Raw genomic sequence first — 144179 nt, 5'->3', positions numbered from 1 at the left:
CTGCTGCGCCTTCTTCACGACGCTGTCAGTGTGAGTGGACCAATTCAGTTTGTCTGTGATGTGTATGCCGAGGAACTTAAAACTAGCTACCCTCTCCACTACTGTTCCATCGATGTGGATAGGGGGTGTTCCCTCTGCTGTTTCCTGAAGTCCACAATCATCTCCTTAGTTTTGTTGACGTTGAGTGTGAGGTTATTTTCCTGACACCACACTCCAAGGGCCCTCACCTCCTCCCTGTAGGCCGTCTCGTCGTTGTTGGTAATCAAGCCTACCACTGTTGTGTCGTCCGCAAACTTGATGATTGAGTTGGAGGCGTGCGTGGCCACGCAGTCGTGGGTGAACAGGGAGTACAGGAGAGGGCTCAGAACGCACCCTTGTGGGGCCCCCGTGTTGAGGATCAGCGGGGAGGAGATGTTGTTGCCTACCCTCACCACCTGGGGCGGCCCGTCAGGAAGTCCAGTACCCAGTTGCACAGGGCGGGGTCGAGACCCAGGGTCTCGAGCTTGATGACGAGCTTGGAGGGTACTATGGTGTTGAATGCCGAGCAGTCGATGAACAGCATTCTCACATAATCTTGTCCAGGTGGGTTAGGGCAGTCTGTGGACCTATTTGGGCGGTAAGCAAATTGGAGTGGGTCTAGGGTGTCAGGTAGGGTGGAGGTGACTGGTCCTTGACTAAGTCTCTCAAAGCACTTCATGATTGAGTGCAATGCTCAGTTACCTTAGCTTTCTTGGGAACAGGAACAATGGTGGCCCTCTTGAAGCATGTGGGAACAGCAGAGGTATAGGGATTGATTGAATAGTAAACACACCGGCCAGCCCATGCTCGGAGGGGCGGCTGGGGATGCCGTCTGGGCCTGCAGCCTTGCGAGGGTTAACACGTTTAAATGTCTTAATCACCTCGGCTGCAGTGAAGGAGAGACTGCATGTTTCCGTTGCCCGTGTCAGTGGCACTGTATTGTCACAGTAAGGTCTGTTGTATTTGGCACGTGACAAATACAATTTGATTTGATAGTGAAGCATACAATCTCTCCCAACTGGGATAACCCTATTTGAGCAATGGTTAGTGAGTGTGCCTACAGGTTAGGAGACCCAGGTTCAAGTTGCCCTGTCACCGTTTCCTAGTTCACTCACTTCTGACACCAGCGTAGCAAACAGTGATAGTGCAACTCCCATTGCTTGGTGTCCCAGCCTGTGTGTCAAGCCAGCCATGATTCAGGAGTCAATTCTCCACTGATAAACTTGCATATTACAGGGATACTGTGTGCAATACTAGACTAAATCATTTCATTACTCTAGTATCCCCAGGAAGGCCATCTTCACTGTCCTTGGACTGTATGCTATCCAACATTTTAATGATCAAACAATTCTATAATAAACAATAGTCACTAGGCTATAGTTACTAGTGGAACAGATAGTATGGAAAAAGTCAAGTGGCGGTGTAAACAGTTTTGATAAGCTCAAGAAGTCATTAATGTATGTATCAAAAAAAAAAAAAAAAAGCTTGACACATTCTCAAAATGATGCACACTTTTTTAGTGCGGTGTAGTTGGCTTTATATTAAAGATTTGGACTTTGCTAGTCAATACCTCTTCAACGGAACATGTCAAGGTGATATAAATGTCATATATTAAACCAGCTGACGATGTAGAACAAGTTACACCCACTGTTTTTGCTGTTCCATTCCGTTTTCAAAAAAGTATTTTATGTTAATTTCTATGGCTGATTCTCCCTGTAGTCTAAGCTAAGGGACCATCTTAAAAGGGAAATTGAAACTTATTCTTAATGGAAAAACTTCAATTGTAAACCACATGACATTGAAATCTCAAACCAACAGTAATACGTCCAGGGACCTCTCCAATCCATGGCAATTAGTTTTGTATAAAAAAAACTTTGGCTGTTTTCAATTTTGTAATAAATAAATAAAAACTCCTAAAAACTTCAATAGCTTCAACCCCATATCACTTGCATGAGTACAACCAACTGTTATTGCTTCAGGGACCTCGTCTGTACAATCTCTGGCAATAACTTGTTTATTCTTTGACATTGGCTGTTTAAAATAAATGTTATATCATTATGTAAAAAATAATACTTGTTTAAAACTTCAATAGCTTCCACCACATGTTACTTGCATGCATTCAACAAAGTTATTGGTTCAGGGACCTCATCAATACAATGAAAGACAATTACTTTTATATTTTTGGACTTTGGCTATATCCTATGGATATAATTGAATTATATGTAAAAAATACTTATTTAAAACTTCAACAGCTTCCACCCCTAAGGACTTTCATGAATAAAACCAACTGTTACTAGTTCAGGTACTTTGTTTGTACAATCTACGGCAAATACTTTTGTATTTTTTCTATTTTTATATTTTCTATGATATTGGACGGACTTTAAATTAAAAACACTTCCTTAAAGTGTCAATACCTTTCACCCCATATGTTATTGGTTCAGGGTCGCTGAACAATGTCAAATTGATTTGAGAGCAACATGTAATGTGTTTGAGAAGCTATATTGACATTTTTCAATAAACTGCGGCTAATGGGCAAAAGTAACTATGACCCTCTTTAGATAGCCAAATGGTGACATGCTGCTTTGAAACGGCCAGTGGAGCGAAAGCTGGACTCATTCATACAAGTCATATAGGGGGGAAATAATTGAAGTTAAGGAAGTACTTGTCATGTACAAAAAAATTGACATGGTCAAAAAGCCCCAAAAGTAATTTCAGTGGATTGGAGGGAAGAGGTCCCTCAACCAATAACAGTTGTATTTATATGCAAGTCATATTGGGTTGAAGCTAAGTTGTATGGCAGTATTTTTCATGTAAATTCATAAAAAATAGCAAAGTCAAAAGGTACAAAAGTAATTGCTGTGGATTGGACAGACGAGGAACCAATAACAGATAGTCATATGGGGTGAAAGCTATTGATGTTTGAAGGAAGTGTTTTTAATTGAAGTGATATGGGGTAGAAGCTATTAAAGTTAAGTATTATTTGGCATATAATGAGACAAATTTAATTTCAATTGCCAAAGTAAAAAAATACAAAAGTAATTGCAATAGATTGTACAGACAAGGTCCCTAAACCAATAGCAGTTGGTTGTATTCATGAAATTCATCTGGGGTTGAAGCTATTAAAGTTAAGAAAGTATTTTTGAAGTAAATTAAATGTATTGAAAATAGCCAAAGTAAAAACAGAAGAGCAATTACTGTAGATTGCCAAATGTAGAGACCAAATATTTTATTTTTTACATATAATTAACTTAAATGAATTGAAAAGTCATAAAATACTAAAGTAATTGCCGTAGATCAATGTTTCAGCTACATTTGAACTCCAAAAACAAAACACCATACCAATTGCAAGAACAAGGGGTGTAACTTGTTCACTATCGTCAGCTGAATCGGAATGTCATTTATATCAAATTTGCACGCACCGTTTAAGAGGTATTAATGATCAAATTACGAATCTTTAATATACATAAAAAGTACACGGGACTGTCTCTTTTAGTAATGTCGCAAGTGACACAGGCGCGTTTGGACTCCTGGACATGATCAATGTTTGTGCGTTGTCGTTTAGCATTATAGCCACGCTAAAAACTATTGTTTTTGATGGATTCAGATTAAAAATAACCAGCCTTCAGTCGGTTTTCAGCAGCTGCGGTGTAGCGGCACCCAGAAGTGAACAAAGCGACCCGGAAGCGCTGAACCAATTGGAGGCAGGCAGAAAGAACATCAACATTTTATAAAGCCAGACAAAATCTGCAATCGGGACATCAGGTCTGTCTGCAATTATTTGATGTCATTTGTAAATGTATTTCTGAAAGTCGATAACCTGCCAATGTATGCATTGTGCAGATATGTATGCATTGCCCCTCGGTTCGTCAAAAAGTTGCAACGTTCAACGCATTTTTGTTAAGATTGGGATAATGTATTTTAAAATATCTGTCAGCGTGCGGTTGTGACCTTTAGGCATAGATTATGTTGATTTATGAATTTTTTTAGGTGCAATGCTCGGGCATTTGACTTATTTCCGTGTTATTTTGCAGGGCATGGTTGTTGTAGGAAGTGTCCGTTTTTAAGAGGTGGAGAGGCCGGGCTATTCTAACCTGCAATTTGTCGTAAACAAACATTCATGTTTTTGACATAAACACACCTTTGTGTCAGGCGGTCTCCTTTTAGGAGCAAAAGAAGATGCTCCTAATATTGGGATCTGCAGAATATGGCGTCTCGCCTTATAAAAATGAGTCAGGCTGCCATTTTTGTTTCTCTTTTGTCTGGAATTTTCTTTAAATAAAACTGTCTGAGTGGTATTGTATCGGATGGTCGCATCGTCAAATTATGTCACTGAATTCCAGAAAGGTCGAAGGGCACACGTGTTAGCCTAACAAAAGTCTAGACTACCAAATCAAACATGTTATGAGGGAAAAGTTGCCAAAATTACCCTACGTAACTCATATTTTAATGGAAATTAATTTTGGTAAGAAATAATGAATGCATCGATGACATTTAACCTATTCTGATTTCTGCCCAAAAATGTGTGCTCAGCCATCTTTAGGCACAGTTAAATAAACATTTAGTACTGGAATAAAGAATATTGAGAGTAGGCAAATAGAAAATGACTGACAGGTGTGAACAGTGAAAGTTTTCATCTTTGACTGCATTCTTATCATGTCTTAAATGGTAGGCCTTTATTTCACTGTAGTTTGAACTGAACATAATAGGTTTTTTATACAAAAATGCTACCCATAATTATGAAAACGTATTATTGGGACTGTGTGTGAATTGTTCTGTTTATTATCTAAATACCACAATAAAAGTATTATATGAATACTTTATTATTGGCATGTCATATTTTGTAGAAGTATTACTTTTATGTAACAGAAATAATGTAACAACTTTAGTTATAAAATGCACACAATAACCAAATTCACACAGTCACAAAAATGCAATTTCATAAGCCATATAGTACAATACTGCTATGTTTGTCTTGGGAGGTGGACCTGAGTATGCGTCCTATTAACGTTATTGTACTTTTTTCATTCTACTACTGTAACTTTACTCTGATTTTAAGAAACAATGTATCTTAATGTTCAGGTAGGGATCCATACTTCAGAAAACAAAGGCAAATATGAGGTATTCTCCAAAACAAAGAGTCACCGTAATTAAAAAGTATATGGACATATAAACTGACACTGTTTTAATCTAAGTAGTTTTAATAACATCTGTCAAAAATGCTTTGTAGATGTGTATTTGAAATGTATAGAATACTGCAGTAAAATGTGTGTTTCTGTCTCAGGATGGCTGAGCCTCGATTCAACAACCCCTACTTCTGGCCTCCGCCTCCTTCCATACCTAGCCAGGTAAGGACATCTTCCTTTTTTTCTGTTCTTCCATCTAGGCTGATATTATGCATCTCATTATTTTCTCAGAAGCATTTCAATCTAAGAATGTCCATATAGGTATTAACCCAGCAACAAAAGTAGGACTATAATGGGATCATCTGTAGCTTGATGGTTGATAAACTGGAGCTGTTTTCGGTTGAGCGTGACCGTTTAACCCTTTCAGCTGGATAACCTGGTGCTCATCAACAAGATCAAGGAGCAGCTGATGGCTGAGAAGATCCGACCCCTGCACCTGCCGACCAATTCAGCCCCCTCCCAGCAAACCCTGCTGGTGGCCTCCTCCCCCTTGGACGGGGGGCAGCACAGCATGCTCATGCCCAAGTCCCAGCAGGGCCAGCATCACCCCCAGGGCTCGGTCCAGCAGCCCGACATCGCCCTGCACGCCCGCACAGCCTCCAGCTCTGTACCAGGTAGGTACTGTAACAGTGTTTGCAGTCTGCTGTCTGCTCACAACATAGGTGCACACTGGAGACACCACTTGGCTCTGGTGATGCTTGAGACCTGTTCAATGGTGCATCTCAATAGTCTTAAGGGGTTTTGCCTCCGCAACTCCTCTGCCTTAATTTGAGAACGCATAGATGAAAGTCATATGGTGGATGTCTACCAGTCCAGTTTTCAATAATTCCCATTTTATTATTGAGCATTGTAAGATTTCAGGATGGATGCTGAGTTGAAATTGGTGCTATTTATAAAGTCATTTTCTCATTTGTCCCTCAGTTAGATCAGTTAATTGTATTGCCTTCAATCTCTGATGCAGACGTGAATATGGATGACAAGTCAGCAGTGAAGGTTAAAGGACTGTGGGATGAGTGGCACATGCGACAGATCGTTGAGCAGCCCTCTAGAGTCAACCATCGGTCAGGTAATAACCACACCCCCTTTCTCATGGGAAACATATATGTACAACCATCAATGAAAACATTCAACAGCCATGTACTACACGCCAAGGGACCAGAAAAGAGCCAAATACATTTCAGTGTAACACGGTCCCTTATTAGTTTGCATAAAAGCTCAGTCTCTCAGCAAGCTAAATCGCTAACTTTTTGCATGGCTTATCATTTGTAAGTCTTCATGTGCCCATACACAGGTCTGGCCCCTATGTCCCGGCCGGACAGCCACAGCACTTCAGAGGCCCTCACCCCCACCTCCAGCAGCCAGAACCGACTGGGAGGGACCCCATCGGTCAACATCATCTCTGGGCTGGCCAGCGGCCCTGGCATGGAACAGATGAAGAGCGGGGGCCTGGCTGGACTCCTCGGCCCACCACCCAAGACTCCCCGTGGGCGGAAGAAGATCAAAGCGGAGAGTGGAGGGCCTCTGCTGGTTGTGCCCTACCCCATCATGGCCTCTGGCGCCGACCAGGGCTGTATCACCTTCCCTGCCAAAGAGGGAAAAACCTACAGGTATGGTTACTTCAAAAAGTTTTAGTTTCGCTTAGTTTAAAGTTTTATCTCTTAAATAAATCACCCATTTTCAATGTTTTTTGACCTACTTGAGATATGTAGTTAAGTTATATGCACATATCAGTAACGCTTTACTTTAAGGGGGTACATACAGTACAGTAAGGCATTCAGTCATGACATCTTATTGGGTGTTGCAGTATCATTCGTAACAGAACCTTCATCCGTGACATAAGATTTGACTCAGTCCCATTTTCTTGTATCCAGATGCAAAGTGTGTCCGCTCACCTTCATGTCAAAGTCAGAGATGCAGATCCACTCCAAGTCCCACACGGAGGCCAAGCCCCACAAGTGTCCCCACTGCTCCAAGTCCTTTGCCAACGCATCCTACCTGGCCCAGCACCTCCGCATCCACCTGGGAATCAAGCCCTACCACTGCTCCTACTGCGAGAACTCCTTCCGCCAACTCTCGCACCTGCAGCAGCACACCAGGTCAGTTGAGTTCACCTTCATGGAACAGAAAGCGATGGAGAGAAAAAAGTTGTCCACCACAATCCACACCATATGAAAATGTCTGTCTGTCTCTTCACAATGATATTGACAACATTAAAAATATATTTTAAACCGGAGCATTCCATTGATGTATTGCTGGAATGTACAGTAGCTTTCCATCATTAACACTGACATTGGGTAGTACTGTGGAATGTATGATCCAGTGTATGAATCCATTATTTTACAACTGTCATAATATATAGTATGTTTACACCATATTTCACCATATGTTATTTTGTAATTACATTATATTTTCTGCTGTACTTGCTCAATAAACCATAATATTTCAGTTAATTCTCTCTCTAACATGCATCTATCATCATCCGCATGCGTCTTAGAATCCATACTGGTGACAGACCCTATAAATGCGCGGCCCCTGGATGTGAAAAGGCCTTTACCCAGCTCTCTAACCTCCAGGTCAGTAGTAGCTACATCATAACAGGATTATTTACTAATCTTTTTACAGTCCTTCTCCCAGTCTTGAATGTCCCGACCCAGCCGAGGCTGCGGGTCCGTTGGTAACCACTTCGTCCTGCCCCCCTGGATCCCTTTCGCCCAGAGCTTGAAGATCCAAATCACTTTCTGCACGTGTTTCTGTACCTCTACTTGATGCACACATTTTTGTGGTTACCCTCCCTTCAATTTCTCATTGTCAATCGTGAATGATAAATCCTGTTTTACCACTGAAATGTCCATGCAGCATCTGCAAACCAACCATTTGATCTCAATCAGTTTCATGGGGATATGCATTTAGATCTTCTTGAGTTACATCGTGTTGTTTGCGAAGTAGCCTACAAGGCTGTTTTGAATAATGTACAGTGAGGGAATTTTAGAACAGAGTGTGTTAACAAACTGTAGCATAGCCTAGCTGTGTTTAGTTTCAATCAAAGCACATATTTTGCATAGTGGCGCACACTGTTGAGTTTGGGCCACATGACAATAATGTGACCATTAGCGCAATCATCTTTAAAAATAGAAATGATGTGGTGTTTCTTGGCTTACAGTAACATTATACTATGCTATTATATTTGGTTATGTTATTAAGCAATAAGGCACAAGAGGCAGTGCTGTATCATAAATAAAGTCACAGGTAAATGGCGTTGTTTAGCCCGACACGATACAGCACTGCCTCAAGAGCCTTATTGGCTTTTATAAAACTGTTACCAACATGTTAAAATAGTAATGTATTACATATTTTGAATTAATTCATACAATTTCATTCTTTCACCAGAAGATATAGTCCGGACAAAAGTTTGGATATTTTGGGCATGTTGCTACATGCTACATTCGTTATTATTATAATTTTTTTTTCATATTTGCTATGCCAATGCAGAAGAACTGGTCATCCATTCTAAACAAAATGGTTGCCATGCAGGCTGGATACATAATGTTCTTGTCACTTGCTAGTGACGTTGATAATGACGTTGATGAGTGAATTTGACTGGCTCAGAAAAAGTTATCTTGTCGCCTGGGCACCGTTCACTCTATGTATGGTACTACAAAGATCGAAATTCTAAAGTGAAACATTTTTTCAGAGGTCGGACAGGCAGACAGCGAGGGTTATATTAACTGTACCAAACTAAATATAATAATAATATAATAAATGCCATTTAGACGCTGGATCAGTCATGTGTGCATACATTCTACGTATGGGTGGTCCCGGGGATCGAACCCACTACCCTGGCGTTACAAGCGCCATGCTCTACCAACTGAGCTACAGAAGGACCCCCACCCCCCAAACTAAATGCTAGGCTGGATCAAGGGGAAATAATGTTTGAGTTGAGATGATTCGGACAGCGGCATGAACATGATATTCTTATGGAGGCATAGTCATACTTTTCAGATGGGAATTTTAGCAGGCATAGCTGTGTCTGTGATGGCCAATATAGCACTGCAAGGAAACGCTGCTCGTGCAATCAGCATCCAGGATCCAACCAGTTTATAATGATTGATTCAGCTTTGATCTAACTTTATTAAACAAGCACCATTCGTCAGAGTAGCTTGTTCTCATCGAGTAGAGCAGAGAATCCCGCACATGTGCATAATCTCCTGGACCTTTAGCTGTCGGGAAGAGGGGTCCAGAAAAGTTGGGATCCACAAACACTTCGTAATGTTAAAGGTGGTACATGTAACAATTCAACCTGAAAGTAGTCCTAAATAGCAATTGTATACTGCCAAATTAAAATAATAAGATTCCATGAGAGATTATTATTCAAAAACAACAAGGAAAAATGTATAACAATAGACCTAAATTGAATATCATTGCTGAAAATGTCAAGCAACAGTCTACTCAACCATACCATAACAACTTTACTGGAATGCTCTGAATGATAGTTATCCTGCAATGAGTGACTAGGTTGCTCTTACCTCTTCTCTCTCTCTCTCTCTCTCTCTCTCTCTCTCTCTCTCTCTCTCTCTCTCTCTCCCTGCCCCACTCTCTCGGACTATGTAGTCCCACCAGAGGCAGCACAACAAAGACAAGCCGTACAAATGTCCCAACTGCTACCGTGCCTACTCAGATTCAGCATCGTTACAGATCCACCTGTCAGCGCACGCCATCAAAAATGCTAAGGCGTACTGCTGCAACATGTGTGGCCGGGCATACACCTCAGTGAGTATTCTAACCCACTGTTCAGTATTAGGTGTTTGTAGTAGTGTCAGCAAATACAAGGCATTGCTATGGTCCTGGTCAATTGTAGTGTCTGTAAACATTTGCTCAAGCCGGACATTATGATAACTAAGCACGATTTAAGCTCACCACATGTAGAAATAATCTACAGTGGTAAAATAATATTGTGAACATTAATTGCTTCCTGACTTTTACAACATGTGCATGCACGAGTTGTAACTGCATTTTGGAACCAGGGTTGCCAACATGCTTTTGTGTCGGGATACAAACTGGTTTTGAGTCGTCCATTTTGTGTCTTTGCAGGAGACCTACCTTATGAAGCACATGTCAAAACACACGGTAGTGGAGCACCTAGTGAGCCACCAGTCCCCCCAGAGGACTGAATCCCCCAGTATCCCAATACGCATCTCTCTCATCTGAATTCAGCATAACTGTATGTTGTTGTATTCTTTTTCTATGGAAGGCTGACGTTTAGGGGCCCTGCACATAAGTCCATCGACCCAAGGCCTACATATGCATCACATGACACCTGACATTCATTTACAAACCCTTGTTCCATTTTTACACAGATTGGGTTGGTTAATATAAAAACGAGCATAGCACCTTCTTTGCAAAGGTTTATGTCAATGGGAACAAATGTCGGATAATGTCTCGTGTTGGATACAACTGAGCACTTACAAAGGCTTTATGCAAACGGTCTTATGCATTGGCCCTTAACATTTTAATGTTCCCAAAAAATTATTCCATTACATTTATTATATATTTTTTCAATAGTTTTCCTTATACCTAAACTAAATGGATTCATATTTTCTGGGTGTGTTCTGGCGACATCCAAAGATAATTTTAAAGCGCTCTCAGGCCTTGTGGTTTTGGATCCAAATGTTTTTCTATCTTTTCCGATGGAAATGCAAAAATATTTACTTGAGGCAGCTAAGAGTATTGACTGTGTCTAATCAAAAGTCTGATGTTTTTTGGTGCATTTTTTTTGTTCAAGCAAAGTTTACAGGGTCAGACTTCAAAAGCAGCATTTTAGAGAAAAGCAATTGGAACTATGTAGACAATTCGATTGTCAGGTTGTTTCTCGTGGTGGAATGGTGAAACATTGCACCAAAATGTAAAAACAAAATAATGAATGTTTACTGTTTCATCAAGATCAGTTCAATTGTCATGGTTAATTTAATCAAGATCATATGGGTTATATGATCAGACACTAATTAAATCAACTGAATTGTTCAAATCAACAGAACTTTTCAGACGTTTTCCTTGTGGCCAGGTATTACATATGTGAGTTGGTGGCTTTGCACCTACGTGAGGCTAGTCAAGATTCATTGGGGAAACAAGCTAACATTAGCTAGTGCGTCAGCTTTATGGCTTTACTTGGTACTGCCCTTAATAGGCCTACACAAAGCTATCAAGATGAGCATTACAAATGTTATGAACAGTCATGTCAGCTTTTGTAAAGTAACTTCTGATGGTCATCCTAACATAACACAAGCTGTTGTTAGCAAAGGTGATAGAAAAGGAGAGTAAATGCTTTCTGTCATGATAGTTCTAAGTCACAACCTCTTATGTTGACAAGTTGGTAATGTGGTTAGGTCTATGTTACTAGAGTAACTACATTTCTATTCTGAATATATTTAGAGAAATATATAGCAAACATACATTTATTGGAGGTGAAATATTTTGTATTTTTATTGACTTCTACTTTGTTATACTCTCACTGGTGTCACATTACACTTCACAATCATATCACCAAGTCAAGTTAAAGCTATTTCCCAGCCTGGTTACAGAGGCCTGTGCTGCTTAAAAAAAAAAAGTTTAAACATGACAATGATATTTGAAAGTACATGGTTGGACCAAATAGTTAGCCAATATTAACCCTAATCCCACCACATGCAGGATTGTTTTATCTTGATTTGTGAAACTAATTCTCAACAGGTTTACATTTTAAAGTGCAGTCAGTATGAGTTTGTTCAAACCATATAACTTCATATGATGGTAGTGTTACTGCAAGTGTTTCTTTCATCATGGTATGCACACAGTATTGTTGTATTTTTACTGTAATTTTACCTTCTGGTTGCTCTGGAAGGTAATAGTAGCCTGTATTCTTCAGGTTACTTAGGACAAGGTGCTAAGGCTAGATGTTTATTTGAGATGGAACTGAGAATATTGTTAAATACATTCATAGTATGTTTAAAAAAAATACAATACAAGCCACTGGCCTGGAAATAAACATTTATGCCAACAGACTCTGCCACTTCAATTTACTCTCTTCCGAGAATAAAATTGGTCAATGTACCGTTTCATAACGGTTTTGTACAGGTATGTTTATGTATGAACTTACTGTAATGATTTGTATTTCTGAATATTGATACTTTTTTATAAATATTCATGTTTTATATCAGTTATTTACGTATAAGCCTTAACAATCTTATCATTGAACAACCATTTTATTTCCATATTCAGTATTGTGTTCTTCAGTATTTGGTCTTGTAAACATTTTGTTATTTTTCCGTATGGAATATCCAAACTGTAATCTGTATATGAATTAACTGTTAACCTATATTCTCTATGAAAAGATAGTGCAGATTTATTACACCTTTTCTTGTCTTGCTTTGTGATTTCATATAAAGTTTCTAAACAACTTAATATGCACACACAAGACAGAAGTAAAACTAAGAAGATCAATGTTTAAAAAAATGAAATATCTTTACCTTGTTTAATAAACAGACTGTTATAAACACACTTTAAAATGTACTGCATAACTTTGATGAATAATTTAAAACAAAACCATTTCGTATTCTCCATTCAATATGTATCAATCATTTTGTTCCAGGATATACCCTGGGGTGTATTCACTAGTAGGAAACCAAAAAGAAGCAAACCACTAAAATGGGGAGCGAATAATCTGAATTTGTCCAATAAGAAACCCCTGTTTTTGTTGACAAAACGTTTCCTACTGTTGGGCAATTATGATTACACCCCAGGTGTGCTTAAACTAAACAAAAGTATCAAATACACATGGGAAGATTCAATTACCTTTATTTATGAAAATACAGTTGAAGTCAGAAGTTTACATATACCTTAGCCAAGTACATTTAAACTCAGTTTTTCACAATTGTTGACATTTAATCCTGGTAAAAATTCCCTATCTTAGGTCAGTTAAGATCACCACTTTACTTTAAGAATGTGAAATGTCAGAATAATAGTAGAGAGTGATTCATTTCAGATGTAATTTATTTCATCACATTCCCAGTGGGTCAGAAGTTTACATACACTCAATTAGTATATGGTAGCATTGCCTTTAAATGGTTTAATTTGGGTCAAACGTTTCGGGTAGCCTTCCACAAGCTTCCCACAATAAGTTGGGTGAATTATGGTCCATTCCTCCTGACAGAGCTGGTGTAACTGAGTCAGGTTTGTAGGCCTCCTTGCTTGCACACGCTTTTTCAGTTCTGCCCACAAATGTTTTATAGGATTGAGGTCAGGGCTTTGTGATGGCCACTCCAATACCTTGACTTTGTTGTCCTTAAGCCATTTTGCCACAACTTTGGAAGTATGTTTGGGGTCATTGTCCATTTGAAAGACCCATTTGCGACCAAGCTTTAACTTCGTGACTGATGTCTTGAGATGTTGCTTCAATATTTTCCCGCCTCATGATGCCCTCTATTTTTGTGAAGTGCACCAGTCCCTTCTGCAGCAAAGCACCTCACAACATGATGCTGCCACCCCTGTGCTTCACGGTTGGGATGGTGTTCTTCGGCTTGCAAGCGTCCCCCTTTCTCCTCCAAATATAACAGTGGTCATTATGGTCAAACAGTTCTATGTTTGTTTAATCAGACCAGAGGACATTTCTCCGAAAAGTACGATCTTTGTCCCCATGTGCAGTTGCAAACCATAGTCTGTTTTTTTATGTCGGTTTTGGAGCAGTTGCTTCTTCCTTGCTGAGCGGCCTTTCAGGTTATGTCGATATAGGACTCGTTTTACTGTGGATATAGATGCTTTTGTACCTGTTTCCTCCAGCATCTTCACAAGGTCATTTTCTGTTGTTCTGGGATTGATTTGCACTTTTCGCACCAAAGTACGTTCATCTCTAGCAGACAGAATATGTCTCCTTCCTGAGCGGTATGATGGCTGAGTGGTCCCGTGGTGTTTATACTTGCGTACCAATTTGTAAGTCGCTCTGGATAAGAGCGTCTGCTAAATGACTTAAATGTAAATGTAATGTACTATTGTTTGTACATATGAACGTGGTACCTTCGGCATTTGGAAATTGCTCCCAAGGATGAACCAGACTTGTGGAGGTCTATACATTTTTTGGGGAGGTTTTGATTTTCCCATGATGTCAAGCAAAGAGGCACTACGTTTGAAGGTAGGCCTTGAAATACATCCACAGGTACACCTCCAATTGACTCAAATGATGTCAATTAGCCTATCAGAAGCTTCTAAAGCCATGACATAATTTTCTGGAATTTTCCAAACTGTTTAAAGGCACAGTCAACTTAGTGTATATAAACTTCTGACCCACTGGATTTGTGATACAGTGAATTATAAGTGAAATCATTTGTCTGTAAACAATTGTTGGAAAAATGTGTTGTGTCAGGCACAAAGTAGATGTCCTAACCGATTTGCCAATTCTATAGTTTGTTTACAAGAAATGTGTGGGAGTGGTTGAAAAACAAGTTTTAGTGACTCCAACCTAAGTGTATGTAAACTTCCGACTTCAACTGTACATGTTCTTCTTATCTGTACATCAGTACCTAAAATAAAATCACAGGTTATTTCATTGAACTTTTCAAATAAATTGCACGTCTCAGGTTAATATGATTGTACATAGTAAGCATTATGTAATCCCTTTGTGGTTAAAAGGATTCTACTAGTCTTTATCACCCAATTTCTTTAAATCTGTAGCGAAAAAAAATGTAGTTATCAAAAGCTGTCTGTACTCTGAATATGGTATTTAATAAGCCTATAAAGCAGTCACTATCATCTACAAGATATTGTCACTCCCTCAAAGGTGGCATGAAACAAGCAGTTCTCTCTTTTTAATGGTACCGTACCTAAAAGGCTAGGAGGCAGTATTCGGAAGTTTGGATGAATGAGGTGCCCAATCTAAACTACATGTTACTCAGGCCCAGAAGCTAGGATATGCATATAATTGGTAGTATTGGATAGAAAACACTGAAGTTTCCAAACCTGTTAAAATAATGTCTGTGAGTATAACATAACTGGTATGGCAGGCGAACACCATAGGAGAATCCATCCTGAATTTTTTTTTTGAGCTCACCACTCGTTGAAATGACTGTCTATGGGAATATCAATGAAATTCCTCCCAGATTGCAGTTCCTAGGGCTTCCAGTAGATGTCAACAGTTTTTAGAAAGAGTTTCAGTCTTGTTTTTTCACAAATTAATATAGTTTTTCTAGGTGGCTCCCATTTCGGCTGTAGTATTGTGGCGCGTGTGGATAAGAGCGAGCACTTCGTTATTTATCTACAGTAATGAACCTACTATTTGTCTTAAATATGATTGTTTATTTAAATATTATGGTACCTGAGGATTGATTAGAAACATTGTTTGACTTGTTTGGACGAAGTTTGTTCACTTTTGAGATTCATTTGTATGCATTTTGAATGAGGGAAACCGTTGGATTACTGAATCAAGTGCGCCAACTAAACTTACTTTTTTGGGATATACAGGACTTTTTCGAACAAAAGGACCATTTGTTATGTAGATGGGACCTTTGGGATTGCAAACAGAGGACCATCTTCAAAGGTAAGTGTTGAATTTATTATGGATTTATTATGGATAAATGAATAAACAATATCCCCATTTTAAATAGAATTGTATCTAGGTGAACTTATACTCTGTTGTTTAAGTAATAGACAATATGAGTTCATAAGAAGAAATTGTGTGACAGGACAAGGAGTAATAAAATGTTAATGAACACTATTCCAACTAGGCAGGAACAAATGGGTTGTGGACTGTGTAAACACATAAGGTCGTTAGCCTATGGTTGACCCAACTGAAACTTGGCTCTGGGGTTTTTAGATAAGGCAGTGAGTGCATTCCTAGGGTTTCTGTTAATTAAAACTGTCAGTTCAGTGGTGATCGATAATGTTGAGGGGTCAAAAGTTATCTGGGAGTGTGTCAGTAAGTTAGAATGAACTTTTCGCCTTACTTTGTCCCGGTGGAGAGGAGGGGATTCGGTTAAGGCTGTGAAATGACATCCTGATCTGTATATAAACTCATGCATGTGTTTAAGTGGTAGCGCGCTCCGAGAATAAATTCTATTACATATTATTTAAAGACTGGTCTGCGTCTATTTTATGCAAACGAGAAATCTTACAAATTCTCATAAAATAGATTAAGGACTTTCAATTGATGAAAGCACATTGTCATAATTAAATTATACTAACAGTAAGTGATTTATTTTATCGGCATTTCTGCCTCTGCTTGTTTGGAAAATGTTTCATGCTTTTGTATGCGGGCCGCTGTTTCGGGCAAGCAAGTGGTTCCCATTCAAAGCAAAACAAACTTTTGTAAGGCTTACAATAAAAAAGAGATGCACAGTACTGCATTGCCCACCATATAAAACATTGTTTTAGTATAGAACATAATATGTCCACAGTTATAGTATAGCCTACACCAGAGTACAAGCTTGAGAATCCAGATGATAGTGGTTTGTGTGAAAATTGAAGGACTGCTAATTAACACCCATTTGAAAGTCAGCATTCTGCTCCTTCTCATTTAGCCTTCAACACACATACACATATTAGGAAGACCTTCCTAATATTGAGTTTCACAGCCCCTTTTGCCTTCAGAACAGGCTCAATTTGTCGGGGCATGGACTCTACAAGGTGTCGCCTTTGGAATATCTACATTTACCAAAGTCTAATCTATTAAATAAACACCATCACAATAAATCCATTACATATTTTAGGCACGTCTTAAAAAACTTAATGATATGAAGAACATTTATTTCAGAAGAACAGAATACCAGTTGGCCTACTGTACATTATCTGTGCCATGCCACAGGCTGTAGGCTTACTCATTTAGCAGACAAGATATGCTTATAAATCCTGTGCCATTATTTTATAGTTTTTCCCATTATGGAGCAAGTGTGCGTGCATGTAATATAATAATAATAATATATGCCATTTAGCAGACGCTTTTATCCAAAGCGACTTACAGTCATGTGTGCATACATTCTACGTATGGGTGGTCCCGGGGATCGAACCCACTACCCTGGCGTTACAAGCGCCATGCTCTACCAACTGAGCTACAGAAGGACCACATGTGTAGTGGCTATGTTGACCATAAGTGACACACTAGATTTAGAGTTATTTAGCAACTTTAGTTGTGAATGATAAACCTTAGAATGTCTTAGAAATCAAAACACATATGACTGCATGATGTACTATAGGTTGATTATTCGAGAATGTCGCGAAAAAATATTGCGCTCTGTATCTTGCCTCAGGCTGCATGCACGGTTCTCTCAACAGGTGATCATTCACTATACAGTGTATACAAAAGTATAGTGGATTAGGTTATTTCAGCTACACCTGTTGCTGACAGGTGATTAACATCGAGAACACAGCCATACAATCTCCATAGACAAGCATTGGCAGTAAAATGGCCTTACTGAGGAGCTCAGTTCGTCATTTGTTTTTGCCCTGCGGTCAACTTTTATGTGCTGTGAAGTGGAAATGTCTAGGAGCAACAACGGTTTAGCCGCGAAGTGGTAGGCCACACAAGCTCACAGAATGGGCCCGCCGAGTGCTGGAGCGTGTAGCACACAAAAATCGTCTGTCCTAGGGTTGCAACACCCACAACTGAGCTCCAAACTGCCTCTGGAAGTAACGTCAGTACAAGAACTGTTCATCGGGATCTTCATGAAATGGGTTTCCGTTGTCGAGCAAGCCTCACACAAGCCTAAGATCACAATGCGTAATGCCAAGCGTTGGATAGAATGATGTAAAGCTCGCCACCATTGGACTCAGGAGCAGTGGAAACGCGTTCTCTGGAGTGATGAATCACACTTTACCATCTGTCAGTCCGACGGATGAATCTGGGTATGGTGGATGCCTGGGTTTGGAGAATGCCTAACGCTACCTGAATGGTCTGGGGATGTTTTTCATGGCCCCTTAGTTCCAGTTAAGGGAAATCTTAACGCTACAGCTTTGGTTTTTCCATTTGTGTTTTGAGGTTGAACTTTAGCACGTATAGCTCATTAGCACGTAGGGTGCACCGATTTGGTATCACCTCGTTAGTCAGTATGTGTTACACCTGTGCTGGTTGCCATCTCGTTAGGGGCCCAGGTGCTATTTAAGAGTGACTGACCCAGTGCTCCTTATAGATGCGGAGGGTTAACCCCTTTTAGTTGGTGCTCCCTATTTTTTTTATTTTTATGAAAGGAAATCCTTTCTGATTTAGTTTTGCTCCACCTTTTTGGTTTGGTTCTTGTCCTTTAAGTAGGTGTGGATTTTTCTTTTGTTTGTGGGCAAATATAGTGGGTGTCTTTTAGGTCCCAGTTGTTGCTAGTCAACTTTCAGTGAACATCCCCATGAATGTTTTTCAGAAGCCCAACCTGTTTTGTTTGTTGTCAGTGACTTTTTGTTAGTTCCCCTTTCTGTTTGAGTGATAAGTTTTAGTTTTCTTGCTGGGAAACGTAACCAAATGGGGAGTTAGTCCCTACCATCTTGTTTCACTTGAGTATGGTAGTCACCAACTCTGAAGCTCTGCTGTGCCCAGTGTTCAAAATACACTTTCGTGGTAGAGTTTCTGTCACTGACATCCACCTTGAGGGGTTATAATTTCTAAGATTGGTAGAATAATTTTGAAAGTTGCATAAACACACCGGCTAATAAAATAAAGCCATGGTCTTGAAGTTGGAAACATTTGTGGAAAAACCTACACGGGAGATGGTAGATAAATGTACAAAGGTGAATATGCTTGTCATTGTAAAGCATTATGACATCAAGGTGGCATCTGGCGATCAAAAAGCAGTAGTCAAAGAGTTGATTGGTGCTGCTTTGGTGGAGGAGGAAATCCTTTTGGAGAGGGAGGTTGATGAAATGGGTCCTAACGGGTGGTAGAGGAAATACTGTAGACGTGCAACTAAGGGAGTTGGACCTAAAGGCAAAGTTGGAGCAACAAACATTTGAGATGGAGCACCAGGAAAGGGAAAGAGAACGTGAGGAGTGGTTGGATCAAAGGGAAAGATCAGTGTGCAGCCAAACAACAAGAACGAGAACGTGCAGCCATACTAGAACAAGAAAAATGTACGCATGTCATTAGATTAAAAGAGATCGATCTGGAAGCACTACGAATCCAGTCATGCCATCCTGCATCCTCAACTGAGTTTTTGATCTTGGTCAAAACAGCCGACTTGTATCACATTTTAACGAAAAGGAGGTGGCTGTGTATTTTACTCTGTTTAAGCAGATTGCCACATCCCTGAAATGGCTATGAGATATTTGGTCACTGCTGACACTTCAGCAACTGATTGCAGGTACAAGGCATGGAGATGGGTTGCATGGAAGTAAGTTCCTTTGTATAATGTGGAACTTCAGTCTGATCTTATGTCTGGTTCCATTGGAGTGAGGCCTATTCTAACGGTGAAGGGGGTTTCATTCATTTTGAGAAACAATTTGGCTTGGTGGAAAGTGGTTTGTAAGGAACCCAGAGTAGAGGAACCTGATGGGTTATCAGAAAAGTACCCTAGAGTGTACCCAGCGTGTGCAGTTACACATGCTCTGTCTAAGAAAGTCGCAGGGCACAAGTCCAGTGTTGAGAAGGATGTCAACAATCCTGATTTCGTTAAACCTCCTGAGTTGACCTCTTCTATGAAAAACCCAAAGGTGAGTGAGTTTGTAGGACCGCTGGAGGAAGAGAGGGTCACTACAGAAGCACCTGATTGCGGAACAAAGTAAAGACGTTTCCCTCTCTCCTCTTTTTGCTGAGATACTTCAAGAGGAGGAGTTGGATGAAGTCCGTGTGGGTTACTTTGACAGAGATGGTGTTCTAATGAGGAAATTGCATTCTCGCGCCACTTCTAGGAAAGACAATTGGCCCAGTATATCTAAAATTGTCATTCCAGTTACACTTCGAAAAGAGATTGGCTAACGACAGTAGTATAGCAGGCCATCTTGGGGTCAACAAAATACATGTTTTAAAATGACAGCCAATTGATTGGTCGAAAGAACAGATGATTTTCAGGTCCAGCAAGATTTTTTAGTAAGGGACAGGCCTAAATAAATCAATTGAATATACACCATTGTAAAAAATACATTTGTGCTATTGTGCTATTGACTATGTTATTCAATTCTCGGGCCGACTATTTTCTCTGTATACATCAATGATGTCACTCTTGCTGCTGGTGATTCTCTGATCCACCTCTACGCCTCTACCTCTACACCATTCGGTATACTTCTGGCCCTTCTTTGGACACTGCGTTAACTAACCTCCAGACGAGCTTCAATGCCATACAACTCTCCTTCCATATCCTTCAACTGCTCTTAAATGCAAGTAAAACTAAATGCATGCTCTTCAACCGATCGTTGCCTGCACCTGCCCGCCCGTCCAGCATCACTAATGTTGTTGTTTGTCTCGCACTGCTTTTCTTTTGTCTTGGCCAGGTTGCAGTTGTAAATGAGAACTTGTTCTCAACTGGCCGACCTGGTGAAATAAATCAAAATAAATAAATCAAAATAAAAGATCCTGGGGAGTGGCCAAAATATATGAATGGTTCTTTACGGAATATGTTAGTGCAGGCGAGGCCACATCACCATAAGGAGGGGAATGTCCAAAGAGATGAGGGGCAACGAAAGTTTTCGGTGGCCCACTACAATAGAAGGACGGCGAACGGGGAGATACTTTCTTCAAAGGAGTGCAAATCTGTGCTGGTAAGGGATGGAACCAGGGACTGGAAGAAACTGTGCCACCGAAGTCGCATGACCACCTAGATAGTTTCCAGAGGTGGAATGAGCTGGAGATCAGGCTGGTCTCCAAGAAAACTATTGACGCACAAGCCCAATGGGCTATTGACGGAGAGACTACACTGGCAGCAGGTGCTGCAGAGGCTCATAGCCCTGATACGTGTAATATCAGAACATTGCGTTACGTGGGACCACCGACAGGCTGAACGAGCCAAATAATGGGAACTTTCTGAAGTTTGTGGAAATGCTGGGTATCTTTGACGTAACCATGAAGGAGTACTCAATTATGAGAGATTATTCAATTATCTATCACTTTTGTGTTTTTTTAGATTTGAATAGACCACATCCTAATCTCTCTCTCACTCTCTTTCTCTCCCCTCTATCTCGCTCTGTCTCTCAGATTATTTGATTTTTGGACCATGGACAGCTACCGAGAGAACATCGCTGCACCACAGAAGAGGAAAGTATCCACTTTAGGCAAATTCGATATGTAAATAAACGAAATTCGTTAAGGCTGGGTAATTGACATAAAGAACTGCAGCAACACTATGAGCTGGTGGCTGGGGTGCCGTCGGCAGTGTAGTAGCCAATGGTCAAAATGCTGCCCCAAATTAGGCGGCTGCCTAATGGGACGGCCGGTCTTGATTGTTAGATACTACTGCACTGTTGGAGCTAGGAACATATAAGTATTAGGATGAGCAATGTCGGAGTGGCGTTGACTTGAAAACAGTATGTAAACATGATTAAAGTGACTCGTCTTCCATTATTAGTGACCAGTGATTCCATGTCTATGTACATAGGGCAGCAGATTCTAAGTTGCAGGGTTGAGTAACCGTGTGGTAGCCGGCTAGTGATGGCTATTTAGAAGCTGTTTTTCAGACTCTTGGTCACAGCTTTGATGCACCTGTACTGACCTGGATGATAGCGGGGTGAACAGGCCGGGTGGATGATGATCTTTTAGTTCTTCCTGTGACATCTGGTGCTGTAGGTGTCTTGGAGGGCTGGCAGTGTGCCCCCAGTGATGAGTTGGGCAGACGGCACCACCCTCTGGAGAGTCCTGCGGTTTCTGGTGGTGCAGTTTCCGTATCAGGCGGTGATACAACCACTGATTATTATTATTTTTGTTATTATTTGACCCTGCAGGTCATCTATGAACGTTTGAACATCTTGGTCATGTACTGTTATCATCTCAACCCGACGCAGCCAGAAGAGGACTGGCAACCCCACAGAGGTTAGGTTAGGTTCTTTAGGTTTCTTCCTAGGTTCCTGACTTTCTCGGAGTTTTTCCGAGCCACGGTGCTTCTACATCTGCATTGCTTGCTGTTCGGGGTTTTAGGCTGAGACATCGGATGATGTAAAAAGGGCTTTATAAATACATTTGATTGATCTAGCTGAGCAAACCATGGCAAAGTTGAATTGCAATCATAAACCCAGATTTCAGTCTGTAGCCTATGCCTATTGAAATTACAAGTCAATCTCGCAAATGGGCCATATAACGGTTTGTAGCCTTAAACATCTGGCACATAATAATGGCACAATTGCCAGATAATGGCCTAACATTAGTTTTTTGCCTAGAGATTGAGATCCTCTGTCCAACTTTCATCCCTAAAACTCTCACTTTGGATTGATCTATAGTTATGCACATTTGGAAAATATATTTATTTACAATTATAACTGTGTGCTGATTGGCTGAAAGCCAAAATCATTTTATTGTTCTAATTATGTTCATGAGCAGTTTATAACGGCAATAAGGCATCACAGGGGTTTGTGGTATATGGGCAATATACCACGGCTAACGGTTGTATCCAGGCATTCTTACAACATATTCAAATTCCTTTATTATGACACGTCATAGCTCGCAATAATTATTATTTTGATGAAAACCAAATGTATTTTCTAAAGTTGTTACAAGTTATGCCAATATTATGCCAATATTAATTCATATTAATATGAATTGGCTGGTTGGCGTTCTGGATAAAGGCTGTATTGGATAAATGTGGCAACTCCTAAATTTGGGCTAGTTTTCAGTCCTTTTGGGCAGGTTTTGAGTGTTCATTGGGCTAGACATTTTTGCAAGACATGGCAACACTGTGGGTAGGCTACTTTGGTAATTTTGACGTGATCTTCCCCCCCAAACTCTGTAAGCCATGGGCTCTCCAACCCTGTTCCCGCAGCTACCCAGTGCTTAATCTGGGAAACCAAGTGAAATCTGTCCAGGAACATCGATAGTAACATGTTTTCACAACAAAACATATTTAATTAAACTGTTGACATCCACCCTCTCTGCGCGCTGGAGAAAGACTATTCAAAATAAATAAAATCTCGGCAAAATCTAAATTTGTTTAATTTAGGCTAGACCAATTATGCACCAAAGATATCTTAAATCAGTATTTTTTAAATGTTTTTCCGTTATGTTTAGCCTAATATGCGGTAGATATTGTATAGCGACACTAACTATTTTAAATCTGATTTTTTATATGCATGCACATGGGTGTTTTCAATTAATCATCACCTTAAATCAAATGTTGTATTGGTCCCATGATTAGCAGATGTTATGCGGTGTAGCAAAATGCTACCAAGTGATGTGACATCTACCAAGTGATGTCTAACAAATTACATAACATATACCCAATACACACAAATCTAAGAAGGAATGAATTAAGAGTATATACAGTTGAAGTCGGAAGTTTACATACACTTAGGTTGGAGTCATTAAAACTCATTTTTCAACCACTCCACAAGTTTCTTGTTAACAAACTATAGTTTTGGCAAGTCGGTTAGGACATCTACTTTGTGCATGACACAACACATTTTTCCAACAATTGTTTAAAGACAGATTATTTAACTTATCACAATACTGTATCACAATTCCAGTGGGTCAGAAGTTTACATACATTAAGTTGACTGTGCCTTTAAACAGCTTGGAAAATGTAGAAGCTTCTGATAGTCTAATTGACATCATTTGAGTCAATTGGAGGTGTACCTGTGGATGTATTTCAAGGCCTACTTTCAAACTCAGTGCCTCTTTGCTTGACATCATGGGAAAATCAAAAGAAATCAGCCAAGACCTCAGAAAAATAATTGTAGACCTCCACAGGTCTGGTTCATCCTTGGGAGCAATTTCCAAACGCCTGAAGGTATCATGTTCACAAGTATAAACACCATAGGACCACACAGCCGTAATACCACTCAGGAAGGAGACGTGTTCTGTCTCCTAAAGATGAACGTACTTTGGTGCGAAAAGTGCAAATCAATCACAGAACAACAGCAAAGGACCTTGTGAAGATGCTGGAGGAAACGGGTACAAAAGCATCTATATCCACAGTAAAACGAGTCCTATATCGATATAACCTGAACGGCCGCTCAGCAAGGAAAAAGACACAGCTCTAAAACTGCCGCTAAAAAAAACTGCCATAGAAAAGCCAAACTACGGTTTGCAACTGCACATGGGGACAAAGATTGTAATTTTTGGAGAAATGTCCTCTGGTCTGATGAAACAAAAATAGAACTGTTTGGCCATAATGACCATCATTTATGTTTGGAGGAAAAAGGGGGAGGCTTGCAAGCCGCAGAACACCATCCCAACCATGAGGCACAGGGGTGGCAGCATCATGTTGTGGGGGTGCTTGCTGCAGGAGGGACTGGTGCACTTCACAAAATAGATGTCATCATGAGGTTGGAAAATGATGTGGATATATTGAAGCAACATCCCAAGACATCAGTCAGAAAGTTAAAGCTTGGATGGCTTAAGGACAACAAAGTCAAGGTATTGGAGTGACTATCACAATGTCCTGACCGCAATCCTGGGCAGAACTGAAAAAGGGTGTGCGAGCTAGGAGGCCTACAAACCTGACTCAGTAACACCATTTTTGTCAGAAGGAATGTGCCAAAATTCACCCAACTTATTGTGGGAAGCTTGTGGAAGGCTACTCAAAACGTGTGACCCAAGTACTAAATACTAATTGAGTGTATGTAAACTTCTGACCCACTGGGAATGTGATGAAATAAATCAAATCTGAAATAAATCCTTCTCTCTACTAGTATTCTGACATTTCACACTCGTAGAATGAAGTGGTGATCCTAACTGACCTAAAACAGGGAATTTTTACTAGGATTAAATGTCAGGAATTGTGAAAAACTGAGTTTAAATGTATTTTGCTAATGTGTATGTAAACTTCCGACTTCAACTGTACATATGGACGAGCGATGTGGATGAACAGACTAAGATATAATTTAATAGTATAGAATACAGTATACATATGAGATGATTAATGCAAGATATGTAAACATTATTAAGTGACTAAGATACCGTAGAATATTTTACAATACAGTATATACATTAAAGTGGCCAGTGATTTCTCGTACATGCCTATAGGCAGCAGCCTATAATGTGCTATAGTGATGGCTGTTTAGCAGTCTGATGGCCTTGAGATAGAAGCTGTTTTTCAGTCTCTTGGTCCCAGCTTTGATGCACCTGTACTGACCTTGCCTTCGGGATGATACTGGGGTGAACAAGCAGTGGCTCGGGTGGTTGATGTCCTTGATGATCTTTTTTGCCTTCCTGTGACATCGGGTGCTGTAGGTGTCCTGGAAGGAGGGTAGTTTGCGCCCAGTAATGCGTTGGGCAGACCGCACCACCCTCTGGAGAGCCTTGCGGTTGTGGGCAGTGCAGTTGCCGTACCAGGAGGAGATACAGCCCGACAGGATGCTTTCAATTGTGTATCTGTAAAAGTTTGTGAGGGATTTAGGTGACAAGCCAAATTTCTTTAGCCTCCTGAGGTTGAAGAGGCTCTGTTGCACCTTCTTCACCACACTGTCTGTGTGGGTGGTCCATTTCAGTTTGTCAGTGATGTGAACGCCAAGAAACTTTCCACCGTCTCCACTGCGGTCCCATCGGTGTAGATATGGGGTGCACCCTCTGCTGTTTCTTGAAGTCCACGATCATCTCCTTTGTTTTGTTGACGTTGAGTGTGAGGTTGTTTTCCAGGCACCACACTCACAGAGCCCTCACCTCCCTGTAGGCTGTCTCGTTATCGTTGTTAAATAAGCCTACTACTGTTGTGTCATCTGCAAACTTTATGATTGATTTGGATGCGTGCTTGGCCATGCAGTCATGGGTGAACAAGGAGTACAGGAGGGGACTGAGCCCGCACCATTGTGGGGCCCTAGTATTGAGGATCAACGGAGTGGAGGTGATGTTTCCTACCTTCACCACCTGAGGGCGGCCCGTCAGGAATTCCAGGACCCAGTTGCACAGGGATTCAGACCCAGGGCCTCAAGCTTAATGATGAGCTTGGAGGGTACTATGGTGTTGAATGCTGAGGTATAGTTAATAAACAACATTCTTACATAGGTATTCCTCTTGTCCAGATGGGATAGGGCAGTGTGCAGGTGATTGCATCGTCTGTGTATCTATTGGGGAGGTAAGCAAATTTAAATGGGTCTAGGGTGGCAGGTAAGGTAGAGGTGATATGATCCTTAACTAGTCTCTCAAAGCACTTCATGATGACAGAGGTGAGTGATACAGGGCGATAGTCATTACGTTCAGTTACCTTTGCCTTCTTGGGTACAGGAACAATGGTGGCCATCTTGAAGCTTGTGGGAACAGCAGACTGTGATAGGGAGAGATTGAATATGTCCGTAAACACACCAGTCAGCTGGTCTGTGCATGCTCTGAGGACGCGGCTAGGGATGCCGTCTGGGACGGCTGCCTTGGGAGGGTTAACACGTTTTTAAGTGTTTTACTCATTGGCCACGGAGAAGGAGAGCCCACAGTCCTTTGTAGCGGGCCACGTCGGTGGCACTGTGTTATCCTCAAAGCGTGCAAAGAATGTGTTTAGCTTGTCCAGAAGCAAGACGTTGGTCTCTGCGACATGGCTGGTTGTCCTTTTTCAGTCTGTGATTGTCTGTAGTCCCTGCCACATACAGTGGGGCAAAAAAAGTGTTTAGTCAGCCACCAATTGTGCAAGTTCTCCCACTTAAAAAGATGAGAGAGGCCTGTAATTTTCATCATAGGTACACTTCAGCTCTTTGGTCTTGGCCATAGTGGAGTTTGGAGTGTGACTGTTTGAGGTTGTGGACCGGTGTCTTTTATACTGATAACAAGTTCAAAGAGATGCCATTAATACAGGTAACGAGTGGAGGATTTTTAATTTTTTTATTTTACCTTTATTTAACTAGGCAAGTCAGTTAAGAACAAATTCTTATTTTCAATGACGGCCTAGGAACAGTGGGTTAACTGCCTGTTCAGGGGCAGAACGACAGATTTGTACTTTTTCAGCTCGGGGGTTTGAACTTGCAACCTTCCAGTTACTAGTCCAACTCGCTAACCACTAGGCTACCGCCCCAGGATAGAGGAGCCTCTTAAAGAAGAAGTTACAGGTCTGTGAGAGCCAGAAATCTTGCTTGTTTGTAGGTGACCAAGTACTTATTTTCCACCATAATTTGCTAATAAATTCATAAAAAATCCTACAATGTGATTTTTCTGGATTTATTTTCTCATTTTCTCTGTCATAGTTGAAGTGTACCTATGATGAAAATTACAGGCCTCTCATTTTTTTAAGTGGGAGAATTTGCACAATTGGTGGCTGACTAAATACTTTTTTGCCCCACTGTATGTCTCGTGTCTAAGCCGTTGAATTGCGACTCCACTTTCTGTATACTGACAATCAGATAGTTTGATTGCCTTATGGAGTGAATAACTACACTGTTTATATTCTGCCACATTACCAGTCACCTGGTTCGCGCTTTCAATTTTGTGCGAATGCTACCATCTATCCACGGTTTCTGGTCAAGGTAGGTTTTAATAGTCACAGTGAGTGCTACATCTCCTATACACCGTATCCGGTGTAACTCGGTAACTCAGTCACCGTATCCGTGTATGCGTCTACATTTTTTTTGCAAGCTACCCGGAATATATCCCAGTCCACGTGATCAAATCAATCCTGAAGTGTGGATTCCGATTGGTCAGACCAGCGTTGAATAGTACGAAGCACGGGCACTTCCTGTTTTAGTTTCTGCCTATAGGACAGGAGGTGCAAGATGAAGTCATGGTCAGATTTGCCGAAAGGAGGGCGGGGGAGGGCCTTGTAAGCATTCCGGAAGTTTGAACAGCAATGGTCAAGAGTCTTAGCAGATTGAGTTGTACAGTCCATATGTTAATAAAACTTTGTCAGCCTAGTCCTTTTTGTTTGTTAGTCCTTTGTTAAAATCTCCAGCTACAAGAAAGGCAGCCTCGGGATATGTGGTTTCCAGTTGGCATAAAGTCCAGTGAAGTTCTTTAAGGCCGTTGAGGTTTCGGCTTGAGGTGGGATGTAAACGGCCATGGCGATGACTGAGGGGAATTATTTTTGGTGATAATGTGGTCGGCATTTAATTGTGAGGTATTCTATGTCAGGTGAACAGAAGGACTTGAGTTCCTGAATGTTCCTAGAATTACACCATGAGTCGTTAATCATGAAACACACCCCTCCACCCTTCTGCTTCCCGGAGATATATTTATTAATGTCTGTGGGATGTACTGAGAAGTGCTTTCCATTTCGTTGTGTTAGGCTTTGAAACAACATCCACAACAACCATGTTTTCCATTCAGTTTCACCTTGTGGTTGAACTTTCTTCAAATTGATCAATCGCAGTGTGGTGAATTTTAGAAGAACATACTGTTTTGATAAGTGTTTGTAATTTTTAGATTACATTTTCATTGATGCCAGTGGTTAGAGGGACAATAGAGCCCTGAGTAACATGCAGCCTAATTAAGGAATAAGGGACGAGGGGGTGTGGTATATGGCCAATATACCACAGCTAAGAACTGTTCTCACACGGAACCCAAACCGGCTGCGCATGTTTTATTTTCTATGTGTTTGGCCTGGTGTGGTTCCCAATCAGAGGCAGCTGTCTATTGTTGTCTCTGATTGAGAACCATACTTAGGTAGCCTTTTCCCACCTGGTGTTTGTGGGTAGTTGTTTCCTGTTTTGTGTTTTCACCTTTCAGGACTGTTTCGATTTTAATTTCTTACATTCACTTTGTTATGTTGTATTTCCGTGTTCTGTTATAATAAATATTCATGGACACTTACCACGCTGCGTTTTGGTCCGATCCTTCCTACTCCTTATCCGCTGAAGACGAAGATCGTTACAGTATCGGTCCAAAATGTTATTAATTCTGATTTAAATAGACGCTTTAAAAATTGTTATTTATAGCATTGTTATTTTCTAATTCAAGCATTTGTATCCTTATATTTTAGAATTATAATTGGTTTGGCATGTATTCATTTTCGTGAAGGCTGCGGGGTGTTTACCAGGTTAATTTGCCATTTTAAAAAGTATGCTTTATTTGAGTTTAATCCTTAGTTGATTACTCTCTTCAAAAGTAAAAGATCCTATTCTTGCTTAAGTTCAGAAATGTTTTTTTCTAAGATAGTGATTTGTTTTTCTTTCATTTGAATTTCTAACTCTGATGTAACTTTCGCCAAGTATGAGATTATCATTCCACTAATGTTTGCCTTAAAAGCATCTCAAATTGTGTTAGGGGTCGGTTTTTCTCTGTCCTCTATGTCTACATTTTAAATGGTAAATGTCTTTATTTTTTTGTTTACATATTTATTCTTGAAGATGCACTACTGAAGATTCATTCTCCATATTCAGTCGCTAAGTGTATTTTCTGTTGGTGTAGTTAAGTGTTGTTGTTACACATCGTCTGCCACTGTGAGGACGGTCAGCTGTCAGTCCTGTCTCCCTGTAGCGCTGTGTCATGACGTTGGCCTGGGGGTAGGTTTATGACAGTCATAAATACCTCTTCCCCCCTTTTTCCTCTCTCTACCCTACTGATGTTACATTTGCAAACCCTTTGGTTAACATAGAGATTCTGGGAACACCAGAAGGTGGGGGGAAATGAACTATATTCTGGTAATCCGACCAATTGAACATATGCGGTGGTACTTAATGAATATGATGTCAGTTCGGTTGTCATCTGAGACATTCTCATCAATGATAAGATGACATAAACTCTACAGTGGAAAGTCTACACATCAGAGTTATCGGATTCACATGGAATTGTTGTTCAAATAAAATGTTTGAATATGAAATGATTCGTGATTGGATGAAATGTGATTTTAGCTTCTAAAATGTGAGATTTGGGTTTTCAATCAGTTGCCCGCCCCTGTGAAGGGACATGGGCTTTAAAACTTTTCAAACACTCCCTCGTCTCCCTTCCTATATAAAGCCTTGATGAGAATGTAACCTCCTGTTCCAAGGATGTGGGGACGACGGTCCGATGTCAGAATGGTTCAGATAATAACTACAGAACGAAGCCAACATCAGCGTGAGCTTTGGTTGCGAATGGTATGAACTTTGAACTCTTATTCACTACAGAAGTGATACCTCCTAGCCGTTGAGTTAGCAACCGAAGCTGCAAACGCAGGTTAGGAAGGAACAGACGGAGTATCCCGTCTACCGCACAACGACGTTACTACAACATATTCAATTTACCAGCAGAGACATTCTTCAAAGGACTCGGTTGGGCAACATGGCCTTCCATCTACCACCAACCCGAAGCGCAGCGCAGAGTAAATATTTATTGCATTTTCCTTTTCCAAATGGGCGGTAATTTAGAATGCATAAGATACTGTATTTATGATAGCATAGCTTCGCCCTTTGTTCTTCAGTCTTCCCGCTCTTTCACTCAAACCCAGCCTCTTTTCTTTTGTGTAACCAGCTGTCATATCTGTTCCGCCCGCTAGGGATGTTTTCCTTTATGATTTAATTATGTGTATGTGTAATTCTGTGTGATTAGTTAGGTATTTAGTAAATAAATAATTAAACCCAATTTTGTATTGCTGATTCAACTTGTGAGCCAGGGTTCGTGCAGATAACCAAGAATTTGCAACTTTCAGATGAGACTGAATTAAGATGACGATTAATATTGACTGCTATTGATGTAAAATATTACTAGGTCTTTAAGAGTTTATTCGGAAGATAACAGCTTTTTGGTGGTGCCCCGACTCTCTAGTTAATTACATTTACATGATTAGCTCAATCAGGTAATATTAATTATGGAGAAATGATTTTATAGAATTGCATGTCATATCACTTAATCCGACATAGCCAAAGACATTACATAATTGGTGGACAAAGAGCCAGCCGATTGAAATTCAGGAGATATAAGCTTGACCAGCGATATATATCTCTGTCTCTCTCGCGAGTAGACCAAGGCGCATTTCGTTGTTGCCGCGTGTTCCGGTTAAAACATTGTCAAAAAACGCCGAAAAGGGTTTGAACATAATACATTATAAGTAAAACCTTTCCCTTGCCAAGGGAATCCTATGTGCTGCATTTTGGGGCACAAAGGAGGGTTTAGCTTGCATGCTAAATTTAACAAGGGAAAATAGCCATTTTGTTTTCTTGTGCTACGTTGAAATTCCCCCGCCTTTCGGAACGGAAGTCCCGCCCCAGGTAGTTCCGTTTGATTTCAGCATGTGAAATCATTGACCGCTGACGTGTGCCCAGGATATTCATTCATGAAGAATTATTCAGGTCACACTCAAGTCATTACTTATGATATCCAGATATCAATGTCTTATCCAATTGAACGAACAAGTGTAACTCTGGCAATTTACATTCTGAAATAGATATTTTAAATAATAGCCAAATTGATGAGTTTTCTAAATAAAACATTGTAAACTTTTTCTAAATTAACCTAGATGAAGAAACTTCCCAGTTTAATTAAAGTTTAATTCCCAAATAGCCTAAACAGGTCTTATTTGTCACTAAATTGATCAATCAGTCAAATTAGTTTTTTGCAAAACCATTCAGTAATCCAGTACTGACAGAAGCTCCGCACCAACGGGAATCCCATGTGGCTTCGGTCTTAGAGAGAAGTGTACCACAGTGTTTAATGTTCCCAACATTTGATCTACTGTTTACACTAATGATATATAATCAATGGAGATTGTATGGATTATCATCTCATTCAATTTAATAAGTTAAATTGTTGAACATAACTTCATGTTCTTCCAATCAAATGAGACACTTTTAAACTTCTCATATTAACCTAGATGAAGCAACTTCTCAGGTTAATTAAAGTTTAATACCCAGATAGCCTACCCAGATAGGATTAATCATTGGCATTGATTTAAATAATTCAACTTGCTTTTGCAAATTCATTCACTTCCAACTTCCACATTACTGGTACAGTACTGATAGTTTGTCAACATCTATAAATAGATTAAACTTGTCTTTGCTGCTTCCAATGAATTCCAAACCCAAAATTGAAAGTAAATAGGAACATTTTTCTAAAAAGGAAATCAACACTTTTCTAATAATGTGCAAGCTATCAAAGGTGGTCACCACTCCTCCGCTAATTAGTGAAACTCCACCCATAAAAGGATTGATCTCTGACCTCAGCAGCGATACCAACTCTAATTATGCCATTCGCGAAAAAACAGCCGACATTTCGAACGCTCTCCAAAATCAACCATCAGACACAGGCTTTGTGACGGTTCTCCCCACTTTTGCACTGATGTATCGCCATAGAAATGTGGCATCGGTCCAATACCACAGTGTACAGCTGAAGCACGTGCCAGACATGGCTAACATGAGGGAACAGGTGGAGAGAACTGAGCAACTATTGACAAAAGCAGGAAATTAAAACATTCTGCTAGTCGAGGAACTGCGTTTTGAAATCTGAACAATTAAAAGTAATTGCAAATACTTATGAAGATGAACGAGCACAAACTCTTCAACAAAATCATTGTCTCCAGGAACTCGATTTAGCCAAAACTAAATACGATGTTGCCCACTCCAAACTAGATAAATCTCTTGAGTTATCTACAAACAGGAGTGCGCAATTTGATAACATACGGGGAGCTTTGTTGAACGTTATTCAAGAGTACCACGGCTCTACTAAAAATTCTGCAGACCAAAGACAATCAATTCATGAACACAATGACTAAGTTGGATGAAAAATCAGCAGAACTCATTGAAGTCGCTGACCAAATGAATGATGAGAGAACTCGGGTGATGAAGATGGAAATATTGATTTCCAAGCAAGCGGAAGAAATCTCATCACTGGATCTCTAACTCATACTCAAAACCTCTATGCAAACCATGACCGATAAGTTTGAGACCGAAAGGAGCAAGTGTGACACTTATGTGTCCAAAATCAGTACTCTAAGCTTTCAAGTGGACTCTGCAATGTAGCAGAATACCACCCATAGGTACCATCTGGAGGAAACACAGAATGGTCACACTACACAGCTTGACTACCCATCCAAGCAACCGGAGCCCGGTACTCAAAGGAGTGAAGACGATACGTTTCAGACATTGCCTCCATGATGTGTCCCTCAGTCTTCTCCTCTCTGCCATTCTGCACTGAGTAATATGGCACCTCTTGGCCAACAAAGCCGAAGCTTGGCTTCTCCTCTTTGCCTTTTGGCCCCACTTCGCCCGCTCTCCGCCCGCTTGACGCGGAATACCTTGACAAACTCGTCAAGAATTTCACCACCTTTTGACCCCGTTCCTAGCTGACATAGAGGACGTGTTGGATGGCTACCCGAACACTACGGGTTCTGACAGGGTTTACCTGTTGAAGCGAACATCGAATAGACACGTGACCAGGTTCATTCGCCTACAACAGCAACACGTGCTAAATGACTACGCTAAACTTGCAACAGCTTTGAAATTAGTAGTCAGCGGTTCTGCGACTCGCAAACACGATAGTTCACTGGCTAACACCGTCAAACAAGCTCGGAACGAACACCCACAAGCTTACTATCATAGGCTTCGTTCAGCTTACTTTGGCCTACTCACTGAAACAGGCATGGAAAACCTGTTACCATCAGGTAATATTAATTACGGATAAATTATTTTATAGAATAGCATGTCATATCACTTAATCCGGCATAGCCAAAGACACAACAGCTGTTTTAGGCGTCTCACAGTACGGACATGGCAATTTATTGTCCTGGCCACATCTGCAGTCCTCATGCCTCCTTGCAGCATGCCTAAGTCACATTTGCGCAGATGAGCAGGGACTCTGGCATCTTTCAGAGTCAGTAAAATTGCCCTAAGTTTTCATAACTGTGACCTTAATTGCCTACCGTCTGTAGACTGTTAGTGTCTTAACAACCGTTCCACAAATGTATGTTTATTCATTATTTATGGTTCATTGAACAATCACGGGAAACACTATTTAAACCCTTTACAATGAAGATCTGTGAAGTTATTTGGATTTTACGAATTATCTTTGAAAGAGAGGGTCCTGAAAAAGTGAAGTTTCTGTTTTTGCTGAGTTTATATTATTTAGTATATGTAAAGACAAGATTAAATCAAGAATAGTGTGATGGGTGACAATATTAGCTTATCAGTTGTGAATTATAACTGGTTATAATAATTGTAATATTACAATAATCACTTGTGAATGATGCCCAGCGTTAGTCAAGAAACAATGCCTTTTCGTTGCGCCTTTTCGGATCATAGTCACACACCTAATGTAGCCTAGCCCATAGGCCTATATGTTTTCATAAGGTTTGTCATACAACTAAAGTGGCCAAATTACTTATTAAAATTAAGCACATTAATCCGCTTTACAAGGGGTGTAGAACCTAACTGGCATACCTAAGCAGCGTGTGAGTTTAAAGTTTTGGGAAGATAATTTTAAACATAAAATTTGCGGTCACTTTTGATAATGGTGTTTTCCCGCAAATGTAACTTTTGTGCTACATAATAGTTTATGAACATTTTAAGCTAAACCTTCTAATCTGTTGGGTCAGCCTCATTGCGAAAAAAGAATTTTTGATGGTAGTGGTTGTATTAATTTGGGATCTATCGCATCCCACATTACTGTCCCAGACTATGTTTGGAATATTTACTTCTCGCACAGAATGGAATAGGTCAACTTTTGTACTATGGGGGATAGTAGATTGACATAGGCCAGTGCTTTTGCTGTTCTTTAGACCTACTCATCTTGTTGGCTGATGAAAATTAAATGTGGACAGTTCTTCCAATATCTTCAATATGCACCTCGGAATTGGATAAGGACACACAGTTGCTCCCCGATGTGTCTGTCTTCACTTGTAGCCTGTGAGAAAGAGCTGATCACTTGATGGAGAGCCATGTGAGTGAGAGGTGCTTCGGAGCACACAGCACTCATGGAGAAGGCATGGATGTTTTTAGGGTGCATTACAGCCACACAAAGGGGATGCCACCGGTAAATTCGAGGCATTATCAAGTGCTTCTCAAATTGTGAATGAGAGACTAATGTCGTGTGTACAGCCTGCGCAAAAAAAAACAAAGCAGAGCTCATGCCTTTCAAGCAACTTTTTTCAAATCATCATTAGAGTTGAGTCATGCAGCCTTACAATGTACAATCAAAAAAATATAGCCCAACGTTTGCATAACTAAATTATTATCTAAATTATGCATACAGGAGAACCTATTTCTTTAACCGCTCAACAAAGAATAGCAGCATATGCGCACCCCCTCAAATATTTTGAGAAATTATCCTATTTTATTTAGCTTTGTTCAATTGTATTATTCATCCTATAAAATAACAAAATAATGCCATGGAATTCTAAGCAAATATTGTTTGAGAAAATGAACTACTAGTAGCCCACAGACATCTGTTATGCCCTGATCTGGTTTAACCATAAGGACAATGCAGAGCATTCTATTATTCTGAAATAGAATACATTTTCTTCATATCGTGTTGTCTAAAATAAATAATGGATTTATTGTGAAGGTGTCGGCTTCAGTTGCAAGAAAAAGTTTGTGAACCCTTTGGAATTACTTGGATTTCTGCATTGATTACTCATAAAATGTAGTCTGATCTGAGTCACAATAATAGACAAACACAATCTGACTAAACTAATAACACACAAACAGTTGTACTTTTCTAATTTTTATTGAATACATTGCGTAATCATTCACAGTGAGGCAGGAAAAAGTAAGTGAACCCTTGAATTTAGTAACTTAGATCCTCATTTAGCAGCAACAACTTCCACTGTAGCTGCTGATACGACTTGCACAATGTTGAGGAATTTTGAACCATTCCTCCCTACAAATCTGTTTCAGTTCATTAATATTTCTGGGTTGTCTTGATTGCACACAACCGTACCGCAAGCGATGTGTGTTAATGTTCAAACCGAGCATCGGGGCACTTAACAAAACTCCCCCCTACAGAAGCCTCCTTCGTCCAACGACTCATGTGTAATGTAATGGAACTGGGAGACATGATCAAGGGCTAGAAGTAGGCCTAGCTAGCAGTAGTCGACATAGCTAGGCCATAAATGACTTTAAATAATTATTGGCATTGGTTTAATGTCAGCTCGCCAACATAATAATCCACATCTTTATGCGATATATATGGCTCTTGTGTTAAACAAGAGCAGCAGCAACAACTTGCTAGCAGTGTGCAGCTCTTGAGCAATGGAGCAATGGAGCAATGGAGCAATGGAGCAATGGAAAATGAATCTTACCAGTTTCAACACTAGGTGCCACTAGTGTCTACAAAGTTATTACTAGATGGTCAGAGAACACTAATATCAAACTTCTGTTGGCCTCAGGCAGAATGTGGTACGGGGAACAGCTGGAAAGCAAGTTAGCTCTCCTGAAGGAAGGAAGAATGTCAAGTGAAGACAACGTATGCCTAAGCCATACCATGTGGTCTCTGAAAAAGTGCACCATTATGTAATAGCAAGGCCTTCTGTTTCTTGTTGTATATATGCTACATTTAAAGGCACAATATTTAATTTGTTCTTCAGACAAATGGTAGTCCACACCACTTTCTTTGTTTGATAAATCTCTCACTTTTGGGAGAGTAGGATACTTTCTAATCCATAGCCTAGTACTTGTTGACAGGCTTCCACTCGGCCTGGCCTAAGCTTTAAAGCAGGGGTGTCAAAGTCAAATGGACGGAGGGCCAAATAAAAAATTTAGCTACAAGCCGAGGGCCGGACTGTTCGAATGTTCATTGAAAAATCTTTAAATTACGCATATAGTCTAGTGAACCTAATTGAACCTACTGAAAACCTAACAAATATATTCCAATATGATCAGATAAATAAAGCAATATTTTCTTATGGCTCTGTCAGTAATCTTTAATTTTCAACAGACACAAAAGACAAATTTCCTTTATATAAAAATCCCCATAACATGAACATTAAATGAAAGAAACCGGTATTCAAGGCACCATCAGTAGCCTATATTTTCTATTTTAGCAAAAGTGGGCTAAATTTACTTCAAAGAAAAAAACAATAATAGCAATTTTCTATCATCCACTCAACTGAAATATTTTAAAAATATAATTGGATTGAAATACAATAAAATAAAGTGCAAAAATCTATTAATCAAAAACAACACTTTGTTTAAGGAGAAGTAACATGCAGTGAAAACAAATATTAAACTTTAACTTTTAAACTTGAACTGAGTAAAAACTCTAAATATGTGATTGCACAGTAATGTTCACTTGTTTGAGGTTGAGGGTGATACTTGGTGGTGTCCCATCTTTTCCACAAGTTCATCAATGTTCGGGGTAAGGCTCTGAGCTGAGGAAATCCTCAGAATTGAGTGGAGGTGTTCAGCAGTAAGTCGACTTCTGTGTGATGTTTTGTTCAAGTTCATCAAAGAAAACAGTTGTTCACACAGGTATGTGCTGCCAAACATAGACAACGTTTGAGCAGCCTGGATGCGCAGCTGGGGCATTGTGTCGGGGAGGAAACGGGCGAACTCCGCAGCACCCACTGCCGCATATTTTGCCCTCAGTGCATCATTGCATTGGAGGTCAATCAACTCCATTTGGAGGTTTGGTGGTGAGCTTTCCACGTCAACAGCAAATGGGTTACCGAGCAGTTCCAACCTGCTTTTTTGTGCTTCAAAGTCAGCAAATCGGCATCGAAAGTCAGCGGCAAGCATACCTATTTTATCAGCCAACTGTGCGCTCGGGAACGCACTGGTAGAGAGCTTCTCTTTCATGGTCTGGCAGCTGGGAAAGTGGCTCAAATTTTCTTTCCGCATCTGCGTCTCCCACAGAGTCAGTTTGGTTTTAAATGCCTTCACTGTACTGTACATATCAGAGATGACACGATCCCGACCCTGCAGCTGCAAGTTCATTGCATTCAGATGACTCGTAATGTCACACAGAAAAGCCATTTCACACAGAAACATTTCGTCTCGGAGTTGTGTTGTGTCTTTCCCTTTGCTGTCCAAGAACAGACAAATCTCCTCACGAAGCTCGAAACATCTTTGAAGCACCTTTCCCTGGCTTAGCCATCGCACCTCTGTGTGATAAGGCAAATCACCATGCTCCGTTTCTAACTCCGTCAGAAATGCCTTGAACTGGCGGTGATTCAAACCTTTGGCTCTGATAAAGTTAACTGTGCGCGTGATGATGCTCATTACATGCTCCATTTTCAAGGCTTTACCGCACAACGCTTCCTGGTGTATGATACAATGATAAGCTGTCAGCTCACCTGTCGCGTTTTCCTCTTGCATCTTTTCCCGTATCTTCGCCACCAGTCCGCTCCTGTGTCCACACATCGCAGGTGCTCCGTCGGTTGTCAAACCCACAAGTTTTTCCCAAGGCAGCTCCATCTCATTTACACATCTTGACACCTCTTCATACAAATCATGCCCCGTAGTTGTGCCATGCATAGGACGTAAAGCCAAAAACTCCTCTGTCACGCTTAGGCTGGAGTCCACTCCGCGGATGAAAATTGACAACTGGGCAATGTCAGAAATGTCGGTGCTCTCATCCACAGCCAAGGAATATGCAATGAAATCTTTTCCCTTTTTCACAAGCTGCTCTTTTAGATTGATGGACAACTGGTCTACTCTCTCGGCAATGGTGTTTCTGCTCAGACTCACATTTAAAAAGAGTTGCCTTTTTCTGGGCAAACTTCGTCACAAACTTTAATCATGCAGTTTTTGATGAAATCCCCCTCCGTAAATGGCCGGGCTGATTTAGCGATCTCTTCTGCCAAAATAAAACTGGCCTTGACAGCAGCCTGGCCTTGTGATTTGGCTTTTTGAACAGAGCCTGTCGAGATTTGAGGCCTCGTTTTAATTCCTCTGCCTTTTGTAGCCTTTGTTCCATGTCCATATTCTTGTTTTTGTCCGCGTGTTTCGTTTCATAATGTCGTCTCAGATTATACTCTTTCAGTACCGCCACACTTTCTCCACACAGAAGACACACAGGTTTTCCAGCTACCTCCGTGAACAAATACTCCGACTCCCACCTTGTTTGAAACCCCCGGTTCTCAGTGTCCACCTTCCGTTTTGCCATTTTTGATGGGTATCTGAAAGTTAATTTTACTGTGATGCTGACAACTGCTGTGCCAATAAATATTGAAATGAAGCAGCCTACTGCTCGGTGCGTCACCGTTGCATTGTGGGAAATGTAGTATTGGTGCGTGTAAAAGATCTGCGGGCTGCCGGCTTGCTGCGGTCTGCGGGCCGGTTCTAATAATAAATCAAGATCATCCCAGGGGCCGTAAAAAACCTTCTCGCGGGCCGGATGTGGCCCGCGGGCCTTGACTCTGACATATGTGCTTTAAAGGGATGAGCCACTAAAGCAAGTTATATCCCCCCCGGCTCTGCCTTTTTAAAATGCATTCCTCTCATGTGATGCAAATGTTATGAATCAATGGAGAATTCTACACATCCTGCAAGTATGCTTCAAAACAAGATAAAAAACTAACTCTAGGGCCAGCTGTCTGACTGTGTCCGGATTAATAGACTCGTTTCCCTGCCAAGTGGTTGCATAAGCACAGCCAAACACCTTTGAGTCTACAGACTATGAATGAGAAAGTACAAGTCTGTGTCCTTAGGAGCCCCTTGACTCTTGTGTGAGTGCAGTCGGTGCGCCTCGTGAGCCAACCCATACACTGTGTTATTGCCATGACGTAGCTGCACTGCCTTGAATCCAGACCAGTAAAAAAACGGTGGAATGAACAAGCGCCACAGAAATAAACCACGGGGAAACTCAGACAGTTCCAAAGCATCGGGAAAATAGCAAGATGCACAAAATTATAGACCTGTTATGTAATGACATACAATTTAGGATGCCTTTAGATGAATTGAAAGATATTGCACATGGCAGAATTCAAGTCATAGGCCTATGCCTTCTTATTAAAATGTTAGAGATGGCAATATACAGGAGCCTAATATAATCCAGTGTCCCAAAAACGAATCTGTAGACAGACCAACTGAAAGCAAGTAATATGAGCTACTACATTGCTAACATTCTGTGTGATTTGCACAGTGGGGTCAGCTAGGACAAAGGGAAGGGAGCCCATTTTTGAATTGGAATGCAGCCTATATCTTTTTTTTCTTCCAGTGACACAGAGCACCAGCAGGCAGACTGGGTACAGATCCATGAAGAAGACCTTCCAGCTGCTCATCTCCATCCGCAGCCCAATGCCCTTCCACAGCCTGCAGGTGGACAGAGACCACCACCGCGCCCAGATACTGCACAGACAAGTGAGGAACAGACACTCACCAGGGTCTTATTCATTATGGCACTCCGCAGCAATAATTATTTTGTTGTTGTTGAGAAAACGAAAACCAACGGGTCTTATTGGACAAGTCCAGTTTGTCGGAATCTCTCCCTGTTTCAGTCATTTTCTACTGTTTGCTGTCTAATATGAACCTGGAGATAGTTGGCCCCTTAATCAATGTTTTGTCAGAAGAAAGAAAATCAGTATCCCTCGATCTCAAATGATGTTTGAAAAAATGGCTGACAATGTGATTTTGGGTGGGAACAACTCAAAGAGAATCTGTTTGAGGGGAAGTACCAGCAGTACCAGACTGTCCGCCACTAGCTTCACCGCAACCTGGGTCGCCTCTACACCGCCACAGACAACCTGGAGGGAGCGCTGTTGCACTTTGCCAACGACATGAGTGTCAAATCAAATCAAAGTTTGTCACATGCGCCAAATACAATAGGTAGACCTTACAGTGAAATGCTTATTACAAAGCCCTAACCAACAGTGCCATTTTTAAGTAATGCAATGCAAATAGTCCGGGTAGCCATTTGAGTACCTGTTTAGGGGTCTTATGGCTTGGGGGTAAAAGCTGTTGAGAAGCCTTTTAGTCCTAGACTCGGCACTCCGGTACTGCTTGCAATGCGGTAGCAGAGAGAACAGTCTATGACTAGAGTGGCTGGGGTCTTTGACAATTTCTAGGGCCTTCCTCTGTCACTGGGCTGTACGCACTACCCTCTGTAGTGCCTTGCGGTCGGAGGCCGAGCAGTGTCCATACCAGGCAGTGATGCAAGCCGTCAGGATGCTCTCGATGGTGCAGCTGTAGAACCTTTTTGAGGATCTAAGGACCATGCCAAATCTTTTCAGTCTCCTGAGGGGGAATAGGTTTTGTCGTGCTCTCTTCACAACCTTTTTGGTGTGCTTAGACCATGTTAGTTTGTTAGTGATGTGGACACCAAGGAACTTGAAGCTCAACCACCTGAGGTTGTTGTCCTGGCACAACACGGCCAGGTCTCTGACCTCCTCCCTATAGGCTGTCATTGTTGGTGATCAGGCCTACCACTGTTATGTCATCGGCAAACTTAATGATGGTGTTTGAGTCGTGCCTGGCCGTGCAGTCATGAGTGAACAGGGAGGACAGGAGGGGACTGAGCACACACCCCTGAGGGGCCCCTGTGTTGAGGATCAACGTGGCCGATGTGTTGTTACCTACCCTTACCACCCGGGGGCGGCCGGTCACAGGAAGTCCAGGATCCAGTTGCAGGGGGAGGTGTTTAGTCCCAGGGTCCTTAGCTTATTGATGAGCTTTGAGGGCACTATGGTGTTGAACTCTGAGCTGTAGTCAATGAATAGCATTCTCACATAGCTGTTCCTTTTATCCAGGTGGGAAAGGGCAGTGTGGAGTGCAATAGAGATTGCATCATCTGTGGATCTGTTAGGGCGGTATGCAAATTGGAGTGGGTGTAGGGTTTCTTGGATAATGGTGTTGATGTGAGCCATGACCAGCCTTTCAAAGCACTTCATGGCTACAGACGTGAGTTCTACGGGTTACCTTAGTTTTTCTTGCATACAGGGACTATGGTGGTCTGCTTAAAACATGTTGGTATTACAGACTTGGACAGGGAGAGGTTGAAAATGTCAGTGAAGACATTTGCCCACAGCGCATGCCCGCATTACACGTCCTGGTAAGCCGTCTGTCCCTGCGGCCTTGTGAAAGTTGACTTGTTTGAAGTTCTTACTCGCATCAGCTGCGAAGAGTGTGATCACACAGTCGTTCAGAACAGCTGGTGCTCTCATGCATGTTTCAATGTTATTTGCCTCGAAGCAAGCATAGAAGTGTCACTGGGCAGCTCTCAGCCGTGCTTCCCTTTGTAGTCTGTAACGGTTTGCAATCCCTGCCACATCCGACGAGCGTCGGAGCCGGTGTACTTCAATTCGATCTCAGTCCTGTATTGACGCTACGCCTGTTTGGTGGTTCATCGGAGGACACAGCGGGATTTCTTCTAAGCTTCTGGGCTAGAGTCCCACTCCTTTAAAGCGGTAGCTCTAGTAGGTAGCTCAGTGTGGATGTTGCCTGTAATCCATGGCTTCTAGTTGGGTACGGTTACGATGGGTACAACTTCATCGATGCACTTATTGATGAAGCCAATGACTGATGTGGTGTACTCAATGCCATCGGAAGAATCCCGGAGCATATTCCAGTCTGTGCTAGAAAAACAGTCATGTAGCTTAGCATCTGCTTCATTTGACCACTTTTTTATTGACCGAGTCACTGGTACTTCCTGCTTTAATTTTGGCTTGTAAGCAGGAATCAGGAGGATAAAATTATGGTCAAATTTGCCAAATGGAGGGCGAGGGAGAACTTTGTATGCTTCTCTGTGTGTGGAGTAAAGGTGGTCTAGTGTCTTTCCCTCTGGTTGCACATTTAACATGCTGATAGAAATTTGGGAAACAGATTTTAGTGTCCCTGAATTAAAGTCCCTGACCACTAGGAGTGCTGCCTCTGGATGAGTGTTTTTCTGTTTGTTTATGGCAGAATACAGCTCATTGAGTGTGATCTTAGTGCCAGCATCGGTCCGTGGTGGTATGTAGACAGCTACGAAAAGTACAGATGAAAGCTCTCTAGGTAGATAGTGTGGTCTACAGCTTATTATGAGATATTCTACCTCAGGTGAGAAAAACATTGAGCTGTTGTTTACAAGTATATGTAGTCCACCCCCCTTGTCTTACCAGACGCCGCTGTTCTATCCTGCCGGTACAGCGTATAACCAGCCAGCTGTATGTTGATAATGTCGTTGTTCAGCCACGACTCCGTGAAACACAAGATATTACCGTTTTTAATGTCCCGTTGGTAGTTTAATCTTTCTCGTAGGTCGTCGATTTTTATTTTCCTATGATTGCTTGTTAGCTAGTAGAATGGAAGGCAGTGGGGGTTTATTTGATCGCCTACGAATTCTCAGAAGGCAGCCTGATATCCGTGCTCTTTTTCTCCATCGTCTCTTCACGCAAATGACGGGGATTCAGTTCTGTTCCCGGGAAAGCAGTATGTCCTTCACATCGGGCTCGTCGGATTAGTTAAAGGAAAAAAAAACTTCTGCGAGTTTGTGGTAAGTAATCGCTGTTCTGATGTCCAGTTATTTTCAGTCATAAGAGACGGTAGCAGCAACATTATATACAGAAATAATAAAAAACAAGTTTCAAAAAACACATTCGGTTAGGAGCACGTAAAACGTCAGCCATCTTCTCCGGCGCCATGATACAGTGAGTGTGCATGTGGGTGTGCTTATGTGCTTGTGTGTGGTTTGTTTTGACCCCCTTGCAGATGAAGCTCTGCATATGAAGCGGACTAGATGCCTGGGGCCATGCTGGAGGTTCAGAGAGCAGCCTCAGGCAGGATATGGCCCAGCACGCCCTAGTGGCCCACTCTCTGGCAATGCTGTGGTTCCTGGGTTGATCCCCAGACAAGGTGAGGTGTGATGACGACAAGTGCCCTGGATCTGGTGGTAACTGGTGACACCCTGACATTTCCCTGTTTCCCTCCACCGTGTGCTACCAATGAAGCGCTGTCTAGAGATGGAATTTGCTTCTATTTTGTAAATCCTTAAACACTATAGCTCTTGCGGGATTTATCAGGACTTGATGCCACTGCCCTGATACTCTAACCCCTCCCCGGGGAAATTCTCTCTGATCTTGCAAGCATAATAGGACTTAGTGGGGGAATTTGGGTGTTTGCTCCTATAATTTTGGGCAGGCCTGGCCATGTAGTGCCCATATCTATGAGAAAGGGCATACGAATGGAGAGAATTATTTGCAAGGTGGAGTTTAATAGGTGACCTAGTGAAGGGTGTGTGTGTGTGTGTGTGTGTGTGTGTGTGTGTGTGTGTGTGTGTGTGTGTGTGTGTGTGTGTGTGTGTGTGTGTGTGTGTGTGTGTGTGTGTGTGTGTGTGTGTGTGTGTGTGTGTGGCGTGCAAACCCTCCTTGGGTTTACGAACGCCACCGGCCATTCTCTTTCATGTTGGCAAAGCGATCTATGGCTCTGTCATACAGTACACTTTAAATGTTTCTTGTCATAGGCAATCTAGCTAAAATGCTTGCTAGCCTGACTTCCTCGCATGGGCAACAATGAACCAGCTAAGTTAGATAGCTAGTTGATGTGAACCTACTAGGCTCCATCTAGGCTACTTGAACTTCAATTGTCTCATATTCGTTAATGGTTAGATCAGAATCGAGGGGCTGATTGCTCACCAGCTGGACGAGTCCCATAAAGCTGCCAGAAGGGCAGCACACAGAGAGGGGACTGGGGGAAGAGAGGTTACTCCCGTGTAGTCGTGCTCAGTCCCAGGGATAACGGAGGGAGTTCAGTTTTGTTCCCCACAGGATACAGCAAGACCCGGAGCCAAGAAGATGGTATCCCGGAGAGGGACTCCTGGGGGAGACCTATTCATTTTGTGGGTTATTCAAATAAACATCCTTGAATCCAAGCTAATCCAACCCTGTCCATGTCTGATCTGTGTAAAACGTTTTGACCAAACCCTCTGGTCTGCCACACACCTTTGGAGCACCTTTACCTCGAGTCTTCTTGGGTATGATGCTACAAGTTTCTCCCATTCCTCTCAAGCTCTGTCAGGTTGAATAGGGAGTATTGTTGCACAGCTATTTTCAGGTCTCTCCAAAAATGTTTGAATAGGTTCAAGTCCGGGCTCTGGCTGGGCCACTCAAGGACATTCAGAGACTTGTCCCAAAGCCACTCCTGCGTTGTCTTGGCTGTGTGCTTAGGGTTGTTGTCCTGTTGGAAGGTGAACCTTCGCCCCCAGTCTGAGGTCCTGAGTGCTCTGGAGCAGGTTTTCATTACGGATCTCTCTGTACTTTGCTCCGTTCATCTTTCCCTCTATCGTGACTAGTCTCCCAGTCCCTGCCGCTGAAAAACATCCCCACAGTATGATGCTGCCACCATCATGCGTCACCTTAGGGATGGTGCTAGGTTTCATCACTTTCATGGTCAGAGTGCTTTAGGTTTACCAAGGAGTGGCTTCTGTCTGGCCCCTCTTCCATAAAGGCCTAATTGGTGGAGTGCTGCATTGATGGTTGTCCTTCTGGAAGGTTCTCCCATCTCCACAGAGGAACTCTGGCGCTCTGTCAGAGTGACCATTGGGTTCTTGGTCACCTCCCTGACCAAGGCCCTTCTCCTCTCCCCTTGATTGCTCAGTTTGGCCTGGTGGCTAGCTCTAGGAAGCGTCTTGGTGGTTCCAAACCTCTTCCATTTAAGAATGATGGAGGCCACTGAGTTCTTGGGAACCTTCAATGCTTCAGAAATGTTATGGTACCCTTCCGCAGATCTGTGCCTCGACACAATCCTGTCTTGGAGCTCTATGAACAATTCCTTCAACCGTATTGCTTGGTTTTTGCTCTGACATGCACTGTCAACTATGGGACCTTATATAGACAAGTGTGTGCCTTTCCAAATCATGTCCAATCAATTGAATTTACCACAGGTAGGCACCAAGTTGTAGTAACATCTCGAGGATGATCAATGGAAACAGGATGCACCTGAGCTCAATTTCAAGTCTCATAGCAGAGGGACTGAACATTCATGTAAATATGGTATTTCAGTTTTTAATTTTCGTACATTTGCAAAAAAAAAATCTAAAACCTGTTTTCGCTTTGTCGTTAGGGGGTATTATGTGTAGATTACGATAAAAAATAATAATTTTAGATTTAGGCTGTAATGTAACAAAATGTGGAAAAAGTCAAAGGTTATGAATACTTTCTGAATGCGCTATAGCGTTATATAATATTAACTCCTGCAGAATTATACAAACATTACATTTTTCCTTGGGAAGAGAGTGGAGAAATATGATTTATTTCTTTTAGCATTTTTTTTTTGAAAATGTAAGGTTCAGTGTAATGTGTTAACTTTGAACACTGTTCTACAAGCAGACAGTATTTAAATCACATAAAATATGCACCGAAGTCTTCATGCTTTCAAACCACTTGAGCCACAGACTAAAAATAAGTGTCATTATGTTGGAAGAATTGCGCACAACATTGCATAGGTCTTAATTTCACGATTTGGACATGAATTTGCTTTCCATATCTAATAAACATGTGGAAATGTGAGCAGCATTTTGTATTCCTAGTTGAATTAGTTAGGGAGTGTAAACAAAGTACAAACTTTTTTTTACATTTGAATTTCAATAGCTCATTGGTCATGTGACCTACTTGTCTCAAACAAGGTCCAGAATGTCCACTGACTACCCTATTATATTGCACACCCTTTAGTTTGTCCATTTTCATCTCACAAGATTTTACATGAATTTTTTAAAATGTAACATTTCAATAGCTCCTTGGTCATGTGACCTAGTGACTTCAAACAAGGTTCAGAATGTCCACCGAGTGGGCCTACACATTGCACACCCTTTAGTTTGTCCATTTTCATCTCACAAGATTTTACCTTAACTTTTGAAAAATAAACCAGTACACTAACCCCTAATTAGGTCTCTTTTCTTGACACATAGTAGCAGTTTACCAGATGAGAGGTCAAGAAGATCAAAAAGTAGAGTTTTGTAAGGGCGTCCTGTGCTGGCCACATTGTCATATCCATTCTGGATTCTGAGTGGTAAAATCATAGCTGAAAAATGCCTCTATGTACAGTATGTGTATACATTTTCCCCCAAGACAGAACTGCCAAAGGGGGTGGAGTTGCAATCTACTGCAGAGTTCTGTCATGCTATCCAGGTCTGAGCCCAAACAGTTCGAGCTTCTACTTTTAAAAATCCACCATTCCAGAAATAAGTCTCTCACTGTTGCCGCTTATTACAGACCACCCTCAGCCTCCAGCTGCACCCTGGACACCATATGTGAATTAATTTCTCCCCATTTATCTTCAGAGTTTGTACTGTTGTGACCTAAAGGTATATGCTTAACACCCCGGCCGTCCTACAATCTAAGCTAGATGCCCTCAATCTCACCCACCTACCAGGTACAACCACAAATCCGTAAACTCGGGCAACCTCGTAGATATCATCCTGACCAAACTGTTTTCTAAATACACCTCTGCTGTCTTCAACCAGGATCTCAGCAATCACTGCCTCATTGCCTGAGTCCGTAATGGGTCCGTGGTCAAACGACCACCCCTCATCACAGTCAAACGCTCCCTAAAACACTTCAGCCAGTAAGCCTTTCTAATCAACCTGACCCGGCTATCCTGGAAAGGTATTGACCTCGTTCCGTCAGTAGAGGATGCCTGGTTATCTTTAAATAAGCATGCCCCATTCAAAAAATGTAGGACCAGGAACAGATATAGCCCTTGGTTCACTCCAGACCGGCCTGCCCTTGACCAGCACAAAAACATCATGTGGTGTACTTCATTAGCATCGAATAGCCCCTGCGATATGCAACTTTTCAGGGAAGTTAGGAACTTACCGGCAGTCTCAACAGCCTTGGTTTCTCAAATGACTGCCTTGCCTGGTTCACCAACTACTTCTCAGAGTTCAGTGTGTCAAATCGGAAGGCCTGTTGTCTGGACCTCCTGGCAGTCTCTATGGGGGTGCCACAGGGTTAAATTCTCGGGTCGACTCCTTTTTCTGTATATATCAAAGATGTCGCTCTTGCGGCTGGTGATTCTCTGATCCACTTATACGCAGACTTATACGCATTCTGTATACTTCTGGCCCTTCTTTGGACACTGTGTTAACAAACCATACAATTCTCCTTCCGTGGCCTCCAACTGCTCTTAAATGCAAGTAAAACTAAATGCATACTCTTCAACTGATCGCTGCCCACACCTGCCCGCCCACCTAGCATCACTACTTTGGACGGTTCTGACTTAGAATATGTGGACAACTACAAATACCTAGGTGTCTGGCTAGACTGTAAACTCTCCTTCCAGACTCATATTAAGCATCTCCAATCCAAAATTAAATCTCGAATGGGCATCCTTGACTCATGCTGACAAACATACCCTCGTAAAACTGACTATCCTATCGATCCTTGACTTCGTCGATGTCATTCACAAAATAGCCTCCAACACTCTACTCAGCAAATTGGATGAAGTCTATCATTGTGTCATCCGTTTCGTTACCAAAGCCCCAAATACTACCCACCACTGCGACCTGTATGCTCTCGTTGGCTGTCCCTCGCTTCATATTCGTCGCCAAACCCACTGGCTCCAGTTAATCTATAAGTCATTTCTAAGGAAAGCCCCGCCTTATCTCAGCTCGCTGGTCACCATAGCAGCACCCACCCGAAGTACGCGCTCCAGCAGGTATATTTCACTGGTCACCCCAAAGTCAACACCTCCTTTGGCCGCCTTTCCTTCCAGTTCTCTGCTGCCAATGACTGGAACGAATTGCAAAAATCACTGAAGCTGGAGACTCATATCTCCCTCACTATCTTTAAGCATCAGCTATCAGAGCATCTTACAGATCATTGCACCTGTACACAGCCCATCTGTAAATAGCCCAACTACCTCATCCCAATATTATTCATTTTATTTAGATGGTTTTTTTGTTGTTGCTCCTTTGCACCACAGGATCTCTACTCGCACATTAATCTTCTGCACATCTATTACTCCGTGAAATTGTACTTATTTCGCCACTACGGCCTATTTATTTATTGCCTTACCTGACCAGCAAACCCACTGCAGCCTATCTCACTAGCTCACTCTCCATCCCTGCTTTGGACAATGTAGAAAAGGCCCATGGAGTTGGTGGAATACTCCTTTAATTCATTGCCATTTACTCAGCTGGGCCAGGGGCGCTTTAATTAGGTCAGGTGGAAATGTCCTACAGATCTCAACTCCATAAAAGGAGGAAATTGCCATCGCCTGATCTCGCTGCTTTCTCTTCCCTAACTCCATCTGATCCAGAAGTTCTGTGCGTCCATGAATCTACGTAAGTCCACCGACTCTTACCTTTCATCTGAATGATCTGTGGTGATCGGGAGAGTGGGCCATTCAGTTATTGTTTATAGTTATCACCGCGGAGCGCGGCTTGGAGCGCACGCTTCAAACATATTGTGTAATGTGAATTGTCAATGATCACGGCCCTACAGATCCTCATAGGCCAATTACACAATCGATATGGTTCATGTGTATTGAAATTAATTATATGTACACATGAAGACTATTGAAAGCGTGAAATGAGAAACGTCATTGTTTGCTAACTGATTGACTTTGATCATGGGGATTATAGATTGTATAACCATTCACTGTTTGTAGTCTTTCATGATTTATGATAAATAGTTATGAGCCTAAATGACTCACGGATGATTACTATTGACTTCTTAATGAACTGGACTGTTGAATTCCTTAACTTATGTTAATTATGACTGATATGATTTGATCTTTGATTATGAATTTGATTGTATACATGTTATTTGTTTCCTTTGTGATGCAGCACAGACTACTCAGTAAATATACCACTTTATGGTTAAAGGAATTCCTGCCTCAGTCTCATACATTCCTCTGTCACCTGACACGTGACCACCTGTTCACCTTCACTGTCAGTCATCCTACCTGTCCAGCAACCCACACAGATTCCACTAATCTTTCAGACAATTAATAGCATGACTCTCGTACTTTGCCGTTTTCCTTTATGGTTGATATTAATGACGAAAGGAGATATTATCTGTCTCTCTCCTATTGTGTACCGCTGTTAAATACTGTAGAAAAATAAAAAACAGGGACAATAAGTACTTAGAACTACCAATTATTATAGATAAATATTAAAGAAAAGGGTAAACACAACACTGGACTGAACCCCCTAATTGTCAAATTAATCGTAATGTACAACAATATAGAAGATGCATGAAGATGTTATGCAATATGGGTGTATATCCACTGCACGCTTCTTAGGTGTGTAATTGACATGACCAAGGAGCTATTGAAATGTGAAACTATGAAGAAATGTACATTACACCGCATGATTTTACAGTACACAAACAAGAGTGTGCAATATAGAAGGGTACATTCTGCACCATGTTTGAAATCAGGTCACAAGACCAAGGAGCTATTGAAATTTTACATTAAAAAAAAAAAAATTCATGTAAAATCTTGTGAGATGAAAATGGACAAATTAAAGGGTGTGCAATGTGTACGCCCACTGAGTGAACATTCTAAACCTTGTTTGAAGTCCCTAGGTTGCATGATCAAGGAGCTATTGAAATTTTACATTTAGAAAAATTCATGTAAAATCATAATGGACAAGCTCAAGGGTGTGCAATGTGTAGGCCCACTGAGTGGACATTCTGAACCTTGTTTGAAGTCACTAGGTCACATGAGCAAGGAGCTATTGACATTTTACATTTTGAATGATTCATGTAAAATCATGTGAGATGAAAATGGACGAACTAATGTGTAGGCCCACTGAGTGGACATTCTGAACCTTGTTTGAAGTCATTAGGTCACATGACCATGGAGCTATTGAAATGTTACAATTTCAAAAATTCATGTAAATCTTGTGAGATGAAAATGGACCTAACTAAAGGGTGTGCAATATGTAGGCCCACTGAGTGGACATTCTGAACCTTGTTTGAGTCCCGTAGGTCACATGACCAATGAGCTATTGAAATTAAAAAATGTAAATAAATAATTTAAAATAGTGCAAGATGTAAATCGACAAAAAATAAATGTGTGCAATGTGTGTCTATGCCATCGGGTTAGCTAGAACCCATTTTGAAAGTTTTAGGAGTAATGGTTAAATAGCTATTGAAATGTGAAAAATTTGATTTGTCACTATGTTGACGGTCCCTAACTGCTGTTGGTGGACGTAAGGAAGACTACAGGCGAATATCCATCGAATTTCCAACCTGAAACTGTATTTACCTCTGTGCGGAAACCACGAAAAATAACAGTAAACGGGATAAGATTGTTTACATGTTTAAGATCAGCATATCCCAGACATCTTATCCTGGTTTCGTATAACCGGGATACATGCTTTTTCGTGTTATTGTAAACAGGATATGATGTTTATATGCCTCAACTCAAAAACAGAATACTTGAGTATCACGAATAATAACGGGATATTAGTGTGCATGTAAACGTGGTCACCGATTGACCCTGTTTCTCCAAACAAAATTATTGCATGACTGTAGCCTGCAGACTAGGGGCATGACATTAGCATTCCATAACGTCATATCCATTTAGATTCTTTCATTTAAGTTTAATATTTCATCATACAGAGATGGTTTGAAGGGGACATTTCTTGTTTTATGGAATATATTGAATTAGTATTTTAACCCACAAAGTTGAAATAGATCATGAACAAATGTGGTATAACAGAAGCAGTTTTTTATTGATCAATTTAATATATCAATCAATATTGTAAACCTTAGAGCAAACATCAGGTTCATTTCTGAACACATTGATGGATGAAATGAAGGACTCTTTCAAGTCCTACATACCAGTATGTACAAGTCATGTCTTTATGTCAAAACACAAAGAATCAATGTTAAGAATTTCACTACTAGTATTATTAGTGTTGATTTTTACATCCATGCTTGTTTTTGGCATTCAGATGAATTACCAGGTGTTGAGACTGAAACTCAGAAACACATTAGATTCCTTAATTGAGCCAAATATACATTAGCAGCGATTCAGAAATAAATAGTGACTTTGAATTGTGTTGTTGTTGTGTATGGACACAGACCCTTCACTCACCACAAGTGAAACTCGGAAATGTCTGATTTGCTAACTGGTTTAACACGGCATATGTATAACTACAACCAGTTAGTTAGCAAGTCGGAAGTTTACGAGTTTCCTTGTTCCGACTAGCACGTTAACATCAATACAGAACAGGCTGGAGTGCTACATCATCAAACCAGGACCATGTCATTACTTACCAATTACTAGCTTTAGCCATGTCATATATAGAATGGGCAGTGTAACCTGTTCTCGTCAATTGGTTCTTTGTCTCCTTCCTATGGTGGACACTGATCAGAAAAGACCAGATAGATGAAATCAAAGCTAAAAACATTTTTTGTGCCATACAACGCCAACCACATTTTTCAAAGATGTTTCCAATTCTGTGCATATATGTGAATAACAAGAGTGTGTAGGGGGGGTTCAGGCAAATTTGAATCATTCAGTGTTTCCCTATCAGTTTCCACAAAGTAAATGGGATAAGGCATTTAAAGTTATTTTGGACACACATACTAAACCATAGAGTAAATTAACCTAGATATGCTTTGTAGGTTATATGAATGTAGTAATTAGGACTATTTTTATTTCAACAATGCATATGTTGGAGAAAAGGGTAATCCCTTCATTCTTTCCTATGGCTGGTATTAAGGTCTCGACCAGGGGTGCGCAAACTTTTTGGCTCAAGGGCCACATCGAGATTTTGAATTTCAATGGAGGGCCGCATTTCTTGTGGGACCAATTGTTTGTTCAAATCCATTTGCGGTGGCTTCCCAAGAGTGTTGCAGCGGTCTAAGGCACTGCATTGCTGTGCATGAGACGTCACTACAGACCCGGGTTCGATCCCAGGCTGTGTCACAGCATGCCGTGACTGGGAGACCCATGAGGCGGAACACAATTGGCCCAGCGTCGTCCGGGTTAGGACAGGGTTTGGCAGGCCGAGATTCCTTGTCCCATCGTGCTCTAGCGACTCCTATGGTGGGCCGGGCGCATGCACGCTGACGAGGTCGGCAGGTGTACGGCGTTTCCTCTGATACATTGGTGCAGCTGGCTTCCGGGTTAAGCGGGCATTGTGTCAAGAAGCAGTGCAGCTTGGCTTGGCGGAGAGCGCACGGCTCTCGACCTTCGCCACTCCCGAGTCTGTACGGGAGTTGCAGCGATGTAACTACCAATTGGATACCACGAAATTGGGGAGAAAAAAGGAGTCTCGAGGGACGGATTGAAGTGCCCGGCGGGCCGTACTTTGCCCCCTGGTCTAGACTCTAGGATGTCTTCTCTTTACATTATTAAAAAAAAAGTATACATGTGGAATGACACAGGCTTGATATACAGGACAACACATCAAACGTGAAGTTTGAGAAAATAAAAGGGACAACAACAATTGTAGACCAGTCACCCAGAAACTGTGGAAGCAGGGTGACTTAGACTTATTGATGATCAGATCCCCTGGCCCTATTTCAACTACAGGGGATTCAGTTTACTCATAGATATTTCATAATGTTGGACAAATCACAGTACTGTAAATGGTGTTACCTCCCAGTGGAGCTTGCTGAAATACTTGACTGCATTGTCCCTAAAATTTTCCCAAAAAATGATTTGCCGTGTTCACATTTGGCATACTCATGATATCTTCCTCATGGAGACCCATTAGATTCCAGCTGGTTAATAAATCGCCCCCCCCCCCCACAAAAACCATGCTTCACAGCGGCCTCACTTTATTTGAGACGAGATAAGTGCACACAAACCACATGCTTAAAAAATATCAGAAATGAATTAGTGGAAAAAACACTGAACATTCTAAAACCAAGTAAGGAAAAAAAGTGAGTGTTAACCTTAATGGTACAACGCATCTTTTAATAGTTACAAATCCTTTTTGTTTGTCATCAATACACATTTTAGGCAGATCTGTAGCTCGGATGGATATGTCACATGACTTAGGAGTGGGGATGAGATCAAGGCTGCTTCCCTGAGTTATGTTAGAGTCAACGGTTTGACATCGAAGCCTTTTATATAACAACACTATGCTGTAGCTAGTCACTAAGTGGCACCAAGTAGAGTGGCTTGTGCTTTGGATGATTACAGCGAATGCTTTTTGGTTGATGATGGATGCCCCAAAGTTAATACCTAGAGGATAGGTCTTTTTTGAAGGCTGAGTGGTAGATTTACCGCGAGTAACCAACAGATATCCCTGGAGAAGTTTTCCTTTTGAGGAATAAAAAAAGTAACATTCTATCAAACACACTGTAAAAAAAAGTAAGTTTTGTTTTGCATTTTATTTGTACAACAGGTTTATGAAGATGACCTCACTTGAGTTGAATAAACAGTAATTCATCACCTGGCCAAACCATTGGGCTGATTAAACACATTTAGCCAAATCCACAGAAACGTTAGCACTCGTGTTTTTTGTAAAACATTTATTTCTGACATTGCAGTTCTGTACAAACCAATCTTTTCTACACAAGTTTACCAAAATGTTTAAGTTGAGAAAGTTAGCAGTTATTTCAGCCCTTATGGTTTTCATATCAGCCAGAGACTAGTAAGCATGAACACTTCTAAAATGATTATTTACAAAAAATGTACTTGACTACAGTATATCTACGCCCTATGTATCAAGGGAGGGACATCTTGTAAAGTCAAGGATGCTGGCTGATATGTATGACTCAAAGTAGTTTATTCTATGGCAGTGAGACGTTTTCTGTATTGAGGTATATTTTTCTTGTAGGTGTAGTGACAGCTTCCGCACTGTTTCTAGACGGATTGAACTTGCCTCCAAAGTATCACGTTAGCGTTTTTCGTCATGAATATTTTTCTGGAGGCAGCTCTGCAGAATGGTTACTAGCTAGCACAGCCACAAAATCATACCATCTCTAATCCTAAATTGAGACCAAAAAGCACATTTTACTTTTCATGAATTTTTACAATATCGACAAATTTGACTTTGCAGCTAGCCTATCTAAGGGGAAATAACTCAGTTCTGCCTCCAGGACAACCCTCATGACAATAAACGTCAACCTGCTCCCGGGTATGTAGTCCCACCACGCAATTCATCGGTTTATTTTAAAGTGCTTTATTTTGGATGAAGAGATAGTCGCCGTTTGACTATTGTTCTTGTAAAATCCGAATTTTAAAAAAGCCGCTAAAAACATTCACTTGAAAACCAAGTGACAGTAGCGCTCGATTTAGAGTTTCAGGGTCAATTGCGCTTGACCTATGCTTATGCATTTCTAGATGGAATCTCTTGAGAGGGTATCGTGTAGTGTTGTTACTATACAAGGTGCCTCTTGGCAATGGTGCTAGGTCAGTTTTGTTCTTCTAATGATCCCGTGTTTAGGGGCTCCTTGTCAGCATTGGGTGGCAAGTCCTATTTTGATTACAGACAATTCGTGAATTTAATACGAATGAAATGTGACAGTGATTTTTTTTGTTGTTGTCAATTTCAATCATCCCATTTCCAGATTTAACTGAGGTAGAAAATGGAATTGACCCCAATCTGCACTTAATAGCCCCTGTGACGGTGAACCAGGTCTGTCCTCTGCTACATGGAGCAGGTGGACAGTCTATCTAGTCCTCTGTATGTACCCCTCACCCAGTTATGGAGAAAACCACTTGAAAAACACTTCATTTCACCACCAGTAAATCAAGCCTGGCTACTTCCTCAGTGGTTGATCTATAACGACGACCACGCCTCATTCTCATTCTCCAAAATACAGTTTTGTAGTGTGTGTTCAGTTTAATTGGGTGACAGACTGCCGTGATTTTCATATAAGCCCTTGGGCTTCCAACCACACCTGCAAACAGTTGTTTTAAATGTGTTTCTATCTGTATTGTTGTCCATCACTTGTTTTCTTTGGTGCAAACAAATAAAACTTCGGTTGACTATGTGCTGATGTATGCAATGCTCTTTAGGGTTCTCCCCAAAAAACGCTCTTACTCAACTCACACTCACAATGCAATTGAAAACAAAAAGATTCAGTAATTCATCTAACCTTCTGGATCCCACTTCTGCCACCACCTGCGGTTGTAAAACTGGGTTGTTCGCAGTTGGGGAGAAGAGCAGTAGAGTCAGGGGAGCAGCCTCAGATCTCTATGTGTTTATGGGGGGAGTTAGTAAGAGAAGGCGTGTTCGTAATGTCAGTTTCTGTGGTCATGGCATTTTTCATTTCAATTTTGTTTGTTCAGCTCATGCTTTTGCATGTAACATCCTGCTTGTATAACGTGTATAGGAGTTTGTGTGTGTGCTCTGTAACAGGAATGTCCATCACCATGTGTTCAGGTGTGTGTTTGTAAGTGTGTCTGTGTGTGCATGTGTGCCGTGGCTGTATTCAGCTCACTCAGTCAATAGTTTGATCTCGTTGGCGAGGAGGGTGTTGAAGTTGTAGGCCGGGTCAGGGAGGTTGGGCAGGACCGGACTGGGGCCAACTTGGCGGATCGTGGGCTGCGGAGTGGTATCGGCCAGCTCGGGGTCGCTCTCACTAGAAGTGGACCCCACGCTCATGTTGCACACGGCCTCGGGCAGTACGTTGCTGGGCGCCGGGCACACCTCAGGCTCGCTGCTAGTCTCGCTGGCACTGGACACCACCGAGAGCAGCGACATCTTGCGTGTCAGGTGGCTAGGCAGCAGTGAGAGGGCGTAGTCAGCCACGATGCCCGCCACGTCCATGCCGCACGCCTGATCGAAGGCAATGAAGCCCACATTGGCGTTGGCCTCGCACACCACGAACGAGCCGTCGTTGAGCTGCAGCAGGTCAATGCCGCACACGTCCATGCCAAGGATGTTGGACACCTGCACCGCCAGCTGCTTACCCTGCTCACTCAGCGGGCACATCATCCCCACGCCACCTGCGGGAGAGGAGGGCACAATGGAAAGACCGGTATGTCAGTACCACAGACACGCCTGTAACTGCGATCTGTGGACTGTTCACTGTGTGCCTTACATTCACATTCTCTGCGGCCTCTATGGCAAGGAATGACCGGACAGAGAAAAGTGACCAACTCCCAGGGCAACTATTTCTTAATGTATTGTGAAATGTGGAATTATTTGTATTTATTTTAGAACAATAGATATAAATAGGATGGACAAACAAATAAATCATATATTATGTAAGTAAGCCAGAGCAACCGAGAATCTATGCTTGCGTAAGACAAACAACATTTTGTTATAAAACACAATGTGACACTTGTCATGTAACTGTGGAACAATTGAAGGCTGATGACCCCAAAATGTCACAAGACATGAGTGTGTTTGCTAACCTAAAACTGAAGACGTTATGACAAGCATAATCATGTCTGTCATCAAAAGCAAAGTCACATTCAAGACAACTATATTGTCCTTCTTTGGCCAAATTCAAGTGCAATGCTCCTCTCACTGTCCCCTGTGTTCTGGTGTGGTTTCCTAACATACATGAAATAGCATGTTCAGGGTCAGTTCCATATGTTTCTTAAGAAATGATCTCATTCACTGAAAGTAACATCAGTATGTTAAAAAACTGATTTGGCCCTGACCTTGGTTCTCATTGGCAATAACCAGTCTATAGTTGAGTATATTGTGATAAACTGCAGGCCACACTACTTGCCTAGATAGTTCTCAGCTATACTTTTCGTGGCTGTTTATTTACCACCACAGACATATACTGGCACTAAGACTGCACTTAGTCAGCTGTATAAGGAAATAAGCAAACAGGAAACCACTCACCCAGAGGCGGCGCTCCAAGTAGCCGGAGACTTTAATGCATGGAAACTTAAATCAGTTCTACCAAATCTCTATCAACATGTTAAATGTCACCTGTACTCCACACACAGAGATGCGTCAAAGCTCTCCCTCGCCCTCCATTTGATAAATCCGACCACAACTCTATCCTCCTGATTCCTGCTTACAAGCTAAAATTAAAGCAGGAAGCACCAGTGACTCGGTCTATAAAAAATGGTCAGATGAAGCAGATGCTAAACTACAAGAATGCTTTGCTATTACAGACTGGAACATGTTCCGGGATTCTTCCGATGACATTGAGGAATACACCACGTCAGTCACTGGCTTTATCAATAAGTGCATTGAGGACGTCGTCCCCACAGTGACTGTATGTACATAACCCAACCAGAAGCCATGGATTACAGGCAACATTTGCACTGAGCTAAAGGGTAGAGCTGCCGCTTTCAAGGTGCGGGACACCAACCCGGAAGCTTACAAGAAATCCCACTATGCCTTGTGAAGAACCATAAAACAGGCAAAGTGTCAATACAGGGCTACATACAGATTGAATCATACTACACCGGCTCCGACACTCGTCGGATGTGACAGGGCTTGCAAACTATTACAGACTACAAAGGGAAGCAAAGCCGCGAGCTGCCCAGTGACACAAGCCTACCAGACGAGCTAAATCACCTCTAAAGCTGCGTGGCCAGACGGATTACCAGGACGTGTGCTCCGGGCATGTGCTGACCAACTGGCAGGTGTCTTCACTGACATTTTCAACATGTCCCCGATTGAGTCTGTAATACCAACATGCATCAAGCAGACCACCATAGTCCCTGTGCCCAAGAACACAAAGGCAACCTGCCTAAATGACTACAGACCCGTAGCACTTACGTCTGTAGCCATGAAGTGCTTTGAACGGCTGGTAATGGCTCACATCAACACCATTATCCCAGAAACCCTAGACCCACTCCAATTTGCATACAGCCCAAACAGATCCACAGATGATGCAATCTCTATTGCACTCCACACTGCCCTTTCCCACATGGACAAAAGGAACACCTATGTGAGAATGCTGTTAATTGACGACAGCTCAGCGTTCAACACCATAGTACACTCAAAGCTCATCACCAAGCTAAGGATCCTGGGAATAAACACCTCCCTCTGCAACTGGATCCTGGACTTCCTGACAGGCCGCCCCCAGGGTAGGTAGCAACACATCTGCCACGCTGATCCTTAACTCTGGAGCTCCCCAGGGGTGCGTGCTCAGTCCCCTCCTGTACTCCCTGTTCACCCACGACTGCATGGCCAGGCACGACTCCAACACCATCATTAAGTTTGCTGACAACACAACAGCCTGATCACCGAGAACGATGAGAAAGCCTATCAGAGACCTGGCCGGGTGGTGCCAGAATAACAACCTATCCCTCAACGTAACCAAGACTAAGGAGATGACAGGAAAAGGAGCACCGAGCCCGACTGCAAGGCACTTCAGAGGGTAGTGAGTACGGCCCAGTACATCACTGGGGCAAAGCTGCCTGCCATCCAGGACCTCTACACCAGGCGGTGTCAGAGGAAGGCCCTGGACATTGTCAAAGACCCCAGCCACCCCAGTCATAGACTGTTCTCTCTACTAACGCATGGCAAGCGGTACCGGAGTGCCAAGTTTAGGACAAAAAGGCTTCTCAACAGTTTTTTTCCCCCAAGCCATAAGACTCCTGAACATGTAACCAAATGGTTACCCAGACTATTTGCATTGTGTACCCCCCCCCTCCAACCCCTCTTTTTACGCTTTTGCTACTCTCTGTTCATCATATATGCACAGTCACTTTAACGATACCTACATGTACATACTACCTCAATAAGCCTGACTAACAGGTGTCTGTATATAGCCTTGCTACTATTTTTTCAAATGTCTTTTAACTGTTGTTTTATTTCTTTACTTACCTTCACACACACACATACCCTTTTTTTCACACCATTGGTTAGAGCCTATAAGTAAGCATTTCGCTGTAAGGTTTACACCTGTTGTATTCGGCGCACATGACAAATAAACTTTGGTTTTATTTGATAGACCTAACCACTGGAGACAAACTTTGCAGAGGACCCACCAGTGGGGTTTTTACTTAAGCCTCCTTTAATTTTCTGTCTGTAAAACCCTGACAAAGGCTACAAGCCAAATCGTGTACATTTAACAAAAAAAATTCAATCCTATTGTCCTCCAAGAGTGACCAAATATCTTCATCTCCTCTTTCCAGCATCACTCACCCAGGGAGCAGTTGCTTTGCATGCGTCCATCGGTGGAGCAGCGCAGCATGGAGCCAATGACGCGGCCGCCCACCAGCACCACCCGGACGTCGCGGCCGTGAGACTCCTTCACGTACTCCTGGAAGAGATAGGGAGCGTCGTGGCGAATCAGGTGGCTCAGGTCGGCCAGGTGGTGCTTGTCCCTGGCCAGGAACACCGCCTTTCCTGTGGGTGAGACAGAGTGAAGGGGTGCAAGAGAGAATGATTTCATTTATATATAATTTTTCATTACATGAAGAAGACGCTTTAAAAATAAAAATAAACTTTGGCTATTGATGGTTCGTGGATGTGTGAATGAGAAAAGCAGAATGAGGAAAATCACGTGAACAATAAAAAAATTCACATGTATATTTTTCACGTTGTTTTTCCCTCGTGAATGTTATTTTTTCTTTTCACATGATGATTTTTTACCACTTCCAGCTACATCTTCCATCAGAGGCAAAGCAGCAGTGGGATGTAAGGTGCTATGTTGCTGGAATGAATGTGCCTGTCACGAATATTACCGAACGTGGCTCCCCTTCTTGTTCGGGTGGCGCTCGGCGGTCGTCGTCGTCGGTCTACTAGCTGCCACCGATCCTTTGTTCTGTGTTCGTTTGGTTTTGTCTAATTGGTTTCACCTGTTCCTTGTTTGGTTGTTAGGGTGAGGTTATTTAAGTTCATTTAGCCCGCTTCTGTTTGTGCGGGCTTGTTCATTCTGTATGTGTTAGAGTGTTTTGTTGGGTCTCTCGCTGTCCTAGTATTTTCACGATAGGGTACAATTTTGTTTTGTAGTTATGCCTGTGTTGGGTATACTATTTTGTTCCTGTGATTTTTTTGGACATTTAAGCGTGTTTTTCCCGCATCCTCTGCTCTCTGCGCCTGACTCCACACCCATTCACTCATTGAGCGTTACAGTGACAAAACTTCCCACTTAACCAAAGACAAGGAAAATTGCAGGATTGCTCCTGCTCCTAAAACATTCTTATCTGCTCTCTGAGCTCAAAAACTCAGGACAAGACTTTTCCTCATGACAGCCACCTTGCTTCACTGTGAAACAGCACAGCTTGATGTTCAGCTCCCATCTCCTCACAGATAGCAGAGAAGACTCTTGTTTTTAGTGGTCTGGTCTTCATAAAGAGGGAGGTGTTTTATTTAATTGCGTTATCGTTTATTTTTATCACTGATTTTGTTGTATACATTTACAATTGATTTGCTCTGCATAAAAACACAATCTGTGCATTATTTTGTTTTGAGTTTGTTTTGCTTTCAATATTATATTGTTTTGTTCTCGACTTCAGAAGTTTTGCATGATATTAAAGCAGTGCTTCTCAATTATTTTCTGTTACGCCCCGCATAGGAAGAAGTAAACATTTCGCGCCCCCCAACTCTCCGCCACGACTGTAAATAGTATAATTTGTCTATAAAATTGTTACAAGTACACCTCTGCATAACATTGTATCCTTATTAACATTAAAGAAAACAATAAAATAAAGAAATATAGATCAACTTACAACAAATAATAACTTTATTAACAATTGTTTTTTAGTCTGTAACAGAAAAGACTTAAAGTGCATCAATTTGCCTGAAATTTAAAAATAAAAAAAATCCTTATTTAAACTGTAAACATTTTTTGACCATTTGATACTGAAAAATATAATCAATAAATAATTTTAAAAAATCAAATTGATCAGCAACATTCACAATATATGAAACACTTTGACCTATAAAACAAAAATGAATAAAACAATTTGTGCTGATTTTTTTTTAGATCAAAATGAGCAAGTCAGGATTAATGGCTACAAATGAGCACGTTTTGCAGAGCACAGCTTTTCGAAGCGGGGTTTGAAGCATGATACTGCAACTCTCAGCTCCTGCTCAATGTTTAGCTGGGACCTGTACTTGGTCTTCAGTGCAGCAACAGCAGAGAAGCCAGTCTCACAAAGATAAGAAGAATGCCCATGGCCCTCTGCCCTAAGAGTGGATACTGCCTCTCACTCAGCCAGAATTCACTCAGTGTCTGTGATGCGAACCTCAGTCTCAATGTGGAGTCAGACGTCATATCAATGAACTGGTCCTCCTCTGCAGAGCTGAAACCAGTTGGAGCTGGTGCATTGAAAGGATCTCTCACCCAGTCATATTGGGAACTGGTCCTCCTCTGCAGAGCTGAAACCAGTTGGAGCTGGTGCATTGAAAGGATCTCTCACCCAGTCATATTGGGAACTGGTCCTCCTCTGCAGAGCTGAAACCAGTTGGAGCTGATGCATTGAAAGGATCTCTCACCCAGTCATATTGGGAACTGGTCCTCCTCTGCAGAGCTGAAACCAGTTGGAGCTGGTGCATTGAAAGGATCTCTCACCCAGTCATATTGGGAACTGGTACTCCTCTGCAGAGCTGAAACCAGTTGGAGCTGGTGCATTGAAAGGATCTCTCACCCAGTCATATTGGGAACTGGTACTCCTCTGCAGAGCTGAAACCAGTTGGAGCTGGTGCATTGAAAGTATCTCTCACCCAGACATATTGGGAACTGGTACTCCTCTGCAGAGCTGAAACCAGTTGAAGCTGGTACATTGAAAGGATCTCTCACCCAGTCATATTGGGAACTGGTACTCCTCTGCAGAGCTGAAACCAGTTGGAGCTGGTACATTGAAAGGATCTCTCACCCAGTCATATTGGGAGCTGGTCCTCCTCTGCAGAGCTGAAACCAGTTGGAGCTGATGCATTGAAAGGATCTCTCACCCAGTCATATTGGGAACTGGTCCTCCTCTGCAGAGCTGAAACCAGTTGGAGCTGATGCATTGAAAGGATCTCTCACCCAGTCATATTGGGAACTGGTCCTCCTCTGCAGAGCTGAAACCAGTTGGAGCTGGTGCATTGAAAGGATCTCTCACCCAGTCATATTGGGAACTGCTTTCAGGGAAGTACTTTTTAAAGAATCCCATCAGTGATGAAATATGCTCCTTAATCATAGTCAGTAGTGTCAACAAATTCATGCAGGATCTCGAATGAGTCAGTATTTCCTTCATCAAGTCACCTGCCCCACATTGCAAGCTTTCGAGTGAAAGAGCTGATCTTGTCTGTGACCTGAGGGAGGTGTTTATCTTTCCCTTGAAGCTGTAGATTTAGTTCATTTAGCTTTCCAAATATGTCACTCGGGTAGGCCAGTTTTGCCAGGAAGTTCTCATCACTACATTTTTCTGCGAGGTCATACTTGTGCTCCTGCTCCTAAAACATTCTTATCTGCTCTCTGAGCTCAAAAACTCAGGACAAGACCTTGCTTCACTGTGAAACAGCACAGCTTGATGTTCAGCTCCCATCTCCTCACAGATAGCAGAGAAGACTCTTGTTTTTAGTGGTCTGGTCTTCATAAAATTGACTACACCTACAATGTCAGTCATAACCTCACTTAATTCAGAGGAAAGGTGCCTTGATGCCAGTGCCTCTCTGTGTATAACACAGTGTGTCCACTCAGCATTAGGTGAGGCCTTCTTGATGAGTGCCCAAAGTCCTTTTCTCATCCCTGCCATGGTCTGTGCACCATCACTGCAAACACCAATGCAGTTCTCCCACTTTAGCCCATTCTCAGTCAGGAAGCAGTCCAGCATTTTGAATAGCTCTTCAGCTGTGGCTCTGTCTCTGACATAATTACAAAAAAGTAGATCCTCACACAGGGAGTTTGTCATGTCAAAGCGTACATAAGCGAGAAACAAACAGTCTTTGTTGCTGTCAGTTGCTTCATCGAACTGTAAAATGTTTGCCTTTGAGGTTATCTACCACCTGTTCTTTAAGATCGTTAGCAATGTCATTTATACGTCTGGCGACAGTGTCATTGGACAGAGGGATAGTTTTTATTTTTGCAGCACTTGCGTCATCCAGCATGACAGAGACCATGTCTAATGCTGCAGTCAGTATCAGCTCCTCTGCTATAGAGTGGGTTTTTTCTGCACTGAGCAATTTGGTACGCCACCTTATGATGCTAACAGTGCTCGCTGGTTTACTGAAGTAGCATTCACAAAGCAGGACGATTGTTGTCAATATTCTGCACGTTTTCGCTGAAAAAACTCAAGCGGCTTATCAGCGTGATTGGGGTGTAAGGTCTTTCAGTGACGCCTTCATTTATTTGGCTTCATGCTGTCCGCTGTCAACATTTTTAAACATAGTAAACATACCGGTCTTTCCTCGTCTCCCACCGTAGTCACAGTGAAGCCAAGCTCTACATTTCCTCATCTTAGCTTTCGGGAGACTTATGTTTGTCTCATTATCTTTGTCTCTCTCCGCCTTTCTTTTCATCCCTGTTAAATATTTTCTTTGGTGTCTCTCAAGGGTTTATCTGCACGTCATATCTCCTGCTCTGTGCTGTGTGTTCTTGTTCGGTGCAAAAAAAGCATGTTCCCCGGGGTCACACGCGCCCCGCCCCCCCTGGCATCGCTCCGAGCCCTCCCAGGGGGGCGCGCCCGCACTATTTAAGAAGGACTGTGATTAAAGTAACATTCTCACATGTGAACTCTAAATTTAAGCTCAACATGTGAAAACAGATATTTCATGTTTTTTTGTCATGGAAAAGTCATAATTCCTTCACCTGACTATAGTCCTCTATGTTATACTCTACAGCATAACATTCAGTACTCTTCTGAAGATGACAGTGATAGTGTGAATGTTGACACCTCTCACCTCAACACTCGGGACACTGACTGAGAAGCCATGGTCGGGAGAGAGCAGAATGTCTCTCGCATTGGCTTACAAATATGCCAGGGCCCATTTTAATTAGAGTGGACTTTGTCCTCACTTTTCGCACCAAAGTACGTTCATCTCTAAGAGACAGAACGAGTCCCTTTCCTGAGCGGTATGATGGCTGCGTGATCCTGTGGTGTTTGTACGGATGAACGTGGTACCTTCAGGAGTTTGGAAATTACTCCCAAGGATGAACCAGACTTGTGGAAGTCAAGTCAGGTAGACCTCAGGGAGACCTCCAATTAACTCAAATGATGTCAATTAGCCTATCAGAAGCTTCTAAAGCCATGACACAATTTTCTGGAATTTTCCAAGCTGTTTAAATGCACAGTTTAAATGCATAAGTGAAATAATCTTGTCTATAAACAATTGTTGGAAGAATTACCTGTCATGCACAAAGTAGATATCCTAACCGACTTGCCAAAACGATCGTTTGTTAAACAACTTGGAAAATTCCAGAAAATGATGTCATGACTTTAAGCTTCTGAAAGGCTAATTTACATCATTTGAGTAAATTGGAGGTGTACCTGTGGATGTATTTCAAGGCCTACCTTCAAACTCAGTTTGCTTGACATCATGGGAAAATCAAAAGAAATCAGCCAAGACTTCAGGAAAAAAATTGTAGACCTCCACATGTCTGGTTCCAAAAGCCTGAAGGTACCATGTTCATCTGTACAAACAATAGTACACAAGTATAAACACCATGGGACCACACAGAAGTCCTAACGCTCAGGAAGGAGACGCGTTCTGTCTCCTAGAGATGAACGTACTTTGGTGCGAAAAGTGCAAATCAATCCCAGAACAACAGCAAAGGACCTTGCTGGAGGAAAAAGGTACAAAAGCATCTATATCCACAGTAAAACGAGTCCTATATCGACATAACCTGAAAGGCCGCAAAGCAAGGAGGAAGCCACTGCTCCAAAACCACAATAAAAAAGCGAGACTACGCTTTGCAACTGCACGTGGGGACAAAGATTGTGCTTTTTGGAGAAATGTCCTCTGGTCTGATGAAACAAAAATGGAACTGTTTGGCCTTAATGACCATCGTTATGTTTGGAGGAAAAAGGGGGAAGCTTGCAAGCCGAAGAACACCATCCCAACCGTGAAGCATGGGGGTGGCAGCATCATGTTGTGGGGGTGCTTTGGAGAAATGTCCTCTGGTCTGATGAAACAAAAATAGAACTGTTTGGCCATAATGACCATCATTATGTTTGGAGGAAAAAGGGGGAGGCTTGCAAGAGAACACCATCCCGGAGAACACCATGAAGCACAGGGATGGCAGCATAATGTTGTGCGGGTGGGACTGGTGCACTTCACAAAATAGATGGCTTCATGAGGGAGGAAAATTATGTGGATATATTAAAGCGACATCTCTAGACATCAGTCAGGAAGTTAAAGCTTGGTCGCAAATGGATCTTCCAAATGGACAATGACCCCAATCATACTTCCAAAGTTGTGGCAAAATGGCTTAAGGACAACAAAGTCAAGGTATTGGAGTGGCCATCACAAAGCCCTGACCTCAATCCTATAGAGAATATGTGGGCAGAACTGAAAAAGCATAAGCGAGCAAGAGGCCTATAAACCTGACTCCGTTACACCAGCTCTGTCAGGAGGAATGGGCAATAATTCACCCAACTTATTGTGGGAAGCTTGTGGAAGGATACCCAAAACGTTTGGCCCAAGTTAAACAATTTAAAGGCAATGCTGCCAAACACTAATTGAGTGTATGTAAACGTTTGACCCCCTGGGAATGTAATGAAAGAAATACAAGCTGAAATAAATAATTCTCCCTACTATTATTCTGACATTTCACATTCTTAAAATAAAGTGGTGATCCTAACTGACTTAAAACAGGGAATTTATACTAGGATTAAATGTCAGGAACTGTGAAAAACTGAGTTCAAATGTATTTGGCTCAGGTATATGTAAACTTCCGACTTCAAATGTATCAAGACTATTTCAATGCCAGCTTTTTTCCATGATGCAGAAAAGCTAATCCATGCTGTCACTTCTAGATTAGACTACTGCAATGCTCTACTTTCCGGCTACCCGGATAAAGCAGTAAATAAACTTCAGTTAGTGCTAAACACGGCTGCTAGAATCTTGACTAGAACCCAAAAATGTGATCATATTACTCCAGTGCTAGCCACTCTACACTGGCTTCCTGTAAAGGCTAGGGCTGGTTTCAAGGTTTTACTGATAACCTACAAAGCATTACATGGGCTTGCTCCTACCTGTCTATCCGATTTGATCCGGCCGTACATACTAGAGGTCGACCGATTAATCGGAATGGCCGATTAATTTGGCCGATTTAAAGTTTTCCTAACAATCGGAAATCGGTATTTTTGGACACCGATTTGGCCGATTTTATAAAAATAAAAAAACTTTATTTAACTAGGCAAGTCAGTTAAGAACACATTATTATTTTCAATGACGGCCTAGGAACAGTGGGTTACCTGCATTGTTCAGGGGCAGAACAACATATTTTTACTCTGTCAGCTCGGGGATTCAATCTTGCAACCTTCCAGTTAACTAGTCCAAAGCTCTAACCACCTGCCTCTCATTTCACTCCACGAGGAGCCTGCCTGTTACGTGAATGCAGTAAGTCAAGGTAAGTTGCTAGCTAGCGTTAAACTTGTCTTATAAAAAAAACAATCAATAAATCATAATCACTAGTTAACTACAGATGGTTGATAATATTACTACTATATCTAGCGTGTCCTGCATTGCATATAATATATATGCGGTGCGTATTCGCGAAAAAGGACTGTCCTTGCTCCAATGTGTACCTAACCATAAACATCAATGCCTTTCTTTAAAATCAATACACATTTTTAAACCTGCATATTTAGCTAAAAGAAAACCAAGTTAGCAGGCAATATTAACCAGGTGAAATTGTCACTTCTCTTGCGTTCATTGCACGCAGGGTATATGCAACAGTTTGGGCCACCTAATTTGCCAGAATTTTACGTAATTATGACATAACATTGAAGGTTGTGCAATGTAACAGGAATATTTAGACTTATGGATGCCACCCATTAGATAAAATACGGAACGGTTCCGTATTTCACTGAAAGAATAAACGTCTTGTTTCCGGATTCGACCATATTAATGACCTAAGGCTCGTATTTCTGTGTGTTATTATGTTATAATTAAGTCTATGATTTGATAGAGCAGTCTGACTGAGCGATGGTAGGAACCAGCAGGCTCGTTAGCATTCATTCAAACAGCACTTTTGTGCGTTTTGCCAGAAGCTCTTCGTTGTGCTTCAAGCATTGCACTGTTTATGACTTCAAGCCTATCAACTCCCGAGATTAGGGTTGTGTAATCGATGTGAAATGGCTAGCTAGTTAGCGGGGTGCGCGCTAATAGCGTTTCAAACGTCACTCGCTCGGAGACTTGGAGTAGTTATACCCCTTGCTCTGCATGGGTAACGGTGCTTTGAGGATGGCTGTTGTCGATGTGTTCCTGGTTCGAGCCCAGGTAGGGGCGAGGAGAGGGGCGGAAGCTATACTGTTACAGTGGCAATACTAAAGTGCCTATAAGAACATCAATAGTCAAAGGTTAATGAAATACAAATGCTATAGAGAGAAATAGTCCTATAATAACTACAACCAAAAACTTCTTACCTGGGAATATTGAAGACTCATGTTAAAAGGAACCACCAGCTTTCATATGTTCTGAGCAAAGAACTTAAACATTAGCTTTCTTACATGGCACATATTGCACTTTTACTTTCTTCAACACCTTGTTTTTGCATTATTTAAACCAAATTGAACATGTTACATTATTTATTTGAGGCTAAATTGATTTTATTGGTGTAATATATTAAGTTAAAATAAGTGTTCATTCAGTATTGTTGTAATTGTCATTATTACAAATACTTTTTATTTTTATTTTTTAAATCGTCTGATTAATCGGTATGGGCTTTTTTTTTGTGGGTCTTCCAATAATCGGTATCGGCATTGAAAAATCATAATCGGTTGACCTCTAGTACATACCTACACGTATGCTACGGTCACAAGACACAGGCCTCCTTATTATTGTCCCTAGAATTTCTGAGGAAACAGCTGGAGGCAGGTCTTTCTCCTATCGAGCTCCATTTTTATGGAATGGTCTGCCTATCCATGTGAGAGAAGCAGACTCGACCGCCCTTGCGGTTCCCCTCTCTCCACCAGGATTCTCTGCCTCTAACCCTATTACGGGAGCTGAGCCACTTGCTTACTAGTGCTCTTCCATCCCGTCCCTAGCAGGGATGCATCACTTGAGTGGGTTGAGTCACTGACATGACCTTCCTGTCCGGGGTTGGCGACCCCCTCGGGTTCATGCCGTGGGGGAGATCTTTGTGGGCTATACTCTAGCCTTGTCTCGGGTAGCAAGTGGTGGTTTGAAGATATTCCTCTAGTGGAGTGGGGGCTGTGCTTTGGCAAAGTGGGTGGGGTTATATCCTGCCTGGTTGGCCCTGTCCAAGGGTATCGTCAGACGGGGCCAGTGTCTCCCGTCCCCTCCTGTCTCAGCCTCCAGTATTTATGCTGCAGGGTTAGTCTAGTGTTTAGAGTGTTGGACTAGTAACCGAAAGGTTGCAAGTTAAAATCCCCGAGCTGACAAGGTACAAATCTGTCGTTCTGCCCTTGAACAGGCAGTTAACCCACTGTTCCTAGGCCGTCATTGAAAATAAGAATTTGTTCTTAACTGACTTGCCTAGTAAAATAAAGGTCAAATAAAAAGTAAATAGTTTGTGTCGGGGGGCTATGGTCAGTCTGTTATTTTTTGAGTATTTCTTCTGTCTTATCCCATGTCATGTAGGAATTTAAGTATGCTCCCTCTAATTCTCTCACTCTCCCTCTCGCTCCCGGGGGACCTGAGCCCTGGGACCATGCTTCAGGACTACCTGGTCTGACGACTCCTTGCTGTTCCCAGTTCACCTGGTCGTGCTGCTGCTCCAGTTTCAACTGTTTTACCTGCGGCTATGGAACCCTGACCTATTCACAGAACGTGCTGTTTTCGACACTCTCTCTCTATCACACCTGCTGTCTCTAACTCTTAATGCTCAGCTATGAAAAGCCAACTGACATTTACTCCTGAAGTGCTGACCTGTTGCACCCTCTACAACCACTGTGATTATTATTTGACCCTGCTGGTCATCTATGAACGGTTGAACATCTTGGCCATGTACTGTTATAATCTCAACCCGGCACCGCCAGAAGAGGACTGGCCACCCCCTCAGAGCTTGGTTCCTCCTAGGTTCCTGTCTTTCTAGGGAGTTTTTCCGAGCCACCGTGCTTCTACATCTGCATTGCTTGCTGTTTGTGACATTGGCTGATTTAAAAAGGGCTTTATAAATACATTTGATTGATTTGGCCCGAATGCCAACCGTCACATCTAGAGGAAACCTGGCACCATCCCTACGGTGAAGCATGATGATGGCAGCAGCAGGGACTGGGAGACTAGTCAGGATCGAGGCAAAGATTAACAGAGAAAACCTTGATGAAAACCTGCTCAGGACGTCAGACTCGGGCGAAGATTCATCTAACAGGACAACGACCCTAAGCACAAAGACAACATAGAACTGGCTACAGGACAAGTCGCTGAATGTCCTTGAGTGGCCCAGCTAGAGCCTGGACTTGAACCCGATCGAACACCTCTGGAGAGACCTGAAAATAGCTGTGCAGCAACGATTCCCATCTAACCTGATAGGATCTGCATCGAAAAATGGGAGAAACTCCCCAAATACAGGTGTGCCACGCTTGTAACGTCATACCGAAGAAGACTCGAGGCTGTAATTGCTGCCAATGGTGCTTCATCCAAGTTCTTAGTAAAGGGTCTGAATACTTTGTAATTTTTATAAATTGGCAAAAAAAAAAAAGTTTTTACTTTGTCATTATGGTGTATTGTGTATAGATTGATAAGGGAAAAAACTTTTATCAATTTTATAATAAATATATGTATTTCTAGAACTACAACCCTAAACCTAAATGCTTGTTCTAAGGCAACTTATTACAATTCTCTTTCTCACAAACATGAGCAAGCTCACAAATGCATTTCATACACCCTCTCTCACACACACACACACACACACACACACACACACACACACACACACACACACACACACACACACACACACACACACACACACACACACACACACACACACACACACACACACACACACACACACTTTCTCATTCTCTCTCTCTCACACACAAACAAAAACAAACACACACACACACACTGAGTCTTTATTAGCCTTCGTAATAATGTAACAAAATGTGGAAAAAGTCAAGGGGTCTGAATACTTTCTGAATGCACTGTAGCTTTTTGGGTGGGGCTGATTTGTTTCTATATACAAAATCAAACTTCAGTGGCCGTTTGCCTATGGCGGTTCTAGCGTTAACAATGCCCTTTCCTTACCCAAAGTCTATTGTTATAGACACAGACAATGGGAGACCAATTAAAGTGTCAATGACTATGAATAAAAAGTTGATAGGCCAGGAGGCCTCTGAAATAGCTAAGATTCAATCTCTTTACTAACTTGACATTAGTAAAAAACTTCTCTGGCAATCCTACTCTAAATGAGAAGGAAAGTTGAAAAATCAGCGAGTATGATAAAAATGGGTTTAAATAAGCAGTCGATGATTTGTACTATGTGCTTTCCTTTTCACAATGACAATCACTTAGCACCCCTTTGTTAAATTCCTTTTATTGGTGGACCGAAGTGCTGTTGGTCATGCACACAATGGTGGAAGAGGATTCGAGAAGCAGTTTTGCAAAAAATGAGAGGCCTGGGCTGGTTTTAATATTAAAGAAAGAAGTGAGAGAGGTGAATGGAGAGATGATTGCGGTCAGACTAACCTCTGTGACCACGTGCGTTCTTCACCACCACAGGGTAGCCCAGCGGTTCCGCTTCATCAATCATCTTGCGGAAGTTCTCGTGTCCTCCTACAAATAACACAAGATACACACGTTACAATTTGTCCAATGATCAAAATCTCTCCATTACCATCTGTGTAGCTCAGTCATTTGACTGTGCAAAATGGGGTTTGTTGCTATAGGAACCATGTTCTGACTTGTGAAGCAAGGAATGATTGCCATTGGGTGAGGATTGCTGTGGGTATGTCATTCTTTGTTCAAGGGATATTTCAGTATTTGGGGTAATTTCATACTTACCCAGATGAACTCACAAATACCATTTTTATGTCTATGCATGCAGTTCTAAGGAAGTTGAAGGCAGCATATCATTAGCTTACCGCAATTGCTGGAAGTCTATGGGTATCTACTATCCATCTCCTGGGAAATAGACCTAACTTCTCCAAATCTGGGTGGTCGGTCATTTATAAAAACTTAAAGCTATACACAGTAATCAATATTTTATACATTCGAATGTAATTTCTGATGATTATCAGTAATAATTGACTATCAACTTCCTCATTTACGGACTACTTTTGGTTATTTTTAGTAGCTAGCTCACTTGCTTATTGGCAAATCATCATAATAACATGAATAACATTTGATGAATCATGTCGGACTTTGAGGTAGTAGAAGAACATTTTTATTCAGAGCCATATTTGTTAGAGACAGAATTTAGGAGGGAGGGGGAATCAGCGGAGTCAGTAGACGAGCTAGCAGAAGCGGTGGCGAGACCTTGGCCTGAGGGGGACGGCAGGGCATATCAACCAACAAAGAGTGTTTGTGCTGTGCTGAGTGGGGCTTGATACTCTACATGACCAAAAGTATATGGAAACTCTTTCAAATGAGTGGATTTGGCTATTTCAGCCACACCCGTTGCTGACAGGTGTATAAAATCGAGCACACAGCAATGCAATCTCCATCGACAAACTTGTCAGTGGAATGGCCTTACTTAAGAGCTCAGTGACTTTCAACTTGGCATGTCATAGGATGCCACTTTTCCAAGTCAGTTCGTCAAATTTCTGCCCTGCTAGAGCTGCTCCGGTCAACTGTAAGTGTTGTCCAGGCACTTGTCATCTCCCGTCTGGATTACTGCAACTCGCTGTTGGCTGGGCTCCCTGCCTGTGCCATTAAACCCCTACAACTCATCCAGAACGCCGCAGCCCATCTAGTGTTCAACCTTCCCAAGTTCTCTCACGTCACCCCGCTCCTCCGCTCTCTCCACTGGCTTCCAGTTGAAGCTCGCATCCGCTACAAGACCATGGTGCTTGCCTACGGAGCTGTGAGGGGAACGGCACCTCAGTACCTCCAGGCTCTGATCAGGCCCTACACCCAAATAAGGGCACTGCGTTCATCCACCTCTGGCCTGCTCGCCTCCCTACCACTGAGGAAGTACAGTTCCCGCTCAGCTCAGTCAAAACTGTTCGCTGCTCTGGCTCCCCAATGGTGGAACAAACTCCCTCACGACGCCAGGACAGCGGAGTCAATCACCACCTTCCGGAGACACCTGAAACCCCACCTCTTTAAGGAATACCTAGGATAGGATAAAGTAGTCCTTCTCACCCCCCTTAAAATACTTAGATGCACTATTGTAAAGTGGTTGTTCCACTGGATGTCATAAGGTGAATGCACCAATTTGTAAGTCGCTCTGGATAAGAGCGTCTGCTAAATGACTTAAATGTAAATGTAAATGTTAATGTGACATGGAAATGTCTAGAAGCAACCACGGCTCAGCTGCGAAGTGATAGGCCACACAAGCTCACAGAACGGGAACGGGTGTGCTGAAGCGCGTATAAATCGTCTGTCCCTCGGTTGCAACACTCACTACCGAGTTGTAAAATGCCTCTGGAAGCAACGTCAGCACAAGAACTGTACGTTGGGATCTTGATGAAGTGGGTTTCCATGGCCGAGCAGCCTAAGATCACCATGCAAAATGCCGAGTATCGGCCTGAGTGGTGGAAACGCGTTCTCTGGAGTGATGAATAGCGCTTCATCTGGCAGTCCAACGGACGAATCTGGGCTTGGCGGAAGCCAGCAGAATGCTACCTGCCCCAATTCATAGTGCAGACTATACATTTGGAAGAGGAGGAATAATGGTCTGGTACCGTTTTTCATGGTTCGCGCTAGGCCCCTTAGTTCCCGTTAAGGGAAATCTTAATGCTACAGCATACAATGACATTCTAGACGATTCTGTGCTTCCAACTTTGTGGCAACAGTTTGGGGAAGGCCCTTTCCTGTTTCGGCATGACAATGCCCCAGTGCAGAAAGTGAGGTCCATACAGAAATGGTTTGTCGAGATCAGTTTAGAAGAACTTGACTGGCCTGCACAGAGTCCTGACCTCAACCCCATCAAATACTATTGAGATTAATTGGAACGTCGACTGCTAGCCAGGCCTAATTGCACATCATCAGTGCCCGACCTCACTAATGCTTGTGGCTGAAAGGAAGAAAGTCCCCGCAGCAATGTTCCAACATCTAGTGGAAAGCCTTTCCTGAAAAGTGGAGGCTGTTATAACAGCAAAATGGGGGAACCAACTCCACATTAATGTCCATGATTTTTGAATGAGATGTTCGAAGACCAGGTGTCCACATTCTTTTGATCATGTAGTGTATCTACAGCGAAGAGCGGCGCACCTAGAGATTAACAAACCGCAAGGACTTTTATGCTTTCATCAAACCTGGATTCTTCTGTCCCAAAAATAAACTGGAAAAAGTAGCCCATACATGCTGGACCAAATGGACAGCTGTCTTATTGAGTAAGTGACAATACTCTTGCTTGTCCCAGCACACAGTAACAAAATATAAAAGATCTATTAACTTTTGTTTTATAATTTCATTCTGATCAAATTAAATTGTTTCCTGTTATTAAATTATTTGGCTCTAGCTACTCACACAACTTTGTTGTTCTTAGTCAATACAGGCTGGTTGCATATCAACTGGTGTTGGAGTAGGCACTGAAGGGCTATAGACTGGGACCAGAAGTCATGCATTCACGTGTTGTTTCTGCCATTCGCCTCAAATATCCCTCGCCCACATGAGTCTACATGGGATTCAAGAAGAAAGAGGATGTAATGATTTAGCTTCACAGACAGATATTGCCAAAATAATTTAGACAAATCGCTTTAATAAATGCTGTTTGAACCAGTAAAACTTATTTTGTTCCAATTCTGTCAAATCACTGTAATAAATGCCATTTAGTTAATATCTACTATAAGTGATTCATTACAGTATGAGTATTACAGTATGAGTATTACAGTTGTGTGAATGAAATTTAGGAGTCAAGTCAATGTTTCAGTAACATTTGAATATTAAAGGTAAAGACCTATGTAATAACATGACAATCGATGAACCGGCAATTATTTATTTTATACAAGACAATACAAATCACTGCACATAATGTACAATACACAGTATAGACAAGACATTCACACAATTCACAGCAATAAAAAGTAAATATACAATAAAATAGATGGTACAAAGTAGGTATAACGGTAGTCTAAAGTGAATGGATTTTTTCCCCATTAAAGATGCAGACAGCTAATGACCAGAGGCTAACAAATGATGTTACAATAAGTGTATTAGGTAGTAGTGCAAGGAGGACCATGTCAGTTGGGGGTGTCAGAATAGCCCCAAGTGTACTTGAATCTTGATGTGTGTGCTGCAATTGTCTATCAGAGCTAAGTGTTTTGTTACTTGTTGTGTTTGTGTGGACCCAAGGAAGAATAGCTAATGGAGATATCAGTAATGACCTCCTCCTTGCTGGGTTTTTGCATGGGGTTATGTTGGCAGCCAAACGACAGCCGTTTCCACAGGATTTGGGCTCCAAGTATTTGTCCATTCGTCTCTGCAGGATGCTCTCCATCAGGTCATCCCTGAATCTTTGAGCGGTGGGTTGATATATCAGCCGTGCAATCCACTGTTTTGATTGTTTTGGGTAGACAACGTTGGATCTTGGAGTGCCTGAAATGAGGCAAGAGAAGACGATAAACCAGTGAATACAATCTAAACAAAAGGAAGTTGTTGTACATATAAAAATAACATATGGGACAAATCTTGCTTTGCTACATTGCAATCAGGCTGGATGCAGTTGATCAGATTAGTGTATATCCACTACATATACAAAAGTATGTGGACACCCCTTCAAATTATTGGATTCGGCTATTTCAGCCACACCAGTTGCTGAAAGGTGTATAAAAATCGAGCACACAGCCATGCAATCTCCATAGACAAACACTGACAGGAAAATGGCCTTACTGAAGAGCTCAGTGACTTTCAACATGGAACCGTCAAATTTCTGCCCTGCTAGAGCTGCTCCAGTCAACTGTAAGTGCTGTTATTGTGAAGTGGAAACGTCTAGGAGCAACCATTGGCTCAGGTGCAAAGTGGTAGGCCATACAAGATCACAGAACGGGACTGCCAAGTGCTAAAGCTCGTAGTGCGTAAAAAAGTGCGTTAGTCCTCAGTTACAACACTCGCTACAGAGTTCCAAACTGCCTCTGGAAGCAACGTCAGCACAAGAAATGTTGGTCGGGATCTTCATGAAATGAGTTTTCATGGCCAAGCAGCCGCACACAAGCCTAAGATCACCCCGTGCAATGCCAAGCGCCAGCTGGAGTGGTGTAAAGCTCCCCACCATTGGACTCTGGAGCAGTGGAAGTGATGAATCACGTTTCACCATCTGGCAGTCCGACGGACAAATCTGGGTTAGGCGGGTGCCAGGAGGTTACCTGCCCGAATGCATAGTGCCACCTGTAAAGTTTGGAGGAGGAATAATGGTCTGGGGCTGTTTTTCAAGGTTCGGCTAGGCCACATTTGTTCCAGTGAAGGGATATCTTAAAGCTACAGAATACAAGCACATTCTAGACGATTCTGTTCTTCTAACTTTGTGGTAACAGTTTGGGGAAGGCACTTTCCTGTTTCAGCATGACAATGGTTTGTCGAGATCGGTGTGGAAGAACTTGACTGCACAGAGCCCTGACCTCAACCCCATCAAACACCTTTGGGATGAATTGGAACGCCGACTGCTAGCCGGGCCTAATCACCCAACATCAGTGCCTGACCTCACTAATGCTCTGGTGGCTGAATGGAAGCAAGTCCCCCTTCTGATGACCAGGTGGCGAATCGCATCTCTGCATGTCTGGCAGACATATCAGTGTGGATGACGGATCACCACCTCAAGCTGAACTTCGGCAAGACGGAGCTGCTCTTCCTCCCGGGGAAGGACTGCCCGTTCCATGATCTCGCCATCACGGTTGACAACTCCATTGTGTCCTCCTCCCAGAGCGCTAAGAACCTTGGCGTGATCCTGGACAACAAACTGTCGTTCTCAACTAACATCAAGGCGGTGGCCCGTTCCTGTAGGTTCATGCTCTACAACATCCGCAGAGTACGACCCTGCCTCACACAGGAAGCGGCGCAGGTCCTAATCCAGGCACTTGTCATCTCCCGTCTGGATTACTGCAACTCGCTGTTGGCTGGGCTCCCTGCCTGTGCCATTAAACCCCTACAACTCATCCAGAACGCCGCAGCCCGTCTAGTGTTCAACCTTCCCAAGTTCTCTCACGTCACCCCGCTCCTCCGCTCTCTCCACTGGCTTCCAGTTGAAGCTCGCATCCGCTACAAGACCATGGTGCTTGCCTACGGAGCTGTGAGGGGAACGGCACCTCAGTACCTCCAGGCTCTGATCAGGCCCTACACCCAAATAAGGGCACTGCGTTCATCCACCTCTGGCCTGCTCGCCTCCCTACCACTGAGGAAGTACAGTTCCCGCTCAGCTCAGTCAAAACTGTTCGCTGCTCTGGCTCCCCAATGGTGGAACAAACTCCCTCACGACGCCAGGACAGCGGAGTCAATCACCACCTTCCGGAGACACTTGAAACCCCACCTCTTTAAGGAATACCTAGGATAGGATAAAGTAATCCTTCTCACCCCCCCCCCCCTTAAAATATTTAGATGCACTATTGTAAAGTGGTTGTTCCACTGGATGTCATAAGGTGAATGCACCAATTTGTAAGTCGCTCTGGATAAGAGCGTCTGCTAAATGACTTAAATGTAATGTAATGTAAATGTAAAGTCCCCGCAGCAATGTTCCCACATCTAGTGGAAAGCCTTCCCAGAAGAGTGGAGGCTGTTATAGCAGCAAAGAGGGAACCAACTCCATATTAACACCCATGATTTTGGAATTAAACTTTCAATGAGCATGTTGTGTAGTCAGGCCGGAGCACACTAGAAAAGGGGAGCCTCTGAGCACACTTGAAAGGGAGCACCATCCCCCAAAGAAACCCCCCACTTTCCCCAAATCAACCAAACTATTCTGGACGGGCTACCTGTCCCTTTGTTAGAATAAATCTGTCTGGACAGGCCAATGATTACCATCCTAATATTTTTTATTTATTTTTAAATTGTACCTTTATTCTACTAGGCAAGTCAGTTAAGAACAAATTCTTATTTTCAATGACGGCCTAGGAACAGTGGGTTAACTGCCAGTTAAGGGGCAGAACGACAGTTTTGTACCTTGTCAGCTCGGGGATTTGAACTTGCAACCTTTCGGTTACTAGTCCAACGCTCTAACCCTGCCGCCCCAGGCATTGATGGCATATTTTGAGTACTTACCAACAACTGTTGAGGCTTGTCCTCTATTCTGGTTCTGAATGCGATGTTACTTCAGCAGACATGGAGTCCGTTCCTTGTGGACAGTCCACAGCAGGCACGTCATCTATCTCAACTTTAGTGAAAAATAAAGGAAAAGGGTACAGGAAATGTTGGTATTCATAAGCAAACGAGAACACATTTGAAGAAAGCCATAATAGCTGTTTTGTTATTGTGGCATGCTGTCACCTATTACATAGCTAACACCATAAAGTCAAGCCAATTTATTTGTTTCTAAAGCATGTGGAAATTGTATAATTAGGTGGATAGTGTTTAAATCAATTTGAATAAAGATTAAAATAATGGCACCACACAAGTTTTAATAATGAAAGGACATCACATAGTTTTATGATTTTTCAGTTGTTTTGTTGTACTCAGCTATACTTCGGCTTTGAGAGGAGGGCATTCCATTAAATGTAATGGATGACATGGACAGTTTATCTACAAGACAATTGACAGGCCTATCACATTTTATCATGAGAACAGCTAGCTCCTACTCAATCAATCAGATACTGTTAGATCATCATCACACTTACCCCATTCTACTTTGTTTCTGGCGTGCGTAGAATGACCACTGTATGCGTCAGGAAACGTCTCATCTTATGGCTCGTCAGTTCATCCTCTAAAAAAATGTCAAGAGCAAACTAGCTACAACCTTTCTGAGGTCCTTGGTCAGCGTTGTCTATATTCACGGCAACTAGCCATAGTTTAAATTAGTCCGGATTATTCAATGGAAGTTTGAAAGATTATAGCCGACCACTTCCTTGGTTTGTTATTGCAAGCTGTTACAACACACCCACAAACCATTTTCAATATTGGACTAGTGATGGTAGTAACCCATGTCTCACCACACTCTACTACATGTGCTAGCTAGCTGTCAATGTAACGTAAACTAGCCAATAGTGTGAAAATACTTCCAGCAGTGTCAACAATATTCAGTCATGGCTGCGAGGTAAAACTATAGTTTTGGACTGTTGATGTACTCGTTCTTCTGTGGGTTTTACAATTGATGTTCTCTTCTTACACGTTGCCTACTTGATATCTAGCTAGCAAACTTGTTCAGAACTGCCGCTGTCCCGACGTCTCAGCTGGCCAGCTCACACACAGCCCATCCTTGCGCCCACCGTCACAGCGGATTAATAAAATGCGTAGTTAGGAGAAATAGTTCCAAAAATAAATAACTATAATTAAAATACTACAATTTATATATGCTTAGAGTACAAAGTGCTAATTTCCCTGCTTTTAAGAGAAGATAGCTAGTAGATATCCATAGACTTCCAGCAATTGCGCTAAAATAACGATATGCTACCTTCAACTTGCACGCACACACATAAAAATGGTATCCATGAGTTAGTCTTTCTCTCCGTAAATAGGAAATTATCCAAAATACCGATGTATCCTTTTAATACTTGGTTGTTCTGCCGTCTCTGACTTTTCATATGACTATATCTAGTAATACGTCGAATTCAATTGACCAGCAGAACAATTTCTGACATTTAAACGCCATCTGGAGAGCAAAATCTGCTTAGTTTTGCTGTCTGGGCCTGAACTAATGTGGAATATTGAACACTGCAATTTTTGGGTGCTCTGTCTGTGGTCTGGCGTTTTGACAGAAGACCAGATGTGAGCTGCCCTGCACATGCCTTCTCCAAAAAGCACACGTCCACACTCTTGCTGTGAGACAGAGTGAAAGAGAGCAGCAGCAAATGTCAGGCCCAGCTCTACCACGTCACCGGCTGTTACGGCAGGAGAGCAAGAGGAGGTTAGGGGCAGCAGGGAGGGATTTTTTTATTGTCCAAGTCATGATGGTTGGTGGAGGGGCGCGTTACATAAACACACCGGTCTTTTTGTAGTCTGAGGAGTGTTAGGTTGCCCTCACCAAAATACAAAGCACTAGATTTCTGCAGTGGCACTAAATATATTAAAATACACCTTTCATCTCTGCTTTGGTTTAGTCTTAAAACAAAATAAAAACACAGCGAGTGTGGTTTTGGCGTACAGGCCTCGTTACCTGCCTGTATTATTCCACATCCTGCTTTGTCCAAAGTAGAGAAGTCAGAGATTCCAGGCAAAATGTGACAAATATTTTTTTATCGTGTTTGAGAAAGTGATGATGACAGAGGGGACTGGATGGGTCAAATGCTTTTTCTTTTATGATGCATACTTAAGATCAACTAGTGTTAGCATATTTGCTAGCTACATGGCCGTGTGAAGAGGGGTGCTGAGACATTTGGGGGAGGCTAATAAAGGCCCAGTGGACTACTTTTTTGAAAAGAAATATGTTTTTCTTTAATTTATAATGATTTGTCAGGGGGTGCTGTAGCACCCTCAGCGCCCCTACTTCACGTGGCTATGGCTAGCTAGCTAAGGAGTGCTTAAGTGGTTAGCTAGCTTGGAGGAAGTATTTAGTGTTGTGCGCATTGGGTCTGTGCACTTCCAATCCCATAGCCTACATTGCATACGTAGTGTGACTGGTTCACCATGGATTTACGGAGAAAATGCCCTCTTTTCTCATTTAATTTTTTTGGCTACCCCAAGTGGGGTTTGTGCTCTCTAATTGGATCAAAGTCAAGTTTTTGGCCACTGACGAGCCTTGCTAGGTTCGTCTCTACCGGGTCGGCCCACAGCAGGTACCGCTTTTGTTCAAGCAAGAGAAGGAACGGCCTCCCACTGTGATAAGTACTTTTCTGCAGTCTATCAGCAGTGAGATTCTCGGTGTGTTTCATACCTTACCCACTCGACCAGACTCCGGTCTCTTGGGTGACTTAAGTTAATCCTGGTTGTAGAACTTTGTAAGGACACTCTCAGACCAACTCAAGTGCATTCAAAAGCATGATTGGCATATATCCAATACAAGAATACACCGAATTCATTGTCCCTGCCCTTAATACACTGGATTTTCTAAGCTCAGGAATCAGGAATAATATGACCAAGCTTAGTAGCTCACCGTAGGAGAAGGTGTCAGGGAGTGGGACCCCATGGCCGGCCAGCTCCTGGAAGGTCCAGAACTTGTTGACGCAGTTGAGGATGGCCTGGGGCCGGTTGACCAGCCGGCATCCCATCTTTTCCAGGTGGCGTAGCACTGTGATGTCGCTGTCCGACTGCACCCAGGGGGTGGGGACTCGCACCACCGCCACCTGAGGGTAGGACGTCACCACCTCCTGCTCGACCCGCAGACCTGGAGAGGGAATGAGAGAGAGTGAGAGGAGAGAGAGACAACATAGGTTTTTAGCGTGAAATATTCCGAATGTCACATTTCACATACCGTAAAGATTTAAATGAAATGCAGACTCAAATTGTCCCTTTTTATTAGCCGGGCAACGGCACACTTTTCATCAAATAAAAGACTGTTTCAAATAAACAAGGTTTAATTCAGTAATGACTTTAAAGATAAAAAAAATTGTCTGTTTTTAATCGCCAGTAAGAACTGCTAGCCATTAGCTGCTAACAGCTGAGAACGGCTAGCTAACTTGCAAGCACAAAAACCGTCAACAACTTCGGAAGTACGGAACCCTAGAAATCAGATGATCGCCCTTTTGTGGTCACTTTAACAATGTTTACATATCTTATATTACTCATCTCATATGTATATACTGTATTCTATACTATCTACTGTATCTTAGTCTATGCCGCTCTGACATTGCTCATCCGTAGATTTATATATTCTGAATTCCATTCCTTTACTTAGATTAGTGTGTATTTGGGATTTGTTGTGAAATTGTTAGGTATTACTTGTTAGATATTGCTGCATTGTCGGGAACTAATATCACAAGCATTTCGCTACACCCGCAACAACATCTGCTAAACACCTTGTATGTGACAAATACATTTTGATTTGAAGTAAGAATTGACAAAAAATGTACAGTCAAAGAGGTGAATAATTATGGTCAAGAAAAGTTTGATATTTTTTATTAGAGGCATACTAATACAAAAGAAACCTGACCGCGTGTAAATGATAACACAGTGCACGAAATGAAGAAATGTATTAAAATGCTGGAAGTGAAGGCTGGAATTAAACAATTAACTATGCAAATTAGTAAAAACTGTGCACATTAAAGAAATAGATGCCTAGCTCAAATAGAAGCCCGTCTCTAATAAGCGCCTATTGTGTTCAATGATTTAAGTAAATAAACGCCCTAGCTATTAATTTAATTTTTATGGTAGTTTCATATAGACATCATTGGATATTATTGATTAATCATATGAACAGTCTACACTTTCACTAATGTCAAGAGAACATATTTCATTGATAACATTTTGCAGAGCAACTCTGGTAGCTACAGTGGCTTGCATGTATCGCACAACAACCAGACAACCTAAAAATAGCGTCTGTTTAGAACGTTCGTGCCACCAGTCCCTCCCGTGTCATATTAGCATCCCGCAAACAACCCCAGAAATCTGTTCCCACAGCACCAACACGTAGGCCTAGACAAGTTGTGAGTGGATCCTGCTGTGTTTGATAATGAGGCAGGGCCAGTCATTATCGAGCTGCTCTGGATGTGTGAGCTCTGAGCTGGCCCTGTGTAGCAGAGGTGTGGGTCCAGGCAGGGTAGCCTAGTGGTGTTAGTGCTTCAGTTGGACTGGGTCCGGCCCGTGTCACTCACATCACACCCTGCTCACATCCACATGCTCCCTGTGGCACTGCCAACTTCTCTGACCTCAAGGCCAAGAGTCATCGCCCCCAGAGGAGCACAGATCCCCAGCAGTATACTTAATACAGCTTAAAGTTCAGTGCTTTCTCCCAATATAGGAAGGTATAAGCACATTAATTGTACCTTTATTTCAACAGGGAGTCCCATTGAGACAAATGCCCAGCATTTTACACATTAGAATACAAAAAACAGTTAATTAAAATACACAAAAATCTAAAACAAAATCATAGATACCATCTACATCTCTCAGCTATCAGATCTATAGTAAATACCTTAAAATGCCCGAGCGGCACCAGAACACCCAATTTCAACAAGCTATGCAGAACCAACCCTGCAAACATGTTTTATAACTCATGTAGCCAGTCTTAAACCTGGGAGATTGACTGAACCTAAATACACATAAGAGCTTTCTACAATCATACACGCAAGAGGTGCTACCAGCACCTATTCTCTGATAGATTTTGCACCAAATTTGTTTAAAGTATACAAGAGAGCGGCTATAAATAGCTATCTATAGATTGCATACATATGTGTATTTATATTTACATAGTTTGCGTGTTTGAACGTTGCTATGCTCAAGGTTACATTCTCACTGTGAGATTTTAACATGGCCGATTTATTAAGGCCGATTTCAAGTGTTCATAACAAATCGGTAATCTGCATTCTTGGATGCCGATTATTGCAGATTACATTGCATTCCACGAGGAAACTACGTGGCAGGCTGACCACCGGTTACGCGAGTGCAGCAAAGAGCCAAGGTAAGTTGCTAGCTAGCATTAAACTTATCTTATAAAAATGAATGACCAAAGGCTCGTATTTCTGTGTTTATTATATTAAAATTAAGTCTATGATTTGATAGAGCAGTCTGACTGAGCGGTGGTAGATGGCAGCAGGCTCGTAAGCGTTCATTCAAACTTTACTGTGTTTGCCAGCAGCTATTAGCCATGCTTGATTCACACGCGGTTTATGACTTCAAACCTATCAACTCCTGAGATTAGGCTGGCAATACTAAAGTGCCTATTAGAACATTCAATGGTCAAAGGTATAAGAAATACAAATGATATAGAGAGAAATAGTCGACATGTCACAATTCCTATAATATATATAACCTAAAACTTCTTAACTGGGAATATTGAACCACCATATTGAACCTTTCATATGTTCTCATGTTCTGAGCAAGGAACTTAAACATTACCTTTTTTACATGGCACATATTGCACTTTTACTTTCTTCTCCAACACTGTTTTTGCATTATCTAAACCAAATTAAGCATGTTTCATTATTTATTTGAGCCTAAATGTATTTATTTCTGTATTATTATAAAGATAAAATAAGTGTTCATTGTTCATTCAGTATTGTTGTAATTGTCAATATTATAAAAAAAATATATATATATATATATATATATATATAAAAAATTGGCCGATTAACCCGTACCAGCTTTTTTTGGTCCTCCAATAATCGGTCGACCTCTACAACTAACAGTTCAGTTAGCCCTACTACCAACCAATTTAATTCCGTAAAAACAACAATAAGGAGACATGCAGAGAAATATTAGCAACAGCACAACATGGTGGAATAGAAAGAAAAGCGAAAAAGTGAGCAGCATTCGATGAAGGGATGAAAAGGAGAGGTGCTGTGCAGCAAGGTTTGCAGTAGGTGCTTTGGCCCAGCACCTCAGTGGGAGAGACAGATGGGGTGATGGGACGTGAGGAGAAGCAGGGGCAGGAAAGGAGGGAAAAGGGGGGCTTGTCACTGACGCCTCACTATTTGCTCCACTGTGACCAGCTTTGCAGCCATCTTAAGATCTACGCTCACTAAAGAGACAGCGTCAACACTGGATTGACAGAGGTCAGTGTCGGAGGCACACAAACAAAGAATAGGTGACATGCTTCTCAAATACCGGCTCCTGATGCTTGAGAAGTCACAGAAAGAAGGAAGGAGATGGGACATTTTTGGTTCAAACGATGGTCAGAGATAAATGCAGCAGGACAATAGAAAAGGATGGAGATGTATGCATAAAGAACTGCAGGGGAGGTGGGGAGAAGTGTATGTATGTGGCAGGGGATGAGTCAGAAGTGGAAAGTGTTTGTTTAGGAATAACCCTGCCTGTCCCCCCCTCCTCTCACTCTCAGTATTCAATTGGGGAATTCACTCACTGCACCCCCCCCCCCCCCCCCATTCATACTGGTTTGATTGTGCAGCCGTTGAGCGAGCCATGCTACAATGAAGCATCAAAGGACACTGGCCAAGACAGTATTCGGCGTCCACATCACTTGTGTCGGTTTCCAAGGCAACTACACAGGTCACATGGAAAAACCCTGATGAATCTGTTCGCATCCAGTGCGCTCATAGTATTGTCAGACAGTCATTTTGAAAACATTTACAAAATGTTCTTATAACCCTCTATTCCCTTTGGCAGAAGGACCATTCGGGCATATAGTGTTTCCAATTTTTAGTGACAAAATGATGTTTACGGCCAACTAATCTACCAGTCATCTTTCCGTGTGCAGGGCCTTCCGTCCCCACGGGTGTTGAACTGTGTGTTATTTTAGTTGTGTCTGACAGGGCTGACTGGCTCCATAACTGCTGAGTGGGGGGCTCCCATCCCGCTCTGGCATTCTGTGCATTCCGCCGTGATGTCACAATACGGCTGGGCTGACATGCCAACACTCAACGAGCTTTGCCAGCCCTGGCCACAGCATTGGCATGGGCCAGGCGGGCACCACTTCCTCTGGGGAAAGGCTGGACACTGGTCTGTCTTGTCTAGCGACAATACAGCCACGTAGCCACGTAGCTGACACAAACACACACACATTAAACTGTGATACTTTTGATACTGCGATACTTACACATTTTCAGCTGTTGTCAGATGGTGTATGGACTTTTGCAATGTTTATGTGAGAAATTACCATGCATTGGTGCATTTCAAATGTGTAGGGACTGGGCCTATTAAGCAATTGTATACAATCATTTAGAGAATAACCTATTGAGTTATTCCTTGCAAGAGTCTGTCTCTTGTTAGAACTACTATGTGATTCACTCATCTCCAATAATAATCAACATGTCAGTTGATGTTCTTTATCACAATATGTGCTATAGGAGGTTATTTATTGTACTTCAGGTCTATTTAGCTGAAAACGCCCTCAATCACACACTGTGATTAGGCTGCTACTGAATGTGCTGCTGCTAGCCCTGTCAGCAAGGATCAAGCTGGACCAAAGGAAGTGTGCAGGACTGTTTTGCTCGCAAGGGGAGGGGTATGGATGTGGGTACGCAGAACCATGAGCCTCTTTTTTGTGGCCCCTATCCCCATCAAAATTGCCCATACCTTAATGTAACCCAACCAATACCATACCAATGCATCAGCTGATGGCGTACGGTGTATGTAATTTAATTTCATGGGCCAGGTTTCAATCCTAACTGGTTGGTATTGACAACAACGCCTCATGTGTTCTTAGGCAGGATTTGAAGTGACATTAAGAAGTGTTTTGTGACACACAGGGACGGCTTCGCCTATGCACTGTCTGATTGATTGGAGAGGACAGCATCCATGAGGTAGTGAGTGTTTCCTTTGGTATAATAACCATTAATGCCCTGCAGCCTCATATCTATCTAGAACTATGTAAACTACTTTGCCAAATACAGAGTCCTAATATGCAAATGCACCTTTTCCCATCACTTGAGAGCAAGCAAATTAGTTGTCGTGACACAGCTCGCTACAGTGGGAGAGGAATTATCAGTCTTTTGACCGCCAGGGCGTTATTACATCACGAGATAAAAAAAAAGAAACTCATAAAAACTGATAATCTCTCCCTGACCTGCCATGTCAACTAGCATACGACCTTAGTATACCCTTCAACACTTTATTAAATCGGCTAAAAGTGTTGTAAACAAAAAGATAACATGAAAGTAGCTTATTTCTTTCTATATCTGTTTATAAAGGAAGGATTAAACACATATCAACCTATAATCTAAGCATTTCACTTCCAAATACAGACAATGGGGATCATTATCCAAGCTAAATACAGCCGAATGCTGACATTATATTGGGAGACAAGTGAATTATCCATTCAACTTCAGCCATAGGCTAATAAAAAGAGGTGAAATACTACACTGACTTCTCTGTTCCCTTCTAAAAACCAGCTGAACCTATTCTTCAGGCGACTTGATGTTTCCTCACACATTGCTCTTTTCCATTTCCAAGGCACGTTTGTCCTTCATTGAATACAAGATTTTACAGCTGACAATGTCTTGGGAAATAGGCTATTCCCATTTATCAAATTATTTTAGTTTAAGCTAAAACAATTGAGCAAAAACGGCCTTGTCAAAAGCAGAAGTGTTCATATGCCCACATGGGAAAGCTGTTATAGTTCAGCATAGTTCGTCAATTGGGAGTCTTTCCTCAGTGTTCGATGCCAAGATTAGGATTAAAGAAAGATAGGGAATTCCATCCTTGGTCTATTAATGATGCATCTTGTCTCACATCATATGACTGCTGGTGGGAAATCACAATGTGTTAAATTGGCCATCGCTCATGAGATCCTGTCCTATTGCCTTTTCTATAATATTATGGACATGTTATATTTGTCTAGCATTGACAAGTGTGTTTGTGTGGCCTCCACAAGGAAGGCCAAATAATCATTAATCAATTCATAACCTGTCTTCCTCGTGCACAACTCTTTATTTCTGAATCATGGGATGTGAGATTCCTTTGGCTGACCATTGGGTTTGGCAGTGGACATAATAATAATAATTTGGTGGGTGCTTCTATATGTACCATTTCCAAATATTTGTCCTATTTGTAAATGTGTTTTTTTGCATATCCCAACTCCCCCTGAGACAGCCTAGGACAGTGGGGTCAAGGCCAGAGTCTGCCGTTATCAACGTCAGTGTCAGAGGAAGGCCCAAAACATTGTCAAAGTTTCCAGCCACCCAAGCCACAGACTGTTCTCTCTGCTACTTAATTTAGTTTTATAATAATCTCATAATGATCCACCTGAACTGTGGGTTTCACAGGGTTGATGGGATTGGTTGAATGGCTTAGTGCGAAAAATGGTTTAGTGTGACCTAAAGCTGCCATTATGGCCAAACTCTCCAATGGCCGTTAATCTGTGATGTCAACACTAACGACTAAAGCCATATATGTAGATCTGGGGCCAGCTGGGATTAGAGGGCAGGCCCTACAGGACACAACCCTGCTCCAGTTGTAACTCTGGCTAACCTAGACAGCTGTCTATTTACCTACCTATCTAGGCCAATAGTTCTACCCTCCCTTCCTCCTGGGTTTCTCACAGATTATCCAGCATTGAAGACTATCTAACAAATAGGCCATTGTTAAAGTGGGTGTCTGACTCCTTGCGAAGAGCATGGGCCAATGACAAACTGAGTAGTTTTGACTTTAACACCATTTTTGTAAGATAAGTGATGTAGGTTGTGTACATCGTTAGCCTATCTCGTTTAAACTGTTGTAGAGTAGCACAATCGACACGTAGCCTACGTGGAGGATTAGGAGAGAGTACACTGGTTAACAGATTGGACGTGCTCCATTACAGGTGAAGAAAAGGCTTCTGGATTTGGATGCCGTTCCCAATCTCACTGCCACATTTCAAAGAGACAGCTCCCCCTCCCCACCTCCAGGTCTGAGTCAGCTTGCCCCCTCCCCCTCTCCAGTCAATGCCAACATGTAAGATGTGCTATAAAACAGCCTGCCACTTCATTGAGCTAAATGCCCCCCTCCCAAGCTCATGTCTCACTACAAAATTCCAAGGGTCTCTTGTTCTTCCAATATGAACCTTCATAGCTATAAATCAAACAAAGCTCATTGAATCAACCAACCCAGGATATGACAATTAAAGCCCGTTTTTTGGACAAGGATTCTAATATTCTTGTCCAAAAAGACTCCAACCAACCTACCTTTCCACATTGTTCACCTAAAACACATTTATTTGATTATTTATTTAACTAGGCAAGTCAATTGTGTGCCGCCCTATAGGACTCCCGATCATGGCCGGTTGTGATACAGCCCGGGATCAAACCAGGGTCTGTAGTGACACCTCTAGCACTTAGATGCAGTGCCTTAGACCGCTGCACCATTCGGGAGCCCCAAAATTCAAAGAATAAAAGCATAAATTAGTTTGTGTATGCTAAACTGCTTATATTAATGATGCCCAATAGTTTGTTTTATTATCAGTTAATGTGATAAACTTGTAACTATTGTTTTACTTGTTCCACCAGCGCTCCAGTCTGTGTTATGATGCCTCTGTTGTCCCTGCATGCAAATGCTTCGTAACAAACCCAATTTCTACTATTTATTAGCAATTGTTGGCTCGTGCATGACAAAAGAGAAGGCAGCTAAGAATTAAACAATCAAGCTAGCTAAACCCACTACAAACGCCACTTAGCTAATTACAAATCATTGAAAAGTGCACTACGTCCTCTGCTAAAGTTACAGCTTAAATGCTTCCGTTTAATTCGGGAGAGTTAGCATAGCTTTGCTGGCCCATGAAGAATAGCCTGCATAGCCCTAGCCTACATTGCTAGCTAGCCACTCTCTTTGTATTGCGATGCGCTGCTCACAACAACTATCTAGCATAACGTTAGCTGGCCAATTATTCTACGGCCTACTGTACATAGATAGCTATGTAGCTAGCAAAGTACTGTACATCTCACCTCCGGATTTGGTATCGTGGAGTTAGGCTTTGTATATAGCCAATATTATCGCAGTGTTTACTCCTACGCATATTTCCTATTTGATAAAGTAGCTATTCCATGTAGCTATTGTTTTGCCTTGGCATCATTCATGCAGTATCCCTGTGTGAGTGAAAACTCAAGGCTGTCTGGAAACTAGGTTAGGCGGTCACCGTCACACTGTTAGCTAGCTAACCAGCAGCTCGCGCTGGGAAACTGTGTGTGTGCTGCTTGCTGAACAATACCGTCTACTGCAAAACTTGGATAGTGGATACACTAACGTAACACTGAAACACATCCAATAATAGACAACAAAAATACACGATTCAACCCCAATTCAAAACAGTAAATCGTACATATAACTATATAATGACTATTGTTTTACGGTAGTGCATGTACAACTTCAAATCTAGTGATACTTGCCTAATTGTCCCTCGCTGATGGTGAGCACGATTTGGTCCATGAGAAGAGAGCGGAATTCAACATCCTCCTCGGAGCATCGCTGTTTCAGAGCCCGAAGGATCTGAACTTGCGGATACTCCTGATGGATACGCCGGTCGGTCACAAACCAAACTCGAGAACACATGTTTATATCGAACTGTGTCGTGCCGATTAAAAAAATTGGAGTTAATACACAGCTGTGGCCGAGGGGGCGGCGGGCGAGCGAGCAGGATCCTGGTCAGAGCGAAGGGAATAATAAAGATGCTCACACAATAGAGTGCAGCTACACGAACAAGCAATGTGGAGGGGGAAAAGCAAATACCACGATTGAGTCTGTTCGTTTAAATGGAGTCGACTAATTACTCGATTTCTACTTGCGTCCCTTCATTTGCAGGCCGCTATTCCTGGTCCCATCCGATCCAACATCCCGCTGAATCATAAGCACCACAAGACAAAAGCGGTGTAACTCCACTACACTGTTTATAAGGGCGTTCTCATCTATATCAGCATGTATTATCTTCTACAAACAATACTTGTAGCAGTATTAGCTATTGCTCCTTGCACTTGCAGCCCTTTAGGGCAAACAAAGCTTGTGCAGTATTGCTTCGAATCCTCCGCTCATCGAATTCAACAGCTAGGCCTGCTATCCAGTGAACGCGGCAGCCGCTTGGCTGAATAACACAATTGTGGTAGCTGTATGATTATCGAAAAAAAGAAGGTTGCTGCTTGTATACCCACGCTTGTTTGGTCTGATTGATTAGCTGTTGGCAGAATGGACCTGTACGGCTATCCACGAGGATCGGGTGCTGAAAAGGTGCACGTTTGTTTCCAGTTCTGCGTATTTCTTCAAGCACGCGCTTCGTTTACAACAAAATTGTCCGCGTTCCCCGAAAATAGATGGAGAATGATAATCGAGTTTATGTCATCATACCGACCAATCGCAGCTTGTCAACCAACGGGTGCATTGATAGGTACATTCGTTTTAGCTCGCTCATGACACTGAATGGGCCGAGTTCGTGTATTTTAGACAATTGGATTGGTTCTAAAATAAACCCCGGGGCGCCGGACGAGAACGAATGTACCCGGGGTTATTGTCCAATCAGGAGGCTGATGCTGCGGAGGCTCGCAAGGCATGTGTGCGGATGAGAATGCTTGACTTAACATAGGGGTGTGACCAACGAGGGCGCGCGGATGCTGTGATACACTGCATGTCAAAAGGGGGGAGTACCACGAGTTCGCGCATCACCCAAACCGGTTCATACCGGGTGCTGCGTGGAGGTTTGGTAAAACTAACGACTCCGTCTTCATTTTGTGATGCTGAAATAAATGCCAGAAATTATAACATAGCTTATTAAACAATCGTTTGGCCAAAATGGGTTTCTTAGCTGTAGCCTAATCGAAACATTGATCGACAGCCTACATTATAACGGTCCGCAGCCTATTTAGCTCCGCAAAAGCAATGTAACATCCGAAGAAGGGCGTGTATACCGTTGTGAAGCAGGCAGGAATAACTAGGAACTTCCTGCTCACGGATTTTTGGAATTAGCCATATAAATAATAATAATTTATTCAATTTATATAGTGCTTTTCAAATCATCTCAAAGCACACAAAAATACATGTAATTTAGAAAAACAACACCACAACATCATGAGATGGACAGTCATTAGAAAGTTCATGGCTTGAGTAGTCAAGCGAGAAGAGAAAGTCTGGGAGGCAGGTCTCATCGAGGTGTCTCGCTCTCTGGCTTTTCTGTTGTAGAGCTCATTCAGATGATAAATTAATAAATAGGGCAAAATTATGGAAAATGTGCACAATTATCTATATATTTTATAGTAATTATCATACAAACAATAATTCAATGTATTTCTATAATAAATCTTATGTGATTTCTTTTATTTATTAAAAAATGTTTTGTGTATGTACTCCTATAATTTATTGGACTGTACATAATTGCCTGTATGTTGTGTCGAAGTAAAAGGTGGGTCCAGTCTACTCAGGAGCACATATACTTTCCAAATGGAAAGACAGCGGCCAATCAGCTTAAATGCAGTATGTTTTTCATATTGGACATATATATATTCAACAGCAGGCCTAGCAGCAGGCCTAGCTGCAAATATATATATAATATAATTATATATATATATGGCTGTATGTTGTGTCGCAGGAAAAAAGGGAGGTCCATTATCCTCAGGGGCACTTCTACTTAAATGCAGTATATTTTACATTTTTTTGTGGCTGTTATTTGTATTATTGTAATACTGTTGTTATCATAATAACTATCTAGTAGTCAAACAATATTGTCAATGCTATAATATTAATTGTGCCACTAAGGTTATTAACTAAAAAAAATCTAAATCTGCTAACATTTTCAAATAAAATGTAAAAAAATGTTGACCATTTGTTTTATTTTACACCATCTTCATTGCAGGACTTTTATTTTGAAAGGAAATCGCAGAGGTCACGGTCTTATTCTTGCTTGGTCTTGCTTTTTCTTGCTGGCCTCTCAGAGGTGGTGTGTATAATATGGTCAAAGATGGTGGAGATATGAAGTTCACTCAAGGCTGTTGACCATTAGAAAAAAATGGTCAGTTCCGATCTACTTAACCCGTAGACACCAATGCAAAGCAGCTGGGTCTGGTCTATTTAGTTCATCGACTTTCATTGAACCAGAAAAAAAACTGAAAAAACTTTTGAGTAGGGTGTCTCGCTTCCTCTTCCATTTCTGGTTTAAAGAAACAAGATCTCATGTAGTTTTTCTGGTTTTTGTAGGCCACCACACTTCAGATTATGTGCAATTGCTTACAAAAAAAGCATTAGCTCTAAAAGCACTACCCTAGTTTCATTAAAAATCTGCAGTTTCCAGCTAAAATAGTAATTCACAACATAAAAAATGTCTACACTGTATTTCGGATCAATTTTATGTTATTTTAATGGATGCTTTTCTTTAAAAAACAAGGACATTTCTAAGTGACCCCAAACTTTTGAACGGTAGTGTACTGTACATCTGACTAAATGTTTACGTTTTGTGATTTATAGCAGACAATCATGGCCAGCTTCTTGAACACCAGGTTTTATATTTTACTATCTTCATTATTTTGACATGGGTGATAAGCTAATGGCTAAATAGTTATTGGAAAAGTGTCTGTTGAAACTTCTTACCAAGAAATAATAATTCCTAGTCTAGAGCGTCCTCTAGTGACATAATACTGGGTACAACATTGGCCTTGTCTGAATTTCATTCTGTGCCCACTAGGGTTGGGGTCAATCTGTATTTGAATGGCTGTTGGCCATTAGTGGCCATGAAACAGTATCCTTAAACTTGTCTACTATGAAACAGGAAAAGTGCACTATATTTAAAGACATTGTGAGTTAAATGAAGAATGGCTAGGTCCTACATCCGAACCTGGCAGCGAAATTCAATTATTTTGGCTAAAGACAATGTAGAATCATAGAAAACTCTGCATTAATTCTCTCGAGTCTAAGATGTTGGGGGTGGGGAGGGGGGATGGGATGGGAAAAAATACAGTAAAAAATGAATCACAAGAAACAAGGTTTTGAATTGTCTGTCCTATATCTAGGACATATAAGAAAGCTCAGTATTATTTTAGTATTTATTTTACACATATTTAACCCCTTTTTTGGGTAGGCACAAAACTGCCTCCATACTTCAATTAATTTTTTTAAACTGTTACCGGTTTCCATGACACTTGTGAAAAACGGAGAACACCATCCTGTTTGTGAGAATCTCCCCTTTCCACATTAGTTCGTAGGTCAAACCGTTCGGACGATACAGATGTTACTATAGATGTTTTCGTGAGAAGACCCATTTTCGCAATGTCTGATGGTCTGACAAACACCCACGCTCTGCCACCTTTCACCACAGATGCGGAAGTGTGACTCTGGCAAATAAAAGTGGATTGAAACCCATTCAATGAAAAAAAAAAAGATATCTCTAGCTAAAATTGACCAATTTGGATGGGGATTTTCTGTTTGGTAACTTAGATTTACACACCAGTGCATCAATCGACTTTAACTTGCTTTTATCTGGATAAACATATGGGGTGTTTTTTCATAGTATTCCCTCATTTGAAGTAATATTAATTAATGCACAGGTAATAAGCCATTTGTATTTGATCCCTGGTCTAACAAAGCCAGGGTGTGTTTAAGTTCAAGAACTTCAGTTGACTTTGAATGCATTTTTCCTCTCAAAGCTTTCTTTTTTTCCTGAGACACAAACTGGGTGCTTATGGTGTATAGCAATGGGTATACACTGAGTGTACAAACATTAGGAACACCTTAGACAGATTCACAGTCGGGGAAACATGGGAACAATTTAATGTTATTGTTCCTGAGAATGCTAACAGTAAAGACATATGACTTATTAAGCGAGGAAAGGTAAGTAAATATTCCTTCATAAATAACTACAGCTAAGGTAGGTGGAAAATCATGTTAGTTTTGTATTATGAGTAAACTATCCCTTTAAAGATGGTATAGTGTGTTTCTGAAACAAGAACACTTACCCTCAGATGGACAAAGAGGTTTGAAGTTGTTTTTGCTAAACATCCAACTTGCTGTTTGCATTTTCTTAAATGTCTTGAATTTATATTTTATATATTTATATTGTATATTATATTGTATTTTCAGGTATCATACATTTATTGCAGCCTTCAACCTTTTCATTGGCATATTGAGAGTAATCCAATAACTGAACATCACAATTTATTTACATTTATATGTACAAAATATCATTGGTTATTTGGTTTGACTTGATAATGTACACCTGGGGCAATGGAAATTCAGGAGAAAGGACATTTAAAGAATGTTTGGATAGAAATGTTTTGTGTAGATACAATATGACTGTCAGATAGATTGGAATAGTATATTCCAAACTTCAATATGAAGTTCCAGATACAACCCTGACATTAGTTGAACGCAGAAAAAGTAGTAGCAGAAGATGTCCTGATATACAGTTGAAGTCAGAAGTTTACATACACCTTAGCCAAATCAATTTAAACTCAGTTTGTCACAATTCCTGATATTTAATCCAAGTAAAACTTCCCTGTCCTAGGTCAGCTAGGATCACCACTTCATTTTAAGAATGTGAAATGTCATAAAATTAGTAGAGAGAATGATTCATTTCAGTTGTATTTCTTTCATCACATTCCCAGTGGGTCAGAAGTTTACATACACTCAATTAGTATTTGCTAGCATTGCCTTTAAATGGTTTAACTTGGGTCAAACGTTTTGGGTAGCCTTCCACAAGCTTCCCACAATAAATTGGGTGAATTATTGCCCATACCTCCTGACAGAGTTGGTGTAACGGAATCAGGTTTTTAGGCCTCCTTGCAAGCTTTTTCAGTTCTGCCCTCAAATTTTCTATAGGATTTAGGTAAGGGCTTTGTGATTGCCACTCCAATACCTTGAATTTGTTGTCCTTAAGCCATTTTGCCACAACTTTGGAAGTATGCTTGAGGTCCATTTGGAAGACCCATTTGTGACCAAGCTTTAACTTCCTGACTGAGGTCTTGAGATGTTGTTTCAATATATCCACGTAATTTTCCTCCCTCATGATGCAAACTATTTTGTGTGAAGTGCACCAGCACCAATCCCTCCTGCAGCAAAGCACCCCCACAACATGATGCTGCCAACCCCCATGCTTCACGGTTGGGATGGTGTTCTTCGGCTTGCAAGCTTCCCCCTTTTTCCTCCAAACATAACGATGGTCATTAAGGCCAAACAGTTCCATTTTTGTTTCATCAGACTAGAGGACATTTCTCCAAAAAGCACAATCTTTGTCCCCATATGCAGTTGCAAACTGTAGTCTGGATTTTTTATAGTGGTTTTGGAGCAGTGGCTTCTTCTTCCTTGCTGAGCAGCCTTTCAGGTTATGTCGATAAATAGGACTTGTTTTACTGTGGCTATAGATACTTTTGTACCTGTTTCCTCCAGCATCTTCACAAGTTCCTTTTCTGTTGTTCTGGGATTGATTGGCACTTTTCGCACCAAAGTATGTTCATCTCTAGGAGACAGAACGCGTCTCCTTCCTGAGCGGTATTGCGGCTGAGTGGTCCCATGGTGTTTATACTTGCATACTACTGTTTGTACAGATGAATATGGTACATTCAGGCGTTTGGAAATTGCTCCCAAGGATGAACCAGACTTGTGGAGGTCTACACATTTTTTCTGAGGTCTTGGCTGATTTCTTTTGATTTTCACATGATCAAGAAATGAGGCACTGAGTTTGAAGGTTGGCCTTGAAATACATTCACAGGTACACCTCCAATTGACTCAAATGATGTCAATGAGCCTATCAGAAGCATCTAAAGCCATTACATCCTTTTCTGGAATTTTCCAAGCTGTTTAAAGGCACAGTCAACTTAGTGTATGTTAACTTCTGACCCACTGGAATTGTAATACAGTGAATTTGAAGTGAAATAATCTGTCTGTAAAAAATTGTTGGTAAAATGGATTGTGTCATGCACAAAGTAGATGTCCTAACCGACTTGCCAAAACTATAGTATACTAACAAGAAATTTGTGGAGTGGTTAAAAAACTAGTTTTAATGACTCCAACCTAAGTGTATGGAAACTTCCGACTTCAATTGTGTATACAAAATAATAATAATAATAATATATGCCATTTAGCAGACGCTTTTATCCAAAGCGACTTACAGTCATGTGTGCATACATTCTACGTATGGGTGGTCCCGGGGATCGAACCCACCACCCTGACGTTACAAGCGCCATGCTCTACCAACTGAGCTACAGGACCAGGACACCCCTTCAAATGAGTGGATTAGACTATTATTGCCACACCCACTGCTGACAGTTGTATAAAATCAAGCACACCACCATGCAATCTCCATAGCCAAACATTGGCAGTAGAATGGCCTTACTGAAGAGCTCAGTGACTTGCAACTTCATAAGGATGCCACCTTTCTAACAAGTCAGTTCGTCAAATTTCTGCCCTGCTGGAGCTGCCCCAATCAACTATAAGTGCTGTTAATGTGAAGTGGAAACATCTAGGAGCAACACCGGCTCAGCCACGAAGTAGTAGGGCTCACAGAACGGGACCGCCGAGTGCTGAAGTGTGAATGCAGTAAATATAATCTATCCTCGGTTGCAACACTCACTACCGAGTTCCAAACTGCATCTGGAAGCAACGTCAGCACAAGAGCTGTTCTTTGGGAGCTTCATGAAATGGGTTTCCATGGCCGAGCAGCCGTACACAAGCCTAAGATCACCGTGCACAATGCAAAGCGCCGGCTGGAGTGGTGTAAAGCTTGCCGCCATTTGAAGTTAGAGCAGTAGAAATACATTCTCTGTACTGATGAATCACGCTTCACCATCTGGCAGTCTAATGGACAAATCTGGGTTTGGCGGATGCCAGGAGAACGCTATCTGTCCGAATGCATAGTGCCAGCTGTAAAGTTTGGTGGAGGAGGAATAATGGTCTGTGGCTGTTTTTCATGGTTCGGGCAAGACCCCCTTAGTTCCAGTGAAGAGCAATCTTTACGCTACAGCATATAATTACATTCTAGAAGATTCTGTGCTTCTAACTTTGTGGCAACAGTTTGGAGAAGGCCCTTTCCTGTTTCTGTCATGTTTGTCATTTATTATCATGTCTTGTCCCTGTGCTCCCCATTCTATTCGTTTCCCTCTGCTGGTCTTATTTGGTTCTTTCCCTCCTTCTATCCCTCTCTCTCCCCCTCCCTCTCTCACTCTCTCGCTCTCTCTTCTCTCTATCGTTCCGTTCCTGCTCCCAGCTGTTCCTATTCCCCTAATCATCATTTAGTCTTCCCACACCTGTTCCCGATCCTTTCCCCTGATTAGAGTCCCTATTTATTCCTTTGTGTTCCGTTCCTGTCCCGTCGGTTCCTTGTTTAGTATTCACCATGCTGTGATTGCGTTTCGCCCTGTCCTGTCGTGTTTTTTGCTGTGATTGTGTATCGCCCTGTCCTGTCGTGTTTTTTGCCTTCATCAGATGCTGCGTGTGAGCAGGTGTCTCTGTCAACTACGGCCTGCGCCTACCCGAAGCGACCTGCAGTCTGTGGCCGCTTCTCCAGTTATTCCCTCTACAGACTAGAGGATTTCTGTTATTCCCTGTTTGGACTTAAATAAACTCTGTTTCTGTTAAGTCGCTTTGGGTCCTCTTTCACCTGCATGACAGAAGGAACCGACCAAGGAATGGACCCAGCGACTTCAGACGCTCGTTACACTGCCGTCGAGATCCAAGGAGCCATGCTCGGCAGACACGAGCAGGAATTGTCTGCTGCTCGCCATGCCGTGGAGAACCTGGCCGCTCAGGTTTCCGACCTCTCTGGACAGTTCCAGAGTCTACGTCTCGTGCCACCGGTTACTTCCTGGCCTGCCGAGCCTCCAGAACCTAGGGTTAATAACCCACCTTGCTACTCCGGGCAGCCCACTGAGTGCCGCTCCTTTCTCACGCAGTGTGAGATTGTGTTCTCTCTCCAACCCAACACATACTCTAGAGAGAGAGCTCGGGTTGCTTACGTCATTTCACTCCTTACTGGCCGGGCTCGAGAATGGGGCACAGCTATCTGGGAGGCAAGGGCTGATTGCTCTAACAAGTTCCAGAACTTTAAAGAGGAGATGATTCGGGTTTTTGACCGTTCAGTTTTTGGTAGGGAGGCTTCTAGGGCCCTGGCTTCCTTATGCCAAGGTGAACGGTCCATAACGGATTATTCTATTGAGTTTCGCACTCTTGCTGCCTCTAGTGAGTGGAACGAGCCGGCGCTGCTCGCTCGTTTTCTGGAGGGACTCCACGCAGTGGTTAAGGATGAGATTCTCTCCCGGGAGGTTCCTTCAGATGTGGACTCTTTGATTGCTCTCGCCATCCGCATAGAACGACGGGTAGATCTTCGTCACCGGGCTCGTGGAAGAGAGCTCGCATCAACGGTGTTTCCCTGCTCCGCATCGCAACCATCTCCCTCCTCTGGCTCAGAGTCTGAGCCCATGCAGCTGGGAGGGATTCGCATCTCGACTAAGGAGAGGGAACGGAGGATCACCAACCGCCTGTGCCTCTATTGCGGAGTTGCTGGACATTTTGTTAATTCATGTCCAGTAAAAGCCAGAGCTCATCTGTAAGCGGAGGGCTACAGGTGAGCGCAACTACTCAAGTCTCTCCATCAAAATCCTGTACTACTTTGTCGGTCCATCTACGCTGGACCGGTTCGGGTGCTACATGTAGTGCCTTGATAGACTCTGGGGCTGAGGGTTGTTTCATGGACGAAGCATGGGTTCGGAAACATGACATTCCTTTCAGAGAGTTAGATAAGCCTACGCCCATGTTCGCCTTAGATGGTAGTCATCTTCCCAGTATCAGATTTGAGACACTACCTTTAACCCTCACAGTATCTGGTAACCACAGTGAGACTATTTCTTTTTTGATTTTTCGTTCACCGTTTACACCTGTTGTTTTGGGTCATCCCTGGCTAGTATGTCATAATCCTTCTATTAATTGGTCTAGTAATTCTATCCTATCCTGGAACGTTTCTTGTCATGTGAAGTGTTTAATGTCTGCCATCCCTCCCGTTTCTTCTGTCCCTACTTCTCAGGAGGAACCTGGCGATTTGACAGGAGTGCCGGAGGAATATCATGATCTGCGCACGGTCTTCAGTCGGTCCCGAGCCAACTCCCTTCCTCCTCACCGGTCGTATGATTGTAGTATTGATCTCCTTCCGGGGACCACTCCTCCTCGAGGTAGACTATACTCTCTGTCGGCTCCCGAACGTAAGGCTCTCGAGGATTATTTGTCTGTGTCTCTTGACGCCGGTACCATAGTGCCTTCTTCTTCTCCGGCCGGGGCGGGGTTCTTTTTGTTAAGAAGAAGGACGGTACTCTGCGCCCCTGCGTGGATTATCGAGGGCTGAATGACATAACGGTTAAGAATCGTTATCCGCTTCCCCTTATGTCATCAGCCTTCGAGATTCTGCAGGGAGCCAGGTGCTTTACTAAGTTGGACCTTCGTAACGCTTACCATCTCGTGCGCATCAGAGAGGGGGACGAGTGGAAAACGGCGTTTAACACTCCGTTAGGGCATTTTGAGTACCGGGTTCTGCCGTTCGGTCTCGCCAATGCGCCAGCTGTTTTTCAGGCATTAGTTAATGATGTTCTGAGAGACATGCTGAACATTTTTGTTTTTGTCTATCTTGACGATATCCTGATTTTTTCTCTCCGTCACTCGAGATTCATGTTCAGCACGTTCGACGTGTTCTACAGCGCCTTTTAGAGAATTGTCTCTACGTAAAGGCTGAGAAGTGCTCTTTTCATGTCTCCTCCGTTACTTTTCTCGGTTCCGTTATTTCCGCTGAAGGCATTCAGATGGATTCCGCTAAGGTCCAAGCTGTCAGTGATTGGCCCGTTCCAAGGTCACGTGTCGAGTTGCAGCGCTTTTTAGGTTTCGCTAATTTCTATCGGCGTTTCATTCGTAATTTCGGTCAAGTTGCTGCCCCTCTCACAGCTCTTACTTCTGTCAAGACGTGTTTTAAGTGGTCCGGTTCCGCCCAGGGAGCTTTTGATCTTCTAAAAGAACGTTTTACGTCCGCTCCTATCCTCGTTACTCCTGACGTCACTAGACAATTCATTGTCGAGGTTGACGCTTCAGAGGTAGGCGTGGGAGCCATTCTATCCCAGCGCTTCCAGTCTGACGATAAGGTTCATCCTTGCGCTTATTTTTCTCATCGCCTGTCGCCATCTGAGCGCAACTATGATGTGGGTAACCGCGAACTGCTCGCCATCCGCTTAGCCCTAGGCGAATGGCGACAGTGGTTGGAGGGGGCGACCGTTCCTTTTGTCGTTTGGACAGACCATAAGAACCTTGAGTACATCCGTTCTGCCAAACGACTTAATGCCCGTCAAGCTCGTTGGGCGTTGTTTTTCGCTCGTTTCGAGTTTGTGATTTCTTACCGTCCGGGTAGCAAGAACACCAAGCCTGATGCCTTATCCCGTCTGTTTAGTTCTTCTGTGGCTTCTACTGATCCCGAGGGATTCTTCCTTATGGGCGTGTTGTCGGGTTAACAGTCTGGGGAATTGAAAGACAGGTTAAGCAAGCACTCACGCACACTGCGTCGCCGCGCGCTTGTCCTAGTAACCTCCTTTTCGTTCCTGTTTCCACTCGTCTGGCTGTTCTTCAGTGGGCTCACTCTGCCAAGTTAGCTGGTCATCCCGGTGTTCGAGGCACTCTTGCGTCTATTCGCCAGCGCTTTTGGTGGCCGACTCAGGAGCGTGACACGCGCCGTTTCGTGGCTGCTTGTTCGGACTGCGCGCAGACTAAGTCGGGTAACTCTCCTCCTGCCGGTCGTCTCAGACCGCTCCCCATTCCTTCTCGACCATGGTCTCACATTGCCTTAGACTTCATTACCGGTCTGCCTTTGTCTGCGGGGAAGACTGTGATTCTGACGGTTGTCGATAGGTTCTCTAAGGCGGCACATTTCATTCCCCTCGCTAAACTTCCTTCCGCTAAGGAGACGGCACAAATCATTATTGAGAATGTATTCAGAATTCATGGCCTCCCGTTAGACGCCGTTTCAGACAGAGGCCCGCAATTCACGTCACAGTTTTGGAGGGAGTTCTGTCGTTTGATTGGTGCGTCCGTCAGTCTCTCTTCCGGGTTTCATCCCCAGTCTAACGGTCAAGCAGAGAGGGCCAATCAGACGATTGGTCGCATACTACGCAGCCTTTCTTTCAGAAACCCTGCGTCTTGGGCAGAACAGCTCTCCTGGGCAGAATACGCTCACAATTCGCTTCCTTCGTCTGCTACCGGGTTATCTCCGTTTCAGAGTAGTCTGGGTTACCAGCCTCCTCTGTTCTCATCCCAGCTTGCCGAGTCCAGCGTTCCCTCCGCTCAAGCGTTTGTCCAACGTTGTGAGCGCACCTGGAGGAGGGTGAGGTCTGCACTTTGCCGTTACAGGGCACAGACGGTGAGAGCCGCCAATAAACGCAGGATTAAGAGTCCAAGGTATTGTTGCGGCCAGAGAGTGTGGCTTTCCACTCGCAACCTTCCTCTTACGACAGCTTCTCGTAAGTTGACTCCGCGGTTCATTGGTCCGTTCCGTGTCTCCCAGGTCGTCAATCCTGTCGCTGTGCGACTGCTTCTTCCGCGACATCTTCGTCGCGTCCATCCTGTCTTCCATGTCTCCTGTGTTAAGCCCTTTCTTCGCACCCCCGTTCGTCTTCCCTCCCCCTCCCGTCCTTGTCGAGAGCGCACCTATTTACAAGGTACATAAGATCATGGACATGCGTTCTCGGGGACGGGGTCACCAATACTTAGTGGATTGGGAGGGTTACGGTCCTGAGGAGAGGAGTTGGGTTCCGTCTCGGGACGTGCTGGACCGTTCACTCATCGATGATTTCCTCCGTTGCCGCCAGGATTCCTCCTCGAGTGCGCCAGGAGGCGCTCGGTGAGTGGGGGGTACTGTCATGTTTGTCATTTATTATCATGTCTTGTCCCTGTGCTCCCCATTCTATTCGTTTCCCCCTGCTGGTCTTATTTGGTTCTTTCCCTCCTTCTATCCCTCTCTCTCCCCTCCCTCTCTCACTCTCTCGCTCTCTCTTCTCTCTATCGTTCCGTTCCTGCTCCCAGCTGTTCCTATTCCCCTAATCATCATTTAGTCTTCCCACACCTGTTCCCGATCCTTTCCCCTGATTAGAGTCCCTATTTATTCCTTTGTGTTCCGTTCCTGTCCCGTCGGTTCCTTGTTTAGTATTCACCATGCTGTGATTGCGTTTCGCCCTGTCCTGTCGTGTTTTTTGCTGTGATTGTGTATCGCCCTGTCCTGTCGTGTTTTTTGCCTTCATCAGATGCTGCGTGTGAGCAGGTGTCTCTGTCAACTACGGCCTGCGCCTACCCGAAGCGACCTGCAGTCTGTGGCCGCTTCTCCAGTTATTCCCCTCTACAGACTAGAGGATTTCTGTTATTCCCTGTTTGGACTTAAATAAACTCTGTTTCTGTTAAGTCGCTTTTGGGTCCTCTTTCACCTGCATGACAGTTTCAGCATGACAATGCCTCCGTGCACAAAGTGAGGTCCATACAGAAATGGTTTGTCGAGACCGGAATGGAAGAACTTGACTGGCTTGCACAGAGCCCTGACCTCAACCCCTTCAAATACCTTTGGGATGAATTGGAATGCCGACTGCGAGCCTGGTCTAATCACCCAACATCAGTGCTCGTGGCTGAAAGGAAGCAAGCAATGTTTCAACATCTACTGGAAAACCTTCCCAGAAGAGTGGAGGCTGTTTTAGCAGCAAACTCCATATTAATGCCCATGACTTTGGAATGAGATGTTCAATGAGCAGGTGTCCACATACTTTTGGTATAGTAGTGTACCTGACAAATATTGAAAACTCAATGCCCCCTTTGCTATTTTCTGAATACAAAAAAATCTCAGGTTATAAAATTAATGTGGGAAAAAAATGAAATAATGACAATAGGAAAAAATAAAAAATAATAACTCACGATCTACAGCGATCCTTTAAGTGGATACTTAGGATGATTAATGAGTGACAAAAAATATATAAATATAACTTTATTCCATTACTCAGCATAAATCTTGCAGGTAAAATTAACCTCTTTAGAATACCAATTACCCCACCGAAGACATTTAAAAAAAGTATACTTGGTATAAAACAGACTTGATATAGTCAAATAAAATTCATAGAATAAAAATAAAAGTTTTTCCTAAGTCTGAGGCTTTCACCCAAGGCTTTCACTTGCGACATATACACTGAACAAAAAACATGAACGCAACATGCAACAATTTCAAAGATTTTAATGAGTTATAGTTAAGGAAATATAAGGAAATCAGTCAATTTAAATGAATTCATTAGGCCCTAATCTATGGATTTTCCATGACTGGGAATACAGATATGCATCTGTTGGTCACAGATACCTTAAAAAATGGTAGGGAAAATCAGAAAACCAGTCAGTATCTGGTGTAACCATCATTTGCCTCAAGCAGTGGTGACACATCTCCTTTGCATTGAGTTGGTCAGGCTGTCGATTGTGGCTTGTGGAATGTTGTCCCACTCCTCTTCAATGGCTGTGCGAAGTTGCTGGATATTGGTGGGAATTGGAAGACATGTCATTTTCAGCTTCCAGGAATTGTGCACAGATCCTTGCGACATGGCTGTGCATTCATCATGCTGACACATGAGATGATGGCGGATGAATGGCAGGACAATGGGCCCCAGGATCTCTTCATGGTATCTCTGTGCATTCAAATTGCCATAGATAAAATGCAATTGTTTTCATTGTCCGTAGCTTATGTCTGCTCATATCATAATCCCACCACCACCATGGGGCACCCTGTTCACACCATTGACATCAGCAAACTGCTTGCCCACACGACACCACACACGCTGTCTGCCATCTTCCTGGTATAGTTGAAGATGTGATTAATCCATGAAGAGCAAACTTTTCCAGCATGCCAGTGGCAGTCGAAGGTGAGCATTTGCCCACTGAAGTCTGTTACGATGCCAAACAGCAGTCAGATAAAGACCCTGGTGAGGACAATGAACACGCAGATGAGCTTCCCTGAGACGGTTTCTGACAGTTTGTGCAGAAATGCTTTGGTTATGCATAAGGCTGTTACAGTGACCGTATTAGTACCACACCAATGGTCAGGAGTCATGATGGCAGTCAAATTCCATGTGACCGTTTAGTCAAGGTAATTAGGCTTCTCCAAGCTCTGATGCTGCTGATGGTCATTAGTAGCCTACCAAACATGTTAACTGGACTCAGCACTCTATTGTCCCTTTAATCACTCTGACATCAATGCAAATGTATTTGAAAAATGAATCAAACACTTCATAAGAGCAAATGAGCTCATGTTGCGCAACATTTCTATAGGCTATGCAATTGTGTGAGAAAACAGTGTGATGGCCTCTTAAAATGAGGATGATCCCATCAGCTTTCTATATGCTAGGCCTAATGTATTTATTTCTCAACCTTCCTAATATTAAGCACATGGCTTCTATTTAAAACAGGAGTATAGCCTACCTGGATGGCATGAAAATTATCCACAGGAAAAGCATTCTCCATTTGCTATTTAAGTGCATAGATGGCATGTATTTTTTTCCTCTGTTTCGAGAAAATGTCACACATATATTATTTAGTATATGTAAAGACACTATTAAATCAAGAATAGTGTGATGGGTAGCATATATTAGCATATCACTTGTGAAGTAATATATTATCAATTGTGAATTGATTGAGGCAAACAGCGCATGCTTATTTGTGTGACTATTTCAAAACATACATTACAGGTCAAAAGTTTTAGAACACCTACTCATTCAAGTAAAAAAACTATTTTCTACATTGTAGAATAATAATGAAAACATCAGAACAATGAATTAACACATATGGAATCATGTAGTAACCAAAATAGGGATAAACAAATCAAAATATATTTTATATTGAGATTCTTCAAATAGCCACCCTTTGCCTTGATGACAGCTTTGCTCTTGGCATTCTATCAACCAGCTTCATGACATAGTGACCTGGAATGCATTTCAATTAACAGGTGTGCCTACATAAAAGTTAATTTGTGGAATTTCTTTCCTTCTTAATGCATTTGAGACAATCAGTTGTGTTGTGACAAGGTAGGGGGTATGAAGATAGACCTATTTGGTAAAAGACCAAGTTCATATTATGGCAAAAATAGCAAAAATAAGCAAAAAGAAATGACTGTCCATCACTACTTTAAGACATGAAGGTCAGTCAATACGGAACATTTCAAGAATGTTTAATGATGAAACTGACTCTCATGAAGACCGCCACAGGAATGGAAGACCCAGTGTTACCTCTGCTGTAGAGGATAAGTTCATTAGAGTTACCAGCCTCAGAAATTTCACTCCAGATAAATGCTTCACAGAGTTCAAGTAACAGACACATCTCAACATCAGCTGTTCAGAGGAGACTCTGAATCAGGCCTTCATGGTTGAATTGCTGCAAAGAAACCACTACTAAAGAACACCAATAATAAGAAGAGACTTGCTTGGGCCAAGAAACACGAGCAATGGACATTAGACCGGTGGAAATTTGTCCTTCGGTCTGCAGTCCAAATGAGAGATTTTTGGTTTCAACCGCTATGTCTTTGTGAGACGCTGTGTGGGTGAACGAATGATGTCCGCATGTGTATTTCCTACCGTAAAGCATGGAGGAGGATGTGTTACGGGGTGCTTTTCTGGTGACACTGTCTGTGATTTATTTAGAATCCAAGGTACACTTAACCAAAATGGCTACCACAGCATTCTGCAGCGATACGCCATCCCATCATGTTTGTGCTTAGTGGGAATATAATTTGTTTTTAAAGTGAACAATGACCCAACACAACTCCAGGATATGTAAGGGCTATTTGACCAAAAAGGAGAGTGATGGAGTGCTGCATCAGACGACCTGGCTTCCACAATCACCCGACCTCAACCAAATTGAGATGGTTTGGGATGAGTCGGACGGCAGAGTGAAGGGAAAGCAGCCAACAAGTGCTCAGCATATGTGGGAACTCCTTCAAGATTGTTGGAAAAGCATTTCAGGTGAAGCTGGTTGAGAGAATGCCAAGAGTGTGCAAAGCTGTCATCAATGCAAAGGGTGGCTACTTAGAAGAATCTAAAATCTATAATATATTTAGATTTGTTTTACACTTTTTTGGTTACTACATGACTCAAAATGTGTTATTTAATAGTTTTAATGTCTTCACTATTATTCTACAATGTAGAAATTAGTAAAAATAAAGAAAAACCCTTGAATGAGTAGGTGTGTCCAAACTTTTGACTGGTGTATGTACTACCATTCAAAGTTTGGGGTCACTTAGAAATGTCCTTGTTTTTGAAATATTTATTTATTTTTGTCCATTAAAATAACATCATATTTATCAGAAATACAGTGTAGACATTGTTAATGTTGTAAATGACTATTGTAGCTGGAAACGGCAGTTTCTTTTGCAATATCTACATAGGCGTACAGAGGCCCATTATCAAATCAAATCAAATTTGATTTGTCACATACACATGGTTAACAGATGTTAATGCGAGTGTAGCGAAATGCTTGTGCTTCTAGTTCCGACAATGCAGTAATATCCAATGAGTAATCTAACCTAACAATTTCACAACAATTACCTTATACACACAAGTGTAAAGGAATGCATAAGAATATGTACATAAAAAAATATATGAATGAGTGATGGTATAGAACGGCATAGGCAAGATGCAGTGGATGATATAGAGTACAGTATATACATACTGTATATTTTCCAGTGGCTGGAGTTGAGTCAGTATGTTGGCAGCAGCCACTCAATGTTAGTGATGGCTGTTTAACAGTCTGATGGCCTTGAGATAGAAGCTGTTTTTAAAGTCTCTCGGTCCCTGCTTTGATTCACCTGTACTGACCTCACCTTCTGGTTGATAGCAGGGTGTACAGGCAGTGGCTCGGGTGGTTGTTGTCCTTGATGATCTTTATGACCTTCCTGTGACATCGGTGGTGTAGGTGTCCTGGAGGGCTTGTAGTTTGCCCCCCAGTGATGCGTTGTGCAGACCTCACTACCCTCTGGAGAGCCTTACGGTTATAGGTGGAGCAGGTACCGTACCAGGCGGTGATACAGCCCGACAGGATGCTCTCGATTGTGCTCTCGATCAGCAACCATCACTCCTCCAATGGCACGTTGTGTTAGCTAATCCAAGTTTGTCATTTTAAAAGGCTAATTGATCTTAAGAAAACCTTTTTGCAATTATGTTAGCACAGCTGAAAAACTAGTGATGCACCGATATGACATTTTTGGCCGATACCGATATCCAATATTTTCCTTGCCAGAAAATCCCAGATACCGATATTCTATACTATTATTCTACAATGTAGAAATGAGTAAAAATAAAGAAAAACCCTTGAATGAGTAGGTGTGTCCAAACGTTTGACTGGTGTATGTACTACCATTCAAAGTTTGGGGTCACTTAGAAATGTCCTTGTTTTTGAAATATTTATTTATTTTTGTCCATTAAAATAACATCATATTTATCAGAAATACAGTGTAGACATTGTTAATGTTGTAAATGACTATTGTAGCTGGAAACGGCACTCTAGTATTGTTAAATAGTTAACACACACACATGGACGCAGTGGTCTAAGGCACTTAATCTCAGTGAAAGAGGCGTCACTATGGTCCCTGATTCGAGTCCAGGCTGTATCACATCCGTCCGTGATTGGGAGTCCCATAGAGTGGCGCACAATTGGCCTAGCATTGTCCGGGTTTGGTAGGGGTAGGCCGTCATTATAAATAAGATTTTGTTCTTAACTGACTTGCGTAGTCAAATAAAGGTTAAATAAATAACTAAATAGAGTCAAGTTTAAACCATGAGGTAAACACTAATGCTCAGGGATTATTTCAAATAAATGATTAAAATAAAACCTTCTTGCCTTTCAAAGAATCGGGTGTGTATGTGTATGTCTATATGTGTATGTGACCAATACAATATGATTTGATTCTCTCCTACCAAATATTAAATAACCCTTTCTTCCAAAAACAGTTCTTAGGATGAAAAGGGTTCTAGGTATAACCCTTTGCCTTACAAAGAACCCTCGTCTTCCAAAAATAGGTTTTCAAATTAAAAGGGTTCTTGTTAGAACCCTATCCCTCCGCAAAGAACCCTTTTGGAATCCATTTTTCTAAGAATGTAGGTCTTTGAAAGGATTTTGTACTGATTGGGCGCAAGATCCTTCTTGCATCCAATGGACACAGTGATGAATTTATTGGACAAGGTGTCACTCACATACCACTAGAAGACTGTGAAAGTGCCTGATGGTACTTGTGTGTTAAGACATTCCCCTCTCATTTGTGCAAATATTTGTGCCTAGGCAACCTTTCCGGAGCAGCTAGATTACAGTTTTGCCTGGCAAGTAACCAATGTTTCTCAAATAACCAAGAATAATTTGCCTGGAAAAGGACCAACTTTCCTCCTGATCTGCATCCTGGTAAACATATATGTCATTGTTTATCATTTCCAGAGATTACCTCTCTCTCAGAGGTAATGCTTGCAGATGTTATAGTTCATCTTTACTGTTATATTGTGCACCAATGCAGTATGCCCAAACATCTATTATGGTATTATACATGGTCTCTGATTCATAAATACATAGTCTTCCTAACGTTCTTTCCCATCCTGGTTGATGTGTCAAGGCAGAATCTCACCCTTTTATTTTGTTTCTAATTTTCCACACCGTGCAGTTTTCCTGAATGTCTGTGCCTCTTTTATTGTTTCACAATGTTGTTAGTTGAAGCTTTGAAGCTAGAATCCTTAATTGAAACAATAAGAAAGTAGTTCACCTCTGTTTCGGTAAAAAGATGAGGGATGGGCCTGGATAAATGTAACCACTCTCAACTTCATAGACAGATCTATGGATGCAAGGACTGACCATCCATGATTTCAACATTACAGTTTTAACCATGTTTTGAAGCTGTACAATGTCAAAATATAATCAAATGTTATTTGTCATATACACATGGTTAGAAGAGGTTAATGTGAGTGTAGCGAAATGCTTGTGCTTCTAATTCCGACCATGCAGTAATATCTAACAAGTAATATAACCTAACAATTTCAACAACTACCTTATACACACAAGTGTAAATGTTTGTTTACGTTTACATTGTTTACAAATATTGGAGTAAAATAAGCTTATATTTTGGGTTCTGATCGGGTATGACAGTTGAACTAAGCTCATGAACCATTTATAAGTTATATTCTTCAAGAATTAATGAGTATTTATCATACATTTATAAGTCCAAAAATGGATGTTGAATCTAAGGATTCTAGCTTTTTTTACATCAATTATGTAGATTAGTTGATTTAATTATTTATTTTTATTTCCAGATATTTCACTGTGCAGACAAAAATGGTGAGTACAATGTTTGCGATTAATAAGACGGTCATGCTCATGATTTGCTTTATATGAACTGTGTGCGACTCAGTATTTTCACTCTTGCAATACTTAATTTAGGTGTTTATTGGTGGTAATATTGTCTTATTACCGGCAACATAGAATATAGAATTAGCAAGGGTTTAAAAATTAGAACATGAATCTAACCAGTCTTTAAAAACATCCTTATTTGTTTGTTAATCAAATAAGTGATTCTAGTTTATAGCTGTACAGAAAATGATTAACTCTGATGACTTCTTTCAGAATCAAATCAAATCAAAATGTATTGCTAACATACACAACACATGGTTGGCAGATGTTATTGTGCGTGTAGTGAAATGCTTGTGCTTCTAGTTCCAACAGTGCAGCAATATCTAACAAGTAATCTAACAATTCCACAACAACTACCTAATACACACAAATCTAAGTAAAGGCATGGAATAAGAATATATACATATAAATATATGGATGAGCAATGATCGAGCGGCACAGGCAAGATGCAATAGATGGTATAAAATGCAGTATATACATATGAGATGAGTAATGCAAGATATGTAAACATTATTAAAGTGCCATTATTAAAGTGACTAGTTATCCATTTGGCCAATGATTTCAAGTACAGTATATAGGGAGAGACTTGCTAGATTCAAATCTAAGGCCAAGCATAATGTTCTTTGGGTGATGTTCTTTCCTGTTCATCGGATACAAAAGCAGCTGAGCCTTATTATCTATGTGTTTTGCTGGGACTTTTCTCAGACTTGGGAGCAAAACCTTGTAGCTATTGCAAAGGGGCGATCTGTCTTATTATCTGGAACATGACGATTGACAGGGCATGCCTTGTAGAGATTGAGGGATTGAGGAGATCCTCTTGACTGAGCATATTCACCATGCAATGCTCAAGTCAGTCATGCGTTCTGGTGTGCACATTGTCAGTGGAAAACAACCTCATGGATGGGGTTCATCTGAATGGGCCTCATCTGAAAACTGGCTACTCCTCCAGACCTCAGACAGATAATTTGCTATTGCTTTGTCATATATTGTGAAAACATGGAAGAAAGCAACATGGTGGAAGAACACTAGACCTGAAGCAGCAGTGAAATGATCCATCCCCTTTAAGCAAAATTGTTTCTTTTTTTAGATTGGTTTATCATTAACTTTATTATTAATCATTAATTTATTTGTGTTTCAAACACAATGTCTTTAAGTGAGTGCCGTCACGATGTCACACCCTGACCATAGTTTGCTTTGTATGTTTCTATGTTTTGTTTGGTCAGGGTGTTATCTGAGTGGGCATTCTATGTTGGATGTCTAGTTTGTCTGTTTCTGTGTTTGGGCCTGATATGCTTCTCAATCAGAGGCAGGTGTTAGTCATTGTCTCTAATTGGGAACCATATTTAGGTAGCCTGTTTTGTGTTTGGTTTTGTGGGTGATTGTCTATGTTAGTTGCTTGTGTCAGCACAGATTTCATTTATAGCGTAGCGGTTGTTTTTGTATAGTTTGTGTTCAGTGCTTTCTTTTATTAAATATTCATCATGAACACATACCACACTGCATTTTGGTCCTCCGATTCTTCTCGCCTCTCCTCTTCAGATGAAGAGGTGGACGACCATAACAAACGAATCTCCTAGGTGGAAAAAACATCGAAGCGTTTGGCTTTGGGAAATTACAAATAGTGACAAATAGGACTTTATTTCCTCCTCATGTTTTATTGATTAAATCAAATCAAATGTTATTTGTCACACACACCAAATACAACAGGTGTAGACCACAACCAACAATGCAGTTCAAGAAATAGAGTCAAGAAAATATTTAGTAAATAAACAAAAGTTTAAAAAATCGAATAAAAAAAGTAACACAAAATTACATCACAATACCGAGTCAATGTGCGGGGGTACAGATAGGTCGAGGTTATTTGTAAAGTGACAATGCATAGATAATAAACAGCAAGTAGCAGAAGTGTAAAAACAGAGGAGTGGGGGGAGTGGGTCTATGTAAATAGTCCTGGTGGCCATTTGATTAATTGTTCAGCAGTCTTATGGCTTGGCGGTGGAAGCTGTTAAGGAGCCTTTTGGTCCTCTACTTGGCGCTCCTGTACCGCTTGTCGTGTGGTAGCAGAGAAAACAGTCTATGACTTGGGTGACTGGAGTCTTTGACAATTTTTTGGGCCTTCCTCTGACACTGCCTAGTATATACAGTGGTGTACTGGGCCGTACGCACTACCCTCTGTAGCGCCTTACGGTCAGATGCCGAGCAGTTGCCATACCAGGCGGTGATGCAACCGGTCTTGATGCTCTTGATGGTTCAGCTGTAGAACATTTTGAGGATTTGGGAACCCATGCCAAATATTTTCAGTCTCCTGAGGGGGAAAGGGGTTGACATGCCCTCTTCACAACCTTCTTGGTGTGTTTGGACCATGATAGTTCGTTGGTGATTTGGAAACCAAGGAACTTGAAACTCTCGACCCGCTCCACTTCAGCCCCATTGATGTTAATGGGGGCCTGTTCGGCCCTACCTTTCCTATATTCCACAATCAAGTCCTTTGTCTTGCTCACATTAAGGGAGAGGTTGTTTGTCCTTGTACCACACTGCCAGGTCTCTGACCTCCCCCCACAGGCTATCTCATCGTTGTCGGTGATCAGGCCTACTACTGTTGTGTCGTCAGCAAAATGAATGATGGTGTTGGAGTCGTGCTTGGCCACGCAGTCATAGGTGAACCGGGAGTACAGGAGGAGGCTAAGCACACAACCCTGAGGGGCCCCAGTGTTGAGGATCAGCATGGCAGATGTGTGTTGCCTACCGTTACCACCTGGGGGTGACCCGTCAGGAAGTACAGGATCCAGTTACAGAGGGAGGTTGTTTAGGCCCCAGGTCCTTAGCATAGTGATGAGTTTTGTGGGCACTATAGTGTTGAACACTGAGCTGTAGTCAATGAATAGCATTCTCGCATAGGTCTTCCTTTTGTCCAGGTGGGAAATGGCAGTGTGGAGTGCGATTGAGATTGCGTCATCTGGGGATCTGTTGGGATGTTATGTGAATTGGAGTGGGTCTAGGGTTTCCGGCATGATGGTGTTGATGTGAGCCATGATCAGCCTTTCAAAGCACTTAATTGCTACCAACGTGAGTGCTACGGGGCGGTAATCATTTAGGCAGGTTACCTTCGCTTTCTTGGGCACAGGGTCTATGGTGGTCTGTTTGAAACATGTAGGTATTTCTAGACTCGGTCAGGGAGAGGTTGTACATGTAAGTGAAGACACTTGACTGTTGGTCCACACATACTTTGAGTTCAATGAATCACTAACCTTTGATAATCAGATGGCACTCACAGGACTTCATGTTACACAATAAATGTGTGTTTTGTTTGATAATGTTAATCTTTATGTCCAAAAACCTCATTTGAAATTGGTGTGTTATGTTCAGAAATGCATTGTCTCAAACAAACATCCGGTGAAAGTGCAGAGAGCCACATCAAATTACAGAAATACTCATAATAAACATAGATAAAAGATACAAGTGTTATGCATGGAATTCTAGATGAACTTCTCCTTAATGCAACCGCTGTGTCAGATTTCAAAAAGGCTTCACGGTGAAAGCACACCTTGCGATTATGTTAGGTCAGCAGCTAGACACAGAAAAACATACAGCCATTTTCCAAAGGAGAGGTGTCACAAAAGTCAGAAATTGCATGATAAATATTCACTTACCTTTGATTACCTTCATCAGAATGCACTCCCAGGAATCCCAGTTCCACAATAAATGTTTGTTTTGTTCGATAAAGTCCATAATTTATGTCAAAATACCTCTTTTTTGTTCGTGCAGTTAGTTCACAAATCCAAACTCACGAGGCGCCAGGCGAAAGTTCAGACGAAAAGTCCAAAAAGTAATATTACAGTTCGTAGAAACATGTCAAACAATGTATAGAATCAATCTTTAGAATGTTTTTATCATAAATCTTCAATAATGTTTCAACCGGACAATTCCTTTGTCTTTAGGTATGAAAAGGAACTCAGCTACCTCTCACGGCCGTGTGCATGATTTAGCTCATGGCATTCTGCCAGACATCTAACTCAAACAGCTCTCTTTCTCTCCCCCTTCACAGGTAAGCCTGAAACAAGGTTCTAAAGACTGTTGACATCTAGCGGAAGCCTTAGAAAGTGCAATATGACCCCATAGACACTGTATATTCGATAGGCAATAACTTGAAAAATGAAAAACCTCAGATTTCCCACTTCCTGGTTGGATTTTTACTCAGGTTTTTCAGTTAGAAACTTCCGAGAGTTTTCCATCCAAATCTACTAATTATATGCATATTATAGCTTTTGGACCTGAGTAGCAGGCAGTTTACTCTGGGCACTTTATTATCCAAGCTACTCAATACTGCCCCCTAGTCCCAAAGATGGTAAAGGTCAAATCAAATCAAATATATTTATATAGCCCTTCGTACATCAGCTGATATCTCAAAGTGCTGTACAGAAACCCAGCCTAAAACCCCAAACGGCAAGCAATGCAGGTGTAGAAGCATGGTGGCTAGGAAAAACTAGAAAGGCCAAAACCGAGGAAGAAACCTAGAGAGGAACCAGGCTATGAGGGGTGGCCAGTCCTCTTCTGGCTGTGCCGGGTGGAGATTATAACACAGTGGTCACCAAACTATGGCCCGCGGGCCGGATACGGCCCGTCAGCACATTTGGCCCGGCCCTCTGAACAATACCAGAGACGCTATCGAATTTTTTTCCTATTTGGCCTCCAGAAAAGAAATCCTAGGCCCGGCCCTGTCAAAGAGAGAACGGAATAATGGCGAAAAGGTTAGGTAAGAGAAAAATTGATTCAGAATGCAGGGTATTTAACCTGCAGTGGACAAATGATTATTTTTTCGTTCAATGCAAAGAAAAGGCTGTTTGTCTCATCTGTCAAGAGACGGTGGCGGTATTTAAAGAATACAATCTTCGCCGACACTATGAATCCCGTCACAAAGACAAGTACGATAGCTTGCAAGGCCAAATACGAGCAGACAAACTCTCAAAGCTAAAAAGTGGACTACTATCTCAGCAGAATACATTTGTACGCCAAGCTCAGCTGAACCAGGCATCCGTTCGGGCCAGCTTTCGGGTTGCTAAACTGATAGCAAGAAGCGGTAAGCCTTTCACTGACGGAGAGTTTGTTAAGAAATGTATGGATGCTGTCGCGGAGGAGGTGTGTCCCGAGAAGAAAGATGCATTTAATGCCGTAAGTCTGTCGGCGAGTACAATCACCAGACGCGTTGAAGAAATCAGGAGTAATGTATATGCCCAGCTGCAGCAGAAGACGAAAGAATTTGACTTTTTTTCATTAGCACTGGATGAGAGCACGGACGTGCAAGACACAGCGCAACTGCTAATTTTTATTCGTGGAGTTAGCGCAAACTTTGAGATATGCGAGGAGCTGGCAGCCCTCCAAAGTCTCAAAGGTACTACAACGGGAGAGGATATTTTTGACAAAGTGTACCAAACCATGGAGAAGTTGGACCTGGACTGGTCAAAGCTAGCTAGCATCACGACTGACGGGGCTCCTAGCATGGTGGGCGAAACTCGCGGTCTAATAGGACGCATGAACCGGGAGTTGGAAAAAAGGGGTCTCACCACCCCGCTACGAGTCCACTGCCTAATTCACCAGCAAGCACTGTGCTGCAAAGTGTTGACGTGGGATTCTGTAATGAAGGTTGTGGTGTCGTGCATAAACTTCATCAGAGCAAAGGGACTTAAACACAGGCAGTTCCAAGAATTCCTGTCTGAACTGGAGTCTACGTACGGAGATGTGCTGTACTACACATAGGTCCGATGGCTGAGCCGGGGCAGAGTTTTGAGGCGTTTTTACGAGCTGCTACCCGAAATTAACGCATTTCTTCATTTAAAAGACAAAACGGTCCCAGAGCTGATCGACCCAGAATGGAAATGGCACCTCGCATTTTTAACAGACGTGACAGAAATACTTAACAGCCTTAACTTGCAGCTACAAGGCGAGGGGAAACTCATTTGCTACATGTATTCACACATAAAAGCATTTGAGGTGAAATTAGCGCTGCTTTTGGAACAAGAGAAAAAGCGCAACTTCGTCCATCTTCCTGCTACCCAAAACCTGTCGACAGAGAACCCAGCGGTCCCGTTCCCAGCTGAAAAGTGCGTGGAAGCACTGGAAATGCTGAAGGCGGAGTTCGGTGTGCGATTCAGTGAACTACATGTTCATGCAAAAGAACTACATGTTCATGCGCGAACCAGGGATCCTCTGCACACATTGACAACAGTCACCCTCGAAGCATCGTTACCCATCGCTCCACAAAAGCCGCGGCCCTTGCAGAGCAAGGGGAACTACTACTTCAAGGTCTCAGAGCAAGTGACGTAACCGATTGAAATGCTATTTAGCGCGCACCGCTAACTAAGCTAGCCGTTTCACATCCGTTACACTCACATCGGCTAAGGATAGCGTGATCACACAGTCGTCTGGAACAGCTGGTGCTCTCATGCATGCTTCAGTGTTGCTTGTCTCAAAGCAAGCATAAAAGGAATTTAGGTCTTCTGGTAGGCTTGTGCCACTGGGCAACTCGTGGCTGGGTTTCCCTTTGTATTTTTCAAGCCCTGCCAAATCTGACGAGCGTCAGAGCCGGTATAGTCGGATTAAATTTTAGTTCTGTATTGATGCTTTGCTTGTTTGATGGTTAGTCTGAGGACATAAGTGGGATTTCTCCTCCAATTTGGACAGAAGGAAATAGGATATGAGGAATCACTGAAACAAACCCATTAGTGAATCGTGTCATCCAAGACATGAAGCCCTAAAATATGTTATTTTGCAGGGAGATAGGCTGTTGTGTATAGAAGAGGCAGAGGATGTACAATACTGACTTCCAGGAGAAAAGGTCAACTCTTTTTGTATTATAGAGAGTGCCAGAGAGTGACCGTTTGGCTCTGTAGAAATACAGAAGGGTAGAATCTTTGAGAGAGTCTATAGTGGGGATGAACTAAACCTGTGGGTTACATAAAGGGCCTAATGTTGGACATTGATATGTGTTAGGTATGCGTAAGTGGCTGTAAGGGAGTCAGGCGCAGGTGATCAGAATTTGTGTAGCAAACAGAGACTTTTATTTAGGTGAACAAAACACACGGTGCAAAGAACACTAAACACAATACGAGTTGACATAACCCAGTGCAGCCAGTCTAACATGCGCATACACAAAACAATAAACAATTCCACACACATACATGGGGGAACAGAGGGTTAAATACATGTCAAGTAATGAGGGAAATGTAAACCAAGTGTGTGGGAAAACAAGACAAAACAAATGGAAAATGAAAGGTGGATCGGCGATGGCTAGAAGACCGGTGACGTCGACCGCCGAACTCCGCCTGAACAAGGAGAGGAACCGACTTCAGTGGAAGTCGTGACAGTATCCCCCCCTTGATGCACGGCTCCAGCAGTGCACCGACACCGGCATCGGGGACGACCCGGAGGGCGAGGTGGAGGGCGATCCGGATGGAGACGGTGGAACTCCCGCAGAATTGAAGGGTCCAACACGTCCTCCACCGGTACCCAGCATGGGAACCTGGTCTGTAAGAAAGCACTGGAAGCACTCCAGATTGAGGTTGTCAGTCCAGATGAGAAAAGGGTGTTTAGCCCCCTAAAGCCAATGCCTCCACACCTTCAAAGCCTTGACAATAGCCAACAGCTTCCAGTACCCTACTGGTGAAGTCAGGTGCATTTTTAACATTTTCAAACAGGCTTCGTGAAATAACACGGAAAGAACGAACGCCAACCGGGTGCATTACAAAACACGTAACACACAAACAATATCACACAAAGACATGAGGGGGAACAGAGGAATAAATACATGCAGTGTGATTGGGGAATGTAAACTAGGTGTGCAAAACAAGACAATACAAATGGATAACTGAAAAATGGAGCGGTGATGGATAGAAAGCGAGTGAGGTCGACCACCAAACGCCGCCTTGAAACAAGGAGAGGAGCCGACTTCGGCGGAAGTTGTGACAATGAAGTAATGATTTATTACTCTATAAAATTCCCATCAGATTTCTCATTTCCAACAAAGGTTCAAGCTGAACTACACACATCTGTCTGTGTTCTTAGGTAAGAATACATGCATTATTTTAAACGGTTGTGAGGATTTAATGCAACTGCTATCGTTTATACACTGAGTCTATGGCAAGGGAGTGGCCAAAAGTCTCCTCATGTAAATATGACCAATCTTTATCATGAATTCTTATTGAAGACATTAGTTACTAACCAATGAGATAGGTTGGTGGGTTCTTTCAAAAGTTTCACTGATCAATTGGTCCAGTTGACAGACTGAGTAAACTGGAACATGAGATGCTCTAAGTTTTCTGGCTACAATACTCACAGAAACTAGGCTGGTGATGGGCCTTATGAATTATTGATTGTGCTGCTTCGGTCCAGACTCTCTGAGAGTCAATTTTTGGCTGCCTTACTTCAAGAGACCCTCAAATAAATGTGTTCCTGGTCAGATTGGATAGAGACAGTATTGTAGTGGGGGTTTCTTTGATTTAGGCTATGTTTAAAGAAAAAACTTTATGTTTTATCCAGTCCAAAGTGACAGAATTGGAGCAAGTAAGTTATTTTGGGAGGTAAAGGCCAATCATCTTATCTAAATCTTTTTTTAAAACTATTCCTTTATTCAACTAATACCAACTATTATTAATAGCTTTTTATATGAACCTATTACTGTTACAATCATCGGTTTAATATAGACTTGTCAGCCACAAAATGATGGAAGTAAATTATAATGAATATATTTCTTAATCACAATTCACCTTCTTACAGATACAGTTGAAGTCGGAAGTTGACATACACTCAGTCATAACATGTTTTTCAACCACTCCACAAATTTCTTGTTAACAAACTATAGTTTTGAGAAGTCGGTTAGGACATCTACTTTGTGCATGACACAAGTAAGTTTTCCAAAAATTGTTTACAGACAGATTATTTTAACTTATAATTCACTGTATCACAATTCCAGTGGGTCAGAAAGTAACATACACTAAGTTAACTGTGCTTTAAAACAGCTTGGAAAATTCCAGAACATTGTCATGCCTAGAGAAGCTTCTGACAGGCTAATTGACATAATTTGAGTCAATTGGAGATGTACCTGTGAATGTATTTCAAGGTCTACCTTCAAACGCAGTGCCTCTTTGCTTGACATCATGGGAATATCAAAAGAAATCAGCCAAGACCTCAGAAAAAACATTGTAGACCTCCACAAGTCTGGTTCATCCTTGGGAGCAATTTCCAAACACCTGAAGGTAACATGTTCTTCCGTACAAACAATAGTACGCAAGTATAAACACCATGGAACCACACAGCAGTCATGCCGCTCAGGAAGGATCCTAGAGATAAACGTACTTTGGTGCGAAAGGTGCAAATCAATCCCAGAACAACAGCAAAGGACCTTGTGAAGATGCTGGAGGAAACCGGTACGAAAGTTTCTATATCCACAGTAAAACAAGTCCTATATCGACATAACCTGAAAGGCTGCTCAGCAAAGATGAAGCCACTGTTCCAAAACTGCCATTAAAAAGCCAGACTACGGTCTGCAACGCACATGGGGACAAAGATTGTACTTTTTAGAGAAATGTCCTTTGGTCTGATGAAACAAAAATAGAACTGTTTGGCCATAATGCCCATCGTTATGTTTGGAGGAAAAAGGTGAGGCTTGCAAGCCGAAGATCACCATCCCAACCGTGAAGCACGGGGTGGCAGCATCATGTTGTGGGGGTGCTTTGCTGTAGGAGGGACTGGTGCACTTCACAAAATAGATGGCATCATGGGGTAGGAAAATTATGTGGATATATTGAAGCAACACCTCAAGACATCAGTCAGGAAGTTAAAGCTTGGTCGTAAATGAGTCTTCCAAATGGACAATGACCCCAAGCATACTTTCAAAGTTGTGGCAAATGGCTTAAGGACAATAATGTCAAGCTATTGGAGTGGCCATCACAAAGTCCTGACCCTGATCCTATAGGACATTTGTGGGCAGAACTGAAAAAGCGTGTGCGAGCAAGGAGGCCTACAACCCTGGGTCTCGACCCCGCCCTGTGCAACTGGGTCCTTGGACTTCCTGCCAGGCTGCCCCCTGGTGGTGAGGGTAGGTAACAACATCTCCACCCTGTTGATCATCAACACTGGGGTCCCACAAGGGTGCGTTCTCAGCCCTCTTTTGTACTCCCTGTTCACCCATGACTGCGTGGCCATGCACACCTCTAACTCAATCATCAAGTTTACAGACGACACTACAGTCGTAGGCTTGATTACCAACAACGACGAGATGGCCTACAGGGAGGAGGTGAGGGCCTTCAGAGTGTGGTGTCAGGAAAATAACCTCACACTCAATGTCAACAAAACAAAGGAGACTTCAGAAAGCAGCAGAGGGAGCAGCCCCCTATCCATATCGACGGGACAGTAGTGGAGAAGGTGGAAAGTTTTAAGTTCCTCTGCGTACACATCACGGACAAACTGAAATGGTCCAGCCACACAGACAGCGTGGTGAAGACACAGCAGCGTCTCTTCAACCCCAGGAGGCTGAAGAAATTTGGCTTGTCACCAAAAGCACTCACAAACCTTTACAGATGCACAATCGAGAGTATCTTGTCGGGCTGTATCACCACCTGGTACGGCAACTGCTCCACCCACAAGGCTTTCCATAAGGTAGTGAGGTCTGCGCAATGCATCACCGGGGTCAAACTACCTGCCCTCCAGGACAATTACACCACCCGATGTCACAGGAAGGCCAAAAAGATCATCAAGGACAACAACCACCCGAGCCACTACCCGTTCACCCCGCTATCATCCAGAAGGCGAGGTCAGTACATGTGGGAAGGTTGTGGAAAGCTACCCGAATCGTTTGACCCAAGTTAATAAACAATTTAAAGGCAATGCTACCAAATACTATTTTAGTGTATGTAAAATTCTGACCCACTGGGAATGTGATGAAATAAATAAAATATTTAAAAAATAATTCTCTCTACTCTATTATTCCGACATTTCACGTTCTTAAAATAATGTGGTGATCCTAACTGACCTAAGACAGAATTTTTACTAGGATTAAATGTCAGGAATTGTGAAAAACTGAGTTTAAATGTATTTGTCTAAGGTGTATGTAAACTTCCTTCTTCAACTGTAACTGAGTTTTTTTTCAGACATCTTGTTTCATCTGTAGCAGAGATTTGAAATTTCAGGAGGTGCCTGAATTAGACCGGTGCACACCGGTACAGAGTACTGGCACTTCTAATGTTCTGCTTTTTTAACATTTACATTTACATTTAAGTCATTTAACAGTAACAACGCCTCATTTAGAATATTTGCTCTAAACATATGAACACTGGTAGTGTATATTTAAAATTAGTACTTGCACCTACAATTAGTACAGACACCTTTTACATCCACAGAGGTAGACAGACGTAAAAGACATGCAGTGTAGTTTGGCCAACTTGCTCTGGGGGAGAAATAGCAGTAGTCATTGCTTAATCATAATACCAATATAGCCCATCTCAATTCGGAACATGTTTTTACATGAGCAATCTGGACTATGTTGTCTGCTTACTTACATTCAGGTAAGTAAATGGGTGTGAACCTGGAACAAGGAGATTGAAGCATATGGTAGTGCAACCTGGAAACCTGTGCATGGGAATGAGCTGAAAGCTCAACATTCAGTATTTGCCCTAAGCACTGTACTTATATGATTAAAGTAGAGCAGGCTTTGCATATGGAATACTTTGGAGAAAATGGTTCTGGTCCTTTATGTCATTTCCATTTGGGTTCAATTTGACCTGAACTACATTCTGATATGACTTAGGTCAAACCGTTTCCCTCTTCCAGTGTAACGACATTCAGAGGAAGAAGGTTAGGACCAAGATGCAGCGTGGTACGTGTTCATATTTATTAAATAGAACTGAAAACTAAATACAAAGTAACAAAAGGAGTAACTGAAACAGTTCTGAAAGGTGATACAAACACAAAACAGAAAACAACTACCCACAAAACCCATGTGAGCAAGAGCTACCTAAGTATGGTTCTCAGCTGTCCCTGATTGAGAAAAATACCCGGCCAAAAAGAAAGAAATACAAAAACATAGAAAAAATAACATAGAATGCCCACCCTAGTCACACCCTGGCCTAACCAAAATAGAGAATAAAAAGCCTCTCTATGGCCAGGGCGTGACAGTACCCCCCCAAAGGTGCGGACTCCGGCCGCAAAACCTGACTCTAAATGGGAGGGTCCAGGTGGGCCTTCTTTACGGCGGCGGCTCGGGTGCGGGATGCGGGCCCCGGACTGAAGACCCTCGTAGAGGGCACCTCTGGACTGAGGGGCTGCGATTCTGGCGCAGCCTCTGGACTGACGGCGGCTCTGGCGCCTCCGGACTGACGGGCGGCTCTGGCAGCTCCGGACTGACGGGCGGCTCTGGCAGCTCCGGACTGACGGGTGGCTCTGGCAGCTCCGGACAGACGGGCGGCTCTGGTAGCTCCGGATAGGAGGGCGGCTCTGGTAGCTCCGGACTGACGGGCGACTCTGGTAGCTCCGGACTGACGGGCGACTCTGGTAGCTCCGGACAGACGGGCGACTCTGGTAGCTCCGGACAGACGGGCGACTCTGGTAGCTCCGGACAGGAGGGAAACTTGGTTCTGGGAGCAGGCACAGGACTCACCAGGCTGGGGAGACATACAGGCGGCCCCTTCCTTGGCCGAGGCAATCGGATATACAGGGCCGTGGAGGCGCACTGGCGGACTTGACCACATAGCTGGCCCCCCCCGTTCTGTCTGGATGCCAGCTTCCACCCGGCAAATGCGGGATGCTGGCACCAAGCACACCGGCCTGTGAATACTCGGCCGAGACACAGTGCGCATCACCCCATAGCACGGGGCCTGACCTGTCACCTGCTCGCCCCGGGAAGCACTGGGAGTAGGGTCAGGTCTCCAACCTGACTCCGCCACACTCCCCGTGTGCTCCCCCCACGTTTGTTGTGGGTACTGCCTCTCGGGCTTCCTTTGCCAGACGTGTTCCCTCGTACCGCTGGTTCCCTTCTCCTGCTGCCTCCGCTCTCCTGGCTACCTCCACCTGTTCCCATGGGAGGCGATCCCTTCCAGCCAGGATCTCCTCCCATGTCCATTCCTCCTTTTTACCACGCTGCTTGGTCCGTTAGTGGTGGGTAGTTCTGTAACGGCATTCAGAGGAAGAAAGTGAGGACCAAGATGCAGCGTGGTACTTGTTCATATTTATTAAATAGAACTGAACACTAAATACAAATTAACAAAAGGAATAACCTAAACATTTCTGAAAGGTGATACAAACACTAAACAGAAAACAACTACCCACAAAACCCATGTGGGCAAGAGCTACCTAAGTATGGTTCTCAATCAGAGACAACGACAGCCTGCTGTCCCTGATTGAGAACCATACCCGCCCGGAGGACGAGGCACCGGGCGATCCGGGTGGAGGCGATGGAAATCTCTCAGAAGAGAAGGGTCCAAAATGTCCCCCACCGGAACCCAGCATCTCCCCTCCGGACCGTACCCCTCCCAGTCCACGAGGCACTGTAGGACCCCCCCCCTTGCTTCTCGAATCCAGAATGCCCCGAACTGTGTACGCCAGGGACCCCTCGATGTCCAGAGGGGGCGGAATACGGTACGACGGGTTAATACGGTAATACCTAGGAAGTTGTAACCTGTAACACACCTCGTTTATTCTCCTCAGGACTTTGAACGGCCCCACCCACTGCGGCCCCAGCTTCCGACAGGGCAGGCGGAGGGGCAGGTTTCGGGTCGAGAGCCAGACCCTGGGGCCTCACTGCTGTGCTGGTCAGCGCTCCTCTTCTGCTGTTCTCCCGCTAACCTTAGCAAGTCCTGGACAGCTTTCCAGGTGTCCTTGGAGCGCTGTACCCATTCCTCAACCGCAGGAGCCTCGGTATGGCTCTGATGCCATGGGGCCAGGACCGGCTGGTAACCTAACACACACTCAAAAGGGGACAAGTTAGTTGAGGAGTGGCGTAGGGAGTTCTGAGCGAGTTCAGCCCAAGGAACATACTGTGCCCACTCACCAGGCCGGTCCCGGCAAAAACCTCCGGTAGTAATTGGCAAACCCTAAAAACCGCTGCACTTCTTTCACCGTGGTCGGAGTCGGCCAATTACGCACGGCTGTAACGCGATCATCCTCCATCACCACCCCGGAGGTGGAAATACGATAACCCAGGAAGGAAACGGACTGTTTGAAAAACTCACATTTCACCGCCTTGCAATACAGGTCATGCTCCAGCAGTCACCCAAGTACCTTACGCACCAGAGATACATGCGCCGCGCATGTGGCAGAATAGATCAAGATGTCATCGATGTACACTACCACTCCCTGCAGGTCTCGGAGAATCTCATCTACGAAGGATTGGAAGATGGCTGGAGCATTCTTCAACCCATATGGCATGACATGGTACTCATAATGACCAGATGTAGTACTAAATTCGGTTTTCCACTCATCTCCTCCCCGGATACGTACCAGATTATACGCACACCTCAGGTCCAGTTTTGTGAAGAAGCGCGCCCCGTGAAATGATTCCACCGCCGTAGCGATGAGAGGTAGTGGGTAACTAAACCCCACTATGATGGAATTTAGACCTCTATAATCAATGCACGGACGCAGACCTCCATCCTTCTTCTTCACAAAAAATAAGCTTGAGGAGACGGGTGATGCGGAGGGCCGAATGTACCCCTGTCCCAGCGATTCAGCAACATATGTTTCCATCGCTACTGTCTCCTCCTGGGACAATGGATACACGTGACTCCTAGGAAGTGCAGCATTCTCCAGAAGGTTTATCGCGCAGTCCTCTCGACGATGGGGTGGTAATTGGGTCGCCCTCTTTTGACTGAAGGCGATAGCCAATTCGGCATATTCAGAGGGAATGCACACGGTGGAAACCTGGATGTGGACTCTCCACCGTAGTCGAAACAATGGCAACTCCTATATACCTGCCTGAACACTCCTCTGACCACCCCTTAAGAGCTCCCTGTCGCCAGGAAATCACCGGGTTGTGTTGAGCTAGCCAGGGAATTCCCAACACCACTGGAAATGCAGGTGAATCTATAAGGAACAGACTAATCTGCTCCTTATGATCCCCCTGCGTTACCATGCCCAGCGGCACCGTAGCCTACCTAACCACTCCTGACCCTAATGGTCAGCTATCTAAGGAGTGCACGGGGAAAGGTAGGTCTAACGACACCAGGGGAATCCCTAGCCTTAACGTGAGTCCACGATCCATGAAATTCCCAGCTGCGCCTGAATCGACTAGCGCCTTATGCTGTAGAGAGGGAAAAAACCCAGGGAAAGAAGTTAACACATACATATGACCGACAGGAAGCTCTGGGTGAGTCTGGTGCTTACTCACCTGGGATGATCGAGTAGTGCTCCGCCTGCCCTCCCGACTCCCAGACGAGTTCCTCCAGCACTGGTCGGCCGTGTGCCCTCGCCGCCAACAACTCGTGCAGGAGGACACTCCGCCTCCGGACCCCTCGAAGCCGCCCCTCCTAACTCCATAGGGATAGGGGCAGGAGGGCTGGGAAGTGGAAACGACAGGACCTGATCCGAACGCCCGCGGGCAGCCAGCAGGTTGTCGAGACGGATAGCCAAGTCAATAAGTTCATCCAGCGTGAGGGTGGTGTCCCGACATGCTAGCTCCCTGCGGACGTCCTCCCTGAGACTGCATCGGAAATGATCTATCAGGGCTCTGTCGTTCCACCCTGCTCCTGTGGCCAAGGTCCTGAACCTCCAGGGCAAAGTCCTGCACGCTCCTCGTCTCCTGACGTAGGTGGAACAGCCGTTCACCCGTTGCCCGACCCTCTGGATGGTCAAACAGCTCGGAATCGGCGGGTGAACTCTGGGTAATTATCCCTCGCCGAGTCCGGACCATTCCACACTGCATTGGCCCACTCGAGGGCTCGCGCAGTCAAACAGGAGACGAGGGCGCTCACGGTCTCCTCTCCGGAGGGAGCAGGACGCACGGTAGCCAGGTACAGTTCCAGTTGGAGAAGGAAACCCTGGCACCCAGCCGCCGTTCCATCATACTCCCGTGGGAGCGTCAGCCAAAGAGCCCCGGAGCCAGATGTGGTTGCAGGAACAGGAGGTGCTGAAGGAGGGGGTGCCGAAGATGAGGTGGGAAGGCCACTCCTCTCCCATCGATCCATCCTCTCCATCATTTGGTCCATGGCCGAACCAATCCTATGGAGAACGCTGGTATGATGGAGGACCCTCTCCTCCATCGATGGGAGAGGAGATGCGGCTGCTCCTGCTGATTCCATGTATTTTTTTAGGTGCGGGATTCTGTCACGGGATACTAGGAGTGGTGGGTTGGAAACAGGCGCAGAGAGCAGGGTTCAGTATATCGTGAATTTATTCTCTGGCCAAAAAAATGGTCACGCCAACATACAGGGCGCATAGAATTAGACCAGCCCGAACACAGGACCAAACAGTCCGGAGAATACACACATGAAAATCACAATGGGAAGCTAATTAAACTAAAATACAAACAGGTGAAACTAATAAGACAAAACCAACAGACAAACGAAAAAGGGATCGGTAGCGGCTAGTAGGACGGTGACGACGACCACCGAGCAACGCCCGAACAGGCAGGGGAGCCAACTTCGGCGGAATTCATGACAGAATGATTGCACATGTCCTAACAGATGATTTTATGTACTGTATGCCTAGCAGTCTGACATCTGTTGACTGGCAGATCTCTATCTCTCACAGAGCTGTCTCTAAGCTCTGCTCAGCCTTCTGGAGCGGAGCTGTGATAGATATCATTAATCCACAGAAAGCCTGCCAGTGAGCCCAGACTGCTCTAACCACCCCACAGTCCGCCTGCCCGCCCCCCAGGGTCTTCACAGGCTCTCTGCAGAGACTTACCATAGGAATACACTGTACTTAACTTTGTCTTACAGACAACTGTTTGTGACAGGGTCACATAGCTGCATAGTCATTATCTTAAAGGGATAGTTTATTTGATTTGACAGGCAATAAAAGTGAACGACCTCTAAGAGAAGAGAAGTTTGAAAATTTAGAAGAGAGAGAATCAAATCGGATTGTCAAAGGTCAAGCATAATTAAAATGTTCATCAAAGTTATTGTTTCCATATCATTGGAGAGGATGAGACACTGTGATTGTACTGTTAAGTAGGAAAGAATAAGACAAAGGAACAATCTGCTTTTTGCATACTTCAGTTTCAAGAGGATAAACTCTTTGAAGTAAATATTGCCTTGAGAAAGGGTTGCCATTGACAAGTGGTTTTGTGTTCTTTATAAGTAACTGAGTACATAGTTGCGTGAAATAATAGGAATTTGAGATAAAGCCAGGCATGAAGAAAGATATTCCCAATCCATTATTAATTTATTGCGTGCACTCGACGTGCTGAGTCTGAATTAGCTATTTTAGTTCTATTAATTTGAGTCTTAAACAAATGCAGTCGTGAATATTCCTTTATTCTCTCTATTTCAGCAGGTAGTTAATATGTCCCTCTTTTCCCTCTCTCAGATGACGGCAAGCTGTCCCTGGAGGAGTTACAGTCGTACTTTGCCGACAGTATCCTCACCATGGAGCAGATGCAGGAGCTGTTCTATTCCATCGACTCAGTCTGAGTGAGTGCATCTCATCTGCCTCTGGGAATCCACCTTAGTCACCATCTGCAGGGTGGGACATCTACTCTTCAAATAGGATGTGTCAAAATTTCATCAAGGGGGCATAGAATCTAGAGCATGAGCCCTAGTTTTAGTAGTCTAATATGGGCTCCAGGAGAGGTGAAGCTTGAGGCTGATAGTGTCCTAAAATGTACACCATACATTTGAATGCATTCAACCGAAATGTATCTTCTGCATTTAACCCAACCCCTTTGAATCAGAGAGGTGCAGGGGGCTGACTTAATCGACGCCATCGGCACCCGGGAGCAGTTGTTTTTGGGGTTTAACTGCCTTCCCCAAGTGCAGAACTGCAGATTTTTCCACTTTGCCGGCTCGGGGATTTGAACCCAACGCTTTTAACGCCCTTAACCACTTTACACAGACTAGAGGTGAAGAATGGAATTTTGAAAGAGGAAAGAAAGAAAGACGATGTGGTCAATCTACTGTATGTGCTCGTAATTACTACCTTAGTTCAGGAAAATTAGAGGTGTAAGCCAGGCTTTCTTTGACGACAACACATGCATTATACAATAACATACACATACTAGATAATGGTCTTCTACACAATCCTTTGTTTTCTTTCTTTTTGCTTCTCTACACACACATCCCCATATGGCCCAAGGCCCTTACAGTTTCTCCACAGTGTCCTGATACCAAATCAACACCTCCTTGTATCTCCAGGGAATGTATCACAGGATAAAATGGTGGCTTTGCTCATAGAAATGACTTGACCTTTAAAGGATTTTGATTATATTTTTGGAACGTTCTAATCCTCTCTGATTCTATCCTTGTTTTTGTCCTCTTCTTCTCTTCTTCTGTTGACAATTTCCCTCCCTCTCAGTAACCTAGACATGGACAAACTCTCAGGTAATTATCCATGACATTTGGCCTTTATTATTGACTGTGTGCTGTCAAAATGCTCTCTCCAGAACTTGAACTTTTGAATCCCCTGTCTTTTACAGTATGGTGTGAAGGTGTGACTACTATCCATACTTTGCTTTTGTTAAAATGAACACGGCCAACAAATGCTAATATTGCTGATCTCTTTAAGCTTTTACATTAGAATCAACTTTTAGTGGTATGGGATTCTTAACTGCAGCTCTCATAACACATTTAATAATAATAATAATAATAATATATGCCATTTAGCAGACGCTTTTATCCAAAGCGACTTACAGTCATGTGTGCATACATTCTACGTATGGGTGGTCCCGGGGATTGAACCCACTTCCCTGGCGTTACAAGCGCCATGCTCTACCAACTGAGCTATAGGACCACCATTTGGTAAGAGGAACTCACTTGGCCATCTCTTTCCATTACATTTTGCTGTTGTTACAGCTTTTGCCGTCGCACACATTTCATGTGACAGCTTTTGTTGATATCTACTGAGAATTTGAAGTAAACACTATATCCGCTTATGACATTCAAACCACTTTTCCCCAGTATCAAATCAAATCAAATGTATTTATATAGCCCTTCGTACATCAGCTGCTATCTCAAAGTGCTGTACAGAAACCCAGCCTAAAACCCCAAACAGCAAGTAATGCAGGTGTAGAAGCACGTTGGCTAGGAAAAACTCCCTAGAAAGGCCAAAACCTAGGAAGAAACCTAGAGAGGAACCAGGCTATGTGGGGTGGCCAGTCCTCTTCTGCCTGTGCCGGGTGGAGATTATAACAAAACATGGCCAAGATGTTCAAATGTTCATAAATGACCAGCATGGTCCAATAATAATAAGGCAGAACAGTTGAAACTGGAGCAGCAGCATGGCCAGGTGGACTGGGGACAGCCCAGTAGGATTTTGGGTAGCCTTTTCTCAGTGCCGAAAGCCTATGAGATCTGTCAGCTGTGATGGTGATATGGAAAGTGGATCTGCACGACTTAGTCCTCTTGCTCTTTCTGTTTGAACATACTGATGCTGGCAGGCTGAAATACCCCTGCAGAGACCTCTCACTTACATTTCAACTATGACTCCAAGTCAGCTATTTTCATTGTAAACTTTGGAATGAAATGTGTCTGTCTGAGGACCAACCTATCACTAGTTGGACAGGTGCTGTAAGTACGGTAGTCCTTTAAGCAAAATTACCTCCAAACCCAGTAAACAATTGAAGGATTTCTGCAGTTTCAACTGTACCGGGCAGATGGAAGACAGTGTATATGGCGTCGTCTGGGGGAGTGGTTTGCCAATGTCAATGTTGTGAACAGAGTGCCCCAATGGTGAAAGTGTGATTTTGGTATGGGCAGGCATAAGCTACGGACAACGAACACAATTGCATTTTATCAATGGCAATTTGAGGCCTAGCCCATACCTTGAAAAACAGCCCCAGACCATTATTCCTCCTCCACCAAACTTTACGTTTGGCACTATGCATTTGGGCAGGTAGCGTTCTTCTGGCATCCACCAAACCCAGATTAGTCCGTCAGACTGCCAGATTGCGAAGCGTGATTTATCACTCCAGAGAACGTGTTTCCACTGCTCCAGAGTCCAATTGCGTCGAGCTTTAATCCACTCCAGCCGACGCTTGGCATTGCACATGGCGATCTTAGCCTTGTGTGCGCCTGCTCGGCCATGGAAAACCATTTAATTAAGCTCCCAACGAACAGTTCTTGTGCTGACGACGCTTCCAGAGGCAGTTTGGAACTCGGTAGTGAGTGTTGCAACCGTGGACAGACGATTTGTATGTGCTACATTCTGTGAGTTTGTGTGGCAGTTGACTGGTGCAGCTCTAGCAGGGCAGAAATTTGACGACCTGACTTGTTGGAAAGGTGGCATCCTTTGACGGTGCCACATTGTAAGTCAGTGAGCTCTTCACAAGGCCATTCTACTGCCAATGTTTGACTATGGAGATTTCATGGCTATGTGCTCGATTGTATACACCTGTCAGCAACGGGTGTGGCTGAAAAATCTGAATCCACATGTTACCATGTTTCATACTTTTGTATATACAGTGTATCTGTCGCTAATAGTGGAATGATAGTGTTTCACAGTATTTCTCACATAAACTTAAATTGAGCGAACAGTGTAGAATTTTAGAAACCAGGAAATGACAGAGTGATTTACACTAGGTAACACAGATGCCACTCTGGTGGGAGAAATCAATAGGTGAATATCACAGCTAATCACAACACTGGTGGATAAGTAATACTGCAAAACATTATCATTCCACTATTACTGAAGATACTGTATATTATGGACATTTTCTGAAATTACAGTGCAAAATTTCAACATCAAAAATTCCTGTGTAGCACATTTAACTTAGATTTTTGGTTGAGTTGGAGACTTGAATCCAACGTATCAAGTCTGGCACAAAAGATACATCTCCTTCAAATGTTGATATTTCGTTACGTTGAAAACCAAACACAATTCAAGAATGCTTATGTAATAAATTAAATAGCCTAACGCTAAGGCTATCTTACAAACAAGTATTTATTCAAACTTAAAATACATCCATGGACAGATTTTGAAGATACAGTAACTATTAATGTCTTCTTATGTAATATCATAGAAAGCGTGCATGTTCAAAATAGCATGCAAATGTCACAGGTCTTCACAATATTGTAATAATAATCTGCGCAGTATTGATAACTTTTTTTGTACCTTTATTTAACTAGGCCAGTCAGTTAAGAACAAATTCTTATTTACAATGACAGGCTAGGAACAGGGGGTTAACTGCCTTGTTCAGGAGCAGAACGACAGATTTTTACCTTGTCAGCTCGGGGATTCGATCTAGCAACCTTTCGGTTACTGACCCAACGCTCTAACCACTAGACTTTGCACTATGTACTTAATATAATCTCATCTGCAATCCAGGTTATTTGGTTGTTCTATAAGATGAAGCAGAGAACACATTAAGTTGTTGTATAAATACAAAATGTCTGACATTGTATTCCCATTTGAACTTTGTTGTGCTTTTAAATGGTTGAAAGCAAAGTGATAGCACATTTAGATGACAACTAACCCCAACATCTGACATTTTTCTATTTGTAATTTGTATGCACTATTAGATGGTTGAAAGCATAGTGAAAACACATTGTGAATTCAACAAACTTCTGGCTGTCTTTTCGGGTGGGTGAATAAAGGTTGACATTTCATTGATCAATGTCTCAACCAAATAGTACCTACATTTCCACGTTGAAATTACATGGTGTGCCCTGTGGGATCTCTAGACTTCGATGTTCACAGCTCCTCCTCCGTAGGTAGGCTGGATTGTCCACTACTGTAATGTAGTGGACAATCGCTTCAGCTATTGTAAAAGCGGCAGTAAGACCACCACACATCAGCGGTAGTCCGGAAAAGCCTACGAGCTTCTGCATCCATTCACACCGCAGTCCACTTCCCTCTAGGAACCGGGGCAGGTGGCCAAACTGCTGATACTGTTGATCTGGTGTTGTTGCACCATTCCAATTCATATTCATCTGAACAAAAATATAAACGTAACATGTAAAGTGTTGGTCCCATGTTTCATGAGCTAAATTAAAAGATCCCAGAAATGTTCTACTTTAGCAGGGAAGATGGCAGACAGTGTAGTGTGTATGGTGTCGCCGTTCGCTAATGTCAATGTTGTGAACAAAGTGGGATTATGTTATGGTCATGCATAACAACTGCATTTTATTGATGGCAATTTGAATGCACAGAGATACCGTGAAGAGATACTGAGGCCCATTGTCGTGCCATTCATCCTCCGCCACCACCTCATGTTTCAGCATGAATGCACAACCCCATGTCACAAGGATCTGTAGACAATTCCTGGAAGCGGAAAATTCTTCCATGGCCTGCATACTCACTAGACATGTCACCCATTGAGCATGTTTGGGATGCTCTGGATTGATGCATACGACAGCGTTGCATAATTTCAAGTATCGTGTAGTGAATCAGTATACCATCTAAACCGCTGTGAAATATATTTTCCATAAACAAAAATATTGTATTTTCAGGTGTTTGAAGCTGGTGTACAAAACTGAAAGTCAAAGACGCAAAAACAAAACTTAGAACATAGAAAGAGCAAACATAGAACATTTCTACCCCGTCTTAGACTTACTTTTAATGAGAATGACAGATCTATAACACACATTTCTATGCGAATTTCAGGTCACCCAAAAAGTGACATATTGCAGCTTATAAAACAAAATGTGTTGTCATGTTTTGTCATATATTGTCTTGTCCTTGTGCTTTCCCTTCTGTTCGTTTCCCCCTGCTGGTCTTATTAGGTTCTTTCCCTCTTTCTATCCCTCTCTCTCCCCCTCCCTCTCTCCCTCTCTCTCTCTCTCGTTCCGTTCCTGCTCCCAGCTGTTCCTCATTCTCCTAACTACCTCATTTACTCTTTCACACCTGTCCACTATTTTGCCCTCTGATTAGAGTCCCTATTTCTCCCTCTGTTTTCCGCTTCTGTCCTTGTCGGATCATTGTTTGATGTGTGCTGTGCTGTGTTCTTGTTCCGTCGTGTTTTTGCCTTCTTCAGATGCTGCGTGTGAGCAGGTGTCTATGTCAGCTACGGCCTGTGCCTTCCCGAAGCGACCTGCAGTCTGTGGTCGCGTCTCCAGTCGTTCCTCTCTACTGACGAGAGGATTTCAGTTTTCCTGTTTATATTTTCCTGAGATAATTTCCAGGATTATCGTTTTTGTTAAAGACTGGAATAAAGACTCTGTTTCTGTTAAGTCGCTTTTGGGTCCTCATTCACCAGCATAACATGTGTACAATATTTACAGAGCTTTCTGGCAGGGTTGCCATGTATAACACATTTCTAGCCCAATGACCACATTTGGGGGAGTGAGGTGTTGCCACATTTAGCCAAAAGGTGTCTCCATAATGACAATCTAAATACAACTGGTAAAATCGCTTTAAGACGTATGTTTTTTTTTTCTTCAGAAAACATTATGGTGAAATGGTGTTAACACCATGTTAAACATTGTGAAATAGGGTTAATACAAGACACATTACTCCCTTGCTGTGTTGGGTCTAGTAATGATTGGTAGGGCTGGGGATTGTCAGGATACAACACGTTCTGCGCTCCTCTCACTCATGTGACACAGCTGCCTGCTGCCTGCAGCAGCACTCTCAACACGTTCGAGAGGATCAAAGCCATAATGTATATTGGGTAAATTGTGACTGACTGACTGATCTACAAATAGTACATGCGTAGTTGTTTATGATGTAAGGTTCTTTGTAGATCAGTTAGTCGGCAGTCGCCTGCACTATAGGCTGCAATGTCGAACAAGTCCAATGACTGTGCTCAAGGCGCACACACCCCTCCGGGTTCCGGGCCTCCCCCTCACTCCCCACCACTCACTCAGTCACTCACTCCCTCAGCAACAGCCTGCCTCACTGCCTGATAGTCAGCAGTAGCTCAATTTGCTGTGAAACCATGGCAACCATAGAACTAGTAGAACTGCACCATGGCAACCATAGCTGTTCCCCCCATCTCCCCTTCTCTCTCTCCGTATCTATTTCTTTCTCCCACCCTCACACAGTCCCTCTTCGCCTTTCCATTCTGTCATTAATCTGCCCAATGTCCGTTTTGATTCACTCAAGGAGACGTTATTGCCTGAAGGGCTGTACTGAGATCAGCTTTGCCTTCCCTAGTCCTAGCCTTGCTTATTCGAAAACAAACTGGCCCTGGAGCGTAAGAGCTTGAGGACAACTCCCATTAATACTCCTCTTTACATCTCCGAAGTGATCTCAATCAGTCCCCTCAAAGGAAGGAATACAATAAACCATAGGTTGCAATTTTTCAAAACACAGCACACTCAATTTCGATAACTTCATTTCATAGGGCCATTGGGGCTTTTTAGTACTAACAAAAATTAAACTGAATCATAAAGAGACCAGTGCAAACACAGCAGGCTTTCTGAGCTACTGTAAATCAGTGTCCTCCAATGAAATTATGAGGGCAGTAAAACAAAAGAATCATTAACAATATTTTTACCATCATGTTACAGTACTTGTCACATACCATTACACATGGCACCTGCCACTGTAAAATGTTCACCTTTAGCACATTTAAGATCAATTTAGCACAAATTTGGTATGTGATCGAATCAGGCTGGGATTCGATCAAGTGCCTATAGTAGATTTCCGGATGGTACTGCCAGAAGTGTGTTGTTATGTGTTAATAACATTTAGACTACGTTACCCAGCATGCTATGCGGGCGCGGGAGTTGGTTAAAGAATGCCTTGCATGGCTAAACATGGAGTTTTCTAGCTGAAGTATATGTTCATTAAAAGTAGTTAAACCTACGCCCCGGGTTTGTCATTATATAAGTAACAAACATAACAAGAAGTGAATGCAATTGATTTGCACAGCAGCATGTTCTGGGTGGAGGGTATATACACTGAGTGTACAAAACTTAAGAAACACCTGCTCTTTCCATGACAGACTGACCAGGGGAATCCAGGTGAAAGTTATGATCCCTTATTGTTGTCATTTGTTAAATCCACTTCAATCATTGTAGAAGGGGAGGAGGGTTACATGGAGGTTACGTGGTTTACATGGAGAAAATCGGACCTCTTTGAAAGGAAAATGGTTGGCCCTCCCTTCAGCAAAATATACTTTACCTAAACCATCCCTGAACGCTTAAAAAAAACAAGTGACCCTCCCCTATACCCCAAAATAATAATTAAAACAAAGTGGATAGCAGAGAACATGTCTATCGTTTATCCTCACTTCTTGGACAGACCAGAACCTTAGATATGCAGTTTTAGAAACTGTTCTTCATCCTGTAAGCATTACGTGGCAATTTTGGTAGCACACAGGGCTGCGGGTCAGAAGCTTGTGGGTTCGCAGACCACCGTGGACAAGAGTAGGGGTGGAAAGATCTATATAGTAAAAGCATTGCATGAATCTATCATCGTGTTTGCAGGTCCGAGAAAAAAATGGCCTTTTTTAAACTTTTCATGCAATTCTATGTAATTTTCCGTATTAGCAGAATATTTTTTTAATACCACAGAAATTGCCGAAGTGACAGGCTAAGATAGGCCTGTGTGTTCCTCCTATCATATTTCTCCAATGCCAAGTCAGTGTGTCTTGTTTGCAAATAATTACATCTGTGACGTCATTACGAGCATTGTACTTTCAAAAGTTCGCCCTACCTTTCCACCCCAGACAGGGTAGGCCTACCTTTCCACACCAGACAGGGTAGACCTACTGACACAGAACAATTTAAGCTTTAACTGCTGGCTACTCTTCTTCTGTGGCTTAACCCAACGGGAGAAGGTCACAAGTGTTTCCCTAAAGGCTGTCTTGGTTTAAACATCTTCTATTGTACAGACAGTGAATAGCTTAATCAATTGATAGTGACATAATTAGATTACGTCCCAAACAAAGTCCGCCTCTGAATGTCAAATAAATGAAACAATGGCATTCCCATATGCATCGGAGTCACGTCTTTCCTGGGTATTTTACAGCTTGTTTCTAGCATAAAGCATTGCAGACCAAAGCGCCGTTATAGATCACTTTATATAATCAGATACAAATGTCTAAACCAACAAGGGGTAGGCCTGTGCTTTTTGCCTATGGCATACCCTCTCATACCCCCTCAATTTGAGTCTTGGTTTTAACTTAACAGCCCTTCACTGACACAGAGGTAGGCTATTTAAAGAGTGCATGACGGATGGAGGAATTAACTGACAAATCTTTGGATATAGCAGCCTATAGCCTAATTTAATCTGTCGAACCGGTAGGCCTACTTCTTATTTCTTAAATAGGAAGAAATGGGCTCCAACACATCCCTCTTGTCTAATCAAAATGAAGACCGTTGAAATGAATTATGCCAACTCGAATTTGCCTACTTTCAGCACCGTTGGCTGTCTATTTCCTATTTTTTTGTGTGTTTAATTACAGTTGTGTTTAATTATAGTTATGATCTTGTCTCGTCCTGCAACTCCCCAACTCCCCAATGGAGCTGTCCATTTCCAATTGATTGTGCTGTGGCTGCTGCTTCAAGTTTCAGCACCACAATGTAAGTTACTTAAATCTGGCTTATTGTGAGGTCAGTGTCACGGCCCCTCCTCTGCAGTGCAGGGGCGGTTCCTCCTGCAGGCAGAGGAGGGTCGTTAGTGATTGGAGTCACCTGGGCTCAGGGTATTTAAACGGCTTCACTAATCAATCTTGTCTCTCTCTGCTCCTCCAGGTATGATCCTGTTTTGTTTGTTACTTTGTAGTTTTACATAGTTTTCACTTAGTCATTCACACACACAGATTCACGCATCCCTGCACTTTACATACACCTTACATTATGGTACTGTCACACGTCATTCCTTTTTCTTTGTTTAAAGTTAATAGTTTGGTTTATAATAAAGAACATTTTTGATTGTCCTACATCTGTTGTTCGTGTCCCTTCATTTTAACCACAGGCTATGAGCCGGCCTGTGATGTCAGTAACTCTGATAAATACATCATGGGCAAGAAACATATTGTTTTTAATAAAATCAATTATATTAGTAGCAAGCTGACAAAGTTGACCTCCGGTCCTCATTTTCACGCTCTCTTTCTCATACTGAACAGAACATAGGCTTTAGGCTAGTACGTGCACAATATAATGCATTTTTCAGGCTAGGCCTAATAAAAAAGAAGAAACATTTGCAGCCGAGGTTCAGGGTTAAAATATAATTTGCAGTGTGTTATGCAGCTTAGTTTTCTTTACACCATCCCAGCTATCTTAGAAATATAACTTTGCTCTGAGCTTCTCAGAGCATGCACTTCCTGGCATATAGTCTATAGGCTATGAATCATTTGATTGAGACCACACTAAATAGCCTATAGGCGCAATTGATATTGAGCGACCAGCGGAGAATCAGAGATGAAAGGCAGCATCAGGCACACATCGATATATAGCCTAATAAGTAATTCATTCTAAAACACTGAGAAATACTGACATTTTATCAATTACATGACCCTCCCCTGGACGAGAGTAAAACAATACTAGACCCTCCCATTGACTGAAATTGAAATAAACACTACCCTCCCCCATTTTCCTCCAGGTAACCATTCTGTACATTTCGATCCGTCCCTTAGTCAACTGAAAGTCCAGTACAACATTGGTGCCAATAGACCCATAAAAGAATGCACAACTCTTCGTACCTTGACATGAATGGGATATGGTAGCCGACAACCTTACAGAGTTCCACTTCTTTCAGCAAAAAAACAAGAAACTGCTGTTGCCTTGGGCGAAGGAACGAAAACACTGGACACTGGAGAATTGGAAAAACATTGCCTGTTCTGATGAATCACAATTCCTGCTGTTTCACACTGATGGGAGAAATATGGTTGGAGAAAACCACAAGTACATTCATCCATCATGCAACGTGTCAACATTGCAGGCTGGTGGTGGTGTGATGGTGTGGGGTGTGTTTTCATGGCACACTATGGGCCCCTTGATAAAAGTGGAGCAACATTTGAATGCCACAGGATATCTGAACATCATTGCCAATCAGGTGCATCCCTTCATGACAGCAGTGTATTCATTTGCGAATTACATTTTTCAGCAGGATAATGCCCCATGCCACAAGGCTTGTCCAGGAATGGTTCCACGAACACGACAGTGAATTCAGCTCACTGTATTGGACTGCACAGTCACCAGATCACAATCCAATTGAGCGTCTGTGGGATGAGATTGAACAAGCTATTCGGTGTCGAGATCCACTACCAGCCAATTTGACAAAACTGTAGAGTCCATGCCCCAGTGATTTGAGGCTGTTCTGATGGCAAAAGGGGGTGCAACTCAATATTAGGAAGGTGAATATACAATGGGGAGAACAAGTATTTGATACAATGCAGATTTTGCACATTTTCCTACTTACAAAGTATGTAGAGGTCTGACATTTTTTTTCTCATAGGTACACTTCAACTGTGAGAGACAGAATCCAAAACAAAAATCCAGAAAATCACATTGTATGATTTTTAAGTAATTAATTAGCATTTTATTGCATGACATAACTATTTGATACATCAGAAAAGCAGAACTTAATGTTTGATACAGAAACCTTTGTTTGCAATTACAGAGATCATACGTTTCCTGTAGTTCTTGACCAGGTTTGCACACACTGCAGCAGGGATTTTGGCCAACTCCTCCATACAGACCTTCTCCAGATCCTTCAGTTTCGGGGCTGTCGCTGGGCAATACAGGCTTTCAGCTCCCTCCAAAGATTTTCTATTGGGTTCAGGTCTGGAGACTGGCTAGGCCACTCCAGGGCCTTGAGATGCTTCTTACGGAGCCACTCCTTAGTTGCCCGGGTGGTGTGTTTGGGATCATTGTCATGCTGAAAGACCCAGCCACATTTCATCTTCAATGCCCTTGCTGATGGAAGGAGGTTTTCACTCAAAATCTCACGATACATGGCCCCATTCATTCTTTCCTTTACACGGATCAGTCGTCCTGGTCTCTTTGCAGAAAAACAGCCCCAAAGCATGATGTTTCCACCCCCATGCTTCACAGTAGGTATGGTGTTCTTTGGATGCAACTCAGCATTCTTTGTCCTCCAAACACGACGAGTTGAGTTTTTACCAAAAAGTTATATTTTGGTTTTATCTGACCATATGACATTCTCCCAATCTTCTTCTGGATCATCCAAATGCTCTCTAGCAAACTTCAGACGGGCCTGGACATGTACTGGCTTAAGCAGGGGGACACGTCTGGCACTGCAGGTTTTGAGTCCCTGGCGGCGTAGTGTGTTACTGATGGTAGGCTTTGTTACTTTGGTCCCAGCTCTCTGCAGGTCATTCAGCACCGTTGGCTGTCTATTTCCTATTTTTTTGTGTGTTTAATTACAGTTGTGTTTAATTATAGTTATGATCTTGTCTCGTCCTGCAACTCCCCAACTCCCCAATGGAGCTGTCCATTTCCAATTGATTGTGCTGTGGCTGCTGCTTCAAGTTTCAGCACCACAATGTAAGTTACTTAAATCTGGCTTATTGTGAGGTCAGTGTCACGGCCCCTCCTCTGCAGTGCAGGGGCGGTTCCTCCTGCAGGCAGAGGAGGGTCGTTAGTGATTGGAGTCACCTGGGCTCAGGGTATTTAAACGGCTTCACTAATCAATCTTGTCTCTCTCTGCTCCTCCAGGTATGATCCTGTTTTGTTTGTTACTTTGTAGTTTTACATAGTTTTCACTTAGTCATTCACACACACAGATTCACGCATCCCTGCACTTTACATACACCTTACATTATGGTACTGTCACACGTCATTCCTTTTTCTTTGTTTAAAGTTAATAGTTTGGTTTATAATAAAGAACATTTTTGATTGTCCTACATCTGTTGTTCGTGTCCCTTCATTTTAACCACAGGCTATGAGCCGGCCTGTGATGTCAGTAACTCTGATAAATACATCATGGGCAAGAAACATATTGTTTTTAATAAAATCAATTATATTAGTAGCAAGCTGACAAAGTTGACCTCCGGTCCTCATTTTCACGCTCTCTTTCTCATACTGAACAGAACATAGGCTTTAGGCTAGTACGTGCACAATATAATGCATTTTTCAGGCTAGGCCTAATAAAAAAGAAGAAACATTTGCAGCCGAGGTTCAGGGTTAAAATATAATTTGCAGTGTGTTATGCAGCTTAGTTTTCTTTACACCATCCCAGCTATCTTAGAAATATAACTTTGCTCTGAGCTTCTCAGAGCATGCACTTCCTGGCATATAGTCTATAGGCTATGAATCATTTGATTGAGACCACACTAAATAGCCTATAGGCGCAATTGATATTGAGCGACCAGCGGAGAATCAGAGATGAAAGGCAGCATCAGGCACACATCGATATATAGCCTAATAAGTAATTCATTCTAAAACACTGAGAAATACTGACATTTTATCAATTACATGACCCTCCCCTGGACGAGAGTAAAACAATACTAGACCCTCCCATTGACTGAAATTGAAATAAACACTACCCTCCCCATTTTCCTCCAGGTAACCATTCTGTACATTTCGATCCGTCCCTTAGTCAACTGAAAGTCCAGTACAACATTGGTGCCAATAGACCCATAAAAGAATGCACAACTCTTCGTACCTTGACATGAATGGGATATGGTAGCCGACAACCTTACAGAGTTCCACTTCTTTCAGCAAAAAAACAAGAAACTGCTGTTGCCTTGGGCGAAGGAACGAAAACACTGGACACTGGAGAATTGGAAAAACATTGCCTGTTCTGATGAATCACAATTCCTGCTGTTTCACACTGATGGGAGAAATATGGTTGGAGAAAACCACAAGTACATTCATCCATCATGCAACGTGTCAACATTGCAGGCTGGTGGTGGTGTGATGGTGTGGGGTGTGTTTTCATGGCACACTATGGGCCCCTTGATAAAAGTGGAGCAACATTTGAATGCCACAGGATATCTGAACATCATTGCCAATCAGGTGCATCCCTTCATGACAGCAGTGTATTCATTTGCGAATTACATTTTTCAGCAGGATAATGCCCCATGCCACAAGGCTTGTCCAGGAATGGTTCCACGAACACGACAGTGAATTCAGCTCACTGTATTGGACTGCACAGTCACCAGATCACAATCCAATTGAGCGTCTGTGGGATGAGATTGAACAAGCTATTCGGTGTCGAGATCCACTACCAGCCAATTTGACAAAACTGTAGAGTCCATGCCCCAGTGATTTGAGGCTGTTCTGATGGCAAAAGGGGGTGCAACTCAATATTAGGAAGGTGAATATACAATGGGGAGAACAAGTATTTGATACAATGCAGATTTTGCACATTTTCCTACTTACAAAGTATGTAGAGGTCTGACATTTTTTTTCTCATAGGTACACTTCAACTGTGAGAGACAGAATCCAAAACAAAAATCCAGAAAATCACATTGTATGATTTTTAAGTAATTAATTAGCATTTTATTGCATGACATAACTATTTGATACATCAGAAAAGCAGAACTTAATGTTTGATACAGAAACCTTTGTTTGCAATTACAGAGATCATACGTTTCCTGTAGTTCTTGACCAGGTTTGCACACACTGCAGCAGGGATTTTGGCCAACTCCTCCATACAGACCTTCTCCAGATCCTTCAGTTTCGGGGCTGTCGCTGGGCAATACAGGCTTTCAGCTCCCTCCAAAGATTTTCTATTGGGTTCAGGTCTGGAGACTGGCTAGGCCACTCCAGGGCCTTGAGATGCTTCTTACGGAGCCACTCCTTAGTTGCCCGGGTGGTGTGTTTGGGATCATTGTCATGCTGAAAGACCCAGCCACATTTCATCTTCAATGCCCTTGCTGATGGAAGGAGGTTTTCACTCAAAATCTCACGATACATGGCCCCATTCATTCTTTCCTTTACACGGATCAGTCGTCCTGGTCTCTTTGCAGAAAAACAGCCCCAAAGCATGATGTTTCCACCCCCATGCTTCACAGTAGGTATGGTGTTCTTTGGATGCAACTCAGCATTCTTTGTCCTCCAAACACGACGAGTTGAGTTTTTACCAAAAAGTTATATTTTGGTTTTATCTGACCATATGACATTCTCCCAATCTTCTTCTGGATCATCCAAATGCTCTCTAGCAAACTTCAGACGGGCCTGGACATGTACTGGCTTAAGCAGGGGGACACGTCTGGCACTGCAGGTTTTGAGTCCCTGGCGGCGTAGTGTGTTACTGATGGTAGGCTTTGTTACTTTGGTCCCAGCTCTCTGCAGGTCATTCACTAGGTCCCCCGTGTGGTTCTGGGATTTTTGCTCACCGTTCTTGTGATAATTTTGACCCCACGCGGTGAGATCTTGCGTGGAGCCCCAGATCGAGGGAGATTATCAGTGGTCTTGTATGTCTTCCATTTCCTAATAATTGCTCCCACAGTTGATTTCTTCAAACCAAGCTGCTTACCTATTGCAGATTCAGTTTTCCCAGCCTGGTGCAGGTCTACAATTTTGTTTCTGGTGTCCTTTGACAGCTCTTTGTTCTTGAACATAGTGTAGTTTGGAGTGTGACTGTTTGAGGTTGTGGACAGGTGTCTTTTATACTGATAACAAGTTCAAACAGGTGCCATTAATACAGGTAACAAGTGGAGGACAGAGGAGCCTCTTAAAGAAGAAGTTACAGGTCTGTAAGAGCCAGAAATCTTGCTTGTTTGTAGGTGACCAAATACTTATTTTCCACCATCATTTGCAAATAAATTCATAAAAAATCCTACAATGTGATTTTCTGGAATTTGTTTTCTCATTTTGTCTGTCATAGTTTAAGTGTACCTATGATGAAAATTACAGGCCTCAAATTTTTAAGTGGGAGAACTTGCACAATTGGTGGCTGACTAAATACTTTTTTTGCCCCACTATATGTCATGCAATAACATGCAAATTAATTACTTAAAAATCATACAATGAGATTTTGGGGATTTCTTTTATAGATTCCACCTCTCACAGTTGAAATGTACCTATGATAACAATTACAGACCTCTACATGCTTTGTAAGTAGGAAAACCTGCAAAATCGGCAGTGTATCAAATACTTGTTCTCCCCACTGTATATAAACTGAGTGTACATACATTATGAATATCTGCTCTTTCCATGACAGACTGACAAGGTGAATCTAGGTGAAAGCTATGATCCCTTATTGATGTCACTTGTTAAATCCACTTCAGTGTAGATGAAGGGGAGCAGACAGGTTAAAGGAGGATTTTTCAGCCTTGAGACAATTAAGACATGTCTTGTGTTTGTGTGGCATTCAGAGATTAAATGGGCAAGACAAAAGATTGAAGTGCCTTTGAACGGTGTATGGTAGTAGGTGCCAGGTTCATTGGTTTGTTTCAAGAACTGCAACGGTGCTGGGTTTTTCATGCTCAACGGTTTTCCGTGGGGTCCACCACCCAAAGGACATCCAGCCAACTGTGTGAGAGATTTCGACACAGTTGAAAGCTTTCGACAAATTGAGGCTGGTCTGAGGGCAGACGGGGGGATGCAACTCAATATTAGGAAGGTATTCTTAATGTTTTGTACACACACTATATTAATAATTGAAATTAACATTGAATAGGTGTAGTTTCATTCAAGCTTTCCTTCCCACTCTTCCCAAACCCCATAACCCCGCCCCCATACAGGAGTACCAGGGTTCTCCTGTGTTAGGCCAGTTTGTGGCACGTTTCCTTCTGCGAGAGACCAAAACCCAGTTGCAGTCCCTTCAGTTATCACAAGACTGCGCTATGGAGGTTGTGGACAAGCAGAGCTGCACTGGCAGGTAGAGTAACACGGCAGTTACTATCTAAGATCTTCCGCTTTACACTGCTACATCAAGTCGTTGAACATCTTGTTGTACTATTACCATGACCAGTGAGTGATCAGTTACCGCACAGAATTATGCCCATATCAGGATATGTAGGATGATGATGCATTTGATGATAATGACAATTATAAGGATGCAGCTGGTACTGTTGATGACAATGATGATGACAATCATTGTATTTGACAATAGCAACAACCACACTGTTGTTGTGATTGTGATGATTGTGTCCACTGCAGGAAGATAAGGAAGCCAGAGGATATTTCCCT

General features: G+C 42.6%; 2 protein-coding genes and 1 long non-coding RNA gene across 5 annotated transcripts; 1 reads left to right on the top strand and 2 right to left on the bottom strand.

Annotated features, from left to right (window-relative positions):
- The first annotated feature begins 3539 nt into the window (after positions 1-3539).
- Positions 3540-12235, top strand: LOC124017461 (zinc finger protein 362-like). Of its 3 annotated transcripts, none has more exons than XM_046332663.1 (9): positions 3540-3780; positions 5300-5363; positions 5596-5815; positions 6163-6267; positions 6472-6808; positions 7073-7297; positions 7696-7774; positions 9810-9968; positions 10290-12235. In XM_046332663.1, exons 2-9 carry the CDS (start codon positions 5301-5303, stop codon positions 10404-10406), a joined length of 1305 nt encoding a protein of 434 aa, XP_046188619.1. In that variant the 5' UTR covers positions 3540-3780; position 5300; the 3' UTR covers positions 10407-12235. The 3 variants fall into 3 exon arrangements, with proteins under 3 accessions (XP_046188619.1, XP_046188617.1, XP_046188618.1); XM_046332661.1 differs by having other exon boundaries at positions 3550-3780; positions 5569-5815; XM_046332662.1 differs by having other exon boundaries at positions 3634-3780; positions 5569-5815; positions 6493-6808.
- Positions 12236-54545: 42310 nt separating this feature from the next.
- Positions 54546-91412, bottom strand: LOC124017459 (beta-citrylglutamate synthase B-like). Its single transcript, XM_046332660.1, has 5 exons — positions 90057-91412; positions 81239-81469; positions 71590-71676; positions 59989-60192; positions 54546-56870 (listed from the first exon to the last, which is right to left on the bottom strand). The coding sequence occupies exons 1-5, from the start codon at positions 90217-90219 to the stop codon at positions 56359-56361; spliced, it is 1197 nt and encodes a 398-aa protein (XP_046188616.1). The 5' UTR covers positions 90220-91412; the 3' UTR covers positions 54546-56358.
- Positions 74991-81224, bottom strand: LOC124017460. The gene is made up of 3 exons (XR_006835497.1): positions 78828-81224; positions 78256-78367; positions 74991-75603 (listed from the first exon to the last, which is right to left on the bottom strand). It is a non-coding gene; the product is annotated as an uncharacterized LOC124017460 (long non-coding RNA).
- Positions 91413-144179: the final 52767 nt, after the last annotated feature.

This window comes from Oncorhynchus gorbuscha, unplaced genomic scaffold (genome assembly GCF_021184085.1).
Source record: "Oncorhynchus gorbuscha isolate QuinsamMale2020 ecotype Even-year unplaced genomic scaffold, OgorEven_v1.0 Un_scaffold_21:::fragment_4:::debris, whole genome shotgun sequence".
Taxonomy (NCBI): Eukaryota; Metazoa; Chordata; class Actinopteri; order Salmoniformes; family Salmonidae; genus Oncorhynchus; species Oncorhynchus gorbuscha.
This window is presented reverse-complemented; position numbering and strand designations above follow the sequence as displayed.

What these genes read in the sequence shown, in the direction of transcription:
- LOC124017459 (XM_046332660.1), bottom strand. Translation starts at nt 90,219, where the DNA reads ATGTGTTCTCGAGTTTGGTTTGTGACCGACCGGCGTATCCATCAGGAG. An exon ending in CCCTGACACCTTCTCCTACG is followed by an intron (nt 71,677 to 81,238) that starts GTGAGCTACTAA and finishes TGTTATTTGTAG; the next exon opens with GAGGACACGAGAACTTCCGC. An exon ending in GAACGCACGTGGTCACAGAG is followed by an intron (nt 60,193 to 71,589) that starts GTTAGTCTGACC and finishes TCTCACCCACAG; the next exon opens with GAAAGGCGGTGTTCCTGGCC.
- LOC124017461 (XM_046332661.1), top strand. Translation starts at nt 5,301, where the DNA reads ATGGCTGAGCCTCGATTCAACAACCCCTACTTCTGGCCTCCGCCTCCT. An exon ending in CTCCTTCCATACCTAGCCAG is followed by an intron (nt 5,364 to 5,568) that starts GTAAGGACATCT and finishes TAACCCTTTCAG; the next exon opens with CTGGATAACCTGGTGCTCAT. An exon ending in CCCAGCTCTCTAACCTCCAG is followed by an intron (nt 7,775 to 9,809) that starts GTCAGTAGTAGC and finishes CGGACTATGTAG; the next exon opens with TCCCACCAGAGGCAGCACAA.